The sequence below is a fragment of the Saccostrea echinata genome, unplaced genomic scaffold (assembly GCF_033153115.1).
Source record: "Saccostrea echinata isolate AGI-Se365-2 ecotype Australia unplaced genomic scaffold, CSIRO_AGI_Sech_v1 ptg000001l, whole genome shotgun sequence".
NCBI lineage: Eukaryota > Metazoa > Mollusca > Bivalvia > Ostreida > Ostreidae > Saccostrea > Saccostrea echinata.
The window spans coordinates 41,525,713-41,642,940 of NW_026889750.1; the positions used below are offsets into that span (position 1 = coordinate 41,525,713).

General features: G+C 33.0%; 4 protein-coding genes across 9 annotated transcripts; 2 read left to right on the plus strand and 2 right to left on the minus strand.

Moving 5' to 3' along the window:
• Positions 1–5,994: 5,994 nt before the first annotated feature.
• LOC133191857 (insulin-like growth factor-binding protein-related protein 1) lies at positions 5,995–8,564 on the minus strand. Its single transcript, XM_061327594.1, has 4 exons — positions 8,022–8,564; positions 7,641–7,784; positions 7,083–7,256; positions 5,995–6,730 (listed from the first exon to the last, which is right to left on the minus strand). The coding sequence occupies exons 1-4, from the start codon at positions 8,437–8,439 to the stop codon at positions 6,687–6,689; spliced, it is 780 nt and encodes a 259-aa protein (XP_061183578.1). The 5' UTR covers positions 8,440–8,564; the 3' UTR covers positions 5,995–6,686.
• A 747-nt stretch (positions 8,565–9,311) lies between these two features.
• Positions 9,312–12,338, plus strand: LOC133179500 (uncharacterized). The gene is made up of 3 exons (XM_061314256.1): positions 9,312–9,552; positions 11,516–11,712; positions 11,881–12,338. Exons 1-3 carry the CDS (start codon positions 9,523–9,525, stop codon positions 12,173–12,175), a joined length of 522 nt encoding a protein of 173 aa, XP_061170240.1. The 5' UTR covers positions 9,312–9,522; the 3' UTR covers positions 12,176–12,338.
• A 4,977-nt stretch (positions 12,339–17,315) lies between these two features.
• On the plus strand, positions 17,316–73,724 carry LOC133191927 (dedicator of cytokinesis protein 9-like). 6 transcript variants are annotated; one of them, XM_061327711.1, is made up of 54 exons: positions 17,316–17,502; positions 27,940–28,062; positions 28,545–28,717; positions 29,585–29,657; positions 30,143–30,235; positions 30,462–30,593; positions 32,450–32,618; positions 32,954–33,021; positions 33,166–33,246; positions 33,507–33,671; positions 33,850–34,068; positions 34,423–34,616; positions 35,923–36,030; positions 36,289–36,374; positions 37,159–37,346; positions 37,447–37,512; positions 37,738–37,830; positions 38,091–38,266; positions 38,670–38,757; positions 39,579–39,665; positions 40,510–40,602; positions 42,373–42,426; positions 43,311–43,426; positions 43,678–43,747; positions 43,870–44,076; positions 44,924–45,070; positions 47,535–47,618; positions 48,013–48,121; positions 48,406–48,420; positions 50,315–50,493; positions 50,755–51,007; positions 51,204–51,336; positions 52,202–52,356; positions 53,814–53,880; positions 54,014–54,067; positions 54,648–54,760; positions 55,001–55,116; positions 55,391–55,528; positions 55,870–55,926; positions 56,044–56,169; positions 56,343–56,456; positions 58,098–58,133; positions 59,402–59,617; positions 60,339–60,396; positions 60,564–60,578; positions 61,634–61,743; positions 61,980–62,102; positions 62,238–62,348; positions 62,484–62,633; positions 62,780–62,990; positions 64,002–64,192; positions 65,877–65,977; positions 66,218–66,356; positions 71,547–73,724. In XM_061327711.1, exons 1-54 carry the CDS (start codon positions 17,404–17,406, stop codon positions 71,631–71,633), a joined length of 6,429 nt encoding a protein of 2,142 aa, XP_061183695.1. In that variant the 5' UTR covers positions 17,316–17,403; the 3' UTR covers positions 71,634–73,724. The 6 variants fall into 6 exon arrangements, with proteins under 6 accessions (XP_061183695.1, XP_061183678.1, XP_061183704.1 ...); XM_061327694.1 differs by lacking the exons at positions 58,098–58,133; positions 60,564–60,578 and adding an exon at positions 56,868–56,921; XM_061327720.1 differs by lacking the exon at positions 60,564–60,578.
• A 3,568-nt stretch (positions 73,725–77,292) lies between these two features.
• Positions 77,293–110,883, minus strand: LOC133191865 (glypican-6-like). Its single transcript, XM_061327604.1, has 8 exons — positions 110,466–110,883; positions 100,800–100,958; positions 96,385–96,776; positions 94,358–94,523; positions 87,679–87,809; positions 85,928–86,283; positions 84,732–84,907; positions 77,293–80,322 (listed from the first exon to the last, which is right to left on the minus strand). The coding sequence occupies exons 1-8, from the start codon at positions 110,635–110,637 to the stop codon at positions 79,871–79,873; spliced, it is 2,004 nt and encodes a 667-aa protein (XP_061183588.1). The 5' UTR covers positions 110,638–110,883; the 3' UTR covers positions 77,293–79,870.
• Between the last annotated feature and the right edge of the window lie 6,345 nt (positions 110,884–117,228).

The window sequence follows — 117,228 nt, forward strand, 5'->3', positions numbered from 1 at the left end:
ACATTGTTAATCATAAAAAAGTTCAATCTTGTATTCCATCGTGTTTTAAGTTGGAGTCTACATCTTGCATTACAGATATTCCCCAACCGTTGCATCCAAAATTTTCAAAAATCTACAGTGCGTATCGACCATCTAAAACAAAACTTTCATATGTGTTCTTGTTCTTCTTCTTTCAACTATATAGTGCAGCTGGACACATCATTACTGGTGATGTAAGTATAATTTAAAATGACGACCTTAACGATATCGTTTTAAAAATTCCTAAATTTTGGGAGCTTTTCCATCGTTAACTTTCCTTATCTATGTAGAAATATTCCGCTATAACCTGCATATGGTGTTTACGACTCCCAACCAGGGATGGGGTCAATTACTTTAAAAAGTAATTAATTAAATTACAATTACTTTCACTTTTTCTTCAATTAAATTACAATTAAATTACAGGCTTTCTAAGATGTGTAATTAATTAAATTACAATTACTTTACGAAAGTAATTAATTAAATTACAAATTACATTTTTCGTTTTTTTTGAAAATTTTTATAATTCTTGTCAATGAATATACAGAACATCATTCATCTGTATATAAGCTCAGCCTCTGCACAAACAATACAAGAAATAATAAGCTATATAAGCATTGTGTATTTTGTGGTTTAATTTATAATTTTTATATACTAAACATTAAAGAACTATCTGAGATCAGTTTGATACTCAAAACCTACATGTACATAAATTGCATGGCTTATGATATTTGATTTAAAGAGGGTATTTTAATAGAGTAAATGAGTCGCAACTGTAACCCCTCTAATTAAATATTTCCTTTGAAAGTAACCTGAACATCCTAAATTGCTATTTATGGTGAACATTTTTACTTCAAAAATAATAATAGTACAGAACATAACTTTTTCAGATACAAAATTTATTCATTAAAAATCTCTTTAGATGTTAAAATAATTATCAAATTGAAAGATTTTCTTTTCTAAAGCTAGCAGATTTTTAACTGAAATAATTATCACCATTGGCTTTGTCTTCTAAATCATGGAATGAATACCTCTTTAGAGGGGTTGATTTGTTTTGATTGCAATTTACAGCTGTGATATGGAGGGCAATTATATCTCTTTCCAACAAGAGAGAACTTAATTAATGACACACACAATCTTTTTCTTTATTATTGACCAACAACAAAGATTGAAATATAATAAATGTGTGTTTCATGACTGAAAAGTTGGCCTAAGAAGGGTGGTACAAAATTTTGATAAACATAAAATAAAAAATTCAATTTTACACAATGATTAGAAAGAAACTAGATTATTATTATGAAGTCCATCATTTATTTGCTCATAAACATTAACTTAAGATTTTGTATAATTGAAGGATTGAGAATATGTTTTACAGTAAAATAAAAGACAATAAAATGGGGAGGTAGTGGTGACAATATATCATCAATGTGTATTATATAAAGTAATTGAATGTAATTGGAAAAGTAATTGAAATTACAACCTATTTTTATCAGTGTAATTAATTAAATTACAATTACAAGTAATTGAAAAAAATGTTCAATTACAAATTACTTCCAATTACTTCAAAAAATGTAATTAATTACGATCAATTACAATTACTTTTTTCAATTACCCCATCCCTGCTCCCAACTTATTCGATGCTCAAGAGCATGCTCTAAGTACGATCTATTTTTAAACCGAGGCGGACTACTAAAAGATAGGTTGATGTTACAGGGATTTCAACGAACTCGTTTAAAGTCAGTATTTCGTAAATACCCCTACTATGGTCGTTGTATTGACCTTGTTAGCAAATATGATCCATTTTTGGATCGTGTTTCATAACAATTGTTAGTGGCTTTTGATTTTGTACTTAATTTGATTACGGAATATTCCGTTTAACTGATCAATACATTGGGCTCACGGCGGGTGTGATCGATCGACTGGGGATGCTTACTCCTCCTGGGCACCTGATCCCACCTCTGGAAATTCCTGGGGTCCGTGTTTTAGGCCCTGTTCACAGATTTGTATTGTTTGTAGAATTTTTTGTGATCGATAACTATTCGTTATCTTCACCTTTTTCATTTTAATTCCACACCCGGAAATCCAACCTATACTCACAGTTCAATTTCAAAAGATCAAAATCGCCTTTCATTTTTGAGTACTTTTTACATTCCAGGCAGTGAAGTGAGTTTGATTTACCTTACCTATAATGGATTCCAAAACGTCATAAAAATCCTTACAGAAAAGGTATATTGAAGGGTCCAGTATATGTTCAACCAGTAACCTACCTCTACTCCTCAACAAATTATGAACTGGTGTAAAAGAGAAACTTCAGACGTATTGTTCTACAACATATTCAAGAAGTGGTGTAAATCAAATATGGATTCTTAAAAAAAAAAAAAAAAAAAAAACTCGGAAGAACTTTTGGAAAATTTAAAATCTCAAAACTTTTCAAACATCAATAGGATAAAAACATATGACTTTTCTACGCTTTAGACAACCATTCCTCACGAAAAATCAGGGTTTTTTTTTTTTACATTACAGACAACTGCTTCCTCAATAAACAAGGAAGTCAAAAATTTTCATATAACTTCGTTTAAAAATCCTTCTGATTCTACACACAAGTACTCTGAAGTTGATATTAAAAAGATGCCGGATCTCCTCATTGACAATATCTACTCGTATGTAGTCTTTGGAGACTAGGTCTCCCAACAATTTGTTGGAATTTCGATGGGCACTAATTGTGCTCTTTTATCAGTCGACCTGTTTTATATAATTATATTCCTCTGAAGCAGAATTTTTTTTCGAAAACTTCGTCAAGAAAACTCTTGTTGTGGACTTCAACTCAACATTTAGACATACATGTCTATCGACGATGTTTTATCAAATAACAATAGTTACTTTCATATGTCGCCTTGATATATCTCAATGAACTTGAAATAAAAGACACTACGAAGTCTGCCACATCTGTTTCACATTTGGATGTTTTGCTGATTATAGACAATAATGGCCAACTAATAACTAAACTGCATGTATGACAAACGGGATGACTTCAGCTTTTCCATCATCAACTTCCCTTATTTATGTGCAATATCTTTCAATTTATTCCAACTCAAGAGCATACTCCGAATCAGATCAATTTTTAAACTAAGGCAAACTACTGACAATAATACAATGATTTCAACAGCCCCATTTAAAGTCAGCTTTACGCAAAATCTACGGTCGTTATTGATGACCTTGTTTGTAGATACAACCTGTCGTTGCATACAAAGAACTTAGATGCAGAACTGTAGCTCTCCGAAAAAAAAAATGACAGACCGGTCTGTCATTTTTTTCGGAGAGCTACAGTTCTGCAGCTAACAAAGAACTGCGGAGACACTCACACGTCAATATTTTGCAGTTTACAAAATCCTTTAGAGGAAAAAATCTAATGAAAAAGAACATTCTAACCCAGTCTTTGTTTCTAAAGGGTGAAAGAGTTTGTCCAACCGATTCCATTGTTTTATTGTGTGTGTGTGTGTGTGGGGGGGGGGGGGGGATCAGTTTGACGTAATGCAAGGAATAAACCTTTAATGATTCATAAGAATTGGCTGGGAAGTTATACTGAGAAAAAAGATTTTATTCTCCTTGTTTTCGTGGCAACAGTGACCATTTAGAAAAAAATTGTATGTCGAATGACAACTACCGGTAGACTTTTACTGTGAAGTTACGATAAGATTTTTCAAGTCATCTGCAAAATATTGGAGGTGGAGCAACATAACTAAAACTGTCCAAAATGGACAAATAACCCCCGCTGGGTTTTTCAGAAAAGGTACCAAGTCACTTAAAAGTATTTTAAAGATCAAGGAGCTGTTCACAATTTGTTTAAACATTAAGAGTGAAAATTTAACTGCTCATTGTATTTTTTAAAGAATGATGAACAAAGCTGCAGCCAAATAAAACATCAAAATACTGATAATCATGTTTTTTAAATTAGAAAAAAATTAAATGCAACTATCTGTCATCTGTGTGAGACATGACATTCTGTAATTTGTTTGCTCATATATAAAAAATAAATAAATATATCATATTATACAATATCAAATTAGTATTTACCGGTATACCAAATTAATTTTGAAAATAAAGGCCTATTTACACGGTATGATTTGTAAGATGTGACTCGCCACATCTTACAAATCATACCGTGTAAATAGGGAAATCATAAGCCAGATATGAAGTCAGATGGAGTCAGATGGAATAGAGACATGTTCTATTCTGTCTGGCAAGTCAGATGGTTTCAACCAATCATAAGAAAGGTCATAAAGGTTGATCTAAATTAGGTACTATTAACATGTGGATTTTTCCCGAACTTTTGCTCCAGATTAATTTTAAGATTAATGTGATATCTTACATGGCCAAATCTTGGGGGAATTTTTCATTCCATGTACTCGAATTGATAATGGCAGGAAAGTGAAACTGAACAAACAGATTGATTAAAAAATCATACTCAGAAGTAAATTTGTCTGAAAAAATGAAACCATTTGGGTTTTCCGTGGCCAATTCTTTACTTATTGCATAATATGCACCATGTCCTAACCAAGGTCTTGCCCATGTTCTTCTGTGTTCAATTGGCAAATAGCTGCTATCATTAGGAAATGGAAAGGTAGTATGTAATTGCCGTTTTCCATTCTTAAATTGTAAACAATAAGAAATTTGGAGGGAAATATTAATGAACTACATATCTGACAAATCATACAATGTAAATGAAACACTGGAGTCAGATGTGAAATCACATCTGAAATCACATCTTACAAGTCAGACCGTGTAAATAGGCCTTAAAAGATCCAGTAACTATTTATTTAATCTGACAGACTTGCAATTAAGAGAGTTAGAGTCCAAATTTTCAATTCTTCTGCCCATTTCCCACGAGATATAGATAGCACCTGTTTGATCAGAGATGTTCAGCTTCCCACATTGAACTCATTCATTATAATGCATGTCCACTCATTACTCCCAAGGGACAAATGGATTTACACTATCTGCTGTGTGATGCACTGTAAATTTTAAGTCTGCTTTTTTATAGTACAATATGAATGCATATTTATGTCACTACTGTTAGAAACAAAGATTTTTTTTGTAAATTTGTTACAAGCTTTATATAATGGGAAAAAAATTGTGTAATCTTGATAAAACATTTTTACTGCATAACTCTTAGATTTGTAGGGACTATCTATCTTAAAACTTTGTCGAATACTTGGTATTTTTTTTTAAAGTTTCAATGACCTATTTTTAAGCTGCAATTTACATTTTTCTACAAATGTACCAATTGCAGTTTCTTTTCTATGTCTCAAATCGATTCCAATAGACCCCCCTAAAATTTGTTTGCGGGGGGTATAATAACTCCCACCTCTGCCGGGGTGACATAATAAAACGTTATGAAAATTCAAACACCATATATAGAGACAGAGATATCTGATCTTTCAGGCCTGAAGAACGCATGCAGGGGGAGGGGGCGCCCCCTTTTTTGGGTATAATATTTTGCTGTAGTAACTTTTCCTTCATATGCTGGTTGCCCCCCCCCCCCCTCCACTTTTTTTTGCAGTAAGGACGAGCACTGTCAAATTCCAGGATTTGGACGGTTAAATAGGTTTTTTTTTTGCTTGTCAGATTGTTTTTGGGAAGTTGCCGCCCCCATCCCCACTTTTGAAACCGTTGCTACGGGCCTGTCTTTGATTATGTTGTGCTACAATCTCTTGACTTCTCAGATGGGGAGAAGACTAAACATAAGACTGCAGAAATACCAAAATGTGGTATTGAATACAGGAACCAGGCTCACTAGACGAGATTTATTTTAACATCATTAGATGTACAGTGTAGATGTTTAGTGAGATACATTGTATAGCAGTCTGCTATGTGTTGAAAATCATTAATCACAACCAGCAGAAGATGAAAAGGAAGATTTTCCTACAAACAGTCTTGCGCAATCTTTCTTTAATTCTCTCCATACATAAAAAAGAAACATGAGTATTTGAAATTTATTTTTTTTAGCATTTTCAAAAATGGAAGACTTGGTTGTTCACTAGATTTTGTGTTAACAACATCATTGATTTTAGATAGAATCCAAAGTCACTTATACCGATTTCCTTTAACTGTCGGATCAGAGGCAAGATTATAAAGACAGAAAAATATAAATTTGTAAGGACATTTGTAAACAATATTATACTTCAGGTATAAGGAAACAAAACAATTTGACAAAAAATGTGAAAAACTTCTTAATACTGATTGTTTTTTTTTTTTCAAAATAAAAGTTCATGGACATTTTGTCATGTGTAGCAAGCAATAAGTCGACATAAAATACGAAAGAAAAAATAGAGTATAGATATATTATAAGTTTATGGTTCATAATAAAAATATAAGCTATGATATTCAATAAAAATAGAGAAAAAATTGAGTATTCAGATTGGCATAAAAATAATTATAATACAGATTGTGATCTAAGGACAAATAAAGATTGCAGATTTACAACATAAAAAAGAACAGAACAATGTGACAAAATACATCATACATACGTGTATTGAGAGACAGAGACTTTCAGTGATCTGCTAGTGGCATTCATTCCAAAATAATTCACAATTAATGAACAAACATTAAAGTTATTAGCTAAAACAGCAGAAAGCTAAAATTATCGCCTTGAAAGACTCTGGTGATTCTACTCAGATCTGGTCTCCATCTTCTTTTCGTTCCACTCTGTTCAATACTGGAAAAAATTTAAGTACAAAATATTGTATATTTCCGAATTCACAAATTGCAACGCTTTAGGACTAAAAGTACCCTAAACCTTCAGTGCTTTTGTTTTAATCTCTGAAGGGAACCCCATATTTCCATATTTTTGGAACAACTTATTTATGACATTCTCATTGATAGTGTGTATTTTCAGTAACAAGTAAGCCTTAGTTAGTCTTTAAAGTCGGTTTATGAATAGATTAATAGGTTAGACACGTCATTTTGTTGCTCGTACATTACACATTTGAGCAGAGTTAGTATAACATTGAAAATTTTGTTGTTTGCCAGCAAAACACGAAGTCCATATATTGGTGAAAATTTCCTACCTTTCTCGTGAATCTTAATCCTCCCAGTCTTTTTGTCTGATCCCAGCTTGTTGTGGGCCACACAAATGTAGTAACCCTCGTGGTGCTTGCTGGCCTGTTCCACCTGAAGCCACCCCGTCACCTGGTACTTTTCGGGACCACCCCGGGATACAGTGGAGACCGACATGTCGTCTCCTACAAGTTTAATGAGACGAATGTTAAATCATTTGCAGACACCTTACCTTCTGGTCAGCCACCACACTGCGGTCCTTTCGACAAGCCACATTGCCCACTTCAAAAAATTTGAATTAATTATGTGTTACTCAAAACCTGTATGCATTCATGTACATCTTCAATTCCTATTTCATAGTAATTAATTACATGATTAATGAATGGACAGTATCATATATAAAACTATGGATACAAAATACAGAGTTACTATGGTTAGCATTTTTTATGAAGATTAACCATATGATGTTTAGCTAATTACAAGGTGACGGGGGGGGGGGGGGGGTGGCGGTAGCTTTGAAATCCCAACTAAACCATCTTTTTCTGAACTCCTTAATATTGACAAGTTACCTGGCAGGTTGCTGATTTCTGCGTCTGTCCTCTGGAACAGCCAGCCAATGTGAGGGATCGGGTATCCTGCAGCTTCACAGATCAGAACCACATTGTCTCCAGTAACGTTGGTTACGCTGTCTGGTCCAGTCAGGATACGAGGAGCTGAAATGTTTAAAAGTATACAACTTTGAACATTTAGATTCTAATGGAGTGTTAGGATATAAGTTCAATATATCTATAGTATTAACAGAAAGATTCTTTTGTATAACATACAGCAGTCATATGTAACAGTTATTCCTTATCCAAGCCTTTTCTTCTATTTGTTAGTCGACCGACTTTAGTCGTGGTTCTGAATTTTAAACATAACAGGGATCTATGTATAGTGCATATAGATATTACCTGATTTGCACGGTCCGGAGCTCTGGACTTTTAGATCACGTCCTTTCTTGGTTTGGGCCTCTCTGAGCTTACAGATGCTGGTGTATGTGACGTCATCGGTACCACAAAGGTTATCCTGATAGTCACAGACACACACTCCCAAATCTTTGTTGCTTTCCATCTGAACACAGGTAAGGTAGTCGCCACATTTTGGGTACTTGTCCCCCTGTCCCGGCAAATCACAGACCTCCCCCTCAGCCTGGGCGCACACCTGACAACATTTACACCTATCACGGGTGATTCCTGCCTTACAAACCATGTCTTCCTGGCTAGGACAGGCACTGCGATCGCAGACCCCGCAGTCAGCAGGGATATCAATTTGTCCCATTGAAAGACAAAGGAACCCCAAGAAACACGAAAGAAACACCACTCCGTTCATCCTGAATTAGTAGATATCGTCCCCCGATCTTTAATTCCAATGGACGAAACACTAAGGAGAACCTCCTAAATGTTTCTTAGTATTCAGAAATCCGTCGGAAAACAGTTGATGAACAAAATGGCGGATTTTTGGAAGTGGGGAGTCTTCGACTGCACTGTGTTTATGCCAAAGATAAAATATTGGGGGCTCCCTAGGGATAATATATTCTCTGTGCAGCTTTTATCTGTTCGATCGCAGTGATTATCACACAGCCATAAAGCTACCATGAATCACAGCGCCTTATCTTAATTCCTCTAGTCCGAGGCGATGATAGTAAACGATAAGTAAAGCAACTGTACCCTCGACGTGCCTCATCGCAATCTGGTGAGAACAGCAAGATGTTTTACTCATAACTACGGCATCGGTGGAATTTCCCATTCTGAAATGAGGGGAGTACAATACACCATTCAATGTTATAAGGACCATACCACTTATTTACAGGAAATTAAGTAGATGACCAAGTGCATATCAAACCTAAGTTATGACGAATATTACAATTATTAAAAGCAGTAAAATTGGAAAGAATGAATTTAAACAGAAAAAATGAAATAAAAAAACACTTATCACAATAAATGCTAATAACTCATTTTGAAGGTGTTTTGCCCCCCCCCCCCCCCCCGTGCGCCACCACCACACTTTTAAAAAAATAATGTCATACAATAAGTGTCCTATTTGTTCATATATTAATAACCAAGCGATTTTATGCATACAAGAGGCATTTGCGTTTGTAGAAAATGGTTGAATTTCAGTAGAATTGTTGGAACTAGAAAATCCCCTTACCCAAGGCCTGGAATTAAGAAATACACTGTACATAAACAAATCTTTCAAAAAAGTTTTGATAAATGCTATTTATTATCTACCATTTCAATAAGTTCCGTGCAGAAAATTGTTGAACTGGGTCCAAAAACTTGACACTTTAAACAATTCTTTATCTTTTCCATTGAACCAACTTTCTCGACGATTGATTTACACATTATCTAACAAAACCTTTGTAATTGCTGTCGATCGTTTTCGCAATCAATTTAAAAATTTGTAGATAGGAGCATGCTGGTTAAAACCATGGCCAAATATGAAGTAAGTTTTAAATGTTCTCAAGGGTCTTTAGTTTATAATTTAGAAACCTAGTCTACAGGGTTCTAAGTTTTCTATTTAGTGAATTGTTGTGCTAAATTACGCTATTGTACATGTACGATATCCCTGTTGGATATTTTCCCTTTACTTTTATTGTATTTGAAGGCTTTGTTTTTATGTGAATTCAAATATTGTACTGTATAAAAACAAAGATCGTAATGGGGATTATAAATGCAAGTTGTCTTAGGTGTAAGTAGGTTCGCAGTTGTCTCCCGATTCCACCGTTTTTTTAATCTTATAATCAACTATTAAGTTTTGTATTATTATTACTAAAGTTTAATAACGATTTAATGTATATATAACGATGATATGTTAATAAATCTGAAAGTTGAAGGTGTTAAAAGCACCCAGATGCATTCCGTATGTAACGTGAGAAGAAGGAATGGTTTCTGTTTCATATCAATTGTACAGGCAAATGGTACCAGGGGCTGCCCCCCCCTTCTTTTTTTCCAAGCATAACCTTTTACTATTGAAAATGTTCAATGAAATGCTGGTTGCCCCCACCCCCCTTTTCCCATTTTTTGCTGTAGCATAGTTATATCATGGTAATTTGGTAACGTATCAATAAAATTAAGTTGTGAAAGGAAGTTGGAACCCCCCCCCCCCCCTTCACGAAATAGGATTTTCGATTTTGGACAACTTTTTGCTTGTCACGTTTTACGTTTTTCAGGTAAGCTATCAATTTTTTCTCTGGTTGCCCCCCCCCCCTTTCAAAAACGATACTACGTGCCTGTTGTATGATTGGGAATGAAAATCTCTATATGAAATATGAGGTACAGTTATTGATGTTAAGAGGGACCGACCCTTCTTAAAAGAAAGATAGCTTTCCAAGTAAAAAATCAAAATTAAAGTTTAATGAGTTATTGTTAAGACACACGTCAAACATTATCAAGAAAGTTTAGAAAATTTGCATTTGAGCAGGTTTATATACCTTTTCACTCTCTTTCACAAATGTGCACCGAAACAATTGCTGGATTTTAACAGGGTATTGGAGTCTCCCCATTTTTTTTTTCTAAAATAAACTCAAATGTTCAATTGGTGTCATATTTTTCATTTTATTAGCACAAAAATATGGAGATGTTAGGGGCTTCGCCCCCTGTATTCTTAGAATAAAATTAAAACAAAATCAATTAAATGAATGAAATGAATCAGACAAATTTTTGATATAGGGGGCGTTGAAGCCCCAACAAAAAATCCTGGACCCGCCACTGGAAAGAACTGAAAATACGGATGCATATAAGTACATATATTCCTTTCTAAGATATGTAGAATTACTTTTTTGTCAATTCAACACATAATGGTACATTACAATCATGACGATGTTATGTGTGTCAAAGGGATAGGATACTAGTAAAAGCCCTATCAAAAAATTATCAGCCCAACCCACCCAACTCGACAAGCGCCATGCGTTTTTTTTTTGTACAACCCTCTTCTTTCAGATGTTTATTACATGCATTCCTTTTCTTCAATTTTACTTTATTGTATTTTTTCTGAAATATATTACAATTTTAAAGGGAAAAAAACCCATACAAATGTATAAATACATGTATGAACATGTTGTAGCATAACATATTTGTATTGTCTTGGGATCAATGACAATAATTTGGACACTTGACACTGGTATTGTCTATGATTATTAACGCTGAATACAATATTATATAACTGTTTATGTAACTGTTTATATACATATTTATATATATAAAAAAACAATGTATATTGTGAATTATGTTTAAATTGTGCATTTATATATGTGGAAATGCCTCTCGGGGCCCTTGATTGGTAAATAAAATAGCTTATATCTTGTATTTTGTACAGTGTATTATAGTATATATGTAATCAATTTGTTGTTCAACCTTTTTAAGACTGGGAAGCAACGTACATCCGTTTTCATACTCTCTTTGATCAGCTTGCAGGTGGCTTGATTGTAACAGAACGTGTTTCTCCCAATATCCGGATGTACTATGTCGCCAAGCACCATGTTGGGAGTCTGCTTTGGTCCTCTGACAGCGATTTTCACAAAGGAAACAAAAAGGACAAATCTGCCATGTTTGTATATGATGTTATAAGGGAAGCTGATCTGGCAGCGCCATGTCAGAAACCTTGGTAGGTATATACAAATAAATGAAATAAAACTAATGCATCATTTCACAATTTCCCCTCCCTTTCTCCAATATCTTTGATTAAAAGTAAAAATGATTCTAAATTAGTTATTAACTAATAAAACGGAATTTCCTTTTCAAAATTTGGGTACATTGTGATGATATGTTTTAGGTTTAGTGGATACTCCCCGGCGCATTCATCGGAGTGGGGAGACAGGAAGTCCCAAATCATTCATGCGTGTCGGAACTTCCACACCGTATCCATTCCAATGCGAGGCGATATTGTGGCGTTCCCCAACAATAATGGCCAAACACACTGTGGCATTGTATCTACGGGCGGGTGTTTCATAGGAACTTCAGACAAAAGAATTGTGGAGACTAAAATACCTTCCTTTACAAAGAGGGTGTTCTGGCGGTATATCGGCAACGTACCCAGTACCAGCAGATTATTTGAAAAATTCAAATGAGATGGTGGATGTAGTCTTGTCTCCATTGTAACTGTGTGTGAACTACTTCAACCTCTTCATTTCATCCAATAGAGCGTTATGTTATAAGAGAGGAAAACTTTTGAGATGTTTGTGGTATTGTTGGTATATTGTGGAAATATAAATAACTAAAATCTGCTGTAGGAGAACTGAGATAGCTACTTGTATTTGTGAAATTGCATGAATCATTATATTTGAGAAACTACATGTATGTCATTTGTATTTTGCGTGGAAAGTCAAGATACTGTGGAAGCAGCACCGAATTTATAATGCATAAATCCCAAATTGTGTAGGAGTATTTTGACCAAAATCTTACTTGTATTGTTGAAATATCATCAAACAATGGCCCATATGTCTACTAGATTGTATCCTTACAGTCCCAATTTGATGACTGGTAATAATTAGCTCAATCGGAACATCACTCGGCCTTTTTCCATGTTTCCGTCAAGTTCCGGAAAAAAACGACGGAAAAGGCCGAGTGAGGTCCAGATTGTACTAAATATCTGTACTAAACTGGGTTATCATACTTCTGTTATAAAAATGGATCCTTTAAAAAAATGAAGACTTTTTTAGTTTGAATATTCACATATAGCAAAGCTATTCCTGGGAATAAAATATTCTATCAACTCACTAAAAATATACTTATAGAATAGAATAGAAAAGGATTTATTACCAAATCAGGGCCCAATGGGCATAAACATATAACATGTATAATTACAGATAAGATAACGGACAGAATACAACATATAATGAAGAGCAATTCTTCCATTTAGTACATTGGTGGTGTTTTTAGTTTCATATGTAGACATAGGTTGTTTTGATTTAAGATATATCTGTACCTTCAATTGATACAACTTAATGTGCAATCATGTGCATTATTACCATTAATATTATACATATAACTGAACACATTAAAAAAAAGATACATCAACAAGAGGCAGCAAGAGTCGGTGCTAAAGGATATACAGAAATCCACTTCTGCCTCATGTAGAATAAACAGATACATAATCTATGGAAAAGAGTATTAAAAAACAAAAACAAAAACAAAAACAAAAAAACAAAAACAAAAACAAAAAAAACACACAATAATAATAACAATAGCAATAACAATGATAATAATAATTTAAAAAATTGTATGTTGAATGCCATGTGTAAATTATATTAAACTGCAATAAACAGCAAGAGTCAGTGCTGAAGGATAGTATTATTATTATTTTAATTAATCCACTTCTGCTCAATGCGGAGTATACAACACACGCATATTAACAACATAACATACTATAGTATAAGTAGTGAATTAAAGTACATGGAAATGAAAGTCGAGATCAACATGTGACTTTGAATTTGTCTAACTACATATGACTTATAAATTCACACAAATTGCACAGCACATCAACATCTTCACAGTTCATTAACCATAAAAATTGGTTACTTTTAGACATACTATTAAAAAGATGAGATCTCAGAGATATTGTGGAGAGTAAATTAATTCTTGATAGACTATGGCATTGACATTATATGGACATATATTTAATAATCTTGAATTAAATGTTCACGTTCAGCAACGCTACACTTTAAAAAATGTGCTTAGGAAATAAACACTTCTATTACGTGTTTAGATCTAAACGTGTTTGATATTGTGTTTAACAACAAAACACTTATGTCTAAATGTATTTAAAATCTATATGCGTTTAGATATTGAACATGTTTTTTGTTTTAAATTCGGTCAAGTGCAGAGTTATCTTCCCGGAAATGATACATATTTGAACGTTAATAAGCGCGGTTGTCGAAACAAAGAAAATCACAACAAAACAGTAAACGATGTTTTCAAGAAAGCTGATGAGAACTTGAGTGCCAACCACCGCAGAAATAGTGAAAAACATGTGAAAGGCTCATTGTTATTGCTGTAGGGTATGTATACTTTTGTTTTAATATTAAATAAACATGATGAGCAAAGTAAATAACATTGCACTTTATATCAAGGATGTCTTTCGGTGTTATGTCATGTATTCATAAATGAGAGTAAATATTGAATCTATATAGTTGCAATAATATTTATTTAAACATTTTTATAATATGCTTAGTAATTAATGTAAAACTTTAGCATGTTCAGTGAGGAACACATACTTTTACTTAAATGCAACGTACGTCCTTTCTTACAGGTTAACTTAATTGGATAGCCGACAGAAAGAACAAAATTCATTTCTGATAATGGATGTGAGTTATACTGCCGTAGAAAATACCTTCAAGATTATCCAGATACTCTGCTGCTTTGTTTACATCACGACGGATTTGAAATAGTGATCCGTATTGCATCACACTGCAAGAAGCACACTATAGCTGGAGTCTTTTACATGTATATTTACTTTGTATTGTGCTACTGGTACAAAATGCAGACAATTCAACACAATTCAACAACTTGGATGTTACTAACTCTTTAGATGCCAGTTATTTTTATATGTCAAAACTTCTAAAAGACTTTGTAAAAAACAATTGAAACCATTCACAAGTAAAAGGAATTCCACCGAACAATGATTCCGTGACTGCGTGAGAACACTTTACTGTGTGTTAGGCCTTTTTTTTTTCATTTTAATATGATGTTTAGAAGTAAATAAAACTTAAAACGGACACACCTGTATATTTTTGGTTTTCTTGCAGATCCTTGTTTAAAACATTGAAGTGTTTAGCTTCTAAACGCGAATCTAAGTGTTTAGAATTGTGTTTAAACTCTAAACATGTATGTATTTAGGTTTAAAACACTTTCCATTACGCGTATTGAAATTCAACATGTTTGAAATTTAAACGCATTAAAAAAAGTGTGACAAGAATGTGTTTAGAAATGTGTCTATCATCTAAACACATTTTTTACAGTGTACATATGGGTATGAAATGTCCTATCCATCCTTCAGGAAAAATGTATTCACATGTACATCAGTAAATAAAACGCTTATCCATGAAGATCTTAAAGGTGCTTGGACACAGATTTGAAGTTAATATTTTCTCAGATTTTCTGTATAATATCATGACTTATATGTTGCTATAGCATTTCATACTAAAATATAATAAAAATCTTATTTCATGTCGAAGTTATTGAAACTTCAAATTTCTGGACGCGTTTGATTGACACATCCTTGCATTTTCACAATTTTTAATTTTATTCTTAATACTGAAGAAAAGTAGCAGTTTTGTTGTGTATTAATGAAAAGTATTAAAACTATAATCCAGAAAATTCAGAGTAGAAATGTTCGAAAGCAAAACCCACTCACAGTATTGTCAGTCCGTGCCTAGTGGTGTGTGCAGACTTTAACAATTGAACACACCCGGTGAATCGTAAACATTAACAATAACAGAGCTCGTGCCCTGTTTACAGAAACAGTTTACATTTCACGGGTGTATTCAATTTGTTAAACTCTGTACACAACACTGAGCACGGGCTGACGATATTAGTGAGGGGGTTTGTTTTCGCACATTTCTACTCTGAATTTTCTGGATTATAGATGTAATGTTTTTCATTAATACAAAACAAAATCGCTTTTTTTCTTAAATATTAAGGATAAAGATAAAATTTGTGAAAGTGCAAGGATGTGTTAATCAAACGCGTCCAGGAATTCGTAGTTCCAATAATTTCCAGATAAAATAAGTTTTTAGCTATATTTTCGTGTGAAATGCTATTGCAATATATAAGTCGTGATATTATACAGAAATTTTGAGAAAATATTAGCTTCAAATCTGTGTCTAAGCACCTTTAAACCTTTGACAGGAGTTATTCCAGGACAAATCCTCTGGGGGTAGTTTCTGTCGCGGTTTTAATAAAAGAACTATCCCACTCACAGCCACTTTCGAAAGAGCTAAACAACTAGACAATGTAAGATACCTTAGGTATAATTGGTATATCCTATTTTATTTGAAAGGGGGGGGGGGTAAGTGCACAGTTGAATATGTGCAGCTAAGCGATTGCAAGGTCCAACCCGAAAAAAAATGATTCAATACAGGTATACTAGTAATCTAAATTACATGTATCAAGAAAAATAGTTAAAAGGGAAATTATGTCCCGACATTCCCTAGGGTAGGATTGAGAGCACACTCCGGTCCTCTCCCTGTCTAGATGTTTTTGTTCATATTTGGTAGGTTAAACGTGGACAGACTGGGAATGTGCCTCGTTGAGTCAAAAGATTCTATACATCACTACCTGGTCCTGCATGGGCTCTGTTACGATTTGACTTCAAAATTAGGACAAGAGGGACCCTCCCCTACACCATTTAGAACATTATGGGACGGAGAATAATATATTTCAGCGAAATACATCTATACATATGATCCCCCGGATAGATTGGGATGGGATTCTCTTTAAGTCCCCCACCCCTATCCTGTCCAATGGCTGTTTGACTCTTGTCCACATCCCTCAGTAGGTGGGGAACCTGGTAGGAACAGGAGGTATATTATAACCTTACAGCCTCCAAGGAGGGAAATGATAGCTCAATGCATCCTCTACCAGGATGTTGTTGCGTCTTGTCTATAAAAAAACAGGCCATAAGAACCAACGAAGAATTTTAGGCGACTTGACAGCTGTGCACTTACTCCCCCCCCCCCCCCGAAAAAAGAAGAAGAAAAGGGGTATGAGACACATCCTGTCGAAAAGTTAAGGTATACCAGTTCCTGTTTAATTGAATATGTATATATTTGTCGTCTATATAAAATGATTGTGTTGACTAATCATTTTTACCATGAAAATGTTCCTTTTTTCTGGGTCGCTGTAACTTCATATTAAAATACGTGAATCACAAGCACTGAACAAATTTTGATTTGATTAAAATTTGTGTCTTTATTCCAGTCTGATATTAAAAGTCATATGCATGTCTTTATTTCAATCTCAGGCCATCTGAGAGTTCCATTGTGTAGAGAACACTGATTCCTTCCTTGCCTTCTTATCATCAATACTAAGTTTAAAAAAAAGGTGATTGTATCGATTCTCCCTCTCCAATCGATGACATTTTATGCTCACGATATCTCGTAAAGATGCCTTTTTTTAAGAAGACAAACTGTCGTAGTGTCTCGCTTATCTCATATAATCCGGATTAGCGATAAGGATTGTTCAGATATTATAGTCTAATCTCTAATTGAGTTACTTCCCTTAGGTCATAAAATGTCATGGCGGAGAGAGTCGACTTCCGTGACGAGATGAAAATAAACCACAGAAAGTGACAGAGAGTATGACTGAGAGAAAATTTAGGCAGGTCCTCCAACGGCAGGGCGAGGCTGCAAAGATCCGACAGTCGGTGGCCTTGCAGATGAGAGAGAACATCATTTTGGTAAAGTTGTTTAATTTTGCAGACGATATCTTGAATGGATCATAGCCTATCCCCCTTTTTATAATTAATTAATTGTAAAGACGCACTAAATTTTGGATGTTTTTTGGAGAATATCATTGATTTTGTTAACTATAGATTTAATTATTTATATCTGTGTTAAAACACTTATGTAATGGATGTATGTTATCAGTTCATAATAATCCATAACAGACATGTACAGTCAACTCTATGTTCTGGGAAGGTGAACCATGACTACAGAAAGACTTGATACAAGTTGATCAAACCAGTTGACGTCTTCATTAATTTATCAATAAAATGGCAATCTTCATTTATATGAGAATAAGACTCTTTTTAAAAGTTAGAGTTAAGTGAACATGGTGTCAATGTAACAAATATAGTTTGGCTCTACTGCAATTCATTATGATTGATTCACTTGAAAACAAATTGTGAGAGTGTCATTAATTATGTAGAATGCATTTGACCACTTCAGTCAAAGATGTTTAAACATTTCTGTTGATGAAAACTGTGTAAGCCACATGGTTTATATTTTTAGTATTCAGTTAGAAGGCCCATGGATTAGTAAAAACATATGTGCATCTGTTTTATCGAACAGAATTTTCTAAATATCTGCCATGTTAATGCTAGGTTAATGTATTTAGAATATGAATCATAATGAAAACAGAGATGGCTTTTCCTGTGAAATAAAATATAAGCAATGTTAAAATTCAAAATGGATTCAAGAGTTAAATGATTGATATATGGAAATTGCATTTGATTAGCACTTCGTCAAATTACAATTGTAAAGAAGTAACTTGTTTTTGAAGTAACTGTCATGATTAATTTTATTTGTTTGTTTTTTTTTTTTAAATAAAGGAATACTCTGCATAACATGGATTATACATGTGTATCATACAGTAGGTAGATGGTGATTGAATTATCTCCCTTTGTACATGTAAATGTGATTGACAGACAGTTGTCTGTATTAATGTAACATGTCTGTAGGGGTTATGTTCGTTCTCAGTGATCTAGTTTTGGTGGTCTGTTTTATAGCATTTTAATGGGCAGCTTCGCACTCTTTGTATGTTCCAACACTAATGGGTACATATCAGACTGGACCATCTCTAACCAATAGCGGTCAATAAGTGTACAGTACACACCTCACGTGAAGGAAAGAAAAGTAAAGCCTGATCTACTGTATTCAGAGATGCACCACTCAGTTTTGAATGCTTACTCTTGTCAGGTTTTGTCTGTTACAATTGAGTGAAAAGTTTAATTTTCACAGGGTTATAAAATGTCAGGAAAACATTGATAACATTTCCTTTAGCACTGTATCTTTTGGTGAAACCAAATAAAAGATCAAGGAAATTACAAGAATTATCAATTGGTTTTATCACTTTAGGAATTTTTTTTGTCAATCCAGAAAACATCAAACTTAATCCTGATAGGCTAATATTTCAACTTGTTACAAGCTTTCTAACTTAGGGTGTTTGTTATTGAACAAAGCTCAGGACAATGAGGTAGATGTGCTACCCTATATCTGTGTCTCAATTTTGTAATATCAGGACTTGCTTGCCCTTGAAATATTACTTGTTGAAAAATATTTTATGTAAGGATATTTTTGAAGAAAAAGAAACTACTGTTTTGCATCAGCTTCTTTATTTAAGTGAAGCTTTTGTATTTGGTAAGTGACATAATGTGTCAAGATGAAGCACTTAAGTGAAAAGAGTGTATTCTATTCAAATAATGCTTTGTTGAAGTTTAAATAAGGTGGAATTCTTGTGTTGTGAGGAAGGTGTAGGATTTCTAGACAGTGGTATTTACAAAGAGGAAGTTGTTGTAGAAAACATAAACCAGAACTCTGAACACACACAATTCCTTGCTGTACTCTGAGACAAAACAAGATATAATCAGAACAGAGCATATGTTGTACTCCGGAAAGTCAGTTATACCTCTAAGCTCTATTGTTTTTTAAAACAGTTTTTACGTATACACAAATACTTAAAATTGTCCACTTTTATGTGTCTTCCATGTAGTTTTGTTCTTATAATATTATACAATTATTTAATCTGACAGCAGTTATAGCCTGTCTTACTGGCATTGAGGATAACAACTGCATGTAAAAACAATTACATGTACTGGAGATAAGATATTGCTCAAGCTAGTCTTATTTTGCTTGTATGATAACCCCTCTTACTCTGGAAGATTTTTGCCGACTTACCTATATAAAGTATACTCAGACTAGTATCACATTGCTCCTTGCCCATAAATCAATCAGCATGTATATTTGTATTCAATTTATATTTCCTTGTTCTTGCATTTCAAAAAAATTACAAATATTCACTTTTTTAAAAGTTACTGTGAAAATGTTTGTCTAATTTGATAAAGCCCTGAGGTATACATTTCATTATCCTGTATAAAACACACCTTCACATCAGTGAAGGGTTTGGTTTCTTAAATTTATATTACCAGTAAGAAAGATATGTTTCACATTTCTTTTGAAGAGAGAAAATGTGGAATGTCATATAGATTACTATTGGGAGGATTGTCACATTTATTCGTGGTGTTGGCGTGCAGAAGGGCCGACTGACATTTTACGGCTCAGATTATGGCCTGGTCTCGCAAAGTCCTACTCTAGCCAAGGGACTTCAGCTTTTGTAGTTAATTAATCAACAGTCCATTGGACTTATTGTGTGATTTCATAATGTGTTTTCTGCTGGAATGTAAATGAACTGTGATGGAATTGCTCAGTGGTTGTTTTTTGTGATGCATGATTGTTGTGTGTTGGAGAGCTGGAATGTGTAACTGAAATGGAACCTTGGTTTGTGTAGCAAGACATGAATAAGAAAAAGAAATTTATTTTACCTCTGCCACAGGTATTGTCAGCTGTTCAATCATGTTACGTGCAAATAAATACTGAGAATTGTATAGGAATTTAAAGGATAAATACATTCACTTCCATGAAGTAATTTTATTACATGCAACTACATATATATATATTAAATTATAAAGATATTAGAATATAACTTCAGAAATAATATTTTTTCATAATATACATAAAACATAGCATTCTATTACTTTTAAGAGTACAAGGGCATAATTTGTAGACTACATTCTCAGTACCTTAACATGATTTATGCAGTATTTTCTGTAAATGTAGAATGATTGCACAATTTTAACACCAATTTTGCAGAGATCAATATCCATTGAGGTCAACAACAATTATGACTTTTCCAGTCCAGAAAAAGGCATAAATGTTATGGTATAGTATTATTTCTAGACTTAAGATATGGCCTTGAACAAGTAGTGACCACAAATTCTATGTGTATGTTAAATCTGTATTTAACAAGACTGAAGAGAAATTTTTTATGGATATTGGCTATAAGGCCAATACTGTCAATACTTCACAAAAGTGGTGATTTTTTGTGTGTTATTTGATGCAGTGTGACGTTTTGGTAATCACACCACTATCTTGACCACAGAAGAACATGAGGTCTTCTAAAGCTATTACCATTAGTTTTCGGTTCATTTACTCTGTTTCTGGCTTTCTTTATGAAATAAGAAGTCAACCTTCCACAAAATATTTTTTGTGTATTTTTAATGTCTTTAAACCTTTTAATAGATGTATGCCCATTAGCAGAATTTCCCAAAGTCAGTTTAGGAGTTTCCTTCCTTTAAAAGGCTTTTAAAATGGAAATATTTTTATTCTGTCATGTTCTCTGCATATTATAGGGTGAAACCCTGGTCACAAAATCAGTACTGTCTACATCACATCTAGCAATAAGGAACTGATAATACATGTAGAAACTATAACTTTTTGAATAAAGAACCCGGTTGTCAGGGAACAATAATAAAGGACACATTAATCTAAGACTCCTAAGACAACTTTCAGGATTTTAAGTGCTAAAAGTGCAAAAGAGTTACTGAGGATATCTGTAGATAATACTCACCAAAAACTTTCCAAAAAGAAATTTTTTGATCACCTGACATGAACAAGATAAAGAAGGTGGTATATTTTGAAAAAAGCAACTTTCTTAAAATATCTCAAGATTCTGAGGTGTACTTATTTTTATGTAACTATTGAGATGAGCATAAAAGTAAAACATTTTATTTTTATGATTGTATATTGCTTAATATGTGTCATGTTTAATATGTTACGCTAACTTGTGCAACCACAGCATACTTATATATCCCTGTCTATCTCTTCTCTCTTAATTCATCATTTTACATCATGCTTGTCAAGGCAGAATGACAAAGTAAGAGTTGCTTATGCAGTTCTGAAAGGCTCGCTTTAGTCCCTCTAACTCACCTCCACCCAGGCTCCGATTAAGTATAGACTATTAATCATTATAATGTTTTTTGTGGATTTTTTTAAAAAAAAATATTTTCTTAATTTAGGTAAAATAATGGATTGAGTTAAAAATTTATCTGATTGGGGTGTAACAATTATATACATCGATTGGGTTGATGTGATATATTGAAACAAAAAATGAAATAGCGATTTTATTCACGTTGATACTTCTGGAATATGTAATAAGCATGTTTTGGTCCAAAAATTAGAGTATTCGCATTAACAAAATGTCAGAATACATTAAAAATTCTGAAGAAATGTTGGATTGTTTTCTAGCAATTAAAAATTAATGGATAAAAAATAAGTGCAAAAGACTGTTAGAATAAGAGTTTTGGAATGGAAAAGCTGAAATCTGATTTTTTTCTTCCTGAAAATCAATAAACAAAATTGAGAAACAAGCAAATGAAAAAACTTCATGTATCATCATATATTGCAATGTTTTTCTGAAATATTTTGAGACTTTTTTCTCTTACAATACCCTAGTATAAGATATTTCTCTTTTCATATCCAGTCACAGATATTTTGCACCAAATTCTTAGAAAAAGTTATAGTTGTTTCAGATGATGCATTTACTAATTAATTATTCACTGATCTTTGAAATCATGACTCAATGAAAGGGCAGGTATACTCAGAATGATGTAACTTTTAAATTCCTTAAAAGTACTGTGGGTACTTTCCTTATAAATTTACTGTGGGTACTTTCCTTATAAAAGAACTGTGGGTACTTTCCTTATAAAAGTACTGTGGGTACTTTCCTTATAAAAGAACTGTGGGTACTTTCCTTATAAAAGTACTGTGGGTACTTTCCTTATAAAAGTACTGTGGATACTTTCCTTATAAAAGAACTGTGGGTACTTTCTTTATAAAAGTATTGTGGGTACTTTCCTTATAAAAGTACTGTGGGTACTTTCCTTATAAAAGTACTGTGGGTACTTTCTTTATAAAAGTACTGTGGGTACTTTCCTTATAAAAGAACTGTGGGTACTTTCCCTATTAAACTACTATGGATACTTTCCTCTATCTTTTTTCAGATTGAGACTTCAATGATTGACATCTAGCTTTCACATTTTTGTCAGAAATACGTCTTTGAGGGGCATGGTGTTAGAGGGAAAGTTAATGATCTGTAAGGTGTTCACCCAGCCCCATTGCAAAAAGCAAGCATTTGAAAAAAATTAAACCAAAATATGAAAGAAATCTCCTTTTGTAAAGCAATATAGTATTAGGCTTTAGAAAGGACATTTCAGTTAAATATTTGTATCTTAAAATGATATGTATTATACTATTTTACATTTTTATGATGTCAATATAAGGCTATAACATACATGGCTCAAGAGTATTTTTATGACAAGTCTGAAGATTTTTAGTAGACCACATGGTGACGGAAACCAATCTGTTCTGCTTTTTAGCATAGTTAGGAGTCATTTATGACTTGAATTTAATCCTGAAATTGTCTATATAAGTGTACATTTGAGCTGGTTAATGTGTGTGGAATTTTCATTATTAGCAGCAAATCATTGGGAACTTTATTGGAAACTGCATCAGAAAATGATACAACAACTGTATTGTCATGTTCTCTGTTCATATTGTATTTTCATGAAAAATGAAGTCTGGCTTATATTGGTTTGCAATACATGTAATAAAATCTTTGATGATTTTTTTGATGTTTGGAAGTGATTTAACAATAGTCCACAAAGGCCTGAGTGTTTATACTGTGGACTATAATTAACCTGTGATATATTGGCCATCACTGATCAACTATCCTGAAGCGTGCATTGATAATGACTAAATCACATTAAACATGTACCTTATCCTACAAAGAATTCACCAGGAATCTGTGTCATAATAGAAAGGAAGATGTAGCAGGTTTCTGGTCAGGCATTTTAATGCTAAAACGGTGTTTTCTGATGATTCTTGCTTGCTGCCTGGAATTCTGTTATGAAAGTTTGATGCCAGTTGGAAATTTCATATACCTTTGTTTTTAGATGAAAGAGTAAACAATTCTTTCATTATATGCAAAAAAAAGAAACAGGATTTTTACATGCAGTTGTTAGAGAACACAAAGCATTGTAGTGGTACTGGAATGTTTATAATGTGTTAAAAGTTGTATTTCATGGAGGATGTAGATACGAGGAGACAAAATACTTAATACCTATATATATGTATTGACTGCAGCATGGCAGTGGTGTACTTAGCTTCTCTGGTGAACTCGCAGCTTATTGAATGGAGACAGGTATTATAGAAATGATAGGGATTAGATAATATTTTATTATGATGTTATACTTGTGTTTAGTTGTTTTAACTGTCTCTTTGATTTATCATTGTTTTCATTAACCTGTTGTTTGTTTCTATCTTTTCTTTGTTATAGTGGGCTTTTCCCCCGACACACCTATGAAAGTCACTCCATCATAGCACTTCATAAAAGTTGTTCATGTAGTTAAGGTTACGTACCAGCATGCACCAGGCATAATTCATAACAGCCCAAAAACTCTCAGCAAAAATCAGGAATTTTTTCCTTGGCCTATCTATAAAACAGGGGAAATAAAGCAATTTTTATTTATTTTTTGCAGGACCATGGTCGTTATTGTCTGTGTGTGTAAGATTGATCTGCATTTTATGTTCAACAATACCTTTTGTTGTTTGGATCCATTCTATGGTCTTCATAATAAATATTTTAATAGATTCCCCTCTTTGTTGCTATTTTTTGATTCTTATAATTTACTTTTATTTTAAAGGAAAGAACATCTCTTCCCACCACTGGATAGAATATTTGTTTAAAGAAAGACCAACAGACAAATTGAAACAATGTAGTCAAACCTCGTTATCTCATACTCGATGGGACTGCATGTAAGAATAAATTTGAGATATTAGAGGGTTCAAGATATTGAGGGTAAAACACTGAAAGAAAAAGTGCTTGGAACTTTCAAATCACTTTGACCTATATCCATGGTATTCAAGATATCCATGTTTGAGATACTGAAGTTCAACTGTAGTCTGACTTGGGGTCAATTACTGTACTTGTACATAAATTGGCGCATTCAAAATTTAGCGCAATCAAGGGGTATGGAGTTGTTGGCGTAATCTTGAATTAGCACTACACATGTCCCTGCCGTGTATTGTATAAGTAAACAATTTCTTAGTGGTATTCATGAATAAGCGCATTGTTGTCTGTGCCAAAGCCGCTAAAATATGAAGCCTGCTTTTTTAAGTACACATACAATACTTTGAAATGTAATGCATTAAATTACAATTACTTTGGAATTTACCATTACAATTACCATTACCATTACTTTCATTCAGAAAAGTAATTAATTAAATTACAATTACTTTGTTAAAGTAATGAATTACATTACACAGTCTGTAGCATTACGTACATTTTCATATTCCAATCAAGCAGTCTTGTTTAGATAAATGACCGCTCCGAACATAAAGTCAAACATCAGTATTTCATGGGACTTTTTTTGAAATGTAAATAAATGCTGTTTTAGATTTTCATGTTAACTGTATTTTCTCTTGAATGCAAATATATTAATCATTTAATTTTTTTTGTCTTATAATTTATTAAAATGTAGCAAAGGCATATCCAAAAATAGTCATTTGTTAATCTAAAGCTTGTGGATTTGAGCATATGCAGAGGAGAATATGGAAGGTTTAGATCTCAAATAAACAAATTCATTTTTAGTTTATTACAAGCTTTATGGTGAAGCTGATGAAAGCTTAGATGTTAATGTGAATTTCTTTTATACAACTTGAAAACAGAGGTCTGGCATGACTGTAGTATATATGATCATCTTTGTTGAAATGTATCTTTGCATCACGCACATGGTACTTTAAATCATTCTGGATACACTGAATACATACCAATGGATACCATCTCAAGTGTAGGAGGCAACTAGATATTATCTACTGGAGGAGTTATTTGTTGTTGTAATACAAAATAATCTACATTAATGTATTAAGGTCAGGGAGGAATTTCAAGGTATCTTGGAACCCTTGAAATGTTTTAATGTATATTTTATTCCATTATTTACATGAAAAATGAACAGTCAACTATGCTATATATAGACCCAAAAAAAGGATCAAAGCTTAGAAATACCTGCTTTAAATAAAGTTATATAAATATCCAGTGGCAGATTTAACCTCATTTTTACCCTACAAAATCTCTAGAATCCAGGAGCTTCCGGGGGCTTCGCCTCCTGGGCCCCCACCAGGGCTTCACCCTGGACCCACTGGGGACCTCAAAGTGGCCCCCAGACCCCCTGCCTACTTTTGGCGCCCCCTCTAACTTCAATTCCTGGATCCGTGCCTGATGTCAATATCTTTTCTGTAATTAGCTGACTTTCATTTATGTTGGTTTAAAGTAAATCAAATTTTAGACAAAATTTGATGTCAGGAGTACAATATATGTACAACACCTTTACATTTGAGTAGATTTACCGTAGCATTGGATCCAAGTAAAATCTCTTTATTAAAAAAAATTACTGATTACTTTGCTTAAACAAAATAATAATTGGCTATATACTATTTTGTGTATTGAGCCAGTTAATTATGCAATCAAGAAATCTAAAGAATTGAGCAGTATTAGTGTGCAGTAAGACAGCATGTCATGTAGATTCTCTTAGGGGATTATAGATCTTGTCAGAGACCAAGAGTAAGTGTATTGACAGGATTGTTTGGGGTTTTATTGGTTATGCATCAGATTAAGCAGAAGTATACCACAACGTTTTTACTTTCAGCGCTTGTATAGTGCAAGTTTTATGACGTTTCAGGTATTGATTGTGGCCAGCAGGTGCATGAAGAATACATTTTTTTTTTCACAACTATAGTCATAGTTTTGATTTCACTCATTCTTATTTCCATATTTGAAATAACACCAATTTGCAATTTTATTTTCCTTTTACCATTTTAAAGTTATTTTCAGTTCTGTATTTATCTCGGGGGTTTGTACTTAAACGAAAAACAGCAAGCACAAAACAGCAGTGAAAATTAAACTGCATATAGAAATTTGATGAAAAACAAAGATGTGATCTCTGTCATGCTTGCTGTAGGCCTGTAAGCCATCACCTCATCAGTATGTACATTTTGGTATGGCCATACACAGGAAATCTTGTTCAGATTTAATGAAAATATGTGTGCACAGTTATATTTGTTATGAATGATGGTTAAGATGATAGCTTTTTCTTGATTGATGTTAACTTTACATGCAAACTTAATATACTGCTTTACATATCTGTTTCGGAAGTGAGAGTGTTAACATTAAGTATCTCATCATCAGGAAAATGTTTGTGTATGGTTCAAAATAATTAATAGTATTTCTTATAAAGCTCAGATTCTTGAATGCAGAGTGTTCATTTTAATTATATGTAACTACATGTATTTCATAATTGTACCAAAAGCATCCATATACTATTATACTTGCAGACATAAATACATGGACATATTTAATGCACATAAAGGTATTTTGAATTTGTAATCAAAAAGTAAAAATAATTTACCTGGAATCCAATTTTCCTGATCTTGATATTCAATGAACTATTGTACATGGTGTAACAAATCTGAAGAATAAAACATTGACTTTAGCTTGTGAGAACAAAGCCCCACTTAAACCCTGCCTTATACTGTGTTGACATACTTCCTGTATCTATTTCCCTATTGATGGAGGGAAAGTTTATTATTTGCTCACTGTTTTTGTTTTCAAAAACTGTAATTTTAAGGAAGGAAGTAAAAATAAAATAGCTATTTTAAAAGGTCGAGCTGTTTAAATTGTAACAGTTAAATGACTGATTGGAGATGTACATTATTACGGTAATGTTTTGCTTCATTATATTCACGATCTACTTCCTTTGAACAAAAGTTCTCAGCAGTCAGTGACATGTAATCATTGTCACATATTTCCGCCAATTGTTTGTTTCTCAGTAGCTCGGAGTAGATTTTTGTTTATAGTCTATCTGTGGGATCATGAGTTCCTTTTCTAATATAGAACAAAATGTCACAGTTTCAGTTTTTGAGACGTAATGTATGTATTGCAGAATTCCATTACAAACTGGAACTGTGTTTTATTCTTACAATGAGGATTATAATTTGTTTTGTAGGCCAGACCAAAACAGGTGGACCCCGTTGACTATGAGACTTATATTGCCAAGAATAAGAGTATTCTTCACAATGACCCCCAGAGGGAGATGCTTACATTCCCTTATGACGACATCATCATTCCGGTAAGAATTGCCTCTCAGCAGTAGTGTAATTTTTTTAAAAAGGGGTGGGGGGGGGGGGGGGGTGTAGGAATGAAAACAATGAATCAGAAATAATTTTTGAATTCACATGTATGCTGAATTTATAAAGTATTAACGTGCAGTAGAAATAGTAAAACTTCATCAGGAATGGTTATTGTTTCCTCAATCAGTAAATTTAGATTATAAATACACACATACAACTTATGGTCAAAATTACCTAATGTCAGAATATACAGTCAACCTCTTTATCTCAAACGCTGTGGGATCAAATAATTATTTTGAGATATCCGAGGATTCGAGATATCCAGGGTGAGATACCTTAAGGAATAAGCAGTTGGGACTTCCAAGTCACTTCAACATACCCATGGTATTCAAGATATCAGTGTTTGAGATACCAAAGTTCAGCTGTATATCGACTTGTGTAAATAATATAAAATAAGTGTTTCACTTTGATATTATTTTAGCCCCCAAATCCTCCTAAAAGGATGCGAACACTGTACTCAACTGTTCCTGATGCAGCATTGGATGAAGCCAAAGATTTGTTGCTTCGACAGTGTATAAAATCGTACACAGACAGTTGTCATATTGTCAGGTTCAAGTACAGTGCATATGCTGGACGATATGAGAAACTCCCCAAGTAAGTAACACATCTCAGGATGTCTCTTCTACTATAAAAGATAGTTAAAACAAACCTCAAGGTTCAAATTTATTTTACTCTGGACACATAATTTGTGGAATCCTTTAAATATATATATGTATGATTGTTTTTGGTGAAAAAGAAAAAAAAAATCATTATAAGGCGTAATAAAAAAATATGTTTGTTTACGGTTACCCGACTGACCCTATATTTTATCCCCCACCCAAATTTTTTTCATCGTAAAAATCTTGAAGTCACTTGCTGGTTACTTTAACTTTTACATGCATCTTAATAGGTCAAGCGTTTGAAATCGAAAGTACTAGAATCAAAATGGCATGTTTAATATTTAAACCAACATGTTTGTGTCTATTGCCCATATGGCAAGCCCAAAAACTTAAGTAAAGCACCACACAATGGTAAAACTGTTTTGTATTTCAACCAATTCATGTGAATTTTTGTATAAAAAAATTCAATAAAACAAAATAAAAAAATCCTACCTACCGACCTTATTTCAGCATGTAACCGTGAACAAACATATTTTATTATTACGCCTAAGCAGAATCTCTGTTCCATTTCAGTATCATATTGACTATGATCATGATGATGTTGATAGCTGTTTTATTACAGTATCATGTTGACTGAGATGTTGATAGCTCTGCTTTATGTGATGTTGATAAATGATTAATTTCAGTATCATGTTGACTGTGGGGTTGATACATGTAGCTCTCCTTTGTGTGATGTTGATAAATATTTTATTTCATTATAATGTTGACTGAGATGTTGATAGCCCTGTTTTATGTGATGTTGATAAATGTTTTATTTCAGTAACATGTTGACTATGAGGTTGATAGATCTGTTTTATTTCAGTATCAAGAATACAGACCCTCTACCACAGCACACATTTGAGATTGATGCTGAACCAGAAGAAAGGGGTGATGAGGTGGGCATATATTATTTATAAGTTCATATACACAAAAATGTATCAGTGACTGAGTGTCGTGCTGCCAGGTCCTGTATAAAAATAAAACTACATGGCCATTAATGTTTATGCATGAATGTGTCATCAGTCATAAATTATAGACACAAGGTCAATGTCTTGGTTTATAGGACCTTGTGTACTATTTATATATTGATCATTTACATGTTCATGAATAAGTAATTTAGTTTATATAGGAGAACACTTTGTGTGTGTGTACTTTAAGATTTATATTTAGGCTTTGATAAAGCTTGAATGGCGTCTCAGAAGAAATATTTTAATTGCACTGATAATTCATTATTTCTTCTATATTTTGGAGATTATATGTCAAATCTAACAAAAAGTAGATTACTATGATTTGTCTGGGTAATGTATAAGTCAGAGAAGTTAGCAACAGTACACTTCACAATCATTACAATGTTAAATGATCCATCACTGTTGTATTATAGGACACAAGGAGTTTGACGGCCAGGATCCAGAAAACAGGCTGGCTATATAAAGGTCCAGACGGAGGCAAAGAAAACATCATTAGTTTTACAAGGGTAATCCAGACAGTCTGCATAAATACAATGTACAAATCAATACAACATTATGAAAAGTAATGATGATAAAGAACATTTTTATTTACATGTAAATATTTTAAATAGATTTTAACTATCTGTAGGTTAGGAAAACATTTGATTTGTTGTAGAAAAATTATGGAGAGAATGTTGATACGATGCACAAAAAGTTGTTGTTAGGTTAATGACTTTGTTGGTTATCTTATAGCAATTCAAGAAGAGATATTTTATACTGAAACAAGAGACGGACTTCACGTACAGTTTACAGTTCTACAAAGATGAGAGAAAAACAGATGCTAAAGGAGCCATATTTCTGGACTTGGCAACTGAGGCTAGACCAGTAAGGAGATATTCTGTTTTCACTTATACCCATCAACAGTAGCAATTTTCACTGCATTAATGAAAGATTTCTCATTTATATGGGTCTGCAATTTACATTGTTTACCTCTGCAAACAAATTTTCTTTAACTGATTATATTTTGGGAAGTTTGGCTAAAACACAGTCTGAACCTGATGAAAGAAATTGAAGACGAATTACTGTCTATCTTTTTACATACAGTCAAACTTGTCATAGCGGTCACCTTTATCCAGCGGTCACCTGTCCTATGCAGTCATTTTATTTCCTCCCAATGAATTTTCCTATATAATGTAAGTCTAATAAGCGGTCACCTGTGTAACACAGTCAGCGGTCATCAAATTTCATGTAAAATCGCCGTTTTACCTCGTATATAGTGGCCATTTTGTCCGATCACGTGACCAGATCTAAAGTCAGGTGACTCCCATTTTTTGTCACTAATGTAAATAATTGGTCTTGTGTAGCGAAATCATGGAATAAATAATTGGCCTTTAAAACCATTTAAAATATTGGATAATTTATTTATTTTTTTAACAAAACTAAATAAGGGTGCTAGTGACCGAAAAGGCTATCAGAAAAATGGACTTACAAGAATCTTAATCTTATTGAATTGGAATCTGGTTTAAAAAATTTTGAGCGATACACAAGGCATCCTTATTTATCTATTAATGGATACAATAATTAGGTGTTTTCTAATTATTAGTTCACGTTTGACATGTCCAACTCCGATAAGTGTAATTGTGTAAACGCTTGGCAGGATGTTTTAACACATAGGAAACGTATTATTTGTAGAAACTCTAATAATACTCAATGTGTCCTAATCTTCTCATGATTTTCAACAAGGTAAGACGACCGTTAGGATTAGTCACGCTTCATTGCCCACAACACCTGTGAATTTGATATCAATTTGTATTATGCACTGCTTTGATAAACTGAGAATATTATGACTTGTCTGTCTATAATGCTACTATTTATGTATTATTAAACATACAATTATCAGGACTAACTAAACTTGTTTTTTAGAGAAAGTTCAGATAAATAATACATTGTATTTTATTCATGGCACAACATAATAATGTAATCTTATCATAAAAGAAAATTTTGTTGTTTGGATGGAGAAAAATGCAATGCCCTATTAGACTCAATTATATTTTTTGTTAGAGTCGTCAAATTTATCTTGAACTTAATTTTGAGACTATTTAATTTTTTAAAAAAATCTTACTGAGACCATTAATGTCCAAACCACATCTTTCTTTAATATTCTATGATGTAGTATTTTAAAATACAGAACTTACATAAATTGGAAAAGAATTTTTCTTGAAAAAACATGAACCTCTTTTTAAAGGTCACCTCTCTATAAAGGTCACTTTTAATGGTTCCCACAGGTGACTACTTAATACAGGTTTGACTGTATTTGTGTATCATTATGTCTTTAGGGGAGCTTTTGTTCATAGAGCAATTCTCGGCTGTTGTCAACCTGTTCAAACCAGACAACTGACTGAACAACCAATAAATTAAATTTATGTGTAGAAATACAATTCTTTATCTCAATTGCGGTTGAGACAATATGAACTTTAAATAAAACAATCTAAAACAAAACAAAGATTTTTCTTATCAAAGAAAAGTCAATAGTAATGATTTTGAAAATTTTAAATAATTTTGAAAAACATTACAATGTATATATAGCCTATTTTAATTCATTGTTAGTCTCCATGAGCAAAAATTTAGTTGAAAATACTTTAAGTACAGAATTTTAGAAAAAAAGTCCCTGTGGTCATGCTAAGAGAATCAATTAATGTAGTACACTAATACAACTTATCATTTCTCTTGTTCTTTTACAGAACTCTAAAAGAGGGAAACACTGTTTTGAAGTCGTCCTCACCAATGATCGCCCACCTTATGTGTTTGCTGCTGAATCTGAGGCAGAATTGAATGATTGGATCAGAGTATTGAACAAAGCTATAAATGCTGCCGAAACAGCATCTAATGTCTCTATGGAAAGGATCAGAGGTAAGCAGTATTGAACAAAGCTATAAATGCTTCGGAAACAGCATCTAATGTCTCTATGGAAAAGAACAGAGGTAAGCAGTATTAAACAAAGCTATAAATGCTTCGGAAACAACATCTAATGTCTCTATGGAAAGGATCAGAGGTAAGCAGTATTGAACAAAGCTATAAATGCTGCAGAAACAGCATCTAATGTTTACATGGAAAAGAACATGTAACTGTAACCCAGATTGAATTCATATACTCTAAGTTTGCTTAATTTCAGTTATGTTAGTTTCATAATTTGCAGCATATGGATTATCATTTTTCTAACCTTAAAATGTATGCTTCTTCTGTAGAGGAAGTTCAAACTCCTGAAAAGTCTGGAGAAAAACCAGAAATTAGCATGCACCCAGAGCTAGCTAAGGTAAAGCTTTAAACACCCCCCTCCCCCCTCATTTCGTCGTGTATGTTTCTTTGGTTTTAAAAGTAAGGGATTGTACTAGAATGTTGCAAAAGTTTACAAGACGAGTTAACATTTTCAAATTATCTTGTAATAAATCTTTTTCAGTACAACAGAGAAAGTGATCATATGTTAACGAAAGCTCGAGAAGAAAACAGGCACAATCTTTTCCGAGTTTATCCCGGCATTGTGAGTCGTCTTAGGCAATAAGTCTTGATTGACTATTCATCTATGGATAACACATTGTGACTTCAATTTTAAACTAGAAATTTTTGTTGTTGATAAGATTCTGATTCCATAGATTTCTAAGTCTGTGTTTACTACTGAGGTTCCCATTTAGAATTCAAAATGTAAGTCTGTTCTTTCTTCATCACTTATTTACTTTCAGTCTGTATTTTTTATAGAGGATTCATATTTTTTTTTACATGGTAAATCTTTATCTTTTGCAGAGGTTCCATTTTGATGAAGATGATGAAGAGGAAGATGAAAATCAAGAGGATATTGAGGTATTCCCTGCCACAATCTGTGACAACTACATGATGAGGCTGGTGGACTTTAAGCTTAAAACACAGGTCAATCTGGCAGAGGAGGGATTTGGTCAGAAGTTTGCAAATGTAAGGATTAATATTCAACTAAAAATCAATCAATTACCAGTGTAACATGATTGCATAGAGATTTTCTACTATTACAAGATTTATAAGTTGTGCATATAACAGATTGTTAACTGATTTTAGTGTTAGTTAAGTCAATGTTGTTACCTGTTGTTTGAATTCAGTATAATTTGAATTGCAGCCTGAGCCCTTCTTTCTGAGTTTTGCTTTGTATGATGCCAAAGAAGGAAAGAAGATCTCTGAGGATTTTTACATAGACCCCAATGAAAAGGAAATAAGACAAATGGTTCCTGATGAGGTCTTGTTAGCCTCAGACAAATTACACTCTATAGAGGGCAGAAATACTACACCAGATCTTCATGACTTATCAGAGGAATGGCTGCTTAAAAAAGACAGACATGTAAGACATGCGCAGTATTTGCTCAGATTTCACACAAATCATGATATTTGGTCAGATTTTCATTTATTTGAATTGAAAAGAGGTTATTTGTTTGAGTATACTATAGAGTAGAGTTTATGTAATGTGACGGGTGCTTAATGTTTCATAATCTGAATTCTTTGTCATCTCTGATACTGCATTTACAAGGTGTATTTTAGTCGAATTTACAGGGTGTATTTGTTGTTAATTGACAGGGTGTATTTGATGTTGAGGTTACAGGAAATATTTGATGATGAGGTTACAGGAAGTATTTGATGATGAGGTTACAGGAAGTATTTGATTATGAGGCTATGGGTTTTAATGATGTATTTACAGGCTGTGTTCTCAGTGACCTCCTGCCATGCTGAGGTGTACTTGTTTGTGAGAATAGAGAAAGTACTCCAAGGCTCCTTATCTCAGGCCTGTGATCAGTACTTAAAAGCTCCCTCTGGAAACAAAGTCTACAAACAGATGAGGCAGTTCTGTTCCCAAATCGGTCATCACAGAATGCCATTTGGATGGGCTGCAAGGTGATATAACTAGCTAAGCAATTTCTTTCTCTTCGGATTCTGTATCTCTGTAGTACATGTATATACTTGTATTTACATAATAAATGTATGTACTAGTGTTTCAAGACTGACAGAAACAGAAAAAAATGGAATTTTGTTAAATTTTAGAGTTGTTGATCCCATATTTTATGTTAAACTAATAAGCAAGCATTTATTTTATTCAGGCTTATCATGCAATTTATATTTTAACAACTGTAGTGCAGAAAATATAGAATTCTTGAAAAGAGAAAAAACTATTACAACTTAAGCACCTTATGCAAACTGTTACAGATAGAACACATCCATATAATCTGTACTTATTACTTTAAACTCGGTGCCTTGGTATATCAGTATTTCAGAGAATTATATATGCAATTGTGTCTAAGCGTACATATGCAATTGTGTCTAAGCGTACATGTAGCTTTTAATTACACTTTTTTGGATAAAAGTAGCATAAGAAAATTACACTACTGTATAAGGGATTAATTCCATGGGTTGTAATTTTAACGTTTTTCTCTCTTCTGACATGATTTCGGTTTGGGGAATTCATGAATTTGTATAAATAAAAGTTACTTCCCTTTGTTTGCATTAGTACATTGTCAAAGAAGAGTGACAACATTTCAAGCATAATAATACAATGCCTGTCAGTCATTTACAGAAACTATATGTTTAAGGAGTTTAAATAAAGTATTCAAATTGTGCTTAACATGTTGAGGTATGGAAATATTCCTTTCAAAAAACCCCTCCATCGGATTTGATCCCAATTATATTGATCCACGGAAATGTTCGAAAAGAATGAAGGTTTGTGCATTTTCTGCAGCCATTGAAATAAATCATGGACAAAATAAAACATTTTGCTTTGTAAGTTTATAATATTGAAAAGATAGTAATAAAATTATTTTAATTGAGTTACACATCATGTTCCTGAAAACAAATAGGCAACAGTGCCCAAGGGTTGAATTCAAAGAAAACATGGCAATTAAAATAATGAAATGACAAGTACTACTTGCGATTACTGATCATGATTGACTGTCTAATTCATAGGGGCCAGTAATCTGGACTCATATTTTTAAAAAATGTAATTTGATTGAAAACTTATTCACTGTTTCTTGAATTCAAAGATTAAGTAACATTGTTAATTTAGTGAATATCTACACCGCCAGTTATTTTTTCCCTATTCAGTATCTGAAACTTTTGAAAAACAAATTGTATTAGAATTTCATATAAATAATGATTTATGTTTTATTATTTTGTATATAAATCTGCATTGATATTATATCTGTTATAGACAATTGATCATTGAGACAAATGGTCCAGCAGAATTAAAAGTTTACAGACAAGATGCCTCAAAGTTTTCAGAACAGGAAGTTATCAAAGTTCTCCAAGACTTAAAAAAGTAAGTTAACTTGCAAATAAATTGCATGATTCTTTCATTTTTGTAAAGGAGTTAAAAATAGCAAAAGGAATAAAAGTATGGGCATAATATATGAAGGAGTGCTGTCTTTGATATTTGAATGAATTGATAGACATTCCTGACCACTTGAGTTACATGTGCAAGAATAAGTGAAAAATTTCAAACTATAAACTTTGAACCAACCCATTAAATGATGGGTTTTATTTTATTACATGTAATTCTATTTATTTTTCATTGCAGGCCTGAAAAACAAGGAAAACTTCAAGAGATTCCAGGTTGCCTAAAAATTACAATTCACAAAACCAATCCAGATCAACCTTTACAAAGTATGCCATTTTATTTATCACCTTCATGTGTAACAGAACATGATAAGTTTAAATTCAAATATTGTGACAATTTCAAATTTTGAGAAATATGAAATTTTTCAAATGTCACTTAGTGTGCAAGCAGTACTTTCCTTTGAAACAGGTTTTGTTCACTAAGAAATATAAATTTCATTGATTCTTTTTTATTAGAATATTATAAATGGGGTAGGTTCTATAGATATAAACTTTAATATCAGCACTTACAATTATATCCTTTGTATGGTATTTTTGGTTTTCTGTAATTCAGTTATGTTTTATATACTACCCGGTATACCTTAACTGTACATGTGAAAATAATCTATTCATTTGAACATAGAAATCTCTCAGAACCTCTGTTTTTTTACTTTCTGATGCACAATTCTGTATATAAAACAATTTTCTGAGACATGACTACCAGTAATACTCTATACAAACCATTTTAATGGTATATGGTACATAGCTATATTTTAAATTTCTTAAGTTTGAAATTGTTTCTTTACATTAATTGTCCGTGCATAATAATTGAACAGATGGAGTAACTTTTGAAGTACCAATGAGACAATTCTGTCCACATTTTGTATATGGTATAATTTAAAAACTGTAATTGAAAATCAAAACTTTACCTGGCTTTGTCCATCAACTAAGTGTGCAGGGACGATACCAAAGAGCATTGCAATTCTTAATTTGTTATAATTGGTTAAGTTTTTATTTACATTTTAGCAGGATATTTATTATTATATTAGTAAATTTTAATTCCTGTTTTCAGATACATTGACTTCATCTTTAGTGCCAATTAAACCATTTCCCATTCCCCCACCAGACCCCCCTGCTATAGAAGTGGAACAGTTTGTCCTAGATCGGGCCTCATTCTGTGATACATTTGATTCTTATGTCAATCATCTTTATGTTTATCCCATCAACCTTAGATATGAACACCAAAAATCATTCACAAAGGTAAGCCTTTGTAATTTAGCAATTCTGAAATATTTTAGATTTATGTGATTTGATATACAACATTATTACATGTAATTGCACATATACTTGGTGTTTTCAGGCAAGAAATATTGCATGTTGTGTAGAGATCAGAGATTCAGATGATGATAATGCCATTCCATTGAAGGTATGACAGATATTATAAGTAACTTGATGAAAATGCTTTATTATTCAATTTTGTTCATATATATTTATCTGGAAAATTTAAATTGTTTAATTTTCCACATCTGATTTGCTGTCTTTTCTGCATATGTTATTTAATCTATTTACTCAATTTTATTGAAGTAGTCTTTGAACAGAAAATTTAGCAAAGCTTAGTCAATAATTTTATTGAATTCTATTTCTGTAACAGCGTATCTATGCTCGCCCAGAAGTAGGTGTGTTCACTACTGTCGCTAGTGCCACAGTTCTACATCATAACACTTCACCAGACTTCTTAGAAGAGGTAGGTAGCTCTCAAAAACTCAACTCATTCTATGCAGATTTCCATTGCTGGGTTCGAATAAAAAATGCATACCTCAATTCAAAAAGAAAACTTTTTTTGATAGTTTGAATACAATTTTGTTTGAGTTAAATTACAATTCAAAATGAAACTAATTTTATTTATTTATTTATTTTTTTTTTTTTTGGTTTTGATAGTTTGAAGAACAATTTTGTTTGAGTTAATTTACAATGAACTTTGAATGTTGATTTTACGCGTTGTAGGTGAAGATTGCTCTTCCTATACAGTTGCATGATAAACATCATATATTATTCCGGTTCTATCATGTTAGTTGTGAAGGCTCAAAGTCTAATCGTAGTTCAGCATCTTCCATAAAAAAACGAGACAATATAGAAACACCTGTTGGATTTGCTTGGCTTCCTCTTCTGTCCCAGGGCAGGTCAGTTTAAATCAAAAAATGTTTTTTCTATCTTTTATTTTGGAAGGGGTGTCAGAGCTGTATTATTATTTTACAAAATTACTGATATGTATTTATTCACTTGTATTTCAAACATTCAGATCAAAGTTTTGAAATATATGTTGTAACTTAAACAATTGTTGTTGGAGATGCTGCAAAATCACTTATTTTTGTGAGGTCAAATTTACTTGGTTTGAGGAAAAAACATTGGTTCATGAGAATTTGATTTCATTGTTGAAGAAGTGTTGAGTTGTTATATACACATGCATTTGAAATTTTATATTTTTTAGTGGAGGACATAAGTTCATTGGTCTCTTTATACCACAAACAAACGAAAATTAGCCCCCACCACGAAAATTAGTGATTTTGTTGTTTTGAATTTTAGAGTATCAGTAGGGGAACAGAGTATACAAGTGGCAGCGTGTACATCATTACCTAAAGACTACCTCTGTGCCAGATCTCCAGATAGATCAGTAGGTCTTCTTTATGAATCTGTTGGATCTTAGTTGTCTCAATGAATCATTTATCTTCTTTATAAAGTTTGTATCAATGTTTTGCTTGCAGAACCACAAATATTTATCACTATTATCATTTTTGAAAATTATTTGATATTGATATTTTCTTATTTCCATAGTCTGGATGATTTTAGATTTAGGGGAACTTATCCTGGGAATGCTTGTACATGAATGCCTAACCTTGAAAACATTAAGTACTTATATACACAAATATATCAAACAGCATTTTTCTGGGGAATTTGTTATTCAGTGGCTGTGATGAATTATTCTAATATCTGTTCTATTCGTCTTGTGTCAGCTTTAGAGGTTATTAAGTATAAAATTTTGTACATTGGTTCCCCTAGGGAGTAGATAACCCATATTTGTTTTGAGGTAATAAGATCAAGGGTCAAACTGGACATAAGAAGATATTGACCTGCTCAATATTTTGAGAACCCTCTGCTAGACAGATGTCAAACTTGGTACACTTGTTCTCCTTAGGAGTAGATGACCCCTGTAGATTTTGAGGTCACAGAGTGAAAGGTCAAGAGTCAAATGGGACATTGGAAGATATTGACCACTTAGAATCTGTAAAATCTTTAGAGTAAATTACTCCTAAATATATTGAGGTCTGAACTGTCTGATAGAGGTCAAACTTCAAATTATGTTTGCCTATGACTAGTATTTTCACGATCATTACAGACAATCTAAATTTAAAGTTGATCCTTTTTAATATTTCACCACACAGGTGGCATATATATTATATATATCTGAATCATTTCTAGTTGTTTTTTTTTTAGACTCCAGCACCAGATATCAAATGGGTGGATAATGGCAAGCCAATCTTTAAAGTCAAGGTCCACCTACAATCAACCGTGTACACAAAGGTAAGTAGAGAAAAAAAAGAAACCCTCAGTTATAGCAAAGTCCTGGCTCCGGGGCCATAAAACTTAGATGAGCTCACTTTTGATCTCAGTCTCACTTTTCCACTATTAATTCCTTTTATAAAAGTGAGACTGAGATCAAAAGTGAACTCATGTAAGTTTTATGGCCCCAGAGCCTGGGGATCTGAGAATTTACTTCGCTGTATCTGTATTTCGTAATATCATAAGGAATTCATAAAAGAATGTATTGCTAATTTGCAATGTACATATGTTTTCCTTCTGAAGACTACCGAATTTGTTCAGTCAAGTTTAGAATGGAGAATTAAAGTTTTCTGTGCGTTTCAGAAACTTTCAAATATAAATACTTAAGAGAAATAGTGTCAGTTCAATATCTAAAATTTTGAGACCTTAAAAATTTGTTGTAAAAGGTGTGAATTTAGATATTTTTAACATCTACAGGACACAAAGTAAACTTGCTATATGATATCTGTAAATTTGTTTTATCAGAGATCATTATAACCGTAAAATTTCACAAGGAATTGTTAAGAATATTGCTAAGGACCCGCAAAAACTTGCTACATCAGTAAATTAGCTATATACGTGTACATAGTTAATGAGTTATACTTTATTTTTTTCCTTTCTTGGGAGCTCTTGAAATGTACAAATATTATGCAGTTTTAAAAAGTTTTAACCAGACATCAGTAAAGAATATCAAATATATGCATATGTAGAATTTTATTACATATGTATATATGTATTGATAACTAGGTATTTTTATAGTATTATAGAGAAAGAGTGTCAAGACCATTTAAGTATAACTTAATCATGGATTATTTTATTTGTTAAGGATCAGCATTTACACAACTTTTTTTACCACTGCCAAAAGATAGAAAATGCATTAATGCCTGGAACAGATGTGGATAGCTTAAATAAAATTAAGGTCAGTATTTAATTTAACTAAGTTGCATGTTAATGTGTCTTATAATTCTGAATTACAGACACCAATTTAATAATACATGTACAAGTATATAGTTTAAATAACCTATTTAACTTTGACCAGTTGTTCATTTCATATATACATGTACTTAAACATCATCTATTGCGTATTATAGAATCTCTGTGAATTATGCACTCACTGTCAATTTGTTTTCAAACATTAACAGTGAATTGATTTATACAGATGGAAAAAAAAATTGAAACTTATTACTATCAGCCAAATTGCCCAGTTTTTGATTTTGAAATGAAAATCTACTTGTACATACTTTATTATATGCAATATAGTTGTAAAGAATCTGTATTTAGACAATGAGTAAACTGATTAATATGAATATACCCCTCAATTGCAAGCATCAAGCATCCTATTCAGTTACATGTATTTCAAGTTTTTGTTCTGTGTAGGTTCAGTATTATATGTCTCAGTTTATTTGTACTTTAAAAACATTTAAGAAATTTTAGACTATTTGAAATTATTGATTTTATGTAATGATGTTGGTTTGGATGTATTACATATTTTGTAGCCCTATCTGTTGGTATTGTTAATTTAATTGTCTACTGCTACTTATGTGTAACTTCTATTTTAACATTTTCTTTAAGATCTTGAGATAAAACCTATTAAAATCTGCATGCTTTGCAAATAGACAATTTTCTCAAGGTCAGTGAGTTTCAATGTCCACAAAGACTGAAATTGGAAGGTATATTGGCCCGTCTGAATATTAACACTGCCCAAGGCTTTTGTTGAACTATGTAAAGCTAAAAAAATTACTCTTTAGTTTCTCAGGCACAGCCACATCAGGTTGAACACAGTCGCATTGATCAATTTTATTGACATATTAAAAGGGGAAATAACTCAATTTTCTATTTTTCAAAGTTGAAAAAAGATGATTGAGTTATGCCCTTATCAAAAAATGCTAGAAAGATATTTTTTATTACATACACAATACAGTCAGACCTTGTTATCTTGAACTCTATGGGACTGAGGAAAAACTTCGAGATACATGTATCTGATGATCCCAGATATCGAGGGTAAAATACTTAAAAAATAAGTGGTTGGGACTTCCAAATCACTTCAGCATATCCATGGTATTGGAGATATTAGTGTTCGAGATACCGAAGTTCCACTGTATCTATCTTATTTACCGTAAACGCTTTTTAATGAATTAACTTCTTATAAAAATGTTTGGAATAACATTATTTAAAGCTGAGTACATAATATATCTAATATAAGACAAATAAGAGTACAATAAAGTAAGAAGCAATAGATATCATCATTTTGTTGACTGCATGATAAGAAAAAAAAGGAAGAGATGCCTCACTTCACAAAAAAGGAGCCTGTTTGTTGCATTGAATTTTGAAAATTTTGGCATGAAAAACTAAAGATTAATTTTTTTGACCCAAGTTAGAGTCATTTTATTTTGTTAATTAAGATAGTTATGAGTGCTTTGTGTCTGGTCAGAGTCAGACTTCAAGGTCAAATAGACCCCCCCCCCCCCCCCTCCTCGTCCACACGCACACACCTGGAATTGCTAACTGTTGCTTTATTTCACAAAATCACCATGATCTACTTAAGTAAAAATATACATATTCGTAAATTATAGGGGTTATAATATACATGTAGTTTGATATAATTGGAAATGGCTTTTGTTATTTTGATATACATGTAGTAGATTTATTTTATTAATGATCCTGTTGGTTATGATATGTCATATAACAGCTTGACAAGCCTACCATGGATTTGGAGAAAACCTTTCTATCAAATTCAGTCAAGGTAACATTTCTTACAGGTTTCACCTCCCACTTTATCTAAAACCTGAATAATGAATGCAAGCAAATCCATTTGTTAACACCTATAAACATAGAGTAAAAGTGCATTTTGGAATGACCCGTCAATGATAAACTCTACATTTCCTGTTAATAAAATAATTTTTGTACATTGCCAATTACATATATATACAATGTGCAAGTGATTACATATACATGTAAATGTTATATATTTCATTTATCTGAGTTAAAAAAAAAGTAATAAACATAGCCATTTTAAAGCCATTTTCCAGAAACAGGTTTTGGAAATTGAAAATTGATTTTTTTTTTTTTTTAAATGTGTGAAGTTTCTGTATTGTGTTTTACTTAGTGGGCTTTTGTTCAGCACAGGCAATCACTGCAGTATAACAGATGCACTCTAGGATTTTTTAATCAGTATTTTTTTGTGTAAATACAGCATAGGTAGTAGAATAATGTAAAATTATTTCCACTTTTAAAATATGATATTAGCACAAAACAGCAATCCTAGAAAGAAATCAGCATCAGTTTGTGTGTTTGAGGGGTTTATTTTGAAGGGAAAATTAACAGGTAAAGGGGATTTTAATTACTTGCTTTAAGTTTTTAGGCCAAATTTCAAGCTTGAAAATACCTAATGCAGGCATGTATAGCTTATAATCAAGGAATGAAAATCCAAATGCATTTATATGAAAACCTGCAATATGATTTAAAGAAATGAAATATACTATTATGTTGATGATAATGTTAGGAATATTTGATAAATCATAAAATCTGATGTTTCAAGGTGTATTAAACATAAACAATGAACTGTATTCTGATAGTGGTAATTTATTTACACAGGGACTGTTTTAAGGGAAATCTTTACTTTTCCAGTCTCTTCACGCTGTTGATGTACTGACCTATGTCCAGTTCTTGCCGACCGTGTTAAATCAGCTGTTTTCCCTCCTTGTCAAGACTATCAGTGACGATGTGGCCCTCAATGCTGTCAAGTATGTACGCATATGTAATGTAATAAATTGTATGAAAGTCACACATCAGAGGAAGAAATTAAATGGTGCTGTAGCTAGCTAGATAATGCAAGTCTTCCTAGCAACTCAAAAAAATTTGATTATTACAGTGCACAAAATCTTCTTAGCAAATTGATCTGTATTTTGTAAAATTTTCTCTTATTCCCATGTTTTTTTTTGTTCTCAATTTTATGTACAATTTTAGAATGCTTGAAGTAACGTTTTTATTTCAGAGTTTTAATCCACATTGTCACAGAGGTGTCTCTAGCTGATAAACAAGATGCTCTTAAAAGTTATGTCAAGGTTTGTTCACTCAACCAATACAATATGAATACTCACAAATTAATTAACTGCTTATATGATGAATTGCAAAGACCAGAGAGGTTGAGAGATTTTTCATATTTAAATAGATGATTTTCTTTCAGTATGTGTTCAACCCTGACCCAATTCCTAAAGGCAGTCAAAATGTCCACACTGTGCATGAGGAGCTTGCCAAAAACCTGACCACTATCCTCCGACCAGCCAATGCTGACAATGTAGTGGTCTGCAAGTTCCTCAAGTATTCCTGGTTTTTCTTTGAGATCCTCATCAAGAGCATGGCTCTTTACCTCATAGGCACAGACAGAATCAAGGTAGAAATCTCATAAGCACAGACAGAATCAAGGTAGAAATCTCATAGGCACAGACAGAATCAAGGTAGGAATCTCATAGGCACAGACAGAATCAAGGTAGGAATCTCATAAGCACAGACAGAATCAAGGTAGAAATCTCATAAGCACAGACAGAATCAAGGTAGAAATCTCATAGGCTAAGAAAGAATCAAGGTAGGAATCTCATAGGCACAGACAGAATCAAGGTAGAAATCTCATAAGCACAGACAGAATCAAGGTAGAAATCTCATAAGCACAGACAGAATCAAGGTAGAAATCTCATAGGTACAGACAGAATCAAGGTATGAACCTCATAGGCACATACAGAACCAAGGTAGAAATCTCATAAGCACAGACAGAATCAAGGTGGGAACCTCATAGGCATGGACAGAATCAAGGTAGGAACCAGATTAGCATGGATAGAATTAGGTAGGAACATCATAGGCAAGGACAGAATCAAGGTAGGGATCTCATAGGCACAGACAGAATGAAGGTAGGAACCTCATAGGTAAAGACAGAATTAAGGTAGGAACTTCATAGTCACAGACAAAATCAAGGTAGAAACCTCATAAGCACAGACAGAATCAAGGCAGGAACCTCATATATAGGCACAGATAGAATCATTTTCTATATTCTGTATGGATAAATTTTAGTCATGCCACAGTTTTTTTGCTTACAAATACACTGTACATTTTCAACTATTTTGTACAGTTTGTCAAAGAGATTTATGTTCAGATCCTGCAAAGGAAAACAGATTTTTAAATCAATGTACTTTCCTGAAAGAATGTCTTTAATGAAGATGATTTTGTATTACATGTGTATCTTACAGATGCCCAGGAATGAGAGATTTACATCAGATTATCAGTTCAGAATACAAAACCTGCTTCAAACACTGACTCCAAATATCATCCAGAAACAAAGAGAAATGCCACGAGAGACAAAGATGGCTAATCAAAGTTTAGCTAAGTTTGTGAAGGTAAAATAATCCAGAATGGTCAAAGTATCACTGTTTATAATTAAACTGTTTGTACATTTATCTTTAAGTCAGATGTATAGATGAAATTTTCATGTATTATTATACCCTCACTCCGAAGGAGAGGGGGGTATACTGTTTTACCCTTGTGTGTCTGTCTGTCTTTCTGTTTCCGTCTGTGTGTCCATGTGTCTGTACGTCCGTGTGTCTGTCTGAAACATTTCTTCGTCGCAGTTTTCTCGGCAACTACTCAGCACAGATGCTTGAAATTTTAGCACATTCTTTGTTTAGGCATGCCAAATCTTGGGATTCATTTTTGTTTGAATCCAGATATTGGATTCAAACAAAAATGAATCCCACCATTTTGATTAAAAGCTAAACTTCATGTTTATCCATTCATCTGTATGTACCAAATTTCCGTTGCAGTTTTCTTAGCAAGTACTCAGCGCAGATGCTCAAAATTTTAGTAGTACTACAATCTTTGTTTAGGTATGCCATATACCGTATTTGGCTGAATATAATACGCACTTTTTTCCACAAATTATTTTCTGTGAGAAAGGGGTGCGTATTTTACACCACAATGGGATTTTGATAGGTTTTTCTTTCATATGAAACATGGCTATCATACGCACATACCGTAGTATTACCTAGAGACTTATGCAATTTCTTGCTGTTTATTGCCGTATTTAAAACTTCGGAAAGTTATTGTTGGAATGTAGGCTTGTTAAAAATGTTACATTTATAACCTTTTGATAGTTAAATTAAATTTAAAAGCAAGTTAAAATTAATTTGAGCTGCATGTTCATCGTCTCCATGTAGGCCGCCATTAACGATGTTATTTATAGATGTTCACACATCCTTTCCCACGTGCTTCCGTAACCATAGTACACATGTACCTAATCAGTCAGATACTCGGTCAAAAAAGTAATAAGTCATTTTTTTTAATGAAATACAATAAAATAAAATGTATTTTAGGTTTTAAATAACCCACTGAAAATTCATTTTAACATAAACACCCCTCTATATGTCCCAATGAATGGAAGCCAATGTTGTGAACACGTGCTCTTGTCACTTGATAATTACCCCTCAACACCCCTCAAGGCAATTAAATTGTTTACCGACTCCAAAGCATTGTTTTTACAGTTAGAGCACTGATTATTTACTGCCCTTATTAATTGCTTTGATTATTTTCTTTGTTAAAAATCGGGGGTTGGTTTATGATCTTTCGTATGTATAAGCCTGTGTTTATTACGACACATTAAACAGTTAAACGCTTGTTAAATGTAATTTTACTTTATCCTCGTGTTAAAATGATTGAGAGTTAAAAAAGGAAATATGAAGTATGTTGAAACTAAGGTGTTATCATTTACTCGTGCTCTGTAGAAAATAAGATATCCACGAAGATAACCTCGATGTATGAAGACATATATCCCACCTTTGTACATCATTTTTCACAGCTTTGGAGGTGTGTTGATAACTACACTTTGCACGCTTGTTAAATTTTGATTTTATTTTTATAACATCAGCTATTTATTTAATAAATTAATTTCAAGTTCAAAAGAAGAAAATCATAGTCTATGAATACTTTGATGTTGCAATATCGCTTGCCCTGTTAAATTTACATAATTTTCAACATGTCACGATGATTACCTTAAACTAAAAATAAATATGACAACTGTTAAACTTGCAACAATAACTCGTGCTTTGTTGAACTAAAATTATTTCCACGAAGAATAGTTAGAATACGGCGATGTACAATTTCAATATCACGGTATGCTAAAAAAAATAATAATAATAAACTCTTTTAATACTTTAATGCAACATTATCTCGTGCTTTGTTAAATTAAATAATTTCCTCCAGATTGCCGCGATATGGAAAGTCAAGATTAAGAAATAAAAACGCATTTGAATAAAATATTGTGTTCTGTAAATTTTCAGCACTTTATCTCCGCGCTGATTTTCATAGCAAATTACTGCGATTTTCAAAAGTTCAGAACACCGCTTGGTAAAATTTGCTGCTGCGTATAATACAACTGAACTGCATTTTTTCCCCCAGTTTCAGGCTCAAAAAGGGGGGTGCGTATTTTACACCAATGTGTATTATATTCGGCCAAATACGGTAGTGGGATTCATTTGTTTTTGAATCCAATGACAACTTCCTGTTTATCCGTGCGTCTGTCCATACCGAATTTCTGTCACAGTTTTCTCAGCAACTGCTGAAATTTTAGCACAATCTTTGTTTAGGCATGCCAAATGGTAGGATTCATTTTTGTATAATTCGATGTCAACATGAGAGTGTATATTCACATCACAGCGGGGGGTATTATTAGTGAGCATATCGCTCACAGACTTCTTGTTTTCTCACTTTATTTCTGCAGTATAACTTTCCTGTAGTATAAGATGATTTTCTTGAAGTGTAAGATGATTTTTTTTTTAGCCTATGATTTTCTTGTTGATCTTTTTGTAGAGTTGTTTTACATTGATGGATAGAGGATTTGTGTTTAAGAATATTGCAGCCTATATTGAACAGTTTGGACCAGGAGATTCCAAGGTTTGTCATGCTAAATTTGATTTTGATGAAAGTTTGATAATAGTAAAAAACAAAATGGCCTGGCCCAGAATCAAGTAATTGATTCAGTAGAACATGAAAAACATTGTAATTTTAGTGATTTTATAATGCCGAGAGAGATATCTATAACAACTGATACAGAATAAATTGTTAGCAATGTTCGATTTTAGCATTCTCATGAACCCTTCGCTAATAATGCCAATATTGAATCCTCGCTAAAAATTCTGCTTATACAGTATTTTGTTTCTGCATGTGTTAAACTGCCCAAAAGTAAAATTGTATTATAGGTAAGATATTGAAGTAAATTTTCTTTTTGAGGAAATCAATACCGGTATTTAAAGTTGTTGAATTAATTCAATGTTTGTTTTGGTTTCAGTCATTGTATGATCTGAAATTTGAGTTTTTATGTGAGGTTTGTTCACATGAGCACTATATCCCCCTCTGTCTTCCAATCATGAGGAAAGGCATGATCAAATCCTTCAAAGGTGAGTACTCTTACACTGAGTGTACAGTGTAAAGGATACTATAAATGTGTGCAGTTCATTTGTTAAATTTGTTTGGAATGTTAAAAAGATCTGATTTCAAAATAATTTTGTGTGTCATTGAACTTTTGTTCAGTTGATGTTTGAGAAGAAAATTGCTTTGTGTGTGATTTACTATATTTGTATTAACATTATAATCTTGTGTGGAATATTTATATTTTGAAAACTATGTAAATTGACTAAGTCTCAAAAAAAAAATTGTGACCTTCTTTTCCATGCTGCTACAGAGATCAAATTAGAAGGTAACTTACACAATTTCATTTAGAATGCAGGTCTTTAAGAAATAATGGAGAATTCCCCCAATCAATGGCTGCTCTAAAACAATAGCTTTTGTTGCTTTTGGTGTTCATGTTGCAATGCCTTGTGTCTAGAATCTTTGACTTTCAGTTTACATGTTGTCTATATAACATTGAAAAACCTGAAACCTTTAAAGTGAAAGAAGATTGAATGCATAGTTGAGAAGATACTCTAGACATGTTTAGAACAAAAACCTCTGACTGTATCCTACTAACAATTCAGTTCCAGCCAAAGTTTACATGGTTTGGTTGCACATGTATTTTAGTTACTATAGAATTGCTTTTTCTTTTTTTCTACTTTCTTTAGGGCATTTTTGTAAGTTTTCTGCAATGAAAAGAATATTCATCCACATTTAAAATTACTAATTTATATCTGTGGTGTTTGTGTTTCATGTTAATGTGTTTAACCAGAAGTATGTAATTGAAATCTTTACAAGGTATTAGTTGGTTATGTTGCTCTACATTTAAGTTGAAGATGTGTAAGGAAATCAGGGGCAGGATATTTAAAATTACAATATATGAATATATAAATGTACACTCTAAATTTCTCCTAGATCTACATGGTAAGTTCTTGTACACTTTGTAAATATGTAAATAGCTTTTTTGGTACACAAATGGAAAAAAATCTAAAGCTTAGCTTGAATATTTCTTCAAATTTAAGGTATCAATTGATAAGGAAGAAATGTAAAATTATGGCGAAATGAGTATTTTGTGATAGATGCGGCAGATATACTGAAATTAACAGCATGCTGCTTCAGTAACTTTTACAAGCTTATTATGACAAGATTTTTAACCTGTCTTGTTTGAGAGGTTTATTTTATCTAAGCTTTAATAAATAAAAAAGTATTTTTAAAATCAAGGTATACTAGCTAAACATATATATTAGCCATACTCACTCACAGTACATGTATAGTTAAACTGATGAAAACAAAGTCATCTAACATCGTGAACAATTTTTTTAATCAAGTCTGATTTTACGCAGATGTATCAATCAAACTAACAAATAATTCCTTTCTTAATTTCAGAATTAATCAGAAAGGACTTCAAATGCTGTGAAATTATTTACATTTCTGGTGACTGAATCTTTAAGATAATTCTGATTCCCCTGAGTTGTAATTTATACTAAAATAAGAACACCTTTTTGCATCTTTATAATTTATCTCAAAGACTGTATATAAATTTTGCTTTGAGAAATTTTAGAATTCCTTTTTTATTCAAGGTTAAATGAAAAGAAAAGTTATTAACAAGAGATATTAAAGTGTGTTTTAATGCTGATGGTATATGAGTAGAATTATTGATCACCATAAAACATAAATGATTTCATAGTAGAAATAAATATTTTTGTTTGTTAAGAGATGTTTTTTGATTTCAGCCTAAACAATACATGTTTATTGCAAGTTCTGCTTTACTATAACATTGTATAAGCATATTTTCAGACTAATTCTTTTAATTAAATAAAAAATAAGTCTATTCAGCCATGTGTAGCGTGTATTGTGTAGCATATGACATTTTGAATTTATAACAATGACAAGGGGTGATCAAAAAGTTTGTGGACTAGCACAATAAAATTCCCATGAAGTTTTCAACGATTATGACAATTTTTATTTTGACAACTAGAACATTAATTCACCCATGCACGCACGTATCCTTATTGAGAGTCCCCTCCTTCCCTCTCGCTTTTTCCCCAAATATAGTCTTTTACTATGAAAAATGTTCACTAAAAGGCTGGTCCCCCTTTTCAATTTATCGTGCCTGTCCACAAACTTTATGATTACCCCTTGTAATGCTTAGCAGTGATTATTATGTTTATTGTTTAAATAAAAACAATTATATTTTACAGATCTGAAATGTGACTACACACTGTCAGAGGAGTTCCGAAAGCACCATTATCTGGTAGGACTACTTATACAGGAAGTTAAGATGTGTATGAATGAGCCAAAGGAAGTCCGAAGGCATGCCATCCACTTACTAAGGAATCAGATTGCCAAACATTCCTTTGATGACAGATATACATCCAAGGTGACAACATCAAAATTTCTTTGAATCTTTGTAATTTAATTGATTGATTGGTACATGGGTTTGTATTTTTCAATTTATAAGGGAAGATAAGAAACCAAATTTTTAAAGAAATTTGATTTTATACAGAAGCAATCTTAAGAAAACATATCCTGCACAGAAAATGAACAATTTCAATTGGTATTAATTTAATCATGTTGCAGTCTTTCATTAAACATCGTTAAGCATTGGTTATGATTGACACTGAATTTGTAAATTTTATAGACACTACAAGGGAGGATTGCTGCTCTGTACCTACCTCTAATATCCATATTGATGGACCACAAACACCACCTGGTGGATGACCCAGCTGCCCCACCCCCTCCACAGGCCCCTACCATAGTTGTGAATGGGGATGTTCAGTCTGTCAAACAAGAAAGCAGACCCAGAACCCCTCAGATGCCTCAGAAGTCTGTAACATTTGATGCTCCCACAACACAGAGGGAGTCTAAAGTGTTTGCTATGATAGCTGGACATGGTACTTACATGATTTTTCTACATATGTCTTTAAAAAGTGTTTTATTCAGAGAAAGAAAAAATGCCATCAGTATCATTGTATGGTATAGACACGCCAGTTTATCGTTTGTGTTTGCATTGTTTACAGATATCCTTCTAAATGCTGTATAGTTTTAATTTCCACAAGTTGAATCTATGGCCTCCTTCAACATTTTTAGGTGCACCTCTACAGAGCCTGTCGGAAATGAAAGCCCAGATGATGAATGGATCAGCTGGTTCCCTGTCCCGAACAAACAGTACTTCTTCTGTTGATAAAACTGAAGGCAAAACCCCTGAGAAAGTTCATAGGAGGTGGGTTCCTTTTGATAGAATTGTGTATATACATTTATTAATCCCAGCAATTATAATCAGTTTGGAATTATGAAGAAATTTTACTTCTATAGGTCTTATTTTATTAATGTAGGTAAATATGTGAATTTTAGCAAAATTTCTGATTCATTTTCTAAAGGACTACTTAATCTTGAAAGTTATTTACAGATTTTCCTTAAGGAAAAAATCCCATGGGAATGTGACAAGGTGAAACTAAAAAAATGAGATTTCTTAATTATAGCTTGTTATGAAAATTACTTATATTACTACCTGTACTAAATATTAAGAGGTGGAACTTTTTGGAGGTCTTGGGGTCTTCAAGTTTGCTGTGAGACCTTTAAATACTGTTAATGGATATCTACATCTGTAATATAATGGCTTTTGTTCACATTTAATTACAAGGTTCCCATCAAATTCCTATATGTTTAAAGTACCTCTTCCATCAATTATAATGGAATCATACACAGTATTTCTTTACAAATTAAGCATAAATAAAAAAAACTCACCAAACTCTTTCTCAATGTTTACAAATTTCTAAAGGGATGTTCATTATTTAAAGAGCATGTAAAATATATCTAAATTATAGACTTCTTTATATAGCAGAATCTTCCTGTATTTTGTACTGTATATCTCTACATGTTTATTTGTTCAACAGCTATAAAATGATGAAGGAAAATATATCATTTTGGATTGGGACAGATTTGAACTTGTATGTTAATAGATTGCTGTGTGGTGTGTGTTTTTATCACATAGTTATACATGTAGTTTATTTTCTGCTTCTAGAAATATTCTCCATTGAAAAGTACACTGTTTTATTTATTTTTAAATTCATATTTATCTGTTTTAGGGTATCCTCCAACCAGAACATCAAGGACTCAGCCTCTGACGTATCAGGAGCCCCCAAACCCTCACAGATCCTGATGAAGTACCAGAAACTGGACATTATGGAGGTCAAAGACTTGTTACTGTGCTTCCTCCATGTCATCAAGTACCTGCCAGAAGGTGATAATCAAGACAGGAAACTTATAACAGATTATTTATACTACCATCAGTCACAATTTTTGTTTAGTATTCTGATACAAAATAAGAAGTAATGCAATACTCTTAGAATATCTTTAAAGGGACATAGACACAGATTTGAAGTTAATATTTTCTCAAATTGTTTGTATAATATCATGACTAATATGTTATTATTACCTAACCTACTATATAAATTATAATTAAGCATTTTGAACTGTTTCCTGATTCATTTTAATGTTTTTTGCACATCATGAAACAGTCAAAACTGTTTACCCGGTCACAGAATGAACTGTTGCATGGCTGAACTAATCCATTATGACATCATAATTAGTTTCCTGTACTTTACAGCTATAATATTGAATTATGTATAAATTGAAGCATTTTCATGGCAATAAATTTGAAATTATCATTTGAAGAGTAATCCTAATACCCATATAAATATATATTCAATTTAATATCATTTGAAAGAAGAGGCCAAGAACACATTTTCTGAGGGAAATTTTGGAAAAATGTAGGCCCCTTTCACTCACTATTGATCTTTGCCTTTGAAAACGTCCGACTCGGTGTGTTATATTCAAACCTACAAGTCATCTTATGTTTTTTACTAAACAATACATGTATACGTCAATATTTACTAGGACATGATAACACTAAGAAATAATGCAAACTTTTGTCGATGTGTCTATATCATTATTTCAAGAAATTATATAGCGGGTTAGGTAATAAAACACTTATTTCATGACAACTCAGGAAACAGTCAAACTGTTGTCCCTCGATAATGGGGAAGACCTGGGAAACTGTTGCCCTCAGCCTTTGGCCTCGGGCAACAGTTTCCCAGGTCTTCCCCATTACCTCGGGAGAACAGTATGACTGTTCCCCTCATAGTCATGAAATAAGTGTATACTATTGCATTTCACATTAAATGCTCATAAAAATGGAAATTATTGAAACTACGAATTTGATTGACACATCTTTGCACTTTCACAAAGTAAACTTATCCTTAATATTAAGAAAAGTAGAAATTTTGTTGTATATAAATGAAAAAAAATAAAGATATAATCCAGAAAATTCAGAGTAGAAATGTGAGAAAGCAACAGTGATGTGTGCAGAGTTTAACAAATTGAACACACCGGTGGAACGTAAACTGTTTTGAAATAGGGCAAGAGGTTTGTTATTGTTAATGTTTACGTTTCAAGGGGTGTGTTCAATTTGTTAAACTCTATTTCCATGTGAAATGCTATAGGAACACATAAGTCATAATATTATACAGAAAATTTGAGAAAATATTAACTTCAAATCTGTGTTTATGTCCCTTTAAAGATATTCTGAGAGTATTGCATTACTTCTTATGTCCCTTTGATGTTAGGAACGTTACTGTTTGTAATGGAGGGTGATGCTTTGGCATTATGCATTTTCATTACTGAACTCGTTCATTTCAGATATCCTTCTTGGTTGGTTTCATAACTCTTCAGAGTTTGATATCATTGATTTCTTTAGCATACTAGAGTAAGTTAATTTACATTGTTAATTCTATTCATAAGAAATTTAAATCAAAATCTTATTTTTGTTAAATGCTATAGATAGTGACATTTGCAAGACAAGGGAAACTTGCTTTCAGTAATTTCGTGATTTATTAAAGGGTGTGCTTAAAGAATTTCCAATACCAGGGAAGAAAGAAAATTGTTGACTTAAGGTATGTGTGTTGAATTTTTACTAAGTGTCTTTTCAGTAAAAATTGAAAAAAAATTTGTATATAATACGAAATCTCTAGTTTGTGTGCATCTTGTGTTTTACTTTGATAAACTATCTGTCTGTAGAGTATTCGAACATTTGAGTTACTATGATTCCAGTATCTTTTAAGTTACTAATTATTAATTTATTTATATATATGTACATTTTGTTCATGATTGAAATTCTTTTGAGTGGAAGGGGAGAAAGGGGTGGTGGTAAGAAGGGCTGCATTTAAGATCATAGCAGCTAGCCTAGCTGCTAACTTAGATATCTACGTCATATTGAACACAGTGTATAAATTACTGCTTGTAATGGCTAGGCTAGCATATTGTTCAAGATCGTAGCACTACATAAAGCTATGTACTGCTATGATCTTGACTGCAGCCCAGGCTAACAAAAGAGTTACATTTTCATCCTGTTCTCTATGCATTTATCTTTAAGTTTATGATATTTTATGATGTTGACTGTTAAAGAGATACATGTAATGCAATACATCGTACATGCTGGCTGAGACACTAATGGAATTACATTTAATTTTATAGTGTGATAGGGGACAGTACAAAAGCCTCTACAATGCCAATGAATAGAAGATCTGTTCCTAGTTTGACCCCTCGGTCACACAGTCAGTATGAGGGCATGGGAGAACCAGGGCATGGTCAGTCTGTCTTTTACTGTTGATTTCATCTTTAGCCTCATAAAAACCATAGTTTTGAATATGTGATGGTTATATACCGGTACATGTATATATAAACTTGGTTAACAGGAATAAGACAACATTTTGCTGTAGTTTAAAAAGTTTCAGCCAAGTTGTTAGGTTTATTAAAAGGACCTAGAATTATTTTTTTCCTAAACAATTGTCACTGCGGTAAGACACCTCCTTCTGTAATTATTTTAGCATCCACCCCATCAGAAGGCAATGCTGTGATGAAGGCATTACAGGAAGCTAATATGTCTACAGAAGTGGGACTGGTCGTGTTAGATGTCTTAACCTTATACACACAGACATTTAAGGTGGAACTAGTTCTAAATGGCTCTCTGCACTTCTATATACTGTAAAATCTTGTAGCAGGTATGGCAGATCTCCAGACACAGCCAGAACTGCTCCATCATATTGTTAATTTAATGTATGTGTATATAGTTAATTTAAAGAGGTTTATCTTAAACTCCTGGTAAAATATTAAGATTTCATTAGAAGAATGTTTCATTTTATTCATGATCATAGTAAATGTTTTTACAGAACATTGAAATGATTTTGAAGTAAGTTTTCTTTATTTTGTGATTGCAGCGTAACTTGGAACACAAAGATGGGGACAACAGTCTGATGAGGAAGGTGTTCAGCTTGTATCTTAACTTCCTACAGACCAGTCAGTCTGAATCTCTACAGAAACATGTCTTTGCTTCCTGGAGGTCCTTTATTAAAAAGGTGATCTTTTTTTCCTTTTACTAATACACTTTGATATCTTGAACATCTACATTGTATGTCTTGAATACAATGGATATGTTGAAGTCCCAACCTCTCTATTTTAACTTCCAAATCTTGAATCCTCTGATATCTTGCGTTTTTTCTCAGCCCCATCGAGTTTGAGATAAAATATCTCAGGTTAAGGACACTTTCAGGTCAATGAAACAAAGTTCTGCTTTTATAGAGGTAATAAATGAGATAGGATAATTTCATGGACTTGACAAAAAATGTTGAGGTGCTGATTTAATAGTTTATCACTTTCCAAATAGACTTTAGGACTCAAATTTATTTGTTCATTACAGTTTCAACCAGTTTTATTCAAAGGAAATGCTTCCCTCTGTGGAGAACTTTGCTATGAGGTTTGTTGATTGAATTTTTTACAAAACTAATGTATTGATGAAAAGAAAAACATGTAGGTGTAGTGATAATTGAGATTTAGTGGTATGCAAGATTTCAGAAGAATACTTTTTTTGTAGATTTTGAGGTGCTGTAACTCTAAGCTACAATCCACAAGGAAAGAAGCCTGTGCTCTACTTTATCTGCTGATGAGAAACAACTTTGAATTCACCAAGAAAAAGAATTTTACCAGAGTCCATCTACAGGTGTGTAATAGTTATCACAGACACTGATTAAATCATGAGATTTACTGAATATTACCAAAGTATAAGGATAGCTAGAAAATTTACACATGGATCTATTTCTCAGTCATACATGTATTTACAGTTTTGGTCGATGAAATGAATTGCCCATCAGGTTACAGTTTCTTTTGCTCTAGGTGATAATCTCAGTATCCCAGCTGATCGGTGGTGTAGTAGAACTCAGTAACTCCCGATTCACGGACAGTCTGGCTATGATCAACAGCTATGCTGCTAGTGACAAGGCAATGCAGGTAACTTATCCAATTCTATTACCATTGAGCTCAGATTGCTGTAATGATTAAACTAGTTAAATGTAATTTTACATATGTTCTCATATTTTTGAATTCAGTTATGCCAGAGTCTGAGTTCAGTGATTAAGAATTATTTTATTATTATCAAAGAAAGTGATTTCTTGCTTGTAGATGATCATGGTTGATGAAAACCATGTATGTAAACTCAAAGTATGTTTGTCAGTTTGGTAGTTGCTGAATCATTTGCTTTGTAGTAGAGTGTAGTGTGTGTTTTCGATAGAATTTTTTATGGTGTGATCTAATCATGAAGGTTAGGGATGATTGATTTTCTTTAAGAATTAATTGAAAAGATTGATAACTAATAATGTGTGGATAACAAGGAGTTAAGCCTTACTGTTTCTTTGATTAAAGCCTTTAAGTCCGTTTGCTAGTCTGGTCGGGGGAGTCTATAGGCACCACACTGAGGTAACCCTGTAAAATCTCTTGGTGTACTTATCTTCTTTATAAGTATATATTGACTCTGGAATGCCTCTGCTACAGTCTTGCGCTATTTTACATAAACTTGCTGCAAGTGGTAAGGAACTCTTTTTACAGGACTATGGAGATCAGGGATTTTCTATAGCTGTATTTTGAAAATAAATTTATCTTGAAAAAAAAACAGAGGACAAATTTTCAATATCATGTCTCAGTATTCACTTTGGGAAATTCTATCTTTGCAAGTTCAGTATTTTTGTATGAAATTTCTTATTAATTTCATGTTAATGATGTATATTGGTAACACATTGAAATTTTGTCCATTATTTTTTACATCTGTATGCATATACTGAATTTTGATGTTGTTGCTTATCTCATACTCTGCAGACTCGGGTAATTCTGAAGGACTCGGCCTATAATGGCCTCTGTGCAGAGAGAAGGGTATGACATGCTTGCCCAAACATTACAATGAGATTTGTATTTGGTATATTGGTGTACTCATTCACCCAGATGCATAATTTAAACATATTACACAAGATACACCTTTGTTAGAATGTGACATCCCACAAATGTATGTGTTTCTCCCTACTTAATACTTAACTTATATTACTGAAATTCTGCAATACTTTATGTGCTAGTATAAAAAATTTGTGCAAAGAGCTCAGAATTAGCTTATTATTGTGCATTATTGCTATCCTCATAACCTTTTTGTCGTTGTCTGAATGTTGTATCCACCATCTATTATATAACAGTGACTATGAAACAATGCAGTCATAAGACTTTAAAATCATCACTTTATTTCCATACATTCATTTTTGAAATACAAATTCATTCATTGGTACATGACCAGAAGGATCCAAGGACACTCGCTAAGCTTTATTTTGCACTATTATGAAATGTAGGCTGGGAGTTTAAAAAGATCATAATACAATAAACAGGATTGTTTGAATATGCATCATTGTGGTGAAATTTAACACTGCTAGTAATCATTTTAAAATTTATTGGTGCCTATGTCCAGGATGCATGGCTTCCTTGCTTACTTTTGTACAAAGCTGTACTCACTATCAAGTACACATTCTTTCCCATTTTGTATAGACATTAATTCTTTCAAGATTATTACTAATTTACAATTTTAAAGCATACAGAAGCATGATTCATTTTTACCAGGGTGATGGCAAAAGAGGCAGAAAGGGCAATAAAGAGGTAATGGTGTTTGTCCTAGACCATGTCTGCTGACAACTTATTCTAGGGCACTGTGGCAGTGTACTGTATACTAACAATTAGCTGCAAACTAATGCTATTTATAACCATTTTTTTAAAATCTAGATTTATTATCAACTAAAATGGTAATTTATGAAAAATTCAGTTTTGAGAATTAATGTAAATCATTCACACTTTGCATTACAAAAACCTTATTGCATAATTATTATACTTTTCATTTTTAATAGGTTGATTTAATATTAAAAGACATTTTCTCTGCAAAGTAGTGTGATATAAATTGACTATTTTAACTACCAATTCTGTGCACAAACCTTTTCCATATCTCAACAGTCTTCATTTTCTCAGATCTGATGTATAGTATTACTGTCACATTCTTAATCACACCTTAAGCTTGACAAGAAAAATGTTTACAATTTGTGTTGCAGAAGTATGTGCTAGAGTCTTTGTCAGTTTGGCTAGAGGTACAAATATACTAGTGGTATACATGCATATGTGCTGCAGCATTACATGCTAGACAATGTCAGTTTTATAGGAAGGGAAACATAAGTACTGGTATATATCTGTGCTCCAGTAATGTTTGTTGTGCAATCTTCATTAGTAATTGCTGTGTGTAAGTCAAGTCTGCATCATTTGTTTTTGCAATTGTTGGTCCAAACTTGTCCATTGTTTGCCTCTAAGTTATACATGTACTACTATTACATACATTAAAATTAAGTAACACAGAGCAGAGCAAACAAATCAAATTTAGCATTTTTAAATCTACTGGTAATTTTAGATTTAAGCTTTATAGGAAAATTTTGAAGGAGCTCTCATTAAACTTTGTATTTATCAATGTTCATGTTTTTCACAATGTCTGTAATTATTAAGTGATATTGTACCTGTCCGAGTAGGAAGTGATATAAGAACACAGACCCAGAGATTCCTATGAGCACATTGTTACCTAGTCACTATCTTGTTAAATAACTCAATATTTGGCACACTAATTACACAGCAGGTTATAGCTAGATCTATGGTAGAAGACATTTATTGCACATCTACACCCTTCTATCTGTTGTAGTTATGAACACCTTCTGATTTCCAGATTTAGCTTACCATTCTAAAAATTATATTTCTGTCTTCCATTTCTTAATATTTCTGGTGATCAAATTTAGGTTAAAAAAAATCATTGATGTAAACTCTCTTCTGATGCTATTTAGTTGCAGCATTTTGATATTCATAATTTATATGTGTGTAAAACTTATTTAATACAGAAAAGTGGATTCCCATTAGAAGTTAAAGATTTAACGAAGCGGATCCGGACGGTTCTCATGGCAACAGCTCAAATGAAGGAACATGAGAATGACCCTGAGATGTTGATTGACCTTCAGTACAGCCTTGCCAAGTCCTACGCCACCACGCCAGAGCTTAGGAAGACCTGGCTAGAGTCTATGGCTAAAATCCATTGTAAAAACTGCAACTACTCAGAGGTAAGGGAGACTAACTAGGATATTTTTTCAGTGAACAGAATTTGTCTTCCCTTTTTCCTCTAAAAGTTTGGATCTATCCATCCTTTCTCTCCATTCATCATTTTGTGTATTATACTGAAATTGATATCTCTAATAGTCTTTTCCTTTTTTGCAATGAAATTTAATATTAAATCTGCTCATAGCTTGAAGAAGATCCCTATTGTTTTTGAGGTCAAATGGTCAAGGTCAGAAATTCATATATTGCATAAAATCGTTTCTAGGTGGTATGTGAGGTCAAAATGTTCAAAGGCCTTCATATGTTGTGTAAATTTTTTTTCTAAATTCATTTTAATACTCTCTATAACTCAAACATGATTCTGATTGATTTTGAGGTGAAAGGTTAAAATGTCAAGGTCACAAACTTGTATGTTGTTGCAAATTGCTTCTGAATAATATCTCAGATAAACTTCTGACCTTAAGTGGGGGTCATAAATTCCCTGAATGAGCTTGTTTACTCTTACTTGTGTGTTGTGATGAATTGTAAACCTGAACTACAGTTTTATTTATTTATTTATTTATTTATTTTTTTTTTGCAATGTGAATACATGTGTATGTCCTGTACATTGTCATGTTTAAGTATTAGTTTCTACAGTATTACCAGTATCAAATCATTCTCTCAAGTAATTTCTTGAGACACACTTTGACCCTGAGATATAACATTTCATTGTTTTTTTATTTTCAGGAAGCCCACTGCTTTATCCATATTGCTGCCTTAGTTGCTGAATACCTGAAAAAGAGAGGTTTGTGTTTTATCTTGTCAGTCAGGCATTTCTAAAGAAGACGAGATGAGCTTAGCTACACGAAACCCATGATTTATTGTACAAAGTCTGTATGAAGAAGTGTTATTGGAAATTTCATCTTATTAAAAAGTTTAAATTGATTCAATGTGAATACATACTCATGACAGGCAAAATAAAATCAAGTAAGTGAAAAATATTGACATGTAAATGTTGTACTTTTATAAAAGCATGATGTCATGTTTACTTTGGATTTTTTTTATATTTTAACTTTGCAGTGCCAAAATGTTGACTTCCTTTTTGTAGTGAAATTATGTCAATTTATTTATATTAATCAAGTACATTTTTAAGATACTGTAAATAACCCACAGCATGTCAATGGAATATTTGTGTTGCATATTTGTTTTTATTTTTGCTTCTTTTTTACACTTTGGTATGATGTATAAACACAGTTCTTATAACGTTAAGAAAGAGAACACTGCTCTCACTTGTCATATGTTAGGGTAGAAATTCTACTTAATGCTACAGAAGACAACACATACTCTGTGTATATATATCTGTATAAAAAATGAGAAATGTATGGTTTTTTATTGTTTACCACATTTCTTGCAGTCTTCTTTGGTAAACAAGGTACATTTTTCATCAGTAGATTTAGGGGCTGAAGGAAACATGAATTATAAAGGACAAATTAGAATTTACAGGTTCCCTCATTATCTGCATGTATAATGTTTTCCACAACTTCTGATTTTGGTATATGTATGTTTTATTATGGACCATATAGATTTTTGGGGTTACTATATTAATAACAATAATTAATTTTATAGCAACTTTGGAATATACTGTATACTTTCATGTACTAGCTAGTTTATTTTACTGCATATTATTACTTGTAAGTATGAATAAAAAACTCCACATAATGTGTAACAGTGAGCAAAGACACTGAAGTACAGTTGAAAAATATGAGTACAGTTTGATTCATAATGGTCATTTTGTTAACGTTAATTGAAAAATGGTCAACCTTAGCCACTAATTTTTTCATTGAAGATGATAGCAAAGTTCAAGAGTTATTCAGATATGATGAAATAGAGCCTGCAGAATTTATCATTTTAAGATATGGTTTATTTTGTAAAAGCACTAATTAAGAACTATAATTGTGAAAATTCTGGTTTAAAACCTCTTTTGACACTACATTTAGAATCAGATTCCTATTTTCATTTTGATGTTGAATGCTCTTTTATAGAATGTTTCCCCCAGGGTTGTACAGCCTTTTCTGGGATTTCCCCCAATGTGGAGGGGGATGAATCTGGAATTAAGGATGACTCAGGGATGCAGGATGTGCAATATACAGAGGTGGGTATTTAATCCAATGACCAGGTATAAAAGTGTATTTTATGTCATTGTAAATTGGAAATGATATATTAGTGATAATTTGCAATGTTCAAATTTGCAGTCCCCATTTAATTTAATGATTTAAAACAAATTATTTTCCTCAACTTTAATTTAGTCAAAACTTCTCTAAGTTTTATTACAGTACTATGATATTTCTCCAGAGATTGTTGTGGCAGTTATCTTTCTTTATTTGTTAGGACACAATGGTGGAATACTTGGAGAAGGCCTGCAGATCTATGGAGCTGGCAGAAAGATATGAAATCCTGGGAGACATTTATAAGCTGATCATTCCTATATATGAATACTCAAGAGACTTTGATGTGAGAATATGTATTAGTTGCTCGACATGTTATTTGAAAATGAAATCTTAGAGTTTATATTTTGGGCTGGAAGAAGCCTCTCTAATTCTTTCTTTCTTTCATTCTTTACAAGAGTGAATTCTGTTCTCTTTTCAGAAACTGGCCAGTTCCTATGACAGCCTGTCCAAGGCCTACACAAAGGTGGTGGATGTTACTGCCTCGGGGAAGAGGCTGCTGGGAAAATATTTCCGTATTGCTTTCTTTGGGGTATAATGTCACTTACATCTGTCGTTATAAAAACTTCACAGAATTCTGAACAATTATTTCTCAGTTGAACAGGCTTTATATAGATAATTCTGAATGCTTGCACTATTTTAAGTTTGTTTATCATTTGATTTTCAGTCCTCATTCTTTGTTGAGGAAGATGGTAAGGAATACATCTACAAGGAACCAAAGGTAACAAGTCTACCAGAGATCTGTGAGAGACTTAAAACCATGTACAGTGAAAAGTACGGAAAAGACACAGTCAAACTCATCATGGATTCTAATAAGGTGGGTGGGCCTAAGTCTTTAATGTACAATATTGGATGGGAAAACACATCCTAATGTAATGGTTGTCCTATTTGTAAAAGAAAAAACAACAAGAATTTTTGCCCAATTTCCTGACAACAATAAAATGTCTTTTAATCCTTAAACAGGTAAACCCATCTGAGTTGGACCAGAAGTTTGCCTACATACAAGTCACCCATGTGACACCTTACTTTGAGGAGAAGGAGCTACAGAAGAGAATTACAGAGTTTGAGAGGAACAATAACATCAAGAGATTTATGTTTGAGACACCATTCACAAAGGCAGGCAAAGCTAGGGGAGAGATCCATGAGCAGTGTAAACGTAGAACCATTCTGCTAAGTAAGCTTATTTATGAGTCTTTGAATTGTATGGCAAAAATGCTGTGAATAGAAACTGTGTTGTTAAGACAACTGAAATAAATCTTTGGTATATCTTGAAACCACTGACTGAAAAATTGAGGGGGGGGGGGGGGACTCTATGGTATTGATATTTACCAGGTATTTGACATAGAGTTGTTCAAGATACAGAATTTCCAACCATGGATTTGATTAATGGTTAGAGTAATTTTTAGCTCCCCTCAACAAAGTTGGGGAAGCTTATGTAATACCCTCCGCATCGGCATCCCAGGTTAAAGTTTTTGGAGCAGATTTCTTTTTAAGTATTTCTATGCCCTGTATTAATCAGGGATGCATGGAGGATGCTTCTAGTGTGTTTCATTGTACCAGTCAAGGTTTCAGATGCTGCAATTTTAGCTGAAGTATGACCAGGTTAATGTTTTTGGAGCAGGTTAAAGTTCTTGGAGCAGGTTAAAGTTTTTTTGATCAGGTCCCATTTCCAAGTAACTATAAGCTCTATATTGACCAAACTTGCATGGATGATACATGTAAGGATGCACACAACCATGCTTGCTTCAGATGGTGGATCTGACCTACATTTTCCAGATGAGTGACCAGGTTAAAGTTTTTGGAGCAGGTCTCATTTCCAAGTAACTATAAGCCCTATATTGACCAAACTTGCATGGATGATACATATAAAGATGCACACTACCGGTACTAGACAACATTCGTTGTGGCGAGCTCTGTAATCTCTGATTACTTACGTTTACAGGATAAGATTAAAGTGACAGATATTAGACCATTCTTCTGTTCAACTAACTGTAAATTTCTCAGCATAAATAGCTTAGAAAAAGATATTATATATTTAGATTATTATGTTTATGTTAACAGCGTCCCAAAGTTTTCCCTACATCTCTTGTTATATATTTAGATTATTATGTGTATGTTAACAGCGTCCCACAGTTTTCCCTACATCTCTTGTAATATATTTAGGTTATTATGTTTATGTTAACAGCATCCCACAGTTTTCCCTACATGAAGAAGAGGATAGAAGTTGTGAAGAAGACAGATACAGTCCTACAGCCAATAGAGGTGGCTATTGATGAGATGCAGAGTAAAGTGGTGGATATCAGGGAGGTGGTTAATCTGTCACGACCAGATCTCAAAAAACTGCAGCTCAGGCTTCAGGGATCTGTCAGTGCTCAGGTAAATAGGTGTTTAAGAAAGGTTCTACGTAGTCTCTGTGTGCTTGGTTTGGAAATTGCAACTCAGGCTTTGGATCTCTGTTAATGTTCAGGCCTCTAATTCCTTGCCTCACCTATCTTATTTGGCCTGCTGACACATAAGGCCCCAATACACTGCCTCCACCTCCCTCTGTTGCTGGCTGCTGCCCTTGCCTACACCCAGCTATTCCACCCCAGCTGCTACTGCTTTCTGCTCAGTTCTTCTCCAAGTTGTTCTTAGCTGACCATAGTCCGAATTATCTGACGTTTTCCAGGCTTTTTTCACGATTTTGATATTTTATGTGCCAAGAAAACATCAGAACCAGCGCCATTACGAAAACTGGGAATTCGCAGCCTGCAACTGGAGGCGGCATTCTCAGGTTGATTTTCGATGCTGCGAACCAAATTAAATGTCAAACTCACAACTTATCAATAGTACAATACTTTTAGTACTCACCAACATCGTTTTTTATGGTTCGCTTTTAAAATATACAATCCGATTAAAAAATTTTATCTGACTGTCTAGATTTGTTTTCATTTCGTGCATTTTAAAATCTTGCAAGTCCTGTATCGAAATGTGGAGTGATGTTTTCTTTTCATCGATATTTGTGAGTACTAAAAGCATTGTGCTATTGATAAATTGTGAGTTTGGCATTTAATTCGGTTCTCAAGTATCGAAAATCAAGTCCGGTTGGAGAAGGTGAAATTTCCAATTTTCGTAACGGAGCCGTTTCTGACGTTTTTCTGGCATGTTAAATATCAAAATCGTGAAAAAAGCCTGGAAAACATCAGATATTTCAGACTAAGCTGACCAATGTTCATGGATTTGTGGGTCATTCTACCCACAAATTTATGTCCCCATGAAAGATTACCTTGTCATCCTATATTCATAGAATCGTATGTATACACTAGTTGCCCACAAAATTACATCCCAACAAACAAGAAAAATTTTGGTTATCCACAAACAATGACCCTCCCCCCCCCCCCCCCCCCCCATTAAAATGATTCCACAGTAAATATAGTGAGATGTACCAGAGGAGTGTACATCGTGTCTTAACTGGATCTTGAAAAAAAAAAATGTTTAGCTCAAACTTATGAATGTTCAAGTCGGTAGAGGCAAGTAAATTGCAGAAGTGGTGAGTATATCATGACATATCTCAATGTACTACACGTGCAGTGTAAGATGCTTTAAGTGTAAGTATAGACAGCTTTGTTAGAGGTGGTCAGTCTGTCACAACCGGATCTCAAGAAACTCTAGCTCCAGCAGCAAGGTTATTGGTAAATATAGCCAGTTTTTAGTCTGTCATTGCTCAATTTCAAATCTCTAAACTCTGGATTCAGGGTTCTGCCATCGTTGATGTAATAATGTCAAGGTGAATTGCAGAGATAATCTGCCTTGATGACCCAATCATTAAAAAGAAACCTGTATTAAGTCTTCTTTGATTGTGCTTAGCCTCAAATACCCAAGTGTCAGTTGTTGCCTATGAGTCCCTCCCCCTCCCAATCCTTTTCAAACTGTAGTAAATATCTTGTCACTTAACTATTAATTAAATTTTTCCTGAAACATGTTATCTGCTTGTTTAATATGATCAATATTTTAACAAACACCTCTATGAAAATGCCATATCATTTAGAGTTAAATGTAAATAAAGGTTCTTATTCTACAGGTAAATGCAGGTCCAATGGCATATGCTCAAGCATTCCTGACCAAAGAGAAAATAAACAAATTCCCATTGGACAAGACAGACACCCTTAAAGCAATTTTCAAGTAAGTAAATAGTATCTAAGATTCAGGAAATCATGCAGAAAATTAAAAAACCCAATTAATGATAGCAATATGTACCATTTGCCTAGTAGTAATCACGCTATTTGTAAAATAATATTGAATTTTTTTCCAATTCATTGATACTACTAGCACTGCTGAGAACTAGAGCACAATTTTTCAGGAACCATTCCCCCCCCCCCCCCCCCATTTTTTAGTAAAATCCTACATTTTTTGACATTGTAGAGACTTTGTTTATGTGTGTTCTGATGCTTTGGAATTGAATGGTACACTGATAACAACAGAACAGAAGGAGTACCATGAGTCTCTGTCTGCAGGTTACCAGGAAATCGTGGATAAACTCTCCGACATGTTTGGAGAAAAGGTAAAAAGATTCTACCCTGTATCTGCTTGAAACCTTAAATCTGCATGCAACTTTTTAAAAAGAAAAACACTCATTAAAGAGAAATGGAATGTCATTCATGTCCTTTATATGTTTATATTTTTACTAGTTTGTAGCATTTTCGTATTAAAATGCTTTTATATTTCTTTAATTGCATTTATAGTTTATTATCAGTTAAATTGTAGCCACCTTCTTGATCAACCTTCCTGTTTAATCTAATATGCATGAATGTTATTACTGAATGCCTCTTATTAACTTGTTACAGTTTTATATATGACATGGTAAGGAGAGCTATTACAGTAGATTGTCACCTAACAGTACTAAATAGCGTGCTGATAATAGCATAATATTGTCTTACAACACCTTTTAAATGCTTTTGTAACACAGTAACTGTCAGTTATCAATCTGGTTTTCATTTTTCATTGAATTATCTTATAAATTCCACCAAAATAGTAAAGAAGAGGCCCATGGGCCACAATGCTCACCCAAGTCACTTTTCTGTCAAATGAACATGTAGATAAATGAAGCCCCTTGTCACTAAATTAAAGTTCATGATTTCATTGCAACACATTTATTGAGGCTTAATATCAACTAAAAATATTACAACCTTCTGGTTCTTGCAAATATCAATGTATTTCTGAATAAATTTTTGTCCCCCACTTTCATTGAAAGCGAGGTATATTAATTTGGGTCTCTTAATTTATCTGTCATTCTGTCTGTCTGTAACACTTTCATTTAAGGATGATATATGAAAAAGTACTTAAAGCTTTTGCAATGAAATTTTTTATCTTAACTTCCTATGACTGTAAAAAAGACCCCTGTTGATTTTATAGTCAAAAGGTCAAAGACCAAGGTCAGAAATTCATATATAGTTGAAATTCGGAATCTTGAACTTTGATATCTTGAATACCATGGATAAGTTGAAATGAGGTTGAAGTTCTAACCTTTTCTTAATTTATTGTAACATTGAATTCTTGAATAACTGGAAGTTCTTTCTTGGTCCCATTGAATTCAAGATAACAAAGTTTGAATGTAGTGCATAAGAAATATTCAGATGATAACTGGAGTTCTCTTTGATATTTTGCAATGAAATTTTTATATCATAACTCCTTTATAACTTAAAGAAGACCCTATTTATTTTGAGGTCAAAGGCCAAGGTTAGAAATTCATATATTGCTCTCTTTTAGCTTTTGCAATGAAAGTTTAGGTTCTAGATACTCTAGTATAAGAAAACTCCCTATTGATTTTGAGGCTAAAAGATAAAGATCAATCCATCTTTCCTTTATCCCTTTGCATCTCCATTTTTTTAGGTCTTTTCCCACTTATTTCGTTCTGAAGCAGAGGACAGAAATCCCTTAAATTAGCCTGCTCCCAAATAGTGGCCATAACCTACTCCGTAGGGTCATGTTTTTAACAAACTTGAATCTGTATTACATAGAAATACTGGGACTTATTCTTGTGAATATATTTTGTTTTACAATAGATTATATTCTACAATTCTTGAAAATTTTGTCTGGCTTACATGTATAAGTATACCAAATAACTATCTCATGAAAATAAGGTGTTGCAAAAAAATGGTGATCTGAAGTATTACTATATGTTAAACTTTGACACCATACTATGACACCATTCTTGCATATGGAGCAACTATGAACAAAGTCATTCGAGGATTCTATGTGGAAAATTTTGTCAAAATTAGTCCAGCAGGTTGAAAATCTTAATGTTTTATTGACAACATATGACAGACAGATGGACACATTTGTTCATGAGCCATTGGTTCAGGTGAACTAAAAAATCAGACATATGCAGTGTGACCAAATTATTCATAAAAAATATGCATTTTGGAAAAACACAAAGAAAAATATTATGTTACATATAATTACTGGATTAATTATCCCCAGCCACCATTTGCAATGCATGGCCTGTTAATTCCCAAGGAATGTATAATGTGCATTATGTCCTTGGCATTTAGGATTAGGGCATTCATTATGCTAGCTTCATGCATGGACAGTGTAAACAATAGAAGACATGTCAGTGGTATTACATCATTGACTAATTGTAGTGACTCAGACAGACTATGGTGATGTCAGTCCTAGGCCAGATGCTGTTTGGGTAATGGTAAAAAATTGAAAGGAATAACAAACAATAAAATGTTTGAAAGGGTTGACAACTATAGAATTTGTAATGAAGCTCACTGGATATTTTTTAATCCAAATTTGTCATGTAATTTTGATATGATACAAGATGCAATATATTTTATTAACCAATCAAGGGCCCTACTGCTATCTGTTTTCATCTTTCCTTGCGCATTAAAATTTGAACATTTCAGATTCTCCTCTGGAATGGGCCAGAACCAATTTCAACCAATTTTGTTAAACAGCATTTATGGGCAAAGGGTAACAAAAAAATGAATTTCTTGGTCTCTGCTGGCATTATTATACCGGTACTAGTAATTAGCATTGAGGCATCTACCAAAATTATGAAATTCATAGCCCCAGAGCCAGGGGCAGGGGTTCTAATGATAATGTGGGGCTCTATTGATAGTATTTTGAAAATGCATAAATTCTTTAAAAATCTTGTTCCCTCCCCCTTTATATATTTAATAGACAAACTATGTGCATAGATATGATGAGCAAGGGTGCCTCTTCCTAAATTTGGTGTTAGGGTTGGAATATTTAGATCATTTAGTGAACATGCATAAATTCTTTAAAAATCTTCTTCTCTCCCCTGTATATTTAGAAGACAAACTAAGTGCATGGTTATGATATTGATGAGCAAGAGTGCTTCAACCAAAATTGTGAATTTCATGGCCTGTGTGTCAGGGGTTATGGAGTTGTGGTTTGGCTCTATTATAATCATGTTTGGGAATTTTTTCTATGTTTAAAATTGCCCAAATGCTGAAGTAGTTAAAGCATTTGCCCTAGAGTTGTGGTGTAAGGAGTTGATCCTTAGTTAGAATCCACTGTGTGATGTGGAGACTGGTCCTTCAGATGAGACCATATAAATCGAGGTCATGTGTTGCAGTAGATCTGGCACCAAAAAGATCTGTCACTGCTCAAAGGCCATAAGTGCCAAATACAGGTCTAAATTTGCAGCCCTCCACTGGCAAGTGGTTGGCATCTCAATATGAGTGAAAAATTCATGAAGAGATGTTAAACAAACTCTGCTTTAATAAAAGTTATTTCCCATTGTTACTCACTTGTGCTAATCAATCATTGTAAATGATGTAATTGTTAGGTAAATTGAATAAAAGAATTATACAAGAATTTTTATAATATAAAGAGTTGTGGAGGGGATATAGTAATGCACCATGTGTGTGTGTGTGTGTTCGTGGGTGGGTTAGTTTGCCTGTGTGTGAAACTGAAGTGACATAATTTGCACTGGGATCGAATGTTGCCTTGCTTTATCTATATATACGTATATTTTTAATTTATTCATCTATTGTCTGATCTTCTCATATTCTAATCACATAAATAAAATTAAACAAAGGGATAAAATATAACATACAGTATTTTGCTTTTCCAAGTGAAAATTATAATTGAGTTCTATAAAACATTTCCTCTGAGAGTCCAGGTATTTGTAAACAGGCTTTGTGAAATTGCAATGTTCTTGAATTTTGAAGAAAACAGGTTTATTTCAGTACTTTCAGTGAAGAATCAAAATATGAGCACACCCCTTGATCCAAAGAAGGAAACGTTTTGCGATCTTCAGACACAGTTCTATCATGATTATATACTTGCCCATTTTAGATCAGAAGTTGCTCTCTATACGAAATATTGAAAAATAGCGTAAAAGTTCATCATATCAGTTTTTGTAGGTATTTTCAGGATATGGGGAAAATGATGCAATTCATGACCTCATAATGCATTGACCAGCCAGAAAATTATGTCATTTTTGATAGATATGGAGTCACTAAGAGTCTTAATGATATTTAATACATTGTCAACTCAAACTAAGCAGTTTCACTTTTTCAGAAATTCACAGGGCCAAAAAGGCCCTTAGTGAACCTTGTTCTTTGTATAGTTCAGCTGTGGTATCTTGAACATTGATAAGTTGAAGTGAGTTGGAAGTCCCATCCATGTTTTCTTTACTTATATTAATCTTAATATTTTGAACTCTAGGATATCTTGAAGTTTTTTCTCAGTGTGTCAACTTTAAGATATTGTGGTTTGACTGTACCTAGCACACTGGGTCTATTATCAGCAGACCTTTTCAGTTGATATGTCTTAGAACCTCTTGGAACCTTTATATCTTTGTTCCTGTATTTCACTGGGTGAGCATTTGTAGGTTATCTGATCTCTCTTTTTCTTCTTTTTGTTTTAGATGTTATTGTATATGTGTAGTAATGATTTTATTAATGATTAACCATCACAGACTCTCAGTTATTACAGTATGAGATCTCTGTTTAATTAGTGTAAACTTGTACTTCTTATCTTTTCATTTAATATGTTTAACTAGTTTAAAACTAATATCCCTAAATAAAAATGAAGTTAAGGGGTTTAATTTTTGCATAAAAAGCATATTCTTAATTATTCCTATTCATGATTTCAAGGATTACTATTGTTCTGTATCAGAATCACCAGATACAGGTACAGGTTTAATACACATGATTAACATCATGATATTAATGTTACTGCCATCAAACCTGGTATCATAATTTATTGTAAATGATAAAGAATATACACAGTTCCTTTTCACAAACTAACTTAAGGGAAGAATTACCTATAAAAATCAGACACCTGTGTTATGGCACACATTCAATCTTATTTTTCATTGCCACAAAAATAACTGAGAAGTCCTAAAATGACTCTGCTCTAGTTTAGTAATATTTATCTCTTGGTTGTGATTTAATTCTTTATTGCACAGGAAATCTCATATTTCAGCTTTTGATGCTGCATTTCAGGCATGTCTGGATCACATTGCTATTATAAACATCTTGGACATTAAAGTTCTATTCAACACTTTATCAGTGCATTACATGTACAATGAAATCTGAAGAAACAATGTGTCTCCTTTATACGTTTTTTAATTGTTGACAAAGATGTTATCATAACAGTATTAGATGTATGATTAAATGGAAATTAGGATTAATGTGTAAAGAGAGAGTTTCCCTTAGATACAGATATGATAAAAGTACCAAGATCTGTAACTCAGAACTTCCTTGCTTTACAGATTTTTTCTGGAGAGCAGGGATTCACACCACGAGGGTCAACTGTGTTCAACATTGTCAGTGCCACCTCTGATGTTAGTTCAGCGTAGTACCACCTGATGTAAGCAGATCTGATATTAACCTCTCCAAAGAGCTGACTCAAGACCACCCCCTCTGATGTTGGCTCATTATTGTATCATCCTGATCTTAGCTGATCTTAGATCCACCATTGTGAGCTTGTCACTGGACCAGAATAGAGAATGGCCTTATTTGACTGAAACAAGGTTCCCACAAAGAAAGCTCACAGAACATTGCTTTGCAATCAGTGCTTGGGTTTTCCATGCAAATTTGCACTCAAAACTTTAGGTAAATGAAAAGCATATCATTTTTGTTGGTTTGCAATGAATACAGTTTATCTGATTTTTTTTTCTTCCTATGTGGACAGTAACTTTTCTGTTTATATCAGTTAAACTAGGAGATGATGTGCTATTTGGAAGATGTACTTGATCTTTTGCAGCCTGCTATTGAATTTTAAATGTTAGTAGTTGTAAACCAGTGTGCTTGATTTTTTGTACCGGTAACGTATTTAGTTTTTATGTACGGTATATTTCTCCAACACTGTTATACATATGAGTGAAGAACTTAGGTTTTGTTATAATTTGCTTAAGTATATTTGTTTCATATTTTTCTGTGTACATTCATTTAATATTTTATGATGATTTCCTATGCAATTGTTAAATATGCACTTTAATTTTCACTTCGTGAGAGGCTTGTAGAATGCTTTTAGCTGACATTGACTTAATTAATTATCGGGGTAAAACACTCATTTTACAAATATAATATAGATAAAATATTTATATAGCCATATATCAGAAAACATCAGTTGCACATCAAATGTCTTTAAAGAACAAATGTGTCAGAAGAGCACATTTATTTCCATACCTGCCATTATTGAACAAAAAGAAGAACATGAATATTTCATTGAGTAACTTCAGGATTGCTCAGTAAAATTCTTATCAATGCTACATTTTCATTTGGGATACATTATGACCTATGTTTTGGGAAGTACATGTATATGTAATCCTTTTTTTTTTAACTGTTGCAATATAAACATTCCCTCTTTAAAATGGTTTTGGGTATTTATCATCTTATATCAAAAGATAAATTAGCATTTATAAAAAAAATCCAAGTAAAGATGTAAATTTTGTAGTCTGTTCAATGAATCAACAGAACAGTATTTTGAATGCTCCATTTATTCTGGTAAAAATTTCTAGCCAAAGGTTTGATCTTTAGGAGTGCATTAAGTATTATTTCACCAATTCTGCTTTGAAATGAGCAATTTCTTCACACATTACTGATCAAACATCTTTACTAGCTCATCCTTTTAAAAAGAATAGATCATTCGTTTGCATGTGATAACAATTTACGACTGCGTTTATGGGATTACTGGCGTGAAGTTTGTCACTATATAGTTAGGAGCATTCTTTTTGCAGGTTACATAATTATACTTTTAGGTGTGGCTTTAGTAGGAAGGGTTCTGTGTATTATTTTTTATAGCTGGCAGTTAAAACAAAGTCAGCACTGGTTGACTCGGTCATGATCAGTTAAAATTACATAATGCAATATACCTATTTCCTCAATAATCTTACAGAATTAAAATTACTGCTACATGAATGAAAAGTTGGATACATTATAATGAGAGGCTTAAAGAGAAGTATTGATAACTTACACAGGGAATTTTATTTGTGTATTGACAGAGAATATCATTGTATATAATCAGGTTTGGGTATTTTATGGGGTAATATAAGCTGTAGGGTTTATGTACTTTACAGCGTCATTAATTTTAGATTCATTTTACCACCTTATCTCTTTGTAGAATCTCCAAATCTATTGATGTTTATTTCCTGTAATTATTTATTATTAAATGGTTAAAATGAAGCAGTTTAATGCAAGCCCACAATTTGTTCAGTAGTGTTGTAGGAAGTATGAGACTATAATGCATATTGAAGGATGATCTGTAGATTTATGTTGATATAATGTCATTTAATCTGTGTTGACTGTGATATTTGTGATAATAATTTTATTATTATTATAATTATTATATTTGCTTTATGCGGGCAGTGTATCACATTCTCAATTAATATTATGTTACTATATGTACTTTATGAAAAACACTTAATCAAGTAAAATCATGAAACTCCTGTCTGTTTTTGTATTTCCAGGATAATATACTATTCAGTGTTGAAGTGCTATATTGAAAAATACATGCGCGGATCTAGGTGGGGGGGGGGGGGGGTGTCCAGACCCCACCTGGAATTTGCAGAGTTACTAAAAGTATATACTAAAGCAAATGAAGAATGACTTTGGACCCCCCCCCCCCCCCCCCCCCCCGAAAACATGGACCCCACCATTACCACCATGAAATAGGTGCTTCCCACAATCTGGAAATGGATTTTATGTTTTTTTTTTTGTTTTTTTTTTTTCCGTTTTTTTTTTTTTTTTTTTGCTTGTCAAGAAAGAAGAAGGTATGGTTTTAGCTTTATTGTGCCCTAAAAACTTAATGTTTTCAAAAAGTTTTGAAACTGGCTTAAATATTAGTTGAGTATATGACTGTAATAAATCAGGAAAGAATAAAGCATGATGGAGTACCATTCTGGATATATGACGTCATTAATTTGATGCATTTCTCTATTTTAAACAGGAAAAGCCTCAAAATGACCCATTTCAAGGGTTATTTTCCTTAAGAAAATAATGTCCACAGCCATCGCCCACTATAATTTTCGGATATGTTGTGTAAAATTCTGTGAAAAATCACATATATCAAAATCTTTGTGGGCGATGCCTGTGGACAATATTATATGAAAGAAAATTCCATTGAAAATTGATGTCTTCTGCAACTTTTTAAGAAAATACGGGAAAATGCACAAGTTTATGACGTCACAATTAGCATTTGGAAGGTCATGTGAGAAAAAAGATTTGTATGATCTTTCTGCATGGAATTTCAATGATTCAAAAAGCATGAGTTTTAATTTTTTACATCACTTTTATTTTTAAGAAATACACAGGGCCAGATTTGTATTGAAACCGTACCTTGTTCTTTTCTGGATAGGGAAATGAATTTATGTTGTTTTTTTTTTTCTTTTTTGCTTGTCAAGAAACTTTTGGGTTGGAAATTTTTTTGACTGGAGTGCACACCCCCTGGAAAAAATTCCTGGATCTGCGCCTGAAATATATAGAAAGTTTCCAAAACATTTTTTGTGTAATGTGGTATCTCTAAAAAGAGACCCCTTTGGTCACCCGAGTCATTCTCTTGATTGCCCTTACAGTGGCATCCAAACTAAAGTGCATGTTATCAATAATTTTCATTATCATATTATAAGGTCTTGACATCATAGCCTTATTCTTGTGGATGTCTGTATATACAACATAAAATACCGGTACTTCATTCCCCAGTTACAGTTCCATCCTTTCCTCAAAAGCTGTTACTTCAGTATGACTAATTGTAATCGTTATTTCAGTATGACTAATTGTAATCGTTACTTCAGTATGACTAATTGTAATCGTTAATTCAGTATGACTAATTGTAATCGTTAATTCAGTATGACTACTGGTAATTGTAATCCTTTATTGTTATTTATTTATTTTTTTTTTTTTACATTTCTATGTAGTCTTGAGAAATGTTACAGTTGTTTGGGTTTTGTAAAAAAAAAAATCCAACAAGCCTGGAGTTTGAGGGTGGGAGGGAATCTTTCAACAAGTACCCATGGCCTTGGTTTGAGAAAAATGTGAAGCCCAGACTGGATTTTTTTTGTTGGTCTAAATCAATTCCAATACTGGACTTGCTAGAGATTTAAAATTGTAATCCTTCAATGTCTAACTGATATATTCTGTTTTACATAGCCATATGTAGCATGTATAAATCTGTTTGGCAAGGGTCATTGTTTTAATGTAGATAAAGAGTTTATTCGGAATGACTGTACAAAGAGCATCCATCATAATTGAGGGCAAGCTTCTCTCTGACAAATGGACTAGCTATTTTCTGCTTGAAGTTGAAATATTAGGCCAAAGGTTGAAAATTCTATTTTCATTTTTAACAAAGAATAAAAGCTTTTTTGCATTACTCAGCAACTCATTTTTTTTTTACCACAGTATTTTCTTTTTTTTTTGCTTTCTATTTGCTTAATCTGAGGCATTTTATCTTTCTCTTGACCAATGATAACTAGATGGTCAACATTCTCCTGTGTGTATCGAGAATTTGTATGCCCCTATATCAAAGATTTGGGGGTATATAGTTTTTGCCCTGTCCGTCCGTCTGGACAATGGGCAATGATAAAGATATGGGCAATGTTAAAGTTTTTGCAGACAAACAGATAAACAGACAAACAGGCAGACAGCTAGATGGACAGGGCAAAAACTATATACCCCCGAACACAGATGAGCAGTCTGTCTGTTTAGTTGCTTATCTGTTTGTCTGCAAAAACTTTAACATTGCCCATAACTTTTGATTGGTTGAAACTATGTCTTTCATATTTCACATGTGTATTCCTTGTGACAAGACCTCTCTTTGGGTACCATCATATTTGACCTTGGAGTTTGACCCATTTTGCAAAAATTTTACCCAACTTTGACCTTGGCCATAACTTTTGATTGAACAATCGGCTCTAGGGCTGTCAAACTTCACATGTGTAATCCGTGTGACAAGACCTTCCTTTGGATACCAGCAATTTTTACACTTTGACCTTGACCTAGAAGTTGACCTACTTTTGAAAAACTTTTACCTTGGCCTTAACTTTTGAACGGCTTTTGCTACGGCTTTTATACGTCACGTGTAATCCTTGTGACAAGACCAACAACTGTGACCCTTTTGACCTTGGAGTTTTACCTAGTTTTGGAAAACTTTAACCTTGGCCATAATTTTTGAACAGTTGGTGCTACGGCTTTCATATTAAACGTCCGTTTCTTGTGACAAGACCTTCCTTTCGATACCAACAACTTTGAACCTTTGACCTTCACCTACTTGTGGAAAACTTTAACCTTGGCCATAACTTTTGAACAGTTGTAGCTAGGGCTTTCATATTTAACATGTCTATTCCTTGTGACAAGACGTTTTGGATACCAACAATTGTAATCCATTGACCTTGACCTTGATGTTTGACTTACTTTTGAAAAACTTTATATAAATCTTGACCATAACTTTTGAACGATTGGTGCTACGGCTTTCATATTTCATGTGTTTTTCTTTTGAGAAGGCCTTTCCTTGGGCACCATTAATTTTGACCATTTGATGTTGATGTTTGACTTACTTTTGAAAAACTTTAACCTTTTCCATATCTTTTCAATGGTTGCTGCTAGGGCTTTCATATTTCATAGGTATATTTCTTAAGACAAGACCTTACTTTGGGTACCAACATATTTGATTTCCATTTGAGAAAGTTTAACCTTTGCTATAAGTTGCCATACGGGGGCATCAGTGTTTCACAAACGCATCGTTTTTCACAAGTTATACTTTCGTTGAATTCACATTTGTTAGGTATCTGTTTAAAAATTGAAAGTGTGAATTCAACACTTTCTCAAAGAACTCTTGGTACCAAGAAACAACCTAGGAGACGACAAGTCATCCTGGTGTTCAACAACAGAATCGTGTGAGAAATGTGTTTGATGAATTGAACACTTTCATATATGATCCCATTGTCTCATCTTTCAGTTGATCAGGTTATCTTTCCACTCATTTTCATAGACCACTGTAGCTTTCAATGAAGAAGCCAGATATTTTTTATGTATACAGTTTTTATTCCAGTAAAATAATTTTGTATGATACTATCAAAGAACAAAAACATTGACAATGCTACTAAAATGTCTGCAACAGAGAGATGATTTGATGAAAGGTAAGATAAGGATGACGATGAAAGCAACACAAACATCAGCTGGCTGTGCAAACATTTTACTGTAAAATTGTAGCATTCAAAATGTACCAAAATTTAAAAAAAGGATAAAAATGACGAACTAAAAACTTTTAACTTTTCCTCTTTGTCTATTCAAGCTTACTTTGTTATGTTAAAAGGAAGTAAAACTTGTTTAACTTAGTCATAAAATTCAGTGTAAAAATAAACATCTTAAACAGGTATATTTATAGGGAATGCCAGTCCCAAAGGAAGAAAAAGAAAAAAATAACCTTAAAAATACACAGAGACCAAAAAAAAAAAAAAAAAAAAAAAAAAAAAAAAACTTATGCCACTCATGACATCACTGGATTTCTTATTAACAAAATCCTAATGCTAAATAATTTATTTCCATTCTTTGCATAACAGAACCAGTGCCTAACCAAACAGAATATTAGATAAATTATGATTTTTTAAATCTTCAAAGAAATAATTTGGTATCAAAAATGAAAAATATCTATGAATTCAAATCTAAGTAGTTATGGATTATGCAAAAATAGGTAGAAAATGACACAGCGACATTGCTATAGTCTAGTACATTACTGGGATTGAGGAAGGCACTCAATTTGATAAAATCATTAGGTGGGTAGATGTTTCTAGTGGTCGAGAGGTGATGCTGTATCTCAATACCTTCAGTGCCCAGTCAGTTCTACACCTAAAAGCTTCACACGAGGTATACAAAAGGAAAAAACGGTGAAAAAATGACCACAGCACCTTGATGTGATAAAGTACATACATGTATATAAAACACAACTTTGTTGAAAGATATGTCCAATATTCAAGATGGATAAAGATTACATATTTTTTTTTCCTCTCTGGGTATGCAAACAATATATGACTACATATTAAAGAGATGTACAAAACAGTTCTTTGGTGTGTAATTAACTTACATCAAGTCCAGATACTCATACAGTACGCTTACATGTATATACTGTAGGATAAAATTCTCAAAGACACAAGTCTGAAATCATCTATAATCTATAATGGGTGGACAGCAAAATGTACAAAGCTTGAATAAATTAACACAAAAATCAGAGCACTGATTGACTTTCTTTAAAAAAAAACTCTGTACAAAGATTCATTATGTACATATTACAAGTTTAAAGTAAAATCAAGCAAAGAGATTTTTTTCAATCACATAACACAAAATCATTGTTTTGTGAAGTTCACCAATTTTGATTCTGTTCTAAGTGAAGTGAAAACTGTCATAAAAACTATAAATCATCCTTATCAAATGAATTTTTAAAACACCCAAGTTAAAATCACTTAAGTACCTTTAAGTACAAAGAAAATAAATTGAGAAAAAAAAAATGAATGCTGCATGAGAAACTAGAAGTAGCTAGAAAACCCTGAGCTAAATAAAAACATGCTGTAGAATATCATAGTAAAGAATGCTTCCATTTCTGGTATGGAAAATTGAAATTCACAGTACATGTGCACTGTGACAGTCAAAGGAAAAATAATATAAACATTGCTACAGTATATATGAGGTTTGTGGTTGTGTAACGGCATTAAAATATTCTACACAATTTTCTTTACTTAAAAATAATAGTCAACTGAAATACTGAAAAAAGATGACAGTAACATTGCATTTTATTTTTGATTACAATGATTTAACAATTTGCTGTCCTTGTCTGTCTTTATCAATCAGTCATAAACATGCAATCAGTTAAAACACTAAAAATACTTCAATATCAACATGAAAAGTTATACAATATGTACACACAATCTACACATGAATTATAAAAAAAGAAAAACAAATCATCTCTTAGCAAATCAGGCCTTTTTCTACACAATCATTAAGGATTCCAGTCTATTATAGAAATACTTCTAAGACTGTTGCGACTGATTTGCCAGGTGTACCCACCTACATTAGCACTTGATGTTAAGTCAGCTGCCAGGACGACAGCCAGGGTTTATTCATGTGTCTTTGGCCTCAGATGATATCACTGATGAAATCACATTATACACTGATCTCTTCTTAGTACAGCATATACAACTGTCTGTACAATCAAACTATTTGTGCTCTGACTGTTAAATGGTCACTATGAATTGTGTTTCATTCTTCAAACATTTTGAAGTTCAGTACATATGAATTTTAATAGTTTGTTTGAAGAAAACATATGGCACCCGACCAATTGCATGGTCTCTCCATTCTAGAAAGTTTTGTACAAGAATTTATCACATTTGCCAAGTAAATGCATATGCACATGTGGAAAAAGAAGGTATCACACCTGGTCATTAAGCTTTTAATGAAACAATTAATTTTTTAATTTTTTTTTCCCTCTCTGATTTGTAATACATTTATATGTGAGTATGCATATTATCATAATATAAATATACACAACCTATACAATGAATTATTTCTTGTACAATCTTAATCACATGTGCATTTTTGAGGAATCTGATTATCCCATGATGATCTGCACACTCTTGATGAAAATGAGCACAACAGATAAGCACCACCATGACACAGATGGACTGACTCCAGCACTTTGATCCTCTTTATGTTTTGAAGATGGTGGCCTTGGGGTAAATTTCTTAACATTATATGTAGGATCCTGTCCCCCTGGCTTATTAACAGGAGGATTAATACCCCCTGGTAAATGAGGATTATAACGATTAGGATGGTCATCCCCACTTCCTACTGTTGGTGGTGGTCTGAAGTTGTTCATGTGGCCATGATTATGTGTAGGTTTAATGTTAAAGTCCTCATCATCTCCAATGGATCCATCCCCACTGCTCCCAATGTGGTGTCCACTTCCCCCTCCTGAACCATCAAAGTGATGGTCACCGCTACCACTGTACAGATCATCACCACTACCTATATCATATCCAGTACCATATATGTCTGGGATTTCTGTTGAAAGCAAATCAAAAATATTTGTCAAAATATTATTGCAATGAATACCTTTCAGTGCATTTTTACTTCCATTGAAAAAAAAGTAAACATAATTTCTAAGGAATTAAAAACTAGGTTTAATGTGGCATCTTAATTGACAGCAATGGACAGTATTTTTTGGTATCTAATCTTGATCAACTGGAATTTATTAGAAATGCAGCAAAAATGTTCATCAATCTTCAAAACTGAAAATGCAAAAAAAAAAAAAAAAAAAAAAAAAAAAAAAAACACCAATCATCAAATGAAAAACCCTTTGTAGCAAAGACTATGAGCCAGACAGATTACTGAGTGTGTTATGTATCAGATCCCTGGTCTTCAATTCTGATTAATGACTGTAAGATGGATTGTACAATGTCAGTGCTCAAAGTGCAGTGGGAATGCATGTATAAACAGGACAGGACTCAATTAATTCTGTAACAATAGAACATTTGTCTGGAATTCTGCCCCAATCAACAATCATTATCAGACACTGAAGACACATATTCCCTAACAATTTATAATCTTTATGTTGTTGGCAGGTGAATTACCTGTTCCAACTAGGGTCAATGGTATACCCTCTATAAATTATTTTCAAATCTGGTCCAATAGAATTCTCATATTTCAGTACAATTACGTCATGGTGTTCAACAACAAAAACATCAAAAAAGCTCATGTAAACTAGATTTTTACTACACATTCCTCTGGTTTTAAGAGTATTCATAAACAACAAAAAAAATAAAATCAAGTCTTGCATTACTCATCAAGTGGATCAAATGTTAATCTTTATAAGCACACCAGCATTACAACAACACATTTTCACAGAATGCAATTAGCTTAAAGGAGAAAAAATGAATGCCTGATGTAATTATATTTGTCTGCAATTTAATCAATTTTCAGGTGTAAGATATCGACCAAAACCTTGAATAATTCATGATATCTTGGTGGGGTAGCACCAAGTTGACAAAGATGAAATACATAAGGAAAGCTGAGAAATATAAAAGCTACATCCATTAATGAAAAAAAAAATCTTCCACAAGAAGCTACTGCAGCAATTTATATCTAGGGATCTGGGAAAAGAAATCACCCCTCATCTTTCACCAAGTCCAAACCATATCTCTGTTATCTCTAGAGAAACTCAGAACTGGGGTTTGTAAAAGTCAATCAACTTTCCATAATATCTTATACACAAGAAAATTCTTTGTGCTTTTGATAAATCAACATCTAATCCATTGTGACTTTAAGATGACTTAACACTGTGAAAACCATTCCCCAAAAAGTACTCAAAAGAATCACTCACTGTTACATGCAGAATAATAACTTTTTGACCAAGTTTTTTCAACCAAGGGGGTAAGACTACTGACTAAGCACAAGGAACATACAATCAAGACCTAATGAACCAGACGTGAAAATTAAAATGTCAGAAGTTGGAAATGCTCCCTCCTTGTGTGAAAAAATGAATTAAATTTAATTTGTCAAACACTGCCACAGACAAGAGATTAATATAACTATAACTCATGGAAGGGTATTGATTGTGTGAGATCCAACACAAGCAATTATAGGAGAAATACAGCTGCCATGACCAGACAAAACTTTCATAACAAGATGTCCTTCAAAAAATGAGGGCGCCCTTTATGAAATATGTTCATATCACCAATAGGCGCCAATAACACCAAGTGATGTATTCTCATATCCTCAGTACTCATTCATGACAGAATTGGTATTACATAATCTTATCAACAAATATACAGTCCCTGAAACGTTCTACTTTCCCACTTGAACGGTGAGCGAACGCTGAACGAACGGTGAACGAACGCTGAACGAACGCAGAGCGAACGGTGAGTGAACGATGTGTGAACGCTGAACGCAACTTTGTGAACGATGTGTGAACGGTGAACGGTGAGCGAACGCAGAACGCGAACGGAGCGCAAACGCGAACGCAAAGTGAACGGTGAACGAACGGTGAACGCTAGATGAACGATATATTCGGAATGCCTCTGATCTTTTCCTTGCATTGACTATTTTATTGTATTATAATGTCAGGTGCCAAAAAAAAAGTAATAAATAAATAAGTAAACCAATAAATGAATGAATAAATAAGTAAATAAAATAAATTCTCCAAAATTGTCCTAAGAAAGACGATTCATGCACATTAAGTTTTTAATCATACGATTTTTAACGCATTAAAACATTGCAATTGTTGCCGAACGCTGAAGTATAAAAGATATTTTTTTTAGTTGGAAAATAAAAATGTTCATTCTTATTTGATAACAAATCAGAGAAAACTTCTGACTTATAGAATGAATTAAAGCGATTGTAACATCCATTCATATATCTCCGTGTCAAGGCGATTTCATGTAAAGTAATGAAAAAAATTAATTACAAAGGTCAGTGGACGTTTTGCATTTATACGCTCGTATTTTAAATTTTAATACAATAATATATTATGTGTCATTTCTATTTTTCATGATGATTTATTGAGCAGACTTCTACATGTATCTGTAGATGGCCGAGATTATACTCGAACAAGAAAATACAAAGATACATATTCATTTTATTTGTTATAAATTCAATTTTCAGAACTTGATATTTAAGTAATATGCTGTTATAATTTTTATTAAACAGACAAATGAGAGAGAGAGAGAGAGATTCCGTTTTAGCCCCCCCCCCCTCCTTCCTTTCAGGCTTCACTAAATGTTTGTACCTATATCAAACAATAACTCTGAAATTTTTTTCTAAATATATTAGACAATGAAAGTAACTTTTTTTTTAAATCAACAAATCATATCCATCTGTTTGACAGTATTACTCGTTTTTATTTTCCTGCTTCAAGTTCACACGAAGTCCACGTGCTTGTCCTGTCAATCAAAATCATTCGACCCTGTGCAGGTGTGAAAGTTTCGTCACATCGAAGACGAAGTGCGAGTATTTCCAACAAGTTATAACATTTATTTTTATCATTTCTAGATTTGATACCAACATTTGAATAATAAATGAATAAAATATATTGGGCATTAACACTTGAATTTGAAACATACTCTCTGCCAATTTCAAATACCACCGCCGACACGTGTACATTGTGAACTACTATTGTTTTGTGACTTTTTTAGATGCATGTTTGTTTTGAGACTGAAATTTTTGTTCTAAAAAAGACCTTAACTTTTTTTAACAGGTTAATTAAAATTTTCTGGAAATACAGTACTGACTAAGTAACCGATTTAGGGGAAAAGGGGGGGGGGGTTAATCATATCGAATGGCAAACATATAAAGTTACGGTGAAGAAAGAATTTTTTTCTCTATAACTATAGACTTTACATACATGTATTATAGTAGCGAAAATTCTGTAGTGCATTACATTTTAAATAAATATTTCCTTTAAATACACTATCAATTTAATTCGCTCCAAAGATAATAAATTAACAGGATATCCGCAGTACTATGTATAACTCTCAGAACTAGTTCTATCATATTTTCTGTAGTAACTGAGTTAAAAAACGCGTTAGAAATAAATATTTTCGTAATTTTGCTGCGTAATTATTTGACTTAGATAATTATATCTCCATTAACGATTTGTCGTCTTTAACAAAACAACAAAATTGCCCTTAGTTAAATTTAATATTTCAGCATCGTTCTACATAGGTACAGAATGTGCTTATAACAACATTTATTTTCCAGAGTAATTTAATAAATAACCTAATAGCTAAGTTAGAATAATAAAAATATATATCTTAGATATTTTCCCCCATGAAATAATGATTCTTCAAACACGATATGTTAGTTATTAAATTAAAAAATCTGTAACTCCTTACCTACAAAAAGATAAGTCCTTTCACTTGGGAGTTCCGAATGGCAATGAAAACTGAACGATAGGTGAACGCTGAACGCAAGGTGAACGCAAAGTGAACGGAACGAAGAGCGAACGCTGAACGCTTTGTGAACGGTGAACGCGAGCGCACGGTGAACGGTGAACGCAAAACTGTGAACGGAGAGCGAACGGTGAACGCACGGTGAACGAACGGTGAACGCACGCTGAACGAACGGTGAACGAACGGTGAGCGAACGGAAAAATGGGAAAGTAGAACGTTTCAGGGACTGTACCTCTTCCTTCTAAGATTGAAAGTTGTATCAAGCCACAACTGTACAAAAAAATATGGAGGTATTGTTTAGATATTTATGAATGAAACTGGTTGTGGGGGGGGGGGGGGGGGGGGGGGGGAGGAGGGGAAATCCATCTCAACATCAGAACTTACTGAATTCCAAAACATTCATTTATTAATGTGTTTGACTCATTTTCCGTCTTTTTTTAATAAGATAAAAAGTATGACCTTGACCTTCGACAATACAAAATGTAAATGACCCGTAGTAAAACCATTGAATCACTATAACTGTACCTGTTTTGACCCATGTGACCTCCTCGCCTTTGAAAGCATTGTTGAGTTTGCCGGTGATGATCTTCAGTTGTATCTTCTGTTGTTCTATGATGTAGTTTGCCTCGTTAACGTCCACTTCCACCTCGGGATTGTTGATTTGATACATCATGCCATCTTTTTGTACCACACTATCATACCTACAATGCCAAAAATTCAATTAACAACTGTATTATTATATACAAAAAGCTCTGTGCATGTTTCTGCTAATAGAATTATCAGTTTATAAACCAAATGTACACTTCATATAAATTTTGATCAATATGGAAGCTTTAACAAACTCTCAGTATTATCTGAAATGACAAATTATTATTCAGAATGAAGTTATTTTTCTTAAGTAAATTTCCAAGTGAAAATTTGAACAATGATATATCACATTTACAAAAGCATTATCTATTTACAGAACAGCATAACTTTTTATGCATACATGAATCCCTAAATGTGTACGTATTTATACACTTCTAACAGATATAATTAAAGCTGGATCATTTGTAAATGAATATCACTGGCAACGAATTACGCAGTATCTTAAGTTAAATGTTATTGATCATAAAATATATTTGCATTTGTAATTCATCAATCTGCATTTCCTGTAATTATTTTATGCCTGATGTGTGGTCTCTGTACTGATCTAAACGATAGGTTTGCACTGAAAATCTTCCCTAAAAATCATGTCACCATGTGCATGCTTTGACAATTTTGTGAATGACACATGTAACATATGAAACCTGCATATCAAAAGGCTATCATATTTAGTTTCTGGGTCAAACTTTTAAAACACTTTAACTTTTTGTAAGTCTGACTATTTAAACAGTGGATTAGGATCTCCACATGAATGAAGACAAAAAGTATGTCTTAAAAAATCAGGAGCAAATGTCAAACTAGTAGACATTTCTACAATTGATCTCTTATTAAAATCAACCTTGGCAAAAGAAATGGAACTGATATACATATATTTTGTATTTAGCTCATAGAACAGCCTAGTACCAATGGAACTCCAGACCTATTTTTAACATATATATATTTTTTTTGCTTCCAGTTATCTTTGTTTTTCATTCAGTAGTTTAAATACTTTGGTTGCCTTTAAAGATTTTGATTGCTGTGTTTAGTGTTTTACAGATTAAGTAACCTATATTTTGGGAGGTAATCTGACTACAAACCGGGCTCTATCTTTGCCGTTCCAGCAGTCTGTATCATTCCCCGGCTGTGCCGCAATCTGGTCATTGTTACACACAGTGTATGGTAGCTGTACCCAGAAATCCTTGGCAACCCGGACCTTTTCCTTTATGTCCTTTACTAGACGATCTAAACTGGTTCCAGCAGCAGTAGTTGGTTTGACTGACTTGTGCTGGTCATCTGGTCCTGAGTACTTTCCAAGTGAAAACTCATCATACTGGCCCAAGGAGCCAGGATCTTTGCCATCCTGAAGGGTGGGCTGAGCACCTAGGGGTGGGCTACTGGCGTCTCGTTTATGTTTGATATTTTGAGGATTAGGTCGTCCACATCCATTGTGAACCTAAAGGGGTAAAAAAAAAATCATAATGAGGGAAAAATCATTAGGCAGGAAATGATCAATTTATTTTGTTAACACTGACTTAAAACTAGTGTAAACTGCTAATGACATAACTCAAAGGATGAGAAATCACCCAGATAAATATACAGAGGTGACTACTCTCACTAAACATAGTAGTCATTTGATGCTCTATGTTAAACATGCTCGAATTTCAGAGAAGATTGATTTAGCAAATTGAAAATTTGTGCAGCACTCCATTACAAAGGGCTTTACAATTTTTTCTAGAATGGCTGTAAATGAGAAATGAGAGTTTTTATAAATATCAGGATAATTAAAGTGTATTGAATCTGGTGAAAAGACAACAGAGAGAGATTTAATGTTTAAATATGGCTTGTATACCTTTTATCATGAAATTGAAAATGCTACTACCGCAAAATCATTAATCAATTTGGGTTTTTTACTGTTTTAAGAAGAACACTTTTGGACCATCATTCTTTTTGAACCTCTCCAATTTTAATCAATATTTAATCTTCTTGAAATAGGTAAATGAAAAACTTCAAAATGATTGACATATTATCCCATAATTTTGGGAAAATGCTGGAAATTAGGACAGAAGTTTTATTAAACTATAAATCAACATACCATTACTGTCTTAAATATGTGTAGACTTCTAATTTACATATAATTAAATATGAAATTACAAAATACGCTATTAAGTTGTACATTAATTAAACAGGTGTTACTACAAATATGTTTCATTCATTACTACAAATCCACTTCTCAATGCAAACTTCATTCCTATCTTTCAAATTTATACTTCAGAAAAAAATCCTCTCTCCTCTACTTTTGTTTAAGTCATTTTGGTTCTAAAACTGATCATAATTACATGACTTGAACATGTTAAACTCTGTATCTTTACAACAGAGTATGTCATCCATTTCTTGGAGTCCATTTCTCCTTAGGATGTTAACACAAGAACTACACCTGGGGCCCATCATTCACATGTGAAAAATGTATACTGTACGTCCAACCCTGTGGCTGAAGTAAAATATATGACTCCGATATTTATGTTCTTCAGTCTCATGTTTAAGTTGGGTATAGTTTTAGAGTACTTTTGTATCTTAAGATTCCTTTTCCCATAAGAGAATGTATTTTTCACCTACGTATTCAATAAATGCATGGAGGAGCTCTTAAATCATGCGCTCTGACCACATGTAAATGAGATAAAAATCTGTGTACGAATATTGAACTTTTTACCTCAAGCCAACATTCCATTACAGTAATCTCCCTTGCCAGAAAAATTAAGGCCAAACCAAAGTAAATATTAGTTTTCAAGATTAGATTGTCTTCTCTTATGATATTCGGGACAAGGTAATGTATTTTTATTTCTTCATTCACCTGTTCTTTGACAGTTGGGCTGTTCTCTTGAAGTGTCATAATGGCATCAGATATTTTAACATCTATTGGGTCTACCACAGACTCAATGTTGAATGGTCCTTCAAGGCGGCTTGCCAACTGTTTCATAGCCTCTGAAAAACACATCAAAATAGTTGTAAATTTTAATCAATGAACTTAGGTCTGAGTTATTATATCTTTTTATTTACTGCTTATGTCAACATAAAGTCTTAAAATTAACAAGATTAAACATGTGGTTTAGAAAGTTTATAAAAACATTAATTTAAGTGAAATCTAAATGTAAGTCTCCAGTCTGTGAGTTAAACTAGTGGCAAAATGACAGCCACCCAGGATATGGAAATTATTTGCTGAAATTTTACACCGCATTCCCTATAACAACACATCAATTCAATATTCTTTTGAAATCTCTCAAGGAAAAATGTCTTTGAAGTGAGAGCAGGGACACAGAGTATGTTGAAAAAGATAATTCATCAAGTAGAAATTGTGTATAAAGGACAGGGGAACCATACTGTGTCCAACAAGAGCAATGATACATAGCACACTGGATTATTCCCTGGCTCTATTAATAACCTATCCTCTATAACCAACTCCATTAATATAATGTATTCTTCAACCATTTCTAACCCCACTGATAAATATTATACACCAAAGATAGAATATTACTAATACACCCTTGATGATATAAAGCATAAAAGCTGGTGTAAAAAGCATACTGTGGAATCATTTAAATTCGTGGGGGTCAATGTTCGTGGGCAAGCAAAATTTTATTGGTTCGTGAAGATGTAATTTCGTGGGCAGCTCGTTTATTTGGTAGATTTAATTAATCAGTACGCTGACAAAAAAATGTTCGTGGGGATGTAAATTCGTGGGTAAGGTTGACCCACGAAATACACGAACATTGATCCCCCACGAACAATGATGATTCCACAGTAATTCAAATCAGTGCTAGTTACCTTGCTTATCACTAAGAAAACAACTTGACATACATTCATCATGCTATTTTAAAGTTATTTGTACTTTGGTAGAAAATATTACAATAAAAGACAACTTCTTTAAAATGACGGCCATAAATTTTTGACACAAATTTTGCAAACAACCATTCTAAAAGTCGGAAATGGAGGGAGAATTTTGTCAACTTTGAGTCATTTTTTATGGGAAGGAGATGGCAGATGAAATTTAATAATACAAAAAGAGACATTCTTCCTTCCAAGTCCTCAGCTATTGACAATCTCTCAGAGCTCATGTCACTACAACTATGCAAATAAGCTATCACAGGATCTTTCATCATTCCTCCTGTAATTGTAAAAAAATTGGTTAACAGATTCATTAAGACCTTACTTTAGAAATCAGTGACTCACTAGTAAAAAATGCAAAAAAAAGTCAATATGGAAAAGTTACTTTTTTGCCAAAATAACAACTGCCTCACTAAATTTTGAAAATAGCTGATTAAGATTTTTTGGTTTTGTATTGTGGCTTTGTTAAAAGGTTAACAAAGTCTGTTTACAGACTGTTAACATGAATGTTGGTTTTGTATTTAACTTTTTGAATTCCCTGTCTTGTTGAAGATCTCTACTATCTAGTCATGTCTGACTACCCTCACATAATCACCGTTTCAATTTTACCCCACTATAAATTGTACCAAGATTACCCCTCTCGTCATACACTGCATACAACAAAATAGAAAACTCTAACTAGAAAGAATTCTACAAAGCACAAGCCATCAACACTTCACCGAAAAACTTCTACCTCTGTTTCAAAGTAAGCAAAGGACAAAAAACATACTTCACCACAAAGATATGTTTTAAACCAAATACTTAATGTGTATTGGAAATGCAATATAAGAGGTTTATTATCTCAATATAAATGAGATATCAAAGGAAATAGTGGCCCTACCATTAACTTCATAATCCTCCCTTTTATGTTAAAATACTAATTTAATCAGCTGATGAGAGCAATAACTCACACAGCTGAGCAGGAATAGGCTGGGGTTAGATTACTGGCCCCTGGCTTGATTGACTTCATTCCTGGCCTTACACTTTCACCCTTTTATGAGGAAATTAAGATGTAAAATGTCACAATAGTTAGAGAAAACTCTACCCTTCCCCTAGGGGTTACCAATGGTCTAGTGGCTTGATATCCAATCTAGGGAAAGTTAAATAGTCTTACATGGTTCTAATGTATGGAGAATTGTTAGGCAGGTGATCGACTTTGATTCTTGTGACAATTTAATTACTGACTGTTGACTAGAACAAGCTGTGATGTCTGGTGTAATATAGTCTAACTTTTCCATCTCTGTACTTTATAAGCAAACAAACTCACAGCATGTAGTCTCAATTTAATGTTTCAACAATGGGTATCAAACAGATTCAGTTTAATGCTCCTTACCCCTTGACTGCATTTCTCTTTGATTTTTACAGCAGAATCAAACTGCAGATTGATTTAATTACAGAATACTGTTAGTACAAGATAAACCTCCTAACAAATCAGTAACACACTAGCAAAATGTCTCAACTTTGCAGCATCAGCAGTAATTCTGTGAAAGTTAAGTAAACCTAAGACTATATGCAAACTACATTTAACAGAGCACAAAAATGCAGCAGAATACTCAAATATAAGATAAAACTTTTGTAATCTACGTCAGTGACACTGAGCCCTTAAACACAAATACTACCATCTCCACAGTGAGCCCGCATAAAAATCCCAAAACACTCGGTTCACTTCTCAATTTTTTTGGCCATCTTGCGATCTGCAGAAGCAGATGTTGGGAGCCCTTTGTTAACTTAATGTTTCAGCTAAAGCTCAGTGGTGCCATTTACATACAGACACAAGACATTACTTAAAATATTCTGGACTACATTCTATTTGTAACTATTAACTTGAATGCTGGATGCCATTTATATGACATCTATATATAAAACTTAAAAGAGAAAAATCATCATGTTAAACATTTAACTTTAAATAAATCTATATCACTTTCTTAAACAATTCGAAAAATGATTTATAAACAATTAATATTTGCTTGGAACCTAAAACAGACACAATTTCCCTCAACATAGCAATAAAAGTAAGCTGGGGGATCTCTAGCCATCACCATTAAAGTCCACCATAAAATGAAAAGGAACCCAGTTTTGAATTGAAGTAATTTACTGGTCAATTGCGTCAAATCATCAAAGCCTAGGAAAGTGTCTTCAAGATCGATTTTAAGAGAATTCTTACAGACAATACCGTAAAAAACCACAATTACAACAGAATCATGTTATGTTGCCCGACTTCCCATTCGCCAAATCTCTGCAAAGCATTAAGAAACAACTTTCTGTGCATATCTTCTATATATACGTAAGATCCTGAACACCAAGGTGCAGAAGGCATATACAAAAAAGCGTGTGGATGAAAGCTAAGGAAAGGATAAATCTTATCAAATAAACATCCCAATCTTCGCTGCACTATACTATCGGGGGATATATCTGATATTCCTCTCTTTAAAGGAACAGCACAGCCATCATTAGGTCAATCAAATCTGCTTACTAAATTTCATGTTATCTTCTCTATGGAGGTTTATGTCTACCATTTTTGTTTTGATAACATTCACACACATGTAACAACATTTTTTAAACTTCATAATGGAATTTCATCCAAATAGCTTCAGTAAAAAGCAATTTCGAAATTGAAAAGCTTAAAAGATAATATCTGAATATTCAGCACAATCTCAGACAGCCTATGGTACGATTTCTGTGAGCTAATGCTAACAATCCAAATGCTATATAGTTATTTCAGATTTATCACCAAGACTTCCTAATAACACGAAAATATAATTTTCTGTATCCTATTTCACTCTAAATCATCAATATAAAGAGCTTTTTCTAATTTTTTCCATTACTATGATTTCCTTGGATGTCAGATTATCTAATTAACTTTTTCAAACAATTTTGAAATGAGACATTTCATTTCTCTCTATATTTTTTCCACTGTTCTTCAGTTTTTTCTTTGGAAAACTTTACTTGATGTCCAATTCAATCTGCACTTGATGTCCACAGGTTAAAGTTTTATCACTGCAAAAATCTCCTTAAAGAAAGACTATGGGATCATATGGTCTTATCTCTTGAAAAATTCAAACAATGCAGCCAGTTATCAACAAACATAATATTATTAGGAGACGAAAGATGTGTCGAAATAAACTGAAGTGACATTGTTTAAGACCCATGAGGGAAATTTCGGCCAAATCATTAACTCGCTCTCTCTCTTCATGCACACACTGGTATGCAATGAAATACTTATGAAGTCTTGACATAACACTTTTGGCAAAGTTTACCTCAGGTACTACCACTATCAATTTTAGAGGAGACATTTTCCCCTCCTTTTTCAAAAAGATAAAGTTGTCAGGGATTATTCATTGGTTATTGATCTAACAAGACTATAACTTTTTATCAACTCTCAACCATTTCCTGTTCAATATTGAACAGTGGAAAATTCTCTCATTCCTGAAAAATTGACAAATTATCATCTTAATTGCTCTTCAAGTCTGTCAACCTGGAATCCAATTCTTATTTAACCACCCAGTAGCTTTATACAGAAAATTAACCCCACTTTGTTTGATCTTTCTGCTAGCAATCACTGTCATTTGTAATCCTCAATTGTACAGCCCACTTTCTGCTTTATATTGGGTATTGTCGCATGTGTGTTAATGTAGAGCTGGATGACTCACAGACTCAAAGACAAGAGAGGGTGTTCTATGGTCTAAAAATGGGGCATAAAATTCTGACAGTTCTTGAATCTCATTCCCGGCACAACACCATTCTGTTACGTGATTCACTTCTGATCAATAAAGGCCACGCACTCCTGGCAAATCCTTAAAACTCACACAAAATCAAAATATGTTGATACGGAATGTAAAGAAAAATCTACAATAAAGCTAGGAGTCAGAAAGGATTGAAAGGGACTCTGTAATAATAGACTTTGAATACTGAAACACAAATACTCTATACAAAGAAAACCTTTTTATGATAATAAAATTATATATTCAATAAAGTACTGTGCAGAGTACCAGGTATATATGTGTAGGTGTAGAAAATCTAGACTGTCACTGACACTTTCTTATAACTTTTACTGAACATTTTGATTATATACTTTTTGGTTGACAACTGATGAACAAAGGATTATCAAACATAACTGAGTAATAGTTCTGTGTACAATTACTCACAGTTTATATTTAAGAACACAGCAAATGAAGATTTTTGGACAAGCTGAATGATTGTACTTTTTAATTGGTCACATGTGACCCCGGGTAAACCACAACTCCCTCCCACACTTCTGGTTCTGGTAATCAGACACTTGTAACTTATTTAAATACCCAAGAGTCTACTCATAACTGTAAGTGACTCATCACCGAAAATCTGATTTCTGCTCCTAGTCAAACAGAAAGTTTTTATAGGAGAGTAGAGTGAACTGGTTTGATTTTCTTTTCTGATAATGACCAACTTAACTGCAATATCTTCATACATGTATTTTATAATTATTTTATGTACTTTTCATACGAAATGCTTTAAAAAAAAAGAAGAAATTTATCTTTATCTTTACTTAACTTGCATTATCTCAAGAATTGTAACAAAAAAAAATCCCACATTTTATTTCAAGGAACTAGGTGTGACAAGTAAACCCTTTTAAAAACTATGTTTTCCTCGTGATGAGAAACAATCACTCCTAAGTTAAAATCTGAATAGAGGATCCAGTAGTACCAGTAGATACCAGGAAATATTTATAAGTGTGGTACTTGAGTTAAGAGGTCAATGAAGTTGTAGTACTTCAAGTAAATATATCTATTCATAGCCTGAGTTTACATAAGTGACAATTTTCAGTTGTTTCATTGTAACATGTCTATTAATCAGATTTTCATTGAATTTGAAAATATTCAAAATGAAAAGTGAAAGACAATAGACTTGTTAATCCTTCAAATCTGAAATATTTCATTAATTCATAGTATACTATTAAAATAGATTTCTATTTTATATAATTTGACCTCATTCCTGTGGGAAAAATTGTCAATTAAGTATCCTACGGAATTCCATGAAAAGTAGGAAGTCAGTTGATCAGAGAACATTAATTGATTATTGAAAGTGAAACTAGCCTCACACAGAAAACTCATTTTAACCTACTTATATCCTTGAAGTATTGCCTTGTCTTGATTCCCCATTTCCTATCAATGATTGGAACTTTTCATCATAACAAATGGCTTTATCAGGGCTAGATTACATATAAGGCATCAGACCTATAGATTTTCTGCTCCATAAGACAAAAGTCTTGTGAGTAATGTTGCTTTCACCTAGGCTAGCTCATTAGAACTCACAGGTCTCAATGAATGATGTGAGATTTAGAAGCAATGACCTCTTAACTGCTAAAATGGAATGAATTCACAGATGTAAAACTACACACACGTATCTCCTGGTCGAGCTTAGCCATTAAAACGTCAACACATATAACCATTTCAAATCTGAACACACACATCAAATATCTATCAAAACCAAACACTTCTTGTGGGAAAACGACACCCTTATCATCATAGTTTGCAGTAACTGTATTATTCACTTTTCTGATAGACATCTTGTCATGTCTGTATATTTTCTCTCTTGACATCAAAATGAAAGTTTCCAACAAGAGAAATTCTTACCAATGTAATCATTCCAGACTGCATTGAGCTCCGAATGATAAGCCAGGCATCCCTTCATTGTGTTCAGACAGTAGTTATTGCAGGGTTTAGTCTGGGTCAGTCCTCGACAGTGTGGACAATACATCATCTTCATCAGAGCCTTGTTACAAGCTTCTGTTGGAGGAATCTATAACAGTCATGAAAACACACATAAAACTTCTTGTTTGATTGATGCATTTGAATATATTTTGACTGACATCATGAAAAACAACAATACATTTCAAACTCTGATGTCCATGAGGTCTAGAATTTAATACATAAGGTTTTAAGATTCAAGATCTGTTTAAATGATTAACAGGATACTAGTATATGTGAAAGGCAAAATAAAATCGGGGGGAGGGGGGGGGGCAAATATTGAGTTTCTTACTGATATACATTGCTAAAATATGGAATCAAAATTTTTCATCTGCCTGGATCCTTAAGTAGCATTGAATGAGGTACATGTTTTCCTATTGCTTTTGGTGAGAAAACTATTTTCACTTTATTTATAGCTGGCCAACTTAGAAACAGGGAACGAGTGTTAATAACTTGATCATTGCTCTACCTGACTTCCAGGTTGACAAGATTAAGTATTTCTGAAGCCAGATCTTTGTATACCTGTACAGCAAGTTATGATGGCAGTCTGTGAAATGTTACTGAAGCCCCCCTCAGCCAGTCAACCCTGTTATCCTGGCTTCGTTACACCTGAGATTTACCTGTGTTGTTTACTTGATGATTACCTCCAGCAATCAACCTGGCCAGACAGGGCTGGGGACAAGTATGTGTGATGTGCAGAAACTTTAGCACCTTAATTTCACAGTACGATTAGACACATACAAATCTCAACTACCCCCAGACAATGTAACCCAAGATTTTGAAAAGACACACTAACAAAACAGCATACAATGACAAACAGTGAACAGACAGCTATAATAAACTTCTGCTCTACCTTGAGGCTAAAATCTAAGGTTGAATAAGATTGTGCATTTTTTATTGTGCCGCTATGGAGGAATGTGCAGGGGGCTCTGTAACCTTAACAATATGAGGTGGAAACACGTGTTGTGAAAGCAAGCCCCACCTGGAACTCAGACAAGATACCTGAAAATACCTGGGGTAAATAGCAAGTTTTTCACCGAGACCACATCTTGTGATTTAGTTGAAGATTAGATCCAATCGTTCTCTGGCAAACAAAATACCTTTTTCTTGATATCATTCCAAAGTCAAAGCCAGGTAAAATGAAAACAATGGCCTTTAAATGATAGGAAAAAAACTCAATCTCTTCTCATGCTTGATATGTTCATTCCATCATCCCACTGTTGCAAGACCCCTATCAGATACATCTATCTTGACAGAAGTAGTCAATACCTTGTTGCTTAGCATTGCTCATTACAAAATCTGGTCAATCTTTGCTGATTAACATGGAAGGGGGAAAAGTGTTTTTCCCCTATTGCTGCATAGTGGTAGGTACATACAGTACACATACTCTATCTCTGACCAGTTTGGACTGGTGCCATCTGGTTTGATCAATTGATGACATTTTGCTGCAACAAGCGATTCTAAACAACATGCAGAAATGGTATTGCCCTTGGTTGTAATTGAAAAACAATAAATTTTCCTTGGAAGTAAAATGGAGTTTATGCCATTGAAGACCTACGATATAAAGATCAGACACCTGAATGCTACAGTGGAGGTATTCTGTCTTTGATCTCTGTCAATCAATAAAATCAGATGTTCTGTTTTTTCTTTCTACAGACAGTGCATCTTCAGCATACATGGAGCAGAATTAAATCTGTTTTTAGGGGCAATGGGGATGAACAAAGGAGAATTTAATGTATATCAACTTATGATCTTTTGTTTTCTTTGAAAAAGAGAAAATTACCATAAAGTTCTTGTTTACTGCAAATACACAATTTACTTAAGCAAGCCATTTTTATGAAAGAGATGTACAATGCAACTCTTGTCATCTGACATGGGTATAGATTAATCAAGTAAGAGTTTATCATACAAACCTTTAAAACTTCCATAATCACATCCCGTCCAATGGCAAGACCCTGAACAAAGGTACGAGCAGCAACAAATGACCTCTTGACCTGCGTGGAAAGTTTTCCTGGAACATCTCCGAATGGCTTCAAGTTTTCCATCTGACTTGTCACACATTCTAAGTAATGATCCGAAAATTTGTGCGGAACAGATAGCAACTCAAACATTTTGCTAAACAATCTTTTGAAAAAATTGTCAAGAGCACTGGTTAAGCTCATGTCTTTGCCCTTATAATAACTCCGCAAGTCTTGAAATAAACTTGTGAATACATGTGAATTTTGCTGGTAAAGTAATCCATAAGTCTTCACAAACATGGTATGCAAGTCTGTTTTTGATTTGTCTAAAAGGGCTGTGAAGAATTCTGAAAAAGAAAATTTAATAAAATAAAACTATCATCAAAAACATGCATACATTTATGGAGTGTATCATACATGAATTCTAAGGCATTTTAAACTATGAAATACTTCAATATTGATAATACAATTTGCTGCAACAAGTGATTTAATATTGTTTTGCATAAATCAAAATTTCAATTGTAACTTGAGCTTTAAAAGTGTTTTAACTATATTTATTGCCAACAGAATTTGTATGTAAGAAACTAAATCCATAAATCAGTAAAATTTACAAATGCAAACATATGTGGTCTAATTAGAGTTCTGATTTTGTAGAAATGAGCTAGTTTGATGTGAAATGTTTTTTTTAAATTCTCTTCAATTTTTGTCACAGAGGGTTATCTGCCAAATTTATCTGCATGCACAAAACATTTCTGCACAGGCAACACAAATGACAACCTCCATAAACCAAAAATTATTTCTGCTTTTCTATAAATGTTAACAGCTGTAACTACATGATAACATTTCTATTACGCAATAACAGGACCCAAATGTTTGAACTTTTTTCTTAATTAAAAATTCTTAACGATTTAAATTTATCTGTGTCTGAATCGAGTTTATGAGTCGGTTTTAAAAACTATCTAAGGTAGATATGTCTTTAATAATTTATAAATGTATGCATTTTCAATAAAAAGAATTCTCCCTTGCTGGTATCTACAAAGAACAACTTTCTCAGCAGGAATTACCAGTCAGGTATAATTAAGTCTATTTCCCACAATCCTTAATAGTGTTCTAAAAAGAGGTTTTCTTTAAATCAGAAAATTTGAAGGTTTACTTTTTTAAAGTAAAATTTGACTTGGATTCTTTGATAACCATTGCTCAATAAAAAAAACTTCTGAATTTTTCCTTTAAAAAAACCTTTGTTTTCAACATTACATACGATACACCATGATAGGCCATGCAAAACATCTAAATTCACACTACAGGCACTGGTACTAGAGTTGCTTACATGTATTTATACCTAGTCAAAAATAATTTATAATTGTTCAATAATTCACTAAAGCTGAAGTTTTAACCACATTGGGAATCCTTCTAAACTTTATGGGCACCGTGCAGGCAATAAATAAAACCACTGTGCCAAGTTTGACAATAATCAAACTATACAACATCCAGAAGTTAGATAATGTAAGAGTGAGCTGTAGTTAGATACTTGATATTGGATATCTCCCCCATTTAAAGTCAATATTTACAACTAAATACTCTATATTAAATCATGTCCTCCCCACTTAAGTTCAGCAGGTAGATGAGAAATATTTAGTTCTATCTGAGCCACTGGTGATTTGGCGAGCGTGGATCATGATGGATACTAAAAGACCTAACAGTAGCCCTATCATTATGTTTTCTCTGTGAAGTGCTCCTGGATACAAAACTATAATTAGGGAGAGGTCCATTAAATGGGAATTTTGTCAGTTTCAAGAAAGATCTGGCCTGATCTGGCTAATCATTTTTCAGGAATTCTTTCTCTTCTTGCTAAGCCCTAGCTCTCATTGCTGGTTTTTGGATGTGGTATGTTAATTGATCAACTATGCTGAACTTAAAACTGACAAGTCTGGCCTTTACAAAAAGAAAATGAATAAAAAAATATGCTACTCATGATTTTTGTTAACTCTTGTATGTAAAGCAAACAGGGCAAATAGTTTCACTATTCACACCACATGAAGAATTATCAATAGCTGATTTACATTTAATAGGAGGCTTTAAATGAATTTCATCCGATTACAAAAGCCAAGGACCAAGGCCACAAGTGACCTGCCAAAATATTGCTGGAAATAACTTTCACAATTTAGGCCTAGGGATAAAAGATTTAATATTCCCAATATCTGACTTTTCTTCACATCTTCCTGGCATAATTAGATCAAATTCATTACAGACCAGTTAGGACGTCCCTGATTAAGATCAAGTGCTAGAATGCCTGGGGGTTGTAGGGACTTTTTGACAGTGTGGAGACCTTTGTTATAATACAATGTCAAACAGTTCAAAGCCTAAGTTTCCTCACTTATATGTAAAAGGTGACAACAAAGGGTATTAGCCTAACTCTGAAATTTTACGAAAACATGATTTCTCTTGGATCAAGTAACCATGTTCAATCTACCCAATTATATAGTTTCAATTGAATATTAGTCCTGACTTTGCATTTAATGACTGGAAATTCAAGCTGATCTTTATCACAAATACATAATAGGGTTATTATTTCATTGTATATACATGGTTTGGTACTCTATCAAGCTAAAGGGTAAATGTGTCACAGGGGGTCATAGGCAAAGTCATTTTGTACCACCTAATTCATGAAAACATTTTGTTTTTGGAAGGAAGCAGTGTTCAAAATTGCCCAATTTATCCTCTAAATGTCACAAGCTTATCAGAAATGTTTTGGAATGAAAAACTATTTGTGACAAATGATTGAATCATATTTAATTAACCTGTTACAAGCGGCTCCATTAAAGAGCACTTTTCTGCACATTACGAGTATAAAGTTGTTACACCTCACCTGCGGGATTATACAATGTATCTGTCTTTGTAGATGGGAGTTACAGCATGTTTTCTCTTATTAAATGACACCTTTTATGGACAAAAAGTGGCAACACCCTTCCCACAACTTGATACAGGAAAAACATAACACATTACACAAATGTAGGAAGAAATTTATCTCAGTTAATCAATAAATTGAAGTGAACAGTGAAAATATTTAATATTTATTTCATTTTATTATCAGATGGTGGATAATTTTTATGTACTATGCTTCAGCTACTCTTTCAAGATTTTACTTTGTGCAATGTACCATATCAGCTGAGCGATACATTAATATAATTGTATTGTAGTTATCTTAATCAATTTACAAACATATGAAATAGGGAGGTAATGAATTTCTTCCTATGCCATAGAGAGGGCAAATGGTTGTTGCCATAAAATGACCATCTGTCACATGGATACTATTAATACACTGGGTGCTAAGGGCAAACCATGAAAAGTTTATCATCAATTTATGGCCTGTATCTGACACTTCTTTTCCTCTCTGAACATCTACAGTGTACGTCTAAATTAAAATATACAGCTGCGTTTTTCCACAGACATGTCAATCTCGTAGTACACATCACTTACCGTAGGACTCATTGTGATATTTATGATCAGCTTAATTTTCTCCTTTTAAGATAATTAATTATGGGTAACGGGTATTTTAAACAAGTAACTGTTGAAATTTTTTTCCGAAATTGCAACAGAAAATATATGTTTCAATAATTTGACTTTGAAATTTCTTGAAATACATCTCTTTATTTGTCTCGCAAACTGTGTATTTCCAAATTTATGACAGAAAAATACATGTTTTGATAATTCAATTCTGAAATTTCTTGAAATAAATCTCTAAATTTTTCTCACAAACTGTACAAAAACTATTTATTAAAAAGGAAAGAAAATTCGTAAGTATACAATATTTTTTGCATATCATGCAATTTGTTATCTTATTCAAGGAAAAAATTTGCATACTTTGCTTCAAATTCCTTTACTTTTTAACAAAAATTCTGATTTCTTTAATCTTTGAATCATGATAAACTTTATTTTTAACCTATAGACAAAAAGAAACCTCTACACATATGGAATGACTTTCAGCAGTCTGTACAGATGGTGCAATTGAATTTGAATTGCCAAACCCTGGCAGTAATTCAGTTTTTTTGCCGACCAGGAGCACATTTGGAGTGTAACTACCTAATGTTAGTACACAAGAAGCACTGGTGAAACGTAAGGAGGGGATAAATCAGAGCTAGACACGTGTATGTGGGATTCAATCCCCAGCTTTCACCAGATCCATTACCAAGCCTTGCTTTTACATGATTAACAAAGCCACAGAAACATTATCATCAAGTGTTTTTGTCTGCCGCTACAAACATTCTATTTATTTTTTTCCTTAAAAAATTAATAAACCAATTTTAAATTAGAGCAACTCCCTATGTAAATGATGTATATTGTATGCGTTTGTGTTTTATTCTTTAACTTACCATCAAATTTTCTAGTTCTTGTAACAAATGTATTTTTGGCATATCTGAATGCATCTCCTATATATTTAGAATATTCCCTGGCACTAAGAGCTTTAAGCTTGGACTCCATGTCTCTCGTACAACAAGTAGAAGCCTGAGGACACACTTCTAAATGATTCCCTGAAAAAAAGCAAGAAAATATTGGTTATATCATATATAATCCAATAAAATGAAAAAGCTAAATATAACAAACAGTGACAAATCTCATAAACTATAGTAACAAAATGAAAATGAACAGGCAAAAAAAAACAAACAAACAAACAAAAGACCCCTAGAAACACCAGAGGTGGGATCAGGTACCTATAATGAGTAAGCATCCCCTGTGAACTGACAAATAAAACAGCTCTTCAAAACACTTGGAACTATTCATATATTTATTAAAAGTGGTTAATCAATGAATGAAGGAAGTGTTGCTATAAAACTCTTTCTTAAATTCACTACATATTAAAGGAAAGAATCTGCCAAATGAAAGATAAATGACTCATTTTCACTAAAACCCTAAACTACCAACAGCATAATCTTGTTTTGGATTAGGTTATTTTGGTTCAGCGACAGATTGTTACACATTAAAGCGTCATTTTCAGCTACCCTGGTTGACCCAGTCAATTTACGTCGAGGTCAATGTTTTTTGAATCAGGTGCACACCTAAGTCACCTATCTGTGCACCATCTGCAGGCAAATTACTTTAAATGTGCAGTCTTTACTGAACTCAAGCACAGAAATTCCTTGCACTAACAATATATCTTTCACAGCTCTCTAATTAAAGAGAGGTACCATGCTTGGTTTATCTTGCCTCTCATTACATGGAAAGCAGACATTTTCCAGAAGCATTACTCTTCAGAAACAAGATTCTCCAAACACACAGTGGAGGCCTCAGTCTAGTAATCTACAAACCTGCATAGCATGCCAAAAAGAGGGGGGGCAAATGCCATTAAAATATTTTGTTTAAAAATATCCACATTTTATGTAACAGCTCATTTTCTCTTCCATTTCATTAACATATTTTTTCCATTTCAAAAAGTATGGAATGTTAACCACTGTCTGAACAGAACAACTATAATTCTGAGCAATTTACAAACTTAAAATATATGATGTAGTTACTACTCTGTTTGTGAAATTAAGGTATTTACAGGTTTTAAGTTTTCCAAACTTAAACCTTAGAATAAAGAGTTGTTGCTTACTATAGATCTAAATCTATTATTTTCTTAGTTGATAGAGAATGTTAGGGACCATTTTCCTGGATGGGTCTATAAAAATGTAAACACATTTGCTGCAAAAGACAATCTTCTCAAGTTCAAGCTTCAGATCTAACACATTTGAACAATTTTGAGCCAACATTAATTCTGACTGGTATAACATACAAATATTCATTTAAAATGTTTGAAGAAAATCCCGAATATTCATTAAAGTTCCTCTCCGGAACTAACTGGATTATGTAAATCAGGTGAAAATTTAATCTGACGGATTGTTACTGAACACATATTATGTACAGGCCAACTTTACAATTTGTTACCCATTGGCTTCAAATCTAATACATAATTCATGAAATCTGGTGTGTATATTGTATACAGGTATACAAAGATGAAAAAAAAATTGCACACAGGTTTAACCATACATTCAAAGCGTTCGGGATATTGGAATTTGTTTTTTTTAAAAGATATGAATTCAAATTGTCAATGAATGAAAACCTCTTTTGTATGTGTGGTAAATCTGAACTCTATATTTACATACATTTTACATTCTAGGTCTATGGTATCCCTCAAATGGGCTGAATTTCAAAGGAAGTCATCAGTTGTATTAGTGTCTTTATGACACTGCAATATAAAATCTGAATAGCCTTAGACACGGATTAATGGACCAACCTTTCTGTGTCTGGTACTTTTTGTCAACCTTTTTAACTCAGGATCTATCATAATTTCACAATATAAAACACTTCTGAGTAAATAATACATCATTATGTTAAAGTTAGTATTTTAGTCGCTGACAGAACTATTTCTTTATGAACTCCTGAAGAATGCAACTTTCTGCTGACAAACATTCAGTAAACCACAAATCTTAAATTTAGATTTTAAATTATTTCAGGCTTCTTTCATCAAGAGGAAGTGATTAATTAACCTTATCTCTCCAGCAAATATTAATAAGTTAGACATGAGGTCATGCGGTTTTGCAGCTTGCATGAATTTGAAAATGGAGAAGGCTTAGACAGGGTGCCCACTTACAACAAGGTTGTCAATAGAAAATACCTGGACAAAATACAAAGGAACAGATTAGTAATCATTCAAACAGGGACTGCCCTACAAGCATCATCAAAATGCCAGAAATTCCTCACCAGATCAGCCTAACTTCAATGGAGACAGAATTTCTTATTTCAACAGTATTCCAATCAGCTGCATATTACCGGTAATAGCATTAATAGAATCTGATTTAGTGTAAATTGGTAATATTTTGAAGATTTATCATAAATATAACTTGATTTTGTTTTACTTCATTGTAAATCTCAACATCCTGCGATTTTTTACTTATTGAATCTATGTGACCATGAGAAAATACCAGATATATTTTCATTTACTGCTACTATATTGCAGAAATTGGATGGCTCCATAGTTCAAATACAGGTTTATACTTAACCCATTAGTTTTCATCATGGTTCAAACAAAGCTGAGAATTTTGAATTTTCCATTCTTTTCTCTCCCCTTTTTTCCCCCCTGTATAGTCAAGAGGTTCTGCAAATTTTTAATACATTTATTTCAATTTTTTTGGCAGCTGAAAAGCTTTATTATATATACATGAAAGGGCCCTGATTTGGAAATAAAGAATCTATCTATCTAACTATACATGTATATAATACATGTATATATATATTATATACATGTACATTTTTAGTCAAGTACATTGAGTCACACAGTTTATTGATAATTTGCCTGTTTATGATATAATGGTAAATCTTTAGTATATTTTTCTTTCACGTAACATCTGTGTGGTAAAATCATGTCATGCCAACCAGTAATTCAAGACATGCTGATTTAGATTTCAATCTCAACTACTTAAAACCCCCTTTTCTGGTAGGCTACCTAACAATGGCTCATAATGGTCCTCACGATACTTTACACGCTTACTTTCAAGGGAGACTCAATTATTTTCCAATTTTCAAACAAAGGTTGACTGGATTTACTGTCTATTCCAAATTAAATGTGTGACTTTCATACTTAATCCAACCAATTGAGGGCTGTTTTCTGGTGTTCGAATTATTTTACAAGCATGCAACATGAAAAACTGAAAAGCATTTTAATCAGGTGATATCCAGCTCTGTCAATGCACAATCACATTGACGTACCTTTCTTGTAATAAGACTTATCTAAACAATAACTGTATTTCAATCCTGTCCATTCACCCTAACCAAACAGAAGATAGAAATCAGTGTATACTAATTACCATTCAACCATATGCCCAAATTTATCATTCTTTATGTGCGCACCCATTAAACTTTTGTGTCTTGTTATTCAACAAAGATTGAACTACACTGAAGATGAGTAAGCAACCAAAACCACCTTATTAAAATGAACTTAAAGACAATGAAACAAACTGAAGCAAGGGCACATGGAATGTCTGAACTTGTCAGTCAAGAGTCAGGCAATGGTAAAACCAGATATAACAACAAAGCCTAAACAGATAGTCCCCTCTGCGACATCCTTTTAAAAGACCATACATGAAGATCTGTTTTCTTGCTCTGTCAATCCTTGATAGAGCTTTATACCTTGGAGTATTCAAAAACCCATGCCAGGTGTAAAAAGTACCCCCTCTATTGTACAAGAGCTAGATCATGTGTCTAAGACTCCCAACACCTATCAGGCTGTGTTTTCATGCCTGTTTCTCCGAGACAAAGACCAATACTTCATATGTTATCCCCAGTTTTCTGAACTAAAATGCTTGATCGTTTATCGTATTGATCCAGTGCTTGTAGGTAATTCCAGAGACACTTTTCAAACTACATCCTAAGGTTCTGCACTATACTATACAAATTTTCCTTATTAGATATGAACTTGAAAGGGGAGACAATTTCACTGGTCCAGAAATATTGGCCATTTTTGAAAGGACTTGGCGTTAGTTCATTATGGTAATTAAATGAAGACACTGGTCAGAGTGTTGAAATTGTGCATGATGGCTGTCATGTACAGTCATCAGAAACCCCCACATACAATGTAGGTCCTATTACTAATGTAGGTACACATGAATAAGATCTTTATATTGACCACAACAGTCCATCTTCCCTAGGGAAATTCAAGTACATATGCTGAATATATAGATTAGTTTTCATTATAGGCCATTGATGATATGACAGGACTGAATACACATTTCACTATCTAGCATGATTTGATAAGTAGTTCAATAACAAGGGATTTCCCAAACCAGAAGGCCTTGCTCATCTATAAATTATGTGTGTACAGATCATAAAATTTCCCCCATTGTACATCGAATTTAGCTTAAGAAAAATGCTACAGATAATATTAAATATAATAAAAACAGAAATATTGCAGTGATAACCTAAGGCAGGTTAGGGTTAAGAAGCATGATAAAATTCTTCTCCACTGATATAACAGATGTGGGCAACCTTTTCAGAGAGACAATAAAGCTGGAGATAGAAGGGGTGCCACTTTATCTTCTTTGTATGTGTGGTATAGCATGACCAGACCACAAGTTAAATGTACTCTAAACTATACATGGATAAAAAACCTGCTAAGTCATAGGACTAGACATATAATCCATATTTAAGATCTTGTCTGAACCAAATATCAAATCTGATCAACAAAGTACACAATGAATATAGGACTGAAAAAAGCTCAAGTACATTCAGAAACGACAAAATAAATCATAGGTCTATATCCATACCACATGATCATTTTCCAAAGCCTATTTTCTGAAACCTTTTTATGAAACATTATGTAATTTGCATCTTTCCCTTTTTAATTAAGGAATTTCAAATCATACTCCCAAGTGCATTGGATATTTTGTGTTACCATAATACTTATATATGCATAACTTCCTATTGGAAGTTCTCATTGTGTGAAATCCAAATTTTACTTTCTGTGTAAAACATAGAGGCAGTCTACAAATAATACATTCCTCAAGCTCTTTCAGGCATCTATTTACAATTTTTGTATCTGATAAGATTTTCCAACATATTTATTTAGTCAAACCAACATTTGTTTACATCTGGAAGTGTGTAGAATTTGCTGATCTATTGATATAAGAAGTGTTGATAAATGAATTTATGTTGTAAATAAAATGCAATGTTTCTTCAGTAAAATATTTCATATCCAGCACTCTTTAATAAATTTACAATCTGTTAGAAATACACAAATATACATCATATAAATTGTACATCGTCTAGACCCTCCATTCATCACTTTCTCATTCATCTTTTTTCCATCTCAAGTTTGCTGTAAACCCAGAAACACCACAAAAGTGCAATACTCAAGTACTTAAGTACTTCAATTCAGTGACATGCTATAAAGTGACAATCATTGAGTAAGGTTTTTTGTTGTTGTTGGGAATTTACCCAATGAAACCATTGTAAACTGTATACTTTTCTCTTAAAACACACCTCTACATTTCAGAGTTGTTCAGACAGTATAGTATATACATTGTGATGGTTTCACATGAGTGATTAAGTTACCCTTGGTAACCAGTGACCTTATGTGACCTAGACACCGGGTTTTATTATACCTAGCCATCATACTCCTACCACATGATGTAGGAGGCTAGTTCATACTGCAAGTTTATGGCCTTTTGTGATGAACTATGACTTTAGTGAGGAAATGACAGTCATGGCCAACACAAAACAAAACAGATCAGACAGTGCCTGACTTTACAGTGGACGCTTAAGGACATTTCACTGTACCTTTTTATTATTCATCTTTTACCAGCATGATCACTCTCTTAAATGTATTACAGGTTCAAACAGTTATGTGATTCAAAGGGAAAAACTAAAACTTATAAGTATACAGAATGCTTATTTTCTCATCATTTAGTCAGACTCCTTTAATTTACAATTCAGAATTAAATCTGTGTGCAATTGTGCAAAACACATTTTCTCTGAAGAAAATGTGATTTCTGGAACTGATTTCAATTCGCCAGTTTCTCAATTTACCAGTGAAATGATTTGATCTCTGTTACAATTTTCTTGTTCTTAATGGCAGAATAGAAGATGCAATCTCCTGCAATCGATTTTACGCTGGACTTGAGGAGGGGGGTTTTCTGTAAAGCAAAGGTGCTTTTCTCTTCACAGTTCAAGACAGAACATCCACTGCCAGTAGTTTTCTTCATGGCCAATAGGAATGGAGATCTAGCAAGGAATTTGGCTAATTACTATCATCAGAGTGACTAAACTTGTGCAGATTTTTCTCCAAAGCGTCTGGCATTCTTGTCTGTGTCCATATTGATTTAAAATTTACTTTATTGCACATGAACAAATAAGCAAGTGCAGGTTACGTAATTCACTTGAAGATCATACATTATCTCTAGGAATTGAAAATCAATCAAATCAAAAAGTTCAAATCAATTTTTGTCCAAAAATAAACACTAGTAACTTTTATCAAGTCAATAGGATCATTAATATGTATAGATAGTTCCTCTGAAGTAAGCTTATCTGCACTTTTCATTTCATTTGAATGTGAAAAACAACTGCTCAAATCTATAAAAATAATGGTATGAAAAATCCCATAAAATTCTACTTCAAAGTCTTTCAATGATGGATCTCCTGACAAGCTGTATAGTCTAATGCACACTAATTAGTTCAGTGCATGATTTTATTGTCTTGCTAATCTAGTACTATTCTGGTTAATTTACCAGTACATATAGTCAACACATTGTTATGTAATACTGAAGTTTCTCCACTATTTTTAGTATCCATATCAACTTAATGTTTCCTTTGTCCTTTCCAGATTTTCTGAGCAAAACATCAGAACTAACACATTTACTGTCCTATTCCCATCAATAACACCAAAATCTACAGAGAACCTCAGAATGGCGATAGAGAAGATTGATGAGGTCAAGATGCAGACTGTGCCCACAAACATGAATACAGCGCTGGGATAGTCTGACAGAAAACTGCATGTCAGAGAAAAAACACACTGAAAAATACCCAAAAGGTAGATCAAAGGCTCATCAAAATAACTCCTTTTTTTTACTGTAAAAATCTGCAAGTTACCTCCCCCTTCCACACCCACAACCCTTCCCTCAGTTTCCTGATATAAATAACTTGTATGTACACATTTTTCCACTGATGTAGATTATATATTCTCCACAGCTGATTTCTCATCTCCCTGCACATCATCCAATTTATTTATCTCCACCAGTCAAGATAACCCCCTGGTCTAAAAACAATACAAGGCTGGCTAAAATCAACATTCTGGACAAAGCTTGGCTTTTATCTATCATCAGCTGATGAAAGATGTTATTCACTAAGATATTGAACAGTTGTTTAGCTTTTAACCAACAAAAGGTACACTGATGTAATTTCACAAGGAGAATCTCTGAAATTTTTTTTATTTAAAAATGGTTTCACTAGATGCATGTTCTAGCTTGGTTAATCTGACAACGCTTTCACCTTCAATAAGATTTTTTAAATGAACAATTTCTGAAGATTTTTATTTTTATGTAGTGCAACTGTTCTGTGGAATCTGTGAATATTAGGTAGTTTTTCTTTGCCAGCAAATATGTTAAGAATAAGAAATCTGGAATAGTCAAAAAAAAAAAAGGAAAAAAAAAACAATTGACCACATATTTCCAATGGAATTTTTGTTAACTTGTCATAATCAATCAAGTCCCTGACACAGGAATGAAGACTGCATTTGTAAAACAAGTATATTTTTCTTTGTAGCCTTTTGTGTTGTAATTAATGGCTGGCTCCTCTGACAAATGACTGCACTATCTACTTGACACCAGAGGGCAGTAATAGAATTAGTATCTTACCACTGTATCAATAGCACAACCTAACCCCACCTAATAATGTGTGGAAGGTTCTAAACACTATCAAATCTCCCCAGAAAGAGTCAACAATTAAATCTTGATGATGTAAGTTTACAAGGTGATATGGCCACCCGCTGCCCTGGGACAAAGGGTCCTGGGGTGTTTGTTGGTAGTCCTAATTTGTATGTTAATTCTCTTTAATGTCTTCCTTGTGGGGTGGCAATGTGACAAATCCCCTGTCAGTAATACAATCAACACAACTAGGCTTAAGCTGTCATAAAAACCTGCTTTCAACAAACAAATTTTCAATTAAAAATGTCTTTATAATACCTGCCAAATTACTTAAAATTAAGTGGGTACATGTAGACATTCTGTCGGTTCTTTATTAATATTTCTTCATACTGATATCATTGTATTTCTATTTAAAAAACAAAAAAAAATCTTATATATGTCAAATTCCCAGTATTCTACCCAAGTCAGAGTAACCTTTACCCCTAATAACCTTAACTAATCAATTTCCTCTTTATCACATTCTTAGACATTTTTCCAATCACTCCGATTAATATGTATCGTGCACATAAATATTTGTTCCATTTATTTTCAAGTTAATCTTTTCCCCAGTATGTTCTATGAACAAGGAGTGGGTTTAATTTACAGGGTCTGGTCTGGTATTTCAGCTATCAAGTGTTTAACCAGCAATCAACAAAGTGTAGGTCAGCTGACCTCTAAGTAGCCCAGTATAGGTTTAAAAATTCATCCACAGAGTGTTGGAATAAAAAGATAATTCCTTAGCCATTAACTTTGCTCATGCCTGGGATTACAAGTTATCTGATAATGATAGTGTGAAAAAAAATGTTTATACAAAATATGATAGCATTCTAATATTGCTAAAACAACCCAAACTTCAAATGAATCCTTTTTCCCCCTCTCCATTTCAACATCTTTACTTCATGTATTAATCTGTGTTCTGGGAATGATCTTATATCTAGAATATTACTGTAAAACTTCATTCCAGTTTTCTCCATAAATATTTTATATGTCATATCAATTAAGAAGGAATTTAATTTGCATATCACTCAGATCATAAAATTTGCATGACGAACATTTTCTTAAACAGTAGGTTATCCTTTTATTTATGAATTTTTATAGCGTGAATTCATACTTCAATAGAAATTAAGCTTTACTTCAAAGAATTAAATTAAATTGGACAGAAACACCTCAACTAATTGAATCTTTTCAAAATTACATGAGTTATGTAATAAATCTTTTTTGCAATTTACTTAGTGTATATTCGGCATTTGTTAATCACATTAACTCAAACTTTAAAAGGTGGCCTAAATGGCACCAAGACATTACCTCTAATAACTTAATAATCTGATTATGTTTAAAGTCATGGAAATTACAAGTCATGACATATGAAAATTAGTACAGTATCAGCTGATAGACAAATATCTTTAAAACCTTTCTCTGTTTCTCTCATTCTAAAAATTTCAATAATGAATTGAATACTGTATGTGAAACACTTAATATATTTTTTATCAAAAATTTTCCGTAACGCTTTAAAATAGATATATATATATATATGTATATATATATATTTTATTTGTGAATACACTTTTGAAAATTTCAATTATCAAACAGATGAATCAGCCGACTTACCCGAAATAGCTTGGATAGGAACTTCATTTTCATTTAAACCCTTTTCCGTGTATGCTTTTTTAACTTCTATACAAGCTAAATCAAGAGTACAATGCCCAAGAACAAACAAAATAAGAAAAACACATAATGTTAACCAAAACTGAACGACCCCTTGTCTTCGAATGTCGGCCATTTTCTGTGAAGTTGGAATCACTATCCACTGCTTGTTGGAATTTCGCTGATTGAAACTATAGATCGAGTCTGGGATTATTAACTATAAACAAAAAATCCAAAATTTACTCTCCGAAACATTGTCCATAATATCCTTTACATATTCCAAAGAATAAATCCTCAACGAAAAAGAAAGGTATTTCACTCCATCCGTCTATCAACCTTTCGGCATGTGTGTGTTTACACTCACTATGGCGCAGGAGGAAATAAGAACAGCCAAGCTTAGTTTCGGATTTCTGAATTTCGCATTTATCTGTTGAAAGAATAAAATATTGCTCAGTTCGATCTTTAAAATTCTACATCTAATGACGTAACATCTGATTTTATGAATTTTAAGCTATATCATCAACGAAATATTCATAAAAGGTTAGTGCTGTTTACCGCGAGGGAGTTTAAGACAATTTCACAACAGATGTAAGATAATTTTTGATTGGTTTATTTCTTTACACGTGTGTCCAATCAAAACACACTTGTGTTTTCATTCATGAAAAGGCCAAGGCAACTAAAATAGTTTTATTGAAACCTCAATAAATTAAGTTCATACACTTGGTATAGAACTCCTTTTGTAAACATGCCATAGATGATTTTTTTTTTTTTACAATATAAAAAGAAATATACAATACAAATGAAAGATTGCACAATACAAATATCTTTTTTACACTATAAATGGAAATTATTCAAAACAAATGAAAAAACCCCAATACAAATGGAAAATTAAGAATACAAATAAAAGATTATACAATACAAATGAACATTTTCTTACAATACAATGGAAATTATACAATACAAATTGAGAAATATACAATACAAATAGAAAATTATTAAATACAAATGAAAAAAAATCGAATATTGCAGCCTTTGACATGCCATTCCTACATGATAAAAATATATAAGGTTGGGCCGATATTATATCACAAAATAAACATTTAAACATAAACATTCAATAAACATAAAATTCAATCATTCTACAATAAAAGGACGTGTTCAGGATATATATAATGAAAAAAATAATTGCTTCAAATAGCAAACTGAATCAGTAACATAATTCCCTAAAAGACATATTAGTGCATTAAAAAAAAAATCCACCAGAGCCAATTTTAAAATAGTTTGTTTGTCCTCTCCCGACTCAAGATGAAAAATTGGGTCGGTTGGTAGGTGCCCCCCCCCCCCGGAGAAATTTTAACATCATTGCTGAATTTTATATATATATATATATATATATATATATATATATATATATATATATATATATATATATATATATATATATATATATATATATATATATATATATATATATATATATATATATATATATATATATATTCCGTAATGCATAAAAAATGTTTTCGGAGGGTTAAAAAAAGTTTCTAGTCGGGCCATTTGTAGCCAATCGGTCGGGAGAGGGCAACCAAACAACTTTTTTAAAGATAACCCAATCTGCTGGTATCGTTAACTTTTAACAACAATTTCGATATACCCATAGGGTCAAAAAGCAGTGTTACCGGAAGTCAATGCTGAAACAGGACTCATTATTTTATAAATAAATCTGAATTGACCTATTTTTGTGTCGCCTGCAGAGCAGATCGACACTTAGGGATTACCTTACCAGGCGTCTGTCTGTCTGTCCGTCTGTCACATCTTATATCTTGAGAACTGTTTAAGATAGGGATTCAAGATAGTTTGCTCATGTTCTGGTTGGCAGAATGGCTTTTGTAAAATTCAAGGATTACCGACCTCGCGTACTTTGACCTACTTTTTAAAATACACCACAGTGCCGATATACACATATTGTTTGACTTTTTAGAGGTAAGTTTGTGCCATTTGGCAGATGTAGAGTCACCTGACCTTGACCTTTGGCCTATTTTCAAGAATACTCTGAACCGTTGTTATGTCTTATAATATGAATTTTGAGAAGTACGACTTTTTTAACTAACATTTATAAACATGTTTAAAACCTATTTACATATTCTTTCAAATGTATTAATGACTGTAACCACATAAACTGAAATGTTTAAAATTATATCAGTTCAGTTCTTTATAACTTTCAGCTTTATAGCTCATCAGTGGAAGTAAATATACACTTAAACATGCAAAAACAGGTTTATAGGAGAATGTAATTCATGTACATGTAACAGTGTATATATGATATATGCAACGAATAATTATTTAACAATTTATTTTCTTCTTTTTCTTTCTTTATTTTCTTTCTAATAATTTATTTTTACCTTTTTTTGCCAAAGTAGATAAATTTACCTTAATTGCACAATTCTTTCACATTTCAGTATTAAAAAGTTGCAACCAATGAAACATTGAAGGTTTTTTTTTCAGTAATAAGATTCAATATATTTTTTGCGATGGATTTCATAAGCAGGACAGATTAAAATAAAATGATACTCATCTTCAACATATACCATGGTTATTTCGAAAAAGAATATTACGTATGTAGAATCTTACGATGATAAATGAAATGTTCAATCAAACAGAAATAACAAAGATGCAATCTTTTATACATTTAATATCATGACGGTAGTTAGAAAGGTTTGAGGACAAGAGAGATAACTCTAATTGGAGTAAACTACACGTTTTATTCCAAGATATAGTGTGATTTTAGGATGATCTTATTGCACATTTGTTTCAGTGAATGCTCTGTATAAAATAGCACATGCATATATATTGTCGCCCTACTTATACATTAGCTTCAAAATCCAGGGGCCCGTTTCATAGGTACTTGTGGACAGGACCCCCCCCCCGCAAGAAAAATCCAAAAAATAGCGCAGAATTAACGTTTTACTAAAAAATCCTACCCGCGGTATTCTATAATACCGCGGGTATGATTTTTTTTTTTTAGAAAAACGTTAATTCTGCGCTATTTTTTTTTTTTTTTTATTTTTCTTATGGAATACATTGTAAATGTGTACTAGAAGAGTAAATGTGTACTAGAAGAGTAATTTATGAAAAAAATACATAAAAATATTTTACCCGTGGGGTATATTGGGGGGGGGAGTCCTGTCCACAAGTACCTGTGGCCCGTTTTCCAAAAGAACTTACGACTAAGACCAAAATTTTATTCTGCGTATAACTTTCTATTTAAATTAAATTGAAAATAGTTTTATTCTTTTTAAAAGGAATGCAGAAAGATATTCTTATGCTAGAAATTTTGACCAAAATCATCAATTCTGCCAAATTTTACAAACAAGTAAAGTATTTGGTCTTAGTCGTAATTAAGTTGTTTTATAATACGGGCCCCTGATCTTATTTAGAAGTACAAAGGTACAGTAGAGGGAAATAAAGATTCGGAAACAAACTAACAAATCCTGCTTATATTGTCGCCAGCGATAATATATGCCGACTGTCCTGATACATGTCGCCCCTCTGAACATACTTCTTTGTTCCTTTATATTGAATACGGAGACAATATGTTCTACTTCGATATTTGTTGTCGCCTACGTTTTTAAATGTGTATGTGTGAGAGAGAGAGTTACAATTTCTTTAAAAACCATCTTGTATAAGTATTGTCTGTGGTGTTGAAACCAAAATTGATTTTTGTGTTACATGGAGGCAGCATACCTACATTTTACTCAGCCGATGATTTTTTTTCTCTCTTTTTTCGCAGGAGTGCATGTATATGATGACAAACATACGGTATTTACATGTATATTATCGCCGACGTCAATACATTCATGGTTAACTGTATAAAAATATTACAGTTTTTTTTTCGGGTAACATGTGAATTGTTAAAAATGAAATATAACAATATTTTTTATATATAACAATATTTTTATATTGTCTCTGGCACAGAATCATACAGTCGATCGTTGTCATAAAAAATCAAGAACAGTTTATGATGAATATATTGATGATGCTTACTCTTCGACAAAAAAGTTTGTCTGACACAGAAGGTAGCTGACGAAAATGTCAGATAGAATAGCTTAAGGATGTTCAGTTCTGCTGGTCAGATTTAACAACTACAGAAAATAATCACTGACGACGTAAAGGGGGGGGGGGTATTATCACTATTCAAATGCAACATCTTAATGGGTTTAAGGTTCACTGAATCTTCAGGTAAGGGAGTTAACTCTCACTGGGATAAGTGACCATCATTCCTTTATGCTGTTGTCAAGTTAAAAGACAATTCATGTTTATTTTCCAATCCAGGGATGCTGAAATTATGTGCATTTAATCATAAATTAAATTTCTTTTAAATAATAATTACCGTTGATACAAAGCAGAGGGGCGATGAACCTTAAAAAAAGCACCTTGTCAAGTATTGTCTACTGTGGATTGGAGTTAATCGACTTCTCAGTATAGGCGTAGATTTGACATTTTCACATCCTCATGTTTAGAAATGCATTGGTTTATTGTCCCATCGTTACTCTTGGATCACAAATTAATCAAAGTTGAAGATTCATACACTGATGGTCCTCTAAGTAGTCCGAAATATTCGGACCGGTCCGGATTTTCATGGTTGCTTTGCATGGCTTCTGATTAGCAAACGTTTTGCAGGCTTGTAGTATCGTTTTTGAAAAAAAAAAATGGGGGGGGGGGGGCAGAAAAAATATAATGCAACTTACCTGAAAAATCTTTGTCAAGCTTAAAATAAAGAAAAACTGAAGAAAAAAGAGACACAAAAAAGAAGAAAATTCTCCAAACTCGAAAATCCTATTTTGTAAGGGAGGAGGGGCTGGGATCGATTCCAACTTTTCCCACAAACAAATTTAGTTATGCATTATCATGGGACAATTTGATTATACTGCAAAAGGGAGGTGGCAACCGACCTTTTAATAAACATTTTCAACAGCAAAAGGTTATGTTTGGGAAAAAGGGCTCCCTACGAGTCTGTTTTGGATTATTTTTAAATTCAAGAACAGTAGCAAGTCAAGTCATTTCACTTAAAGTATTAAAACTGCTGATCATGCAGTCAGTGCATGCTCGACACTCATACATGTACATGGTCCATTAGTCTTTTGTAGCTATTTGAATCAGACAATGCGATTTCACTCTCTGCCCAACACGATCGGGATTTTTTTTTTATCTCTCCGTTGCCTTTTCGTTGTAACATTGAATGGATATATGTACCTGAAAAGAGATGGATTAAATTAAATGGGGTGAACCATTCGCACCCTAATTTTACTATCATTTTTGATTGTAAGTGAATTATGGGTAAAAAAAAATGGAAATATAAAATTTAATGGGGGTATAATTAAGAGTATAAATTTACATTTTGAACCAAGTGTAGCCCATCAGAATTATCATCTACCACCACAATAAGTATTTGATATTTTTATTCATTTCTGATTACCAATTAATTTTTTAAATCCCCTCCCATTTGTAAATCCGCCCATGAATTCAAAGGAGAGAGAGAGAGAGAGAGAGAGAGAGAGAGAGAGAGAGAGATTGCAGTTTTTAGGATGGAAAACGTCAAAGAGAAGAAAATTATTTAATTTTCCTAGTCATTTGAAAATGACGAAATGGAAGCAACACTTTATTCAAGAATTACGAGATCTAAGAGTTATCTTTCTTTACTTTACACAAAGTGTAGCTCAACAAAAGTAATTTATTGATGTGCTCGAATCTAAGTATATTTCTAAAACAAAAAGTTATGTGTGAACAGTAGGATTTGTTTTCTATTACAAAAAAAAAAACCAAACAAACAAACAAAAAAACGTTGCACTTTTAAAAACGGCGTTCGATGCAGACACTGACTTATTATCTAAGATTTCATTTACTAGTATATTCTCTATGACCGCGATAAATAGTTCTACTATTTTACTTATTTTTTTAATACATTTTTTAAAATTATACTTTTGGTTGACTAGATCAAAATGCATGTAAATTTTTACAATGTTCAAATCAGGTAAACTTCATTATGTATAGCGTAATATCACGACAATAAATATGTGTAGGAGTTGCTCAAATTCCTTGGTTTGCATAGGAAAGTCTGGCGTTTTGAGACAGGCAATCCGTCAATAAAGACCCCCCCCCCCCGGGCATATAAGGGTTCACCTTTTAGAGGGGTTTACAGCCTTTTTGAATGATTTAAATAAAATGATGTAAGCTATAGTATCAGTCTATAGCACTTTCCTCTTCAAATCTTATACATGTAGCTTATTTTAATTTTTCGCCAAATGCTTTGCCATCGGGTCAGAACGTTAGGTACCTGAGGTAACCCCCCCCCCCCATGTAGACCCCCGGTTAATGGATAAAATTTGTTATGACATGTTTGTTATAGTTACTTTTTTCGAATTGATGGAACAGATGCGTCATGTATTGAGATAATTAATTAAATGGGGGGGGGGTGAAGACCCCACCTCTACATCGGGGGAGGGGGATTCTGTCTTAAGCGACCTATAGGGCATATTTAAGATTCACGTGTTCCTCTTCTTTGATTTAATAATACAACTGTGGTAAAAATCAGTTTAATAAACATTATTTGAAAAAAAAGTGTTTGAAAGCGGATTGTTGGCCAAACTCCTACACTTTTTCTCTCAATAATTAATATAAAATCTTTTACCCTCACCCCTATTTATTGTTGGGTCCCTCTCTAAAATGG

Excerpts from the sequence above, each read along its gene's own strand:
- LOC133191857 (XM_061327594.1), bottom strand. The coding sequence starts at position 8,439 with ATGAACGGAGTGGTGTTTCTTTCGTGTTTCTTGGGGTTCCTTTGTCTT. Across the intron at positions 7,785-8,021 it reads CTCCGGACCGTGCAAATCAG|CTCCTCGTATCCTGACTGGA; the intron begins GTAATATCTATA and ends TAAACATTTCAG. Across the intron at positions 6,731-7,082 it reads GATTAAGATTCACGAGAAAG|TATTGAACAGAGTGGAACGA; the intron begins GTAGGAAATTTT and ends AATTTTTTCCAG.
- LOC133179500 (XM_061314256.1), top strand. The coding sequence starts at position 9,523 with ATGCTGGTTAAAACCATGGCCAAATATGAA. Across the intron at positions 9,553-11,515 it reads AAACCATGGCCAAATATGAA|CTTGCAGGTGGCTTGATTGT; the intron begins GTAAGTTTTAAA and ends CTCTTTGATCAG. Across the intron at positions 11,713-11,880 it reads GCGCCATGTCAGAAACCTTG|GTTTAGTGGATACTCCCCGG; the intron begins GTAGGTATATAC and ends GATATGTTTTAG.
- LOC133191927 (XM_061327694.1), top strand. The coding sequence starts at position 17,404 with ATGACTGAGAGAAAATTTAGGCAGGTCCTCCAACGGCAGGGCGAGGCT. Across the intron at positions 34,617-35,922 it reads CCATTTGGATGGGCTGCAAG|ACAATTGATCATTGAGACAA; the intron begins GTGATATAACTA and ends TATCTGTTATAG. Across the intron at positions 59,618-60,338 it reads AAAACTGCAACTACTCAGAG|GAAGCCCACTGCTTTATCCA; the intron begins GTAAGGGAGACT and ends TTTTATTTTCAG.
- LOC133191865 (XM_061327604.1), bottom strand. The coding sequence starts at position 110,637 with ATGGCCGACATTCGAAGACAAGGGGTCGTTCAGTTTTGGTTAACATTA. Across the intron at positions 87,810-94,357 it reads AGTCTGGAATGATTACATTG|AGGCTATGAAACAGTTGGCA; the intron begins GTAAGAATTTCT and ends TGTGTTTTTCAG. Across the intron at positions 84,908-85,927 it reads AACGGCAAAGATAGAGCCCG|GTATGATAGTGTGGTACAAA; the intron begins GTTTGTAGTCAG and ends TTGGCATTGTAG.